Raw genomic sequence first — 144,179 nt, 5'->3', positions numbered from 1 at the left:
TTCAGTGACCTACCATTGGGTAGGATGCATTGTTAAACACACAACTCAGTGATATACATGTAATTCAGTGACCTACCATTGGATAGGATGCATTGTTAAACACACAACGCAGTGATATACATGTAATTCAGTGACCTACCATTGGGTAGGATGCATTGTTAAACACACAACGCAGTGATATACATGTAATTCAGTGACCTACCATTGGGTAGGATGCATTGTTAAACACACAACTCAGTGATATACATGTAATTCAGTGACCTACCATTGGATAGGATGCATTGTTAAACACACAACGCAGTGATATACATGTAATTCAGTGACCTACCATTGGGTAGGATGCATTGTTAAACACACAACGCAGTGATATACATGTAATTCAGTGACCTACCATTGGATAGGATGCATTGTTAAACACACAACGCAGTGATATACATGTAATTCAGTGACCTACCATTGGACAGGATGCATTGTTAAACACACAACGCAGTGATATACATGTAATTCAGTGACCTACCATTGGATAGGATGCATTGTTAAACACACAACTCAGTGATATACATGTAATTCAGTGACCTACCATTGGATAGGATGCATTGTTAAACACACAACGCAGTGATATACATGTAATTCAGTGACCTACCATTGGGTAGGATGCATTGTTAAACACACAACGCAGTGATATACATGTAATTCAGTGACCTACCATTGGGTAGGATGCATTGTTAAACACACAACTCAGTGATATACATGTAATTCAGTGACCTACCATTGGATAGGATGCATTGTTAAACACACAACGCAGTGATATACATGTAATTCAGTGACCTACCATTGGGTAGGATGCATTGTTAAACACACAACGCAGTGATATACATGTAATTCAGTGACCTACCATTGGGTAGGATGCATTGTTAAACACACAACTCAGTGATATACATGTAATTCAGTGACCTACCATTGGATAGGATGCATTGTTAAACACACAACGCAGTGATATACATGTAATTCAGTGACCTACCATTGGGTAGGATGCATTGTTAAACACACAACGCAGTGATATACATGTAATTCAGTGACCTACCATTGGATAGGATGCATTGTTAAACACACAACGCAGTGATATACATGTAATTCAGTGACCTACCATTGGACAGGATGCATTGTTAAACACACAACGCAGTGATATACATGTAATTCAGTGACCTACCATTGGATAGGATGCATTGTTAAACACACAACTCAGTGATATACATGTAATTCAGTGACCTACCATTGGATAGGATGCATTGTTAAACACACAACGCAGTGATATACATGTAATTCAGTGACCTACCATTGGGTAGGATGCATTGTTAAACACACAACGCAGTGATATACATGTAATTCAGTGACCTACCATTGGGTAGGATGCATTGTTAAACACACAACTCAGTGATATACATGTAATTCAGTGACCTACCATTGGATAGGATGCATTGTTAAACACACAACGCAGTGATATACATGTAATTCAGTGACCTACCATTGGGTAGGATGCATTGTTAAACACACAACGCAGTGATATACATGTAATTCAGTGACCTACCATTGGATAGGATGCATTGTTAAACACACAACGCAGTGATATACATGTAATTCAGTGACCTACCATTGGACAGGATGCATTGTTAAACACACAACGCAGTGATATACATGTAATTCAGTGACCTACCATTGGATAGGATGCATTGTTAAACACACAACTCAGTGATATACATGTAATTCAGTGACCTACCATTGGATAGGATGCATTGTTAAACACACAACGCAGTGATATACATGTAATTCAGTGACCTACCATTGGGTAGGATGCATTGTTAAACACACAACGCAGTGATATACATGTAATTCAGTGACCTACCATTGGGTAGGATGCATTGTTAAACACACAACTCAGTGATATACATGTAATTCAGTGACCTACCATTGGATAGGATGCATTGTTAAACACACAACGCAGTGATATACATGTAATTCAGTGACCTACCATTGGGTAGGATGCATTGTTAAACACACAACGCAGTGATATACATGTAATTCAGTGACCTACCATTGGGTAGGATGCATTGTTAAACACACAACTCAGTGATATACATGTAATTCAGTGACCTACCATTGGATAGGATGCATTGTTAAACACACAACGCAGTGATATACATGTAATTCAGTGACCTACCATTGGGTAGGATGCATTGTTAAACACACAACGCAGTGATATACATGTAATTCAGTGACCTACCATTGGATAGGATGCATTGTTAAACACACAACGCAGTGATATACATGTAATTCAGTGACCTACCATTGGACAGGATGCATTGTTAAACACACAACGCAGTGATATACATGTAATTCAGTGACCTACCATTGGATAGGATGCATTGTTAAACACACAACTCAGTGATATACATGTAATTCAGTGACCTACCATTGGATAGGATGCATTGTTAAACACACAACGCAGTGATATACATGTAATTCAGTGACCTACCATTGGGTAGGATGCATTGTTAAACACACAACGCAGTGATATACATGTAATTCAGTGACCTACCATTGGGTAGGATGCATTGTTAAACACACAACTCAGTGATATACATGTAATTCAGTGACCTACCATTGGATAGGATGCATTGTTAAACACACAACGCAGTGATATACATGTAATTCAGTGACCTACCATTGGGTAGGATGCATTGTTAAACACACAACGCAGTGATATACATGTAATTCAGTGACCTACCATTGGATAGGATGCATTGTTAAACACACAACGCAGTGATATACATGTAATTCAGTGACCTACCATTGGACAGGATGCATTGTTAAACACACAACGCAGTGATATACATGTAATTCAGTGACCTACCATTGGGTAGGATGCATTGTTAAACGCACAACGCAGTGATATACATGTAATTCAGTGACCTACCATTGGGTAGGATGCATTGTTAAACACACAACGCAGTGATATACATGTAATTCAGTGACCTACCATTGGGTAGGATGCATTGTTAAACACACAACGCAGTGATATACATGTAATTCAGTGACCTACCATTGGACAGGATGCATTGTTAAACACACAACGCAGTGATATACATGTAATTCAGTGACCTACCATTGGGTAGGATGCATTGTTAAACACACAACGCAGTGATATACATGTAATTCAGTGACCTACCATTGGGTAGGATGCATTGTTAAACACACAACGCAGTGATATACATGTAATTCAGTGACCTACCATTGGACAGGATGCATTGTTAAACACACAACGCAGTGATATACATGTAATTCAGTGACCTACCATTGGGTAGGATGCATTGTTAAACACACAACGCAGTGATATACATGTAATTCAGTGACCTACCATTGGGTAGGATGCATTGTTAAACACACAACGCAGTGATATACATGTAATTCAGTGACCTACCATTGGACAGGATGCATTGTTAAACACACAACGCAGTGATATACATGTAATTCAGTGACCTACCATTGGGTAGGATGCATTGTTAAACACACAACGCAGTGATATACATGTAATTCAGTGACCTACCATTGGGTAGGATGCATTGTTAAACACACAACGCAGTGATATACATGTAATTCAGTGACCTACCATTGGGTAGGATGCATTGTTAAACACACAACGCAGTGATATACATGTAATTCAGTGACCTACCATTGGATAGGATGCATTGTTAAACACACAACGCAGTGATATACATGTAATTCAGTGACCTACCATTGGGTAGGATGCATTGTTAAACACACAACGCAGTGATATACATGTAATTCAGTGACCTACCATTGGGTAGGATGCATTGTTAAACACACAACTCAGTGATATACATGTAATTCAGTGACCTACCATTGGATAGGATGCATTGTTAAACGCACAACTCAGTGATATACATGTAATTCAGTGACCTACCATTGGATAGGATGCATTGTTAAACACACAACTCAGTGATATACATGTAATTCAGTGACCTACCATTGGGTAGGATGCATTGTTAAACACACAACGCAGTGATATACATGTAATTCAGTGACCTACCATTGGATAGGATGCATTGTTAAATACACAACGCAGTGATATACATGTAATTCAGTGACCTACCATTGGGTAGGATGCATTGTTAAACACACAACGCAGTGATATACATGTAATTCAGTGACCTACCATTGGATAGGATGCATTGTTAAACACACAACTCAGTGATATACATGTAATTCAGTGACCTACCATTGGGTAGGATGCATTGTTAAACACACAACGCAGTGATATACATGTAATTCAGTGACCTACCATTGGATAGGATGCATTGTTAAACACACAACGCAGTGATATACATGTAATTCAGTGACCTACCATTGGATAGGATGCATTGTTAAACACACAACTCAGTGATATACATGTAATTCAGTGACCTACCATTGGGTAGGATGCATTGTTAAACACACAACGCAGTGATATACATGTAATTCAGTGACCTACCATTGGATAGGATGCATTGTTAAACACACAACGCAGTGATATACATGTAATTCAGTGACCTACCATTGGATAGAATGCATTGTTAAACACACAACTCAGACCAGCCCTTTCAGTCTGACCTAAACCAATCTGTGCTTAGTCTGTCCACACGTTTTTCAACAGTGGGTTAAAATTAACTTGAGGTTGAATCCCAGCATTCCGCTATTGGGGTACATGTGTGAAAAACCGCGTATTTATATTTATACATTTGTAGCAATGTTTGCTGGGTATATATTAGTCTTGTACAAAAATATTTAAAGCTATGTTGTATTATCAATGCACTGTACGCAAGTTGAAACTTGGTTAAACATTGGTACAAGGTGGTAATTCTTCTAAATCTTGCTCTGTCAGTTCTGTCTTTTTCTCTATCGGCAGTTTGGAATATTTTAATTGCAGTATTGTTTCCACTTCTTTGATCACATCCAAGGCCTAGAATTATGTACCAAATCAAAGCAATTAATTATACAGTGTTAACCAATGGGAGGATCCACTTGTTTATGTTTTGCATGTGTGCATCATGACTGAAAAAGCAAGGATTGATTGGTGTTTGGTAGATGTATTGGTCTTGTTATATTTGTAAGTATTTTTTCATGTTTTTCGTTTTTATTTTTGCAGATTATTAAAAACCTATCGGCAATGTAATGTACATTCACAGTCATACTTAGATAACTCGTTCACATACAAGTTGACAATCAGAGTTGATCATGTGATAACAAAATTATCCCCAATTTGTAGGAATCTGAAAAATTATTTGTAAATTAATCGTATTTATTTCATATCACTTGTATGCCAGCTGACTGTGCCTGATGTACAGTCGGTTAATACAAGTGACTAATAACACACAAGTAATGACCTCGTAATACATAGTAAAAGTCATGGCATACCAGGCAAATAATATACTAATTATAAACACAATGCATTTAACATCACTAATAACAAATTTAGCATTGATTAAAATCCCACAAGGCATGGGAGTGTAATAGCGAGAACTATGACATAATACTAACCGTATCAAGCATTTCTTTGGTATGCGAGGCAGACATACAAAATCTGGCTCTCCCTCCTATGATTGATGTTGCTGGGAACCCAACCACCACAACTCCAAGCTTCCTTTTCAAACATTCTCGACAAAAAGCTCTGATAACATTGATAAAAGATTTGTTTAGATATCAAAAATATCATATTTATTGTCATAGTCCCCGTCCTGTATAAGTATTGGAGATCAAAAGATGCACATAGATTATAATAACTGTTGGGAGTATTCAGAATGTTAAAATTATGGTGTTACTTCAAATGGCACCTTATCGATTTTTTTTTTCAGTCAAAGTGACACCATCTAGAAATAGGATCATTCTGTACAAAAGTGTACAATCCACACATAAAAGAGTTGGACGTTTTGTATCAAATAACAAAATGAAACGTGTGTTGTTTATACCAAGTTTTTTTGTACTTACATCACCAAAATCATTCAAAGCACATCTGAGAAAATGGGTATGGACACTTGTCCATTAGTGACATACCATGTGTTTAATATGTTCATGCCACGTTGAATAATATCGACTCGGGCATATCTGAGAAACAACTGCTGACGTATTTGATTTGATGAAAATGACCACCAGTCAGATAAAATTTATCAAAATCCAAAATTCAATGGGCAAGGTTGTAATACTTATGCTATGTTTATTACTGGATACGAGAATTTCATACTGATTAACAAAACAATTTTACTGGATTTTTTGTGTAACGTCTATCACACAATTTTTCAGCTTATTTTGTAATTTTCTCTGCATACTGTAAATATCACAAGAATACATAATCTTATTTTTAACACAAAAATGTTGATGAGATTCTGCTCACTTATTACTTACACGACTTTGGATGGCAGGTATATCAGCAACGGCACCACTGGTGAGTCATCGTTTCCATATACAATAAAACCCATTTCATGTAATCGTCGACGGAAATACCGAGTATTCCATGCTAACCGTTGAAGTCGTTGACTACCTAAGGTGAGATTAAAATAAAACAATTACATATGTATCGTATGAGGTCTATAATAGCTACCAGACAGATTCGATGCTGAAAGTGACCAGTTTATACAGATTTGCATAAAAGGTATGCATGTAATTAGACATCCTTCCACAATTTGCTTTTTTTGCTTAAGCAACGAAAGATGTATTTTGATCTACTCAATGAGGATTGATTGATTGAAGCCTAAAAAAGCACTGAAATTCATTCTGTTGTTTAATATTGTTCTTTTCAATTTCAATCATGATGGGCATAGAAGTAACTAATCTTGAGATAGTACTGTCAGACCCAAACAGGTCTTGTTATTTTGCATCATAATTAAAATTTGGACTGTTTGTTCTTTACAAATCTAATTTGCCAGTACTTTGAAAAGTTGAGAACTGAAATGGTACATGTCTGATCACAATGCATATGATTATCTCTCAGTTAAAATTAATGAGGACATCACATTGAACTTGATCACAATGACAAAACAGTTCTGGCCGAATTCAGGTATTATGAATCAGTAATTGACATGAACAACATAATTTTGGAGGTAATAATTATCATCATAAAAATATGACAAAGAAGTCGTACTCTTTAGTATCTACTGCATCTTTAAGAGATGCAACACATATAGAAATTTATGATAAAAAAAATAAATAACCAAAAAACAATTTTGCGAACATTATCATTATTAAATGAATAGTAAGTATAAAAAATTACCGATCAAAGATGCTAGGCTTGACTGGCAAGGGCACTTTTTGTCGCTGAATTCAGGCTTTCAGGCAAAATTACCCATATGAAAAACAAATTTCCAATTCATAGGATTGAGGTACGTTTCAATTTACATAATAATAGCCAGACAAAACATTGTGATTTTAGTATGTATATACCATTACATTTTAAAAAAAGCTCACCATAAACAAATCCTTGTATTTTAAACTCTGTGACCTGTGTATATGTCTGACGATGCAAATCAACATAAAGTACAGAAATAAAATATACCAACTTGATCATAAACATTAATGAAAACTTGATTAACACAACACAAGCCCAACAAAAGTTTGTTTAGGTATTATTTACCTGTATTAGTTCCGTCCAATCCCATGATGCTTTTCATGCTTGATATTATCTGTTGTGCCACTGGTGGCGACATAGAGGTAGCATAAACCGAACTGTGAGAACGAAATTTTAAATGTGCTATCAATTCCTGAAACAGTAAAATAAATCATATTGTCATCTTTCATATTCTAGTATCTCAAGCTGATTGGTAGAGAGCCGGTCACGTGGAGTGGGGTAACTCTCAGTTTATGCAAATTACGCCGACATTCCACTACAATGATGTCTGCGTAGGACGTACCATGCAAAACACACCATGCTGGCTGCCGAATTTTTAAGTTCAAGTACTCGCAGGTTTGGCAAACTCACTCACTGCAACATTCACGCAATATTGTCAATACAGATGTAGACTAACACAACGTTACTCATGTGGCGTGAACAGCTGACAAGGTCACATTCACTCTAACCGCCTGTAACAAACACAAATGAAGTGCACAATTTGACTACGTAAACAAACATGCATTTATGATCCAAACAAACATCATGAATATACCGGTATAATTAATTTACATATTGCTTAGTGACGTCATTTGTAACAAATGCTGCTCTGTAAAACCAAACATAAACAATCTTAAATTCATATACTTTTAATACTAATAATAAGACAGTATACCTTACCTTAGTACCTGCAATATACCCGCCAGCTGCTCCAAAACTCTTTGTAAATGTTCCCATCATTATATCCACATCCCTGGGATCCATCCCATAATAGTCTACAACACCTCGTCCATTTGGACCCAAAGCTCCAATACTGTGTGCTTCATCCAGATAAAGATATGCATTATATTTCTTCTTCAGTCTCACTAATTCAGGTAAAATGGCAATAGAACCTTCCATACTGAAAACAAAAGTTTGATTAGTATAAAATCTACATTAGATACTGTACTTGTGTCGGAGGTCACAAATTAACAACACACTTGTTATTAACCATAATGAGTGTGTAGGGTTTCTAAAAGTGTCAGTCGTTGGGAACAGAGCATATTCAAAATTGAACAATGTATATGTTGCATGGGACCCATCATGGTGTAACAACTGCTGCACATTAAAGAAAGTGTTTAGCCATTGTTCACTTGGATCATTTCCAGAAGTTCCAAAGCAACTTTTTTTAATTTATTTTAACCTTTTCTCCACCAGTGTCCTTCTTTTCTTCATAAATTCACAAAATAGTCCCGACCCAAATCCACGTTTGAAAAATGCAAATTTGTGTTCATCATCGTATGGTTCAACATACTAAGATCAATTATAGTTGTTCATCAGACGATGATGTGATGAAATTCAAACAATGAGGAGCATTGTTTGAATTTCATCAGCAACATTGAATCAATTTCAATATTTAATACAATGTACATAATATTCTGCACGTCATATTTCATATACCATCATATATTGGCAAAAGTCCACACCAATGAATCTAAAAGTTGTCTTGAAGTATATGCTTTGTGTAATGAGTGTATCATGCGATATACAAACAGTCATCGCAAGAAAGTGTGAAAACCCGACTTACCTGTATACACCTTCAACAATTATAAGTATTTTTTTCCATGGTCTATGAGTACGTGGCTGGCCGTTAATTATTGACTGACGTAACCGAATTTCTAAATTTTTCATATCTATGAACATAAAAATAAAGCATTTTGATATTAAATAAACAGTTCAGTACTTGCTGGCATTCTTCTTAATCCAGTGTTCATTTATTTTATTGAGCGGAATATTGCATCGAGATACCATCTTCTTCTTCAGAATTATTTACCATCATAAAATGTGTATAGCACATTTTTGGGGCGTGTAAATACCCTAAAAATGTTTTTCCTGTTTTTTTTCTATCTGCATATGCTATGTACAGTTCACTGGCAGGTTAAGCATACTTTTGTACTATAATCGGTGGAATATATTATTTATACTAGTAATTCCAGAGAGATTACAGAACATGACCCCCTACCCCCCCCCCCACCCCTTCCGATATCATGCAGAGACCAATTGTGATTCAGGTATTACTATGAATATTCATATAGCAAATAGATGAACAGCCAGAATATTAATATTGAATCAAAAGATTTCAAGTAGAGAAAATATTCAATATATTTTGAGTATGTTATGCATACACAGTCGAAGTGGAATATCATAGATTCTCATTAACCAAACCAAATAAATTATATAATATTTTTAAGAAGTCAATGTAAAAGTAAATGGGACTGGCAGGATAAGGGTTAATTTTTAACAGTGAAGTGTGTCATTAATAAAAGCACACAGCATGAAATTAATTATCTAATTGCTAAATTTAGCTCTAGGCTATAAATCATATAGTCATTTTTCTATGATACTTATATTAATAAAAGTTTATATATATATGCATTCAGTTATTAACAAAATAACATGGTTATTAATGGTTTAGTATGTCTGAATGACAAAATGAACTGCCCTAAAGACTTTACATGTAGGTCCACCATCTGCAACTTGACAGTACATACAAAAAAAAGCACCAATATATACTGCAATATTTACCGGTACATGTATTTGACATGTACTGGTAATTTTAATTGTCCATGCTGGTCCGACATTCAACTTTTCCACAGAGTCCCACAAGTGTCTTTCAAATAATATTCTGACTAAATAGCATGTTGGCAGCTCATTTTCAAAACTGACAAGCAAAATTTTGTCATTGCTAACCACTAGTAAATATTCAAAAGTGCTCTCAATGCTTACTATAAGTGTGCTTTAGATGAAATATGATCAGAGTTTTTGAGCTGCATGAATTGATCGACTTACAAGAGCTGGGATTATAATATTCCATCTAAACATTTCAATTGTGATGTTGTTTTGAAAACCTAAAGTGTAATGGAACCAGACTACCATGGCGATCAAACCAATGCAGAATTCAGACATATAGTCAGTTGTGCATTCAGAGTATCCGTAGTTTTATGATCTTTAGTTATCATAAGGAGCACTAACTGTTGAATTTTGCTTTTAGATTGACAATTGATCAAATCACTATCACTGTATTAATTGTAACATTCACATATTGTGAATTGAAATGTCATTATCTGGATGTGTACATAATAGGTCCCCAATGTGCACAGAAGTCAGCGATACAATGCATCAACCAATGTTAGGAAACAGTTGACTTTTACAATGATGTGGAAAGTTTTTGCTGCCGTTTCTGATGAAATTTAGTATCATTTATGCCATGTACAGGTATTCAATTAAATTAAAGCTGCAATTACATGCAGTACAAAACAGACCAAATGCATATTGAGACAAAATAAAACGATTTGTGTTCCTCACGTCAGAAACTTATGAGTCGGTTGACATGCGATGTGAAATTGTTTTGATGTAATATGCTTTTATTGATTGTAGCCATCAATAAAACAACAGTCTTGGATTGTGTTCACACTCCTCAATTGATTTTGACAATATACTGTGGAAAAAGAGCTGGTTATCTTAATTGGGCAAGTCAAAAATACAACAGTAACAAGCTAATATAGACTAAAGCTATTAACGTTAACACGTGTTGGTAGGTCCATGATGTTACTATTCTGAATGAGAAAGCATTTGTGGACAGATGAATAATCAAACATTGAAATCTTATATTATTAAAAGCAATACGCGTATGATATATAATTCCAAAATTGCAGTTTTATGTAAATTAAGTTGGTACAAATTCTGTTCCATTATTTGCTTTAGTTTAAAGCATACTGTAAAATGACTAATTTTCACTGGGTTTAAATTTCACTGATTTACCATTTCAGGCATATTCAGTGGGTTTTTAATTCACGGTTTCATCATTTAGATAATGTGTTCTCTGCTAAATGTTACATATTCACTGTGTTTTAATTTAGCGCATTTTTCCAGTCAGCGAAATAAGCTAAATTAAAACCCAGTGAACAATTACCCCCTTTACAGTACTACCAGTAAGTAAAACTGACTCCTCTCTCTCTCTCTCTCTCTCTCTCTATATATATATACATGTATTTATATATCAAAACAATTAACTCAGCAACCTTTGGTCTACCTACTCATTTAAACCTTTGATCTCCATCATTTCTCCCGCCAAATTATTTTCCAGATTTTTTTATGTATTTTTCTATAATTCCATTTTTGACAAGTTTGGACAAAATTGTCATAATTTCCTGTTGGTTACAGCTAGGTCTTAATTGATAAAAATATTTGAAAAAATAAGAATAAAATTTATGCAAGTTTTTTTTCTATGAAACTGCAACAAAATTTGACTGTTGAACCAGGTGCAAGTAATAATCATACCTGTGAATAAACAAAACAATTTCTCAGTTTGTTTTTAGCTATTTGGTGCCACGAATAATACATATATCTAACAAAAGAAACCACACCACACCAAAACAAACCAGGCTTTAATGTTTGTGTATTGTGACTACTTCTACTGGATATGAAGAAAACAGAATTTTGAATCATTTATGTGCTGTGTGTGCATAGTAACTGTACAGTCATCAGTGCCTGTATCTATAACAAGTCAGTCTTCTGTTATGCAAATCCTGACCTCCTGACCTCCTGACTCTTACACTTGGCAAACATCCAGCTTAGCTGAGTCATGATCAGTTGTTTTGGTACCTGACAATTCTATAGATAATAGGGAAAGGACAGTTGATATATTGTTGCTATGGTTACATAAACAAACTACTGATAAGCATTACTCAGCATTTAGCTCTTCAGAAGCCAGGTCATGTTTACATATTGATTACTTTCATTATAATAGTTCCATGGAAGCACTTTTGCTTCTGATTGAAAGTCATCACAATAAATGCATACTGCCACTCCCAAAATGTCATTTCATGTAATTATTAATATGATAACCCTCCCAAGGTATTAATTCAACCAAATACTTATAATAAATACAGATATGTGATAACAAACATGTCCACACCCTACCCCACCCCACCCCACCCCACCCTTAGAAACAATACTTCTCCACCTGAATTGTATACACATTATACATTGCTACGCATGAGAAGCCAGCTTAAGGTAGTTTACCAAGTTGCCAACAGTTCATACAAATCTCAGATGTAGATGGGGAAACCCTTACAGTAATTTTCTTATAATATTCCATAATAAAAATATATATATATATATATAATAAAATATATATTTCAATTTGATAGAAAAATGTGAAAGATTAAGTTGCAATATGAACACAGATTAAAAACAAATATATTGATATATGTTTTCATTAACTGTTTATCATTAGAATTTGATTTTATTAACTGTATAACATTTAAAATGTTCGTGAGAATTAAACATTTTCATTGTTCTAATTTGATGAGAGCGAACAAATTATTACATTTTCTTTTTGTTTGAAAAGTGTTTTAATAGTACTGGTAATTGTTGATTTAGCCACAATTCGTCCACTTTTGGGCTTTTTTTACTATTTCCATAGGAATTCATGTTAATGTTTTTCTTCATGAAAATCGAAAATTTCCCAATGATAAGTCTTGTTTCAATCTTGTTTTTCTATTGCAGGATGGGGACTATTTATGTCTGAAGTTGGTACAAGTTATTCAGAGGCATTCTAACTAATGAAAAAGAGTTAGAAATTTAGCTAAATTTTTTTTTTCAAAAGTGTATTATTGATTTTGTAAAACTTTTCAGGTTTTCAGTTTATGTTTGTAAAAAATTCAAAAATCCATCTTTCAATATTAATTTTTTTTATTAAATATATATCATTCATCCAAATTCATAATAACTATTTTATAACTGTGTATGTTTTTTTTCAGCTCATATAACTGAACAAAATTTTGAGAAAGTTTTTTCTACCATAGAAACCAATGGTAAATGATTTTGAGAAAGTCTTTTCTACCATAGAAACCAATGGTAAATGATTTTGAGAAAGTCTTTTCTACCATAGAGACCAATGGTAAATGATTTTGAGAAAGTTCTTTCTACCATAGAAACCAATGGTAAATGATTTTGAGAAAGTCTTTTCTACCATAGAAACCAATGGTAAATGATTTTGAGAAAGTCCTTTCTACCATAGAAACCAATGGTAAATGATTTTGAGAAAGTCCTTTCTACCATAGAAACCAATGGTAAATGATTTTGAGAAAGTCCTTTCTACCATAGAAACCAATGGTAAATGATTTTGAGAAAGTCCTTTCTACCATAGAAACCAATGGTAAATGATTTTGAGAAAGTCCTTTCCACCATAGAAACCAATGGTAAATGATTTTGAGAAAGTCCTTTCTACCATAGAAACCAATGGTAAATGATTTTGAGAAAGTCCTTTCTACCATAGAAACCAATGGTAAATGATTTTGAGAAAGTTCTTTCTACCATAGAAACCAATGGTAAATGATTTTGAGAAAGTCCTTTCTACCATAGAAACCAATGGTAAATGATTTTGAGAAAGTCCTTTCTACCATAGAAACCAATGGTAAATGATTTTGAGAAAGTCCTTTCTACCATAGAAACCAATGGTAAATGATTTTTCGAAATGTATTTTGATGACCATAATTTTTAACCAGGTTTTGTATAATGCAGCAAAAAATAAAACCATATTGTAAAAGTCAAGTTGTATGACTTGTTTTAATGGTAGCCAACACAAGCAAACATGAAATTACACGCCCCTAATGTATCAATAGGTGTGACATAGATCAATTTCAGAAATGACCTTTCTACAAACTTTTTTATTACCCATGAACTTTTACCATTCATTCAACTCCTGTAAACACATTAATTATTCATTAGGTTTTGCTGATTAGTGAAACTGCTATGTGAACATGTACATCAACTTGGAACCCTAATAAAAATTTTCAAAACATCAAGATAGAAAAATTAAATGTCAGCAAAAATAAATAGTTTTACAGTATTATAAGTACAAACAACTTACTGTAGAATACTTTATTTTCGCTTGAAATTTATTTTCGCTGAAAGGATGATTCCGTGAAAATAAAATCCAGCGAATATACTTGTTTCCCCTATATTTCACATTCAACTCGTCAAAAATCAATGAAAATAAATTCCATACAAAACACCCTAAATGCCTTTTCAGCGAAAATTAATTCCAGCTAAAATAAAGTATTTCACAGTATTCAATTTATGCTGTCAGAATGTGTACCTCAGATGCACTAGTTTGTCTTTCACTGATGAAAAATTAATTTTTCGTGGGTCAATGAATATATTTCAGAAAACAAGATGATTTAATTTGTAGGAAAAAAAACATGAGCAAATCGTGGAGTTAAAAAAAAGTGTATACTCACCATCATGCTTAAAAGTTTTAACTAATGCACCAGAAAGGCGGCAACCCAATACCAGAGAAGAATGGTTCAATTCATCACTGAGAATAAGACAACCCTGAGAAGAAGAAATTAAATTATCTCGCACCAATCTTTTTTTTTTTTTCAAATATTTACTCAGATATTGCAAGGTTTAGAATACCACTTGCATTAGATAGACATGAATAAGTAAATATCCACATTAAAACCATAGCAACAGGTGGTTGCTAGGATACCACATAAAATATGTATAGATACAATGAAATTCAGCAAATAAGTCTTATATTGTGACAAATGTAAACATCAAGTTTAAATTGTTTGTGAATTTATGGGTTTATCTCACCTTGCCAAGAAGGGCTGGGATATTCAAAGCATTAGTAGCAAAGCCCATACCGAATACCATAGCAGACTCTAACCCTAAGAATTGAGCTACTAGTTTTTCCAATTCTATGTGGATATCAAGATTGCCTAGCAAAAAAAAAAGAGATATGTTTTATAAAGATAAAATAATACAACAGTTCAATGAGAATACACGTATACGGGTTCGATATATGTACAATAAAATTATGAATATTAGTATTTAGTCACAAATACACATCATTGACACAAAAACAAACATCAAGAATCAGTTCCGTGTTGTAAAACTCACCAAGTTCCTGTCTGGTGCTGCACACTCCGGCACCATATTTAATTAAAGTCTCTAGAGAAGCTTCAGCACAAGGTCCAGAGTTTTCGGCAAAACCCAGATAGTTATACGACCCAAGGTTAATACACCGACTTGATTTACCAGTAAGACTACCAGTAAAAAAGAATATAAACAGCATAAATTTTGATACATTAAGTTATTAAAATGTATTACAATCAACACAATTCAGATCACTTATTTATTCAATGCAATCATTTTGTTGTTAACAGTGGTTTAATACCGATTTCTGTTCTTATATCAATTAAGGCTAAAAGTTTAGATAACTGGCCACCCTAATGTTTCACAAACACTTCACCGACATGGAGAACCAACATGGTAATTATAGGTCTGTTGTTTTTATTATTAATTTTTTGCATGCATTCTAGACATATTCAATGATGTTAAAATAGCATTCATTGGGTCTGTTGATTTATTATATACTGCTTCAAAAAGTGAGATCTGCAAATTTAGTTTATGTGCAGTTTTAACATATCAATTACATTCTTTGAGGTACGTGCATGAGTTCTTTGTACGTGCATGAGTTCTTTGTATGTGCATGAGTTCTTTGTACGTGCATGAGTTCTTTGTATGTGCATGAGTTCTTTGTACGTGCACGAGTTCTTTGTACGTGCATGAGTTCTTTGTACATGCATGAGTTCTTTGTACGTGCATGAGTTCTTTGTACGTGCATGAGTTCTTTGTACGTGCATGAGTTCTTTGTACGTGCATGAGTTCTTTGTACATGCATGAGTTCTTTGTACGTGCATGAGTTCTTTGTACGTGCATGAGTTCTTTGTACGTGCATGAGTTCTTTGTACGTGCATGAGTTCTTTGTACGTGCATGAGTTCTTTGTACGTGCATGAGTTCTTTGTACGTGCATGAGTTCTTTGTACGTGCATGAGTTCTTTGTATGTGCATGTGTGGATACCATGTGAATTCAATTGTCATTATACTAAGCTATGATGATGTTATTACAAGGTTTTTAATCACATGGTATCTTATCACAAGTCTTCACTGTAACTAACAACAATAATCTGATAAATCCTACATGGGTATCAATTACAAGTACGCTGACGTATTACGATCACCCTTTCATTTACAGCACCAAGTACTTTTTGGTTGTTGATGACAGTAATTTAAAATCTCAATCGACTTGTCAGACTATACCTAGAAGTTAGAGCAAGTTAGTGATGGCAAACCGATAGTGAATTTGAAAAAAAAACCTGGCGGCAATTAAAAGTTTGAGTTTAGAATTTTGTCAAACACAAAAATGAAAATAACTGATATGACTGGCATTTTTATAGTCATCCTATTTAGATATTTGTTAATTACAAAAAAAGTAAAAGATTTATTAACAAGTAGCTTGGCAGTTGAAACAGTTTTGCTTGTTTTGTGGCAAAATATAAGATAGAGAGGAAGGAAAATTTATGATACATGTATCTGGCAAAATGGTCAAAAATTCAAACAAATTCAGATAAAAAAATTTATAAATATAAATTACTAAGTGAGAATCAACCAAAGTACCCCGATAGTTGTCTGGTAAATTAGGAAGCAATATAGATGAAAGTTTTAGAGAAGAAGTTGGAAATGTCAGTAGTTTTAAAGTAGACCACAATATTTGAAAATCAAATATTAATAGTGATGAATAATAATTGTTAAAATACAAGTATATGATGAATTAAGATACTTGTTAAAGCAATTGGGTATACATTTTTTGAAAAAATATCAGTTTGGACAAAAAATATAAGATGGGCGGGAACTTACTTTAAATGCCAATTGTAGTCTGGTGACACTCTTTCCATAACATTGAACCAGGCACCAGGAGTACTGCAAATTGGTCTATTCCAGCAATCACGCACACGTCGGTAAAGATTTTGGTTGTAAAAGCTTTCAAAATCGCAATACAAAGGAACAAAACCCTGCCATGTGAATTTAATAAGAACAAGTTAGTTACGCATTTACTGAAAATATGCTTTGAATAATAAATGCGGCTTTTGTTTTGTCTGCAATGGCCTAAAAAACGTCATTTCACTTTCAACGACTACCAAACATTCACTGATCTATTTATGCTAATATTTTCCCATACCATTGTGTCTTTATGTGTGTACTTCTAATGTTCAAATATCTATTTATAGCCTCTTTTCTATTTTTACTCCTATTGTGAAATCATATACAATAATTATAGCAGTTTTGAAATTTTGCAATTATAATATTTATATAAATACATCATTGAAAAATGTACTACTTTTCAGCATTTTCATTTTACAGACTCGTGTCCACAGCTTTATGACAGCTATTATAATGCACAGTCCTATATATATATATATATACATACATACCAACCTGCATGTTTATTGTCCTACTAAATCTATTATGTCCAGGTACACAAATCATAACAAAGTATTCAAATGCAAATCACACTGTATACCTTGTTTCCCTTTTCCCTTGTGACTTCATTTTTATCCACACCTATCTTTCGCAAGAACTCCCTTAAATGCCCCACCACTACAAGTAATGCGTATGAAAGGCAGGTAAAAACAGCACGTATCATTGGAACTTCTTCAAAGAACTGCTTTGCTTTTCTTCGTGTATATTTGAACTAATGATGTATAAGGAAATAATAAATCTATAAGTGAGGGTTAATATACAACAAATCAAAATCTCATAAGGTGCAATTTTTTTTCTGAAGGATAACACCTAATGCACGCCACCTAAATATTGTGTGAAGGAAAAATAAATACAAGTCATTCAAGCTTTAGCAGTACCGCCACCACCCCATCCCCAACCCCCAAAGTGTTTAAAGGGCGGCAGTCGTCGTGCTGCGTCCTGTTCGATGTGGGACTCGTAGCGACGTATGCAACGCGTGTAAAATACATTGTTTATTTACATGAAATTCAAATTTCTTAAATAATACTCACAGTAAAAAAATAAATAACAAACAAAAGATTAGTGCCAGCTACGAGATAAAAATGGTTTTAGTAAGTGAAACCAGAGTATGTTCTAATGACCCACTTTATTGATCAACCTGTATTCGAAGGTATGTGTTCAACTCCGCACGTCTTCACATCCACGCAATAGCAGAAGACGTTACAACGACCGCCTGTGTGTAGGCCAATAACCGGGCAATAACCTCGATATTTTGAACAACTGTGAACTATTTACTAGTAACCAGTAGCTATTAAAACCATTGCATATTTCTTTCCCTTGCAGCATTTGTAACTCGCTCACCCCTGTCCGGTCACACCACCCATGGCATGCCCGGCGAGGTTCTGGGTGAGGCGATGTATGGTCACACCCAGGGTGCACACCCGATCATACCGACCAATGGGATTTGATAAAATAAAAATACAATTTTATCGGTAAGGCAACAAGTGGTTTATAATATATTAGCGTATTTAAGCTGTGTGTGAAAATTAGTGCGACCTGTGCGATACTACACTACGGCACAGTGCCACTTGTAAACAACTCTGCACGCAGGTACTTACACCTTGTGTCGTGGAATCCATACGACGGTAAACACACAGAATGTCTGCGAAAAATTCTTGAAATTGACTTACCTCGGCAAATCCTCCTTGTTTCACGTAACCATTCCGCTTATCGTTTGCGGCAGCTTTGTCGACACAACGTCTTCGTTTTTTCTCATTGCCATTCTCATTTTGCGTAACGTGCATGTCGAAAGCCATTTCTGTTTCTGTTTATTTATCGAACAAGTCGTGTACTGGCAAGCTGGGTTACCCGCGTAGGACTCGACTATATGACATATAGGGGTAGTATGCGTGATAACTATAGGGGTACTTTGAAAGGGAAGCCGGGGTGATTAAATACGAAATGAAAGCTCAATAGTAGTGTGTGCAGATTTAATATTTACATGTAAAGCTGAACGGAATGTTTGGAAATATAACAGTACAAAAAATTAACCTTCGAGCTCTGTGACGGAAGAGTGGATGAAAAAGATGATAGCAGACGAATTTCTCGCTCATGCAAATCATCCTGTGAACTTGAGGGACGGTGACTCGGGTAACGTGTTATTGAACTGACAGATATTCAGACTTACCTTTGGCAACCTTTAATTACAAATTATAAAAAGCCCGTTTCATGTCAAAAGATAAAGATTATTCCCAAAATGGTAGTTACCCGCCCTGATGCATGTACATAATTTCGCTGAAACTATTAACGAGTTTGGTGAGATCCAGGTTACGTCACCCCACGCAAAAATGAAAGCAATGGTAATGGTCACCATTTCACAGAATATGATACCAGTTCCCTACTTTCACTTGCTGTTCACTTTCCTGCGCCCGTTCAAATTAGCATACCCTGTATGTGTCATTCAACATTTTAAAAGGTGGCGCTTTATTGACAACCGTTATTTACATTTAACGGATTTTTATTTCGCCCGACGGTTTTTCTAACCTTGTTTTTATCTCTCATCATCGACGTACTAGTACGTCCATCACAACCTCATACTAGTACGAGAGCAATACTAGTATACATTTCCTAATTGGTGTAGATAGGATATGTTTTCGCCCGGGGGGTAAATAAACACTCACAAATGCAGGACCAGCGAGAAAATGATTGCAGATTGATGTAAACAGAATGCATGTGTAGTCATGCACCTCGTATCTGATATTTTTTCCCAAAAATTGGTAAAGTTTACTTTTTGCCCACAGAATAAAGCGTGCTATTCAATGACAAAGCTATGAGAATGCAGTTTAGTCGCCGTCGATTAATTTATACAACATTGCCTGAAAAATAGGGCCACTGACAAAAACAAACGTGTAAAATTTGTCAAAACCACGAACAACTTATTCTGCTTCCACATGAGAATCGTGTGATCAAGTTTATTATTCAAAGCTTTATTCAGTGTTTAGTGATATTTTCTTTAAAAAAAACGTCCAGAAAATAAATTCTGTATATTAACACATCGTACTGTATAATTTCTCTTTGGCAGTTACCTTTACTGGATGCCAGAAACGAAATGCAACATTTACTTCGCATATGTGACAATTCTGGCGATATTCGTGTCATAATCCCGTTAGGTAGTGACGATAGTGAGGTTGTGATGGTAAACATAATGCAAATTTACATAGCAACCAACAAACTGACGCAACTCTTGGTATGTTTGACATGTTTAGTTAGTACCAGAGGTACATTAAGTAATGTACCTCTGTTAGTACCCATTGTAACCTTATACTTCTATATAGTATATTGTAACTCAGTCAATGTATACTCTCGGCGCAACAAAGGTATTCCCTTTATTTTTATAAATATTTATTAATTTCACAATTCAACCTGAAATTGAAACGAGAGATTTCTATTGGCCAATTGAATAACATTGGAAGGTTTTCAAATGAAATAAACCTTTAATATAGCTCATAGGTACTTGCATTGTGAAATTCACACTGACACATCGGCGCGTTAAAATTCCATGCGTGTTCCATGTGCATTATTTTACATGCGTTGTAAACGTTGTATGTTGCCCAAGTCGAACCCACCTGAGTCGAACCCAACGCGTCGCGACGACCGCCCTCTTTAGATATTTTTGGCGAGTCCCAAGAATTTTGGAATGACGGTTATAGCAATGATGAATACAGCCAAATTCAACTAACAGATTGACGAGACACCATATATCTTGGTCAACCATTTTCATCCCTTATTGCGACTGCGTGAGATATTATGGTAGCGATATTTCCAAATATAAGCCTCAATTTCATCAAGAACAGTCAATTGAGAAAGCTGTGAAACTCCAATTTCAAGAATTCGGTTAAAACACTGAACATTTACAAATGTATTCTAAAACTCATATTATTCAAGTTGCTAATTCGGCCATTCACTCCAGTATCCATCGAACAATGTATAATCCGATTACTCGCCCACCCCGACCCATGTCAAACATGCAAGCCATCTAAGCTCGAATTGTGTTTTTAAACAAGCAGCCTGTCGGCTGAGATAGCTCCGCTGTTAGCAATGCACTTTGCAATTAAAGAACAGAAGATATCATTAGAAAATGAACAATAAGTATAGTATCAAAGCAATCGGACTTGCTGTTTTCAACAAGAATTCAAAAATATCATTTTTCACCAAAAATGACAAAAATATTCATCAAAATTAGATAATTGAAGATATCACCACGAAATAAACAAATCTGAGAGAAGTCCACATGTAGTACCTAAATGTATAATATCAAAGCAATTGGATTTACGGTTTTCAACAAGAAATCGAAAATATCACTTTTTAGCAAAAATGACTAAAATATTCACTAAAATTAGAGAATTACAGATATCATCACAAAATCCACAAATCTAAGAGAGATCCACATGTAGTACCTATATATGTAATATCAAAGCAATTGGACTTGCGGTTTTTAAGAAATCGAAAATATCACTTTTTACCCAAAATGACAAAAATATTCACTAAAATTAGAGAATTGAAGACATCATGAAATGAACAAACCTAAGAGAGATCTACCCAAGGTACATATACACCAAGTATCAAAGCATTCTGGCTCGTAGTTTTCAAGAAGAAGTCAAAAAAATAAAACATTGACACGGACGCGGACGACGGACGCCGGCGGACAATCACTCATATGATAAGCTCCGCTCGACAAAGTCGACACCGTGCACTGTATAATTCTGTTGTTACGTTCAGACGCGCGTTTCTGGGAAGTAAATGAGTGAAAGGAGCTTTCCTTCGCTCCATACGCATACATGTAGAAAAATCAACGGCAAAACACTTGAGACAACAATCAATTCGTCATTCGACAGTTTTTTTAGGGTTACTAGATTAATGACGAGCGACTACACAGCCAAACAGTTGGTTGTCTATCTCAATATACCATATAACATTTATCTCGTATCATGGAGGTAGAATTATACCTCCATACTCGTATACAAGTGCTTCGTCGATAGAGGGCTCATGTACATTGGACCATGGAGCCCGTGATTGGACATGCACATATATTCACAATCAGCTGGCTTACAAATGATAATAAAATAAATAAATAAATACGATTAATTTAGCAATATTTACTATATAGGGTTGCCATCATGAAATGAGTATCACTTGTACGCCAGCTGTCTGTGCATGATCGATCAGCCGTTTAGAATATCGGGTAGAACCTGACCAGATTTTGTGAGACCCCCCCCCCCCCCGACAACTGCATAGTTACCTGTATTTTACCTACAGACAGCTGGCGTGCAGACATTTGTTTTTAAAAAGGTCTTTCTATATTCAGTGTGAAAAACAGTACTTATAAGCGATTTGCGGTCTTGGATTATATACTAGTAATCTGAATAACATAGCTTTTACAAAGGTGGTAAAAAAGCACAAAGTAACACTTGTCCTGTCTACACCTTAATTTATGTTATATCACAGGGATCCCAGGAACTATAATCAACTGTAGTACACAGTCTCTATGAGCGGGGTGGGGGTGGGGGTATCGGCTGGTATCTAGTGTAAGAAATAAATACCAGCCGATACCCCTCCCCCCGCTCATAGGGATTGCGTACAGTTGATCATAGTCACGGTTCCTGGGCTCCCTGTGGTTATATCCGATATTCAAGTTATGTGAATTTGGTGATAAAGTATTTAAAAATGCGACGACACAGTCGAAATAGATCCGTTGTCTTTGTGTACGTGTCTTCCTCAAAACAAAGTTTAGAATGTACTGTAAATCTCATAGAGGTCCGCCACTGGAACATATCCATGATACCTACACACCAAGTATTAAAGATTTCGCCACAAAATAACCAACTCTCACAGAGGTTCACCCGGAAAAAATCAAAATAGCTTTTAAGGCCTCAGTAATAACATCTCTCGCATACTCCCAACGTCGTGTGAACCAAGCGTGTGTACGTACAATATGTCTGACTGTCACTATGGTAACACGAGCACTGAATGCTTTACGCGTGCAGTACGTCGGCCTACCCACTGACACAATTACGTAGCCGACTTAGTTAGCAGGTCCCTGACCCTGTCACTGCCCTGATACGACAGAGGCGACCAAAAGTCATTGGTTTCATAAAATAGTGTGAGGCGGACGCAGTATTCTAAAAATAGGGATACGCAAGAGAAGTGAAATCTTCGCCACGTCCGTATATTCGAATTCGTAAGATTACGTGGCATCGACGGACCAGGTATTTGTGTAACACGGCCTGGATAAACCTCAGGTAACTTTTTCAATGGTTTAAAAATAAACATGCCTCGGCACTGAAAACAGAAAGTGACGCAGGTTAAACGCCTATTTATTACCTGAATACAATCATACGTAAACTGAAACGTAATCAAGCTATCTCTTCTTGCAAACTAACCAACATTACATTTGTAACAATAACATGCTGCTAAGTAGTGCTCGTCTGCCTGCGATATATGACTGTTTCCCCGTGAATTGCTTCTATATAACTACTTTATCACAAACTTAGAAGATGGGTCGAAATAGAATACATCTTTTGTGCTATCGAATTCTAATCAGGCGTAAAGTATACTTATCAGTAGCGACACGAGATCAGTCACCCTAGAATACGATATTTCACATTATTTGTTTACAGACTGAACGAACCAATAGGATTAGGACAGGATCTACAGCCGTGCACTAATACATTACAATGGATGATACAAGTAATATCAAATTCACAGGCACACCATAATCACTAATTAAAAAAAAAAAACTAGTATTTTTATTTATATAAAACGAAAACTAATATCCCCAACTGAAAAAAGGCAAGCACATACACTTGTCGTGTAAATTACAACTTATTTTACATACCAGGAATGAAATCACTTATAATTATGTGTTACCGGTATTATCAATGGCGTGAATAATTTCTATGATTGAGGGTGATGAGTCCAAGTTTGCTCACCACTTGTATGGGTTGTCTATTAAAAGCACAATCAAAACTGTAATTTGTGCAATAGGATTACAATGTCATTGCAATTTCATTGAGTTAAATTAGATTGTAATCTTATATATGAATACAATTTTAATTACAGTTTAATTAGTTTGCATCTACATGTAGTTAAAATAATGTGAATTCAATGGAATACTTAAATTACCTAACATTATGATAAAGAGATACCTAAACCATAAACCTAATTGCCAAGAAAACAAATTTCTTTAAATTATATTAGCTTCCCAGTTGCAGTTTTGGTACTTTATATACAACAATGTATGCACAGATAAGTCAATCAAGTTCAATATTGTTACCGGTAAGTGTTGTTTTGTAGCTGCGATCACTAAGGTGATGAGGCTTTCACAGAAACAAAAATAGAAATTCATGATTACATTAAGGTAGAATCAAACAGAAAAGACAATGTAATCATTGAAACAGAAAAAGTTTACACTCTACGCAGCAGAATGATCACAGAGAGGTAAAGTATTTCAAATTTCAGCCCCTCTTAACTAAAATTTAATTTACGCTTTGAGCGCCAAAGTCAACTTCAGCGTCCTTCCACAAAATTGTTTTATGGTCTTTTTTCCACAAAATTGTTTTATAGTCTTTTTTCCACATGAAATGTTGAAAATTTGAATTAAAAGCATTTTGTATGTTTGGTACAAAATTAAGACTGCAGAAAACATTTGCCACGCAATAGCTTTATCGTAGCTATGACAACCCTAGAATAAGAATACCACACTAGATTACCGGCATCGTGTAAAGAAAAAATCTGTTTTTGACATATCAGTTTGAAACACTACTATTTAATCAAAAGAAGCTTATGAAGAACTCCTATGTGCTAAGGATATTTGAAGCATGAACCAAACAAAGGAGATATTTTAGATTAGTGTTGGACAGATGCAAGTGATCTGGAGTAACGAAATTGACAATACCAAGTAGGAATGTAATTACAAAAAGGGAAATAGGCATCTGTGATTTGTTGTGTGTATTGTACCCATATCATAATTAGTATGCACGAATTATAAACAAAAACTAAACAGCATGCATCTATGTACAAAATTTCTTTGAAATGTGAAGTTCTTCTTCTGATAGCGATAACAAAAGCTGAAAATTAGTGGATTTGATGTTCAGATTTTTAAAACGACTGTTTGTGAAGGAAACAATACATTCTTTTGTTAAATTTGCATATTCCTTTGAATTCACCTAACAGGGAGTTAAATTTTACGAAGACAAGTCATTGTCAATGACACGTCCCTGTTCTGTTCATATTTGAGTGACATATACATTCAAAGCAGATCATGACCGAAATCTTAGACCACTTTCAGTGGTCTGATCCGAAATGCACCTTCATATGTACAACACATTATACTAAATCATGACTGAGATCCGGTTCCGGAATTGTGAAAATATGTGATTTTGATGCATTTTCAGCCTTAAAATGGCCATCATTCAGCTATTGTTAAGCGGATCATAAAACAAATGCACATATCTATTTGTGACATGATGTACCATGTGTGTGTGAAGTTTGAACTTGATCAATCCAAGCATGTCTCAGATACGGATCCAGAACTGAATTCTTTAAAACAAAATGGCCGCCAGTTGGCAATTTCAAACCCGATCCAAAAAAAAAGACGTGCATCAAGGTCCTATTATGTTTAATGTATGTACCAAATTTGAACGAAATCCGTCCATGCATAACTGAGATCCGGGTCCGGAATGGTGAAAATGTGGATTTTGATGCATTTTCGGCCTTAAAATGGCCGCTATTCGGCTATCGTTAATCGGATCATGAAAAAAATACATGTGCATATGTCCATATAATGTGTGATGTATGAGTGAAGTTTGAACTTAATCGGTCCATGCATGTTCGAGATACAGGTGATCATGGATGCACACAGGGCAAAACGTAAGTCCCCGTTTTCGGACTACTTCCGAACGGGGACTAATAAAATCCAGTAAATAATTAAGGCTTATACAGCATTTAATTACCTTTTATTTTTTTGTTTATAGATACAATGTACATTAATGAATACATTCAGATACCTCAGGTTAAGACAAATATCATTTACATATCAAAGATTTACACATATTCACAAATTATTAAAAGAAAAATAGTTTGACATCATTTGATATACAATTACATATGAAATTACAGTTTGGTTATAAAACTTAAAAATGATAGATATTGCTCTGGTATAATTTGATCAGAAATTTAAACACTACTTTGTAAATTGACTTGCAGAATAATACGTAGCTTGTTCCCACAATGCAACATCACCCATTCTGTTCCACTAAAATTAAGCACGAACACTAAACTATTTACATATTCTAATTACAGGGTAAATGACATGTGACAGATGATATAATCAATCATAGACAGGATTTGTGAAAATTAACTACTATAAAAATCCCTTTCTGATTTCATGTTGTTCATCAATTTTTGCAATGCAGAGTTTTATGTCAGAATACAACTCTGCCGTAATAATAGTTTATTACTATAATGCAGAAAATATTTAAATGTTTAAATACTAATTTAACTGGCATTCTTTAACAGTAATTTTATGTAATCTTCGCACCCTACTGTGGTATATCAAATTCAATGTTCCCGAAATGATAGTGTTTGCGTGTTTATCGCTTATGTACTTGCGCATATTGCATGACCTGGCATCGAAAAACTGGAATGTAGGACAGAATTCTAATATTCCAAATTGACTTTTCAAATTTCTGTCCCTCCCTCACCCAATGCATTGTGGGTTATGCATACACAAATAGAATTACATCGCGTCTGTCAGTAATTCAGGAATTGCATTGGGCATGTGACGTTTATCTACCAATAAAAACATGGCATTTGAATGTATGATATGTGTGGCTAATAACAATGTTGACATTAAATGGGTGGGCAGTAAGGTAGCATGAAGTGATTTCAGCGAGAAAAAACAATTTGAAAATTTACATGCATTAAGACATACATTTTACAGAGAGCAAGCTACACCCAAAATTGCATCTAATTTAATCACACAAAACAATCAAAGAGTGACATCGGTTATAAAACTAAAATATTTGTTCTCAAAAATGATGCCTCTCCAGCAGGATCAACCCATCAACAAGTTCTCAAATTTAAGAGTACAGCCATAATATAACATCTATACAAGGAAATGAAAGATGAACACGAGGCTTCTTGAGGAAAACTGTCATCAAACCAATTGAGTGGATCAGTGAGAGATGTCACACCGTATGGAGAGCTGGAATGTTTGAAAAAATCTGTGAAACCATCAAACTCGAGTAACAACAAAACTTTGTGCATACACCAAATTGTCATTGGCTTCACAGCTGAAAGTTACAGTATAACAGCATAAGTATCGTATTACTTTTCATCTACAAGTGATTGTGATATCTTGATGAGCTGTGGTATTTACTTGTACCTCTTGAAGGAGATTTATTTTTTGTGACCACGTTTATCGTATATGCTCTATTAGTGACGCATATAAACTAAAAATCGCATTTGTTGTATACCGAATCATTAAAATCTTGTTCTTGCGTAAATTTGAATTGAGACATCACATCATTTTAGGCGTGTTCTCGTTTAAATTTAAACAACGAGACATTTCCATTTAGATTAAAATGAACAACAATGAAACAGTAATTATGCGACATAGGCTGGTTTCCAGTCCAACTCGCGTACACGAGAATGGTCCAAAATTTGTCATATAAATAACTCAATGCTATTCACGAGTAAGTCTGTGTAATACACATTTTCACTTTTCTATCTCCGTATGAACCAGTCATTTTCTCCTTCATTATACAGGTTCAGTTGATTGAGGTAACTAAGGTAACGCCAGGTACAAAATGTAATATAAATCTTCATTTTATAATTATGTTATAATTACCGGTATAAGTATTGTGATAAAAATAAATATTTTTATGGTAACAGGAGTGAAAATATTTTGAAAATACAGCGAGATCCAATAGACAAACCATGTAAGATAAACTTATATGTATGTACAGTCTAGAATATACAACATGTGATTTTGATATTCAGTAGAGATGAAAATCCCATGTTTTGCATGATTTCCATATGTGTCAATCACATATCACACAATTAGCATATCCTTATTTAATTAATCTTTTGTAATATATATATATACAAGAATAATTAAATCAATGACGTCCTCAAAATACTCATGGCTTACGAGTAAGACTAGGATAGGCTAATTTTCCATATCTACCGGTAGTGTAACCATCAATGTATATATCTTGCTGAAAATAGCAGTCAGCTGGAGGATCATTGCCTACTGAACTTTTAATATTTACAGGCTGTGGAAGATCTCTAAAATTCAATTGTGAAATTACCTAGCCTCTCTGGAAACATCAGCAGTGTAAAGTTGTAAAAATAATAAAATCAACAAAGAAAATCCAAACCAAATTTTCTATTAAAAAAAAAATGAATACTTCCAGTTGTTAAGAGAAAACAAAAAACAAACTTGTACACAATCAGAGTATGGTAATTTGGTAATCTTTCAATGGGTTGTTATTCCAATACTGGCATTTCTTCTAACTCGTGGCTTGTAATAGCAGTTTTCTTTTCCAAAGGCAACCGTGAATATCTTAAATGTAATACTGTGCCAGCCTCCTCTATCATTTCCAAGGCCTGAAAGTAAAATCGATAGCAGGATGAATGGCTGAACTAAAAAAACTACTTTTTGTTTTCGTCTTGCCAATAAACATAAAGATAAAAGCAACTGGCTATGTCTTGCCATGGTCTAAATAAGAGATATTAGAAAACAGCAGCCAGTAAGCATGCATTGTTTTTCTCATGTGGCAGGTGGCCTTTCAAACACGAAAATAAGATGATCCAGCAAGTTTCTTTAAAAAATTGTTTTCAATTTTTAAAAATTTTCATCTGTGTCGTTTTTACTGTGATTTTTGTATTGATAGCAGGAGATGGTTAAAGTATACTCCATCAGAATGCTGCGTTTTTAGTATTGTTTATTGATCTGTTTTTTTCTTTTTATCACAAGTTCTGAGGGGTTACTGTCGGTAGATGTATTTACAGAGGTTATATTTGTACGCCGTTATCGGTTGTAATTTAATGATGAATATAAAGTCATGACAAATATATTCATTTTTTATATTTAGTGTGGTAGACATGGAATTCAAGGTGTTAACTATCTATGCCTCATCAGCAAAATGCATTTCCCCTATCCAGAGACAGAAATTTTAAAGGGCACAACACTGAACTGGTCATAAATATTTTTGACAAAACAATGGTTTATTTTGAGAAAAATTACAAAAAATGAATATCTTTTATACCAATCAGTAAATGTATGAATTATTTACAGTGTCTACCTTCCAGAGCTGGAATCCCACTCACTATTTAATGTCTTTCATGCATATCAATTAGGTGATTTACATAATATTTCACTTCACGACATTGGCAATAAACATTATATGGTAAACCATGAGAGGTTTAACACAAATTTTACAGACAGACAAAAGCACTAACCTGGTCCAACATTTCTTTGGTGTGCGCTGCAGATAAACAAAATCTGGCCCGTGATTCAATAATGGTAGTGGCAGGAAATCCAACTACTACAACTCCAAGGTTTCTCTTTAAACACTCCCTTCCAAAAGCACTGAGAAATCATGGAAAAAGATAATATTAATCAAGCAATAGAAAACTAACATATTTCCTATTTCCACATAATGCAGCTCAATAAATTTTTTTTTTTATTTCACTTGTATTAGAAGTGCCCTTTTAAAACCATGCACCTCTTAATGATAATACCGTAATTACTAAACAAATAATTAGTTTTAAAGAAAATACATTCACAATTCAAATAAATTGAAGATTTAAGCTATTACAATTTTACTGAAATAAATATTTAGTAATTCCATATTGGAAACCATAGGATAATCACCAAAGGGAGTGTTAGAGTGCAATTGAGGACTTGTGCAGTTTTGATGTGCAGTCAAAAAGGTCGTAGTAAAATGGTTACCTAGCAACCTGACAGGCGACTGTTATGGGTAATTACGTCAGCCGCTTGAAAATAGAACAAAACTGCTACAACAACCATCATTATAGTGTTTATGTAGTTGCGTTCATTGAGTGAAAACCACTCATGAAAGCACATGTGGTGATGATAACTAAAGATAAGAACAACATAGGTGTGTTGCCTCATTGTGGATAACAGCATAAAAAAAACACCTTGATTAGATTCCATAGCACACCCAGTTTGATATTTTTACTGCACGTTCCTACTATTGGTAGTTAGTATATAAATGCTATAGTTGTATGTATTGGTGTCACCTATGGCTGCTAAGGCAGTAACAAAAATACTACATTTGTATATCGGTATACAACAGTGTGGGATGTATATGAAATAATCTAGTATCACAGATTAACGTGGTGGGATAATCGTGCAGCACATTGACTAATTTCATGTATTCAAATAAACATGTAACCTTGGAATCATATCACTGACGACTATGGTATAGTCTCCTATTTTATTGGCACCTGTATACCAATACACTGTACATTAAAATAAAAGATTTTTAAGATGAGGAGATGTCTATATACGGTGATGTGCGATAAAGACAAAATTTTTCGTGCTTGTCAATCAAACACTATTCTAACCATCGCATGGAATCGCAAAATACAACAAGAGTATCTTTGTATTCATCTTTATAATCAAGGATACTCGTAAAAAAGTCTGAAGCAGACACTAACTCGCTCTTTCACAGACCATAGACCCTACAATATTCAAGGATCTATGCGACTTGCTCAGCATATCTTGCATTTAGTGCGTCACTTCTGCAATTTACGCAAGATCTTTATTGCATATCGCACAACTTGCATGTCCTCATTTTATAAATCCTATAAAGAAACCTTATATGCTATTTGACTTTTAAAGGACGGTGATCAGTACACTATGTATGCATGAGATATGGGCCCCATCATAATAACAAAGACTTTGAGTGTTGACAGAGTAATGTCCGAGATGATCAAGTGACTCTAAAATGGTCAAACTCTGTATCATCTGTATTCATTGCTTGCGGGAAAATCATGTTCATCTACAGAACAAAACACTTAAATCTCACACATGCATAACCAACGAATCCCGTCCTTTAATATATACATGTAAAAGACTAATTACAGAAGACAATACAAATTTACAGCAGCTGCTTTGATATTAATTTGCATATTAATGGGATTAATGGTAACAAAGACTTCTGAATTCATTACTCAATATGAATACAGTAATCACAGGTAAACCATTAGAAACTCTAGGAGGATTATGGTAGGAAAGCAAATTTCTTTTTCACTTCATGTAACTTTTAAGTTTCATTTTTTTTTAATCAGGATGATGTCGCTGTAAACATTTTTTGTTGCTTTTCGATCTATCAAATGGTTTTTTTTCAAAAACAGTGATTTAAAAAAAAATCTTCCCGAAGATTTTGTTTTCAAATCTACCGGTACTACCCCATCTCCATTGTTTCTTATGCTCAAACAATACATGATTCCTGAATTGATAATGTTCGTGCGTTTAGGCAGAGTACATAACCTGAGGTCAACAAACTTGAAGGTAGGACAGAGTTCACCAATGTATCAAAGACGTAGCATCACATTACACTGCTCTTCCATGTTCCTAACTCGCAGTGCGAAAAAAAAAATCGCCTTAAATAAGTGGCAGCATTTTTAAGCTAACTCATATTAGTCTCTAAAAATTTGCACACCATTCTGCCGATATAGAAAAATGTGCAAATTTATTGTAATTTTTGGTTGAAAAACTGTCATGGTCATATTTATTTTTTCTGCAAAAATCATCTTTTTTCAACTGGTAATCTATGTTTCTCAGCTGTTTAATATATAGTTCTTCTACCTGGCCTTTTTTTGTTTCCACCCACACTTACTCCAAAATATTTTAAAAATAGTTTCAAATATACCGCTGCCTTTTTCAGGGGTTTAATATTCATTGTTATTTTGACCTTTAATATTTTTGTCCTACCCTCACTCAGGGCTAATGAGGTTATGTATATGTCAGTATTTCAGGAATCAGGAATCATTAGTAAACAAACATATCCTGATATAAACCAGGTCAACTAGAAAAAAAATAATGTTATATAATAATAGGTTATGAGCTGCAGTTTTTATAAAATTATTACAGAAACTACTAAACTTAGTTTTAGCACCCCCACTGCACATCTGCCAGGCCTGATGAAATTTTTAGCTATCGCACGACAAAACAGTATCTGTCATCCAACAATTTAATTGAAAGGTCAATGCCAAAAAAAAAGAAAGTATGAGCAAATTACGCCTTCAGAACAGAAATGTCTCAGCAAATACCTCAACTTTTACATGGCAGAAAGAATAAAACGACAACACTGTTTTGCTAGCAATATTGCAATACTGCCTCTAAAGACTTCGAGAAAAAGCAGAAAGAAAAGTATTTGCTACAAATCTTTACACATAGCTCCATAACCCCAGATTTTCTATTATAGTGTAAAATACCAAGTTTTTGTTATTTTCTGTCTTGTGATGAGAGTAGTGTTAGCCCCCCCCCCCAATATTTACTGTGCACAGATACAGCAGATTTAATCAATTTATCAACAGAGGGTGCTGTGCAGTGGTGTTAAAAGTAGAGAAAGCATGCCGACAAAACATTAAGTTGACTAGTACCAGTAACTTTTTGTTTTAGGTATTACATTCTGAAAATATTGAAAAAATGCAGCTCATGATCCCGTAAATAGTAAAAGGTAAAGTTTTTAACTAAACTGTTTATCCATTTCAGTCTTTCAGTCTTGCAGGATACAATGTTTTCACAGTCAGTGACAGACACCCATAAGTACTGAAATTAAGCAAGGCAAATGATAACGATGGAAGATCAGGTGCTCGATGATGGTTTTTTGTTCAACACTTCAATTTCAAATTCTGAACTAACCCACAGTGTTTTCAATTTTACATTTCGTACTTTTCCTTTTTCTAGAGAAGTTGATGCAACTGCAGCTCCCAATTATTAAATTAGTATGTAGAGGAGACGCAGCATAGAAATTAACAAATAAAGCTTACCCTATTTTTGCAGGCATGTACAACATGAGTGGAACAACTGGTGAGTCATCACTACCATAAATGAGGAAACCCATTTCATGTAACCGGCGGCGAAAGTATCGAGTGTTCCATGCCAACTGGCGGAGACGATGGCGACCTGGAAAAACAAATCCATATAGATATCAGTGTCTGTCTGTAAATGCCGAAGCATAGCGGTTAACTTGCAAAATATTTTTATCTGAATTGCATATTTATTTTGTTATAACCTCAGCCCGAAAACGTCTAACAAAACATTGTGCTGAAAAGGTCTTGTGAAATCACAGTGCTGAATAAGGTCACATAAAAGTAATGGGCTGATAAAGTATTGAAAGAACACTGGAGGACACAAATAACTGACCTTGCAACAATCTTTTATACAAGTATTGATACAGATGATATCTCATTGTCAGTCAGTCTGTCATAAGTCATGAGCGTTTGTATGTCTTACATTTCCATGAAATAACAGGCGAATACCATTAACTTCGAAACCGAAGACAAAAGACCAAGGACAGGCTAGTGACACAGAAATAATCTACAGGTGCATGGTTTCCAGGCACCTATGATATGTAGATGATTATTTACCTGTATTAGTTCCATCCAATCCCATGATGCATTGCATACTTGATATAATCTGTTGTGCCACTGGTGGAGACATCGAGATAGCATATACCGAACTGTGAGAATGGAATTTTAAATGTGCTATCAATTCCTGATAATGAAAAGACAATAAAGTTAAAAGTTTGCACTCTCTGTGTAGTGTGAAATCGTGCATAATAAACCAATAATATTCCAATCAGTTTTATTGGTATACATTATAAAGACAATTTTCTCTTTAAGGTATTATCATGTGCTTATGTCAACATCTTGGGAGTGTTAATTTTATGCCATTTTCTATTCATACAAGTATGCAAATATTCATAAATAATTTATTGATGGTTGCGACTTTCATGCGCTTCTGGCAAAGTAAATACATGTATGCTAAATGTAATGGCATTTCTTTAATGGTGCATGTTTTCAAAAAACTTTATATGGTTTTTTACTCTATTTCACTCAGAAAGTGATCGCTTATATACACAAGTTCACACTCATCTCAGATTCGGCCATTGTTTCGTTCTGTATGTTAATTCAGTTTGACTATACATTCCTTATATTTCAGATCCCAGATAAGTCTGATCTCCTGTATTGCGCTAAAATTAATAATAACACATTTTTTTGGCCTTACCTTAGTACCTGCAATATACCCGCCAGCTGCTCCAAAACTCTTTGTAAATGTTCCCATCATTATATCCACATCCCTGGGATCCATCCCATAATAGTCTACAACACCTCGTCCATTTGGACCCAAAGCTCCAATACTGTGTGCTTCATCCAGATAAAGATATGCATTATATTTCTTCTTCAGTCTCACTAATTCAGGTAAATTGGCAATAGAACCTTCCATACTGAAAACAGAAGTGAAACATAAAGTTAACTGGTTATAAAGTTATGACTCTCCTTTTCAGGCCTTCATTTTGAAAATGTCTTTTAAGTTAAAAATAGCTCTCCTAAAAAGCACTGAGGTGAGTTATGATTTCAATGGGTTGAAAAATAATTTTGCATGTATAAAATTATAACAAAACACAAGAGTGATCGCTAGCCTCTTACCTGTATATCCCTTCCACAATAATAAGTATTTTTTTCCAAGGCCTGTAAGTGCCTGGTTCACCGTCAATGATTGAATTTCGCAAGACATTTTCAAGGCTCTTCATATCTGTCAACAATAAAGATAACAATTAAAACTAATAAACTTTAATGACCTTCACTTAGATATTTAATTTTATGAAAATATTTGAAACTTGTAAACGCCCTCTGACAAAATGATGGTTCATGTTTGTTGTGTCAAATGAATATATTGAGAATAGAATGCTAGTTTACCAATACGCATATGCAACCAGCACCTACACAGCTGAAATTATCATTCAAGGAACCATAAGTCTAAAGAATTGGTAAAAAAATGTTGTTTTTTTTAAGAAATAAATTTTACAGTACATTAGTTTTGATCATATTTTTAAAATGATATATATGACCCTCAACAGAAAGTAGGACCAGCTGAATAATGTATATATATATGACACTCAACAGAAAGTAGGACCAGCTGAATAATGTATATTTTGCATTGAATGATGCAGGAAATTTATTTGTAGAATAAAACTGTTTCAATAGATGATTTTCCGTATAATTGCGAGATCTCGCAAGATGCATGAAAGACGCGCGTCGAACGTCTGCCGCAAAAATCGAACGCTTTGATTTTGAACTAGAATTTCTTTATTTCGTAACTCACATCGACCGGCCGATCTTCGACAGAGGAATATTGCTTCCGAATACCCTCACTTAATCGAAATTGCCTATCATCAAATGTGGACAGCACATTATTAAGCATGGAAATGTCCCCCCAAATACTTTCGCGTTTGTCGAATCCCACGCGATGTTTGACGCGACTACGACGCTATGACCTCTCGCAGTGTACGGAAAATGGTCACGACAACATACAAGGTTATCACTTGATATTCATAGAACTGTTTGATAAGAGTGATGTCATAGGTTAAAGGTGACTGGATAATATAAATATAGCCCATGATCCACGAATATCAATAAGCTATATGAATAAGTGATATCAGGTGATAACCTTTTTATCACATGACCAACTCAAAATGGCCAAGAAACAGTGATCACATGGAATTTCAGCTACCAATCATATGCAATTGGTTGTGACCTCTAAGAGCATCTGCGGATACAATTTTACAGTTACGGCCGATGGTTTTTTCAAAATTTGAAGAAATATCATGCTTCTAGGTAATAGTTTCCATAAACATTCAGTCATCAATAATATGGGTTGTTATTTCATGATGCAAGTAACTGTTGCTACCCAATCATTATCATATCGCAAGGATAAAATACAGTACCATTGTGGGATTTGGGTTTTCTACGTGTATTGTTCAAGCACACAGAGACTGATGATGTTTTTCATGCCTAACGCCACTTTTAGTGTGAAATATCAGTTAGTGATACTTACACTAAGCATCGCTACTGTGAATGATATGCATCATATAATAAAGTAAAAACGCTCCACACATATCTCCACTGAAGCATAGCAAATATTTATTAAAGCAGAAATATGAGCTGAATAATTAATGGCTCTTTCTCCGAAGAAAAAAAAAAAATCTACTTACCATTATGCTTGAAAGTTTTTATTGAAGCACCTGAGAGGCGACATCCTAACACCAATGATGCATGGTTTAACTCATCACTCAGTATTAAGCAGCCCTGTTATTAGTAAGAGACGGGAGACGTGTCAAAGTCCAGAAATAACATACACACCCATTTTGTCAACTAATTTTTATTAATCTGTGCCATGGAGTCCCATGGTACAGATAGTATTTATTTGTCTTGTATTTGTCTTTGTTATCAGCTGCTAGCACTAAATTGGGTATAAAGAAAAACAACCTCCTGACATAATGAATGCACATTTGATGATTGGCGATCTTCGTAGATCTTATCATGTATGGTATTCATCTTTTTCTAAGTGACGTATAATGCTTATCTGTGAATGGAAACTTCACTGACATTGACAGTTATTTGCAAGATAAAAAAAAACTTTTATCTTATTATCAAATCCATCTGAGCCAGATCAATATTTGTGGTACATAATGAATAAACACACGGCAGGGTAATTTGTTGTACTACATTGCCTTACTGATATTAACATACAAACAGATGGAAAAATTATTTTTTGTTTGAATGAAAATTTATTTTGCAGCTGTGTATAGTAGTATGAGCATCTTCATATTGTATTCATTAGTACCAAAAATCATTCTGACTTAGTTTTACATAGGTTAAAAAAAGTGGATGCAAATCAGTTCACAAGGTACACTCATTCAAGAAATTCAGTCAATAATACAAGAAAAATATTTATTGTAAAACATGAATCCAAATTCCAATAAATTTGGTAAAAGATTTATGGATTTCTGATTTCCATATTATGCATCTAATAAAGCCACACTGAGCAGAACAATACAGGTTTGGAGTGTTATTTTTGAAAAACAAAATTAATAGAAACTGCACAACAACTAAAATGACACAAGGTCTCACCTTGCCAAGAAGGGCTGGGATATTCAAAGCATTAGTAGCAAAGCCCATACCGAATACCATAGCAGACTCTAACCCTAAGAATTGAGCTACTAGTTTTTCCAATTCTATGTGGATATCGAGATTGCCTAGCAAAAAAAAAAAAAAATAGCAGAACAAAATAGTTAAGTTAACGTCAAACATACGACTAAGTAACTACTAAAAATTATATTTTAACTTATTTTATAAAGTAGTGAATTTGCTATATTAGAAATACAAAATAATGACAAAATTATTTATTACATACACATGTAGAATCATTAAATTATGACTTAGTTTGAAGACAGATACACCACTCATTTACTCAATGAAGCATGCATGTGCTAATAATAAAGCAAATGTGGTAATGTGTATTTTCATTGAACAAGTCAACATAATTGGTGATACTATAAGCTTTAGCAAGGAGATACATGCACAAACAATAATATTTTCATAAAGATATTCATGACCGAAATACATGCCATTGAGACAAAATCAGGTCAGTGTTTTAAGAACTCACCAAGTTCCTGTCTGGTGCTGCACACTCCGGCACCATATTTAATTAAAGTTTCTTGAGAAGCTTCAGCACAAGTTCCAGAGTCCTCGGCAAAACCCAGATAGTTATACGACCCAAGGTTAATACACCGACTTGATTTCCCAGTAACGCTACAAAAAATATTAATTAAATACAGATTCTCATCATAAGGCATTTATCTTGGGCGTTGTTAGCTTAGTCTGGTCTGTTATACAAATAACGTATTTTATTATTTTACATAATAGGTAAAAATAAATTCATGAATCTGAATCTATACTTTACGCAAATCAGTTTTTACCTTATGAGAATCAGTTTTCACCTTACAAAAATCAGTTTTTACCTTGTGAGAATCAGATTTTACCTTATGAGAATCAGTTTTTACCCTGTGTGAATCAGATTTTACCCTGTGTGAATCAGATTTTACCCTGTGTGAATCAGATTTTACCTTACGAGAATCAGATTTTACCCTGTGAGAATCAGATTTTACCCTGTGAGAATCAGATTTTACCCTGTGTGAATCAGATTTTACCCTGTGTGAATCAGATTTTACCCTGTGTGAATCAGTTTTTACCCTGTGTGAATCAGATTTTACCCTGTGAGAATCAGATTTTACCCTGTGAGAATCAGATTTTACCCTGTGAGAATCAGATTTTACCCTGTGTGAATCAGATTTTACCCTGTGTGAATCAGTTTTTACCCTGTGAGAATCAGATTTTACCCTGTGTGAATCAGATTTTACCCTGTGTGAATCAGATTTTACCCTGTGTGAATCAGATTTTACCTTAAGAGAATCAGATATTGAATACATACACAAGCAATAAATTTGTTGCTGTAAGAGGCTCATATAAACCAAAAATTGTTTTTATTTTATGCTGATTTATTGATATTTGACCACAGACTCACATCTATTATTTCCGTAATCGCATTCACTACTAATAGATCAAATACAGTAATCGCATTAACTGAAGTGCTCATTTAGTGTGTGGATGACTCAGCTAGATTACCTAAGACATTAGTTCTGCAGACTAAATTATAAGTCAGAATAAATAAAGATTTAACATTTTTTTTTCATTAATACACTTTGACTTTGATTTTCATGTCACAATTCCTGAGCTACCCTTTAAGAGGAAAATCATTCATTTGCATGACATAGCCCTCGTTGTAATACTGAAATGAAATGCCAAGTATAAATATATGTATATTAGATCTAGTTGTGTACATGTAATGTTAGAAATGTGACAGCAGAATGAAAATGTTACAAATCACATTGGTTGACGAGAAATATATTTTAAGATCTCCAAATCAACAAACACAATCACAAAGAGTTAGCGGCCATATTTGTTCTATGTTGAGTAGAATACAAACAAAATAGGGTTCTGATGAGAATTCATTCATTTGTGGGAAAATAAAATATTCTAAATAATTTTGTACAGTAACAGCACGCACAAAATGGGGGTAGGGTTATAAAATGTGTTTTGTGGCACAAAACAAGTTCTTTACCAACCGTCATTTAAATTTTGCTTCTCAACCTACCTTGCAATAATGGTGCTGTGGGGAAGTTTTTAGGGTTGAAGTATGCAAATTAGTATTGGGCTCCTTAACATACCGATAGTTTTAATAAGTGAGGGGGGGGGGCAATGGGTTCATCAGTTACACCATTGAAATCATTATCAGTAAAGGGTTTAATGGATTCTAGGTGTTAATGGATTAAAGGGAGGTGATTAACAGTGAAAACAATGAAAAGGACCCACTTAGAATACTGACAAAAAAGTCATTCAAAACAAGCAAATATAAACAATGAAAAAGACCCACTTAGAATACTGAAAAAAAAGTCATTCAAAACAAGCAAAGATTGATATCTGACATATGATTTATCGTCAGACTGTGCATACAGGTAAGCGAGTATGCAGTATTTGTGATACACGGACAAGCACACAGACTTAGGAAGCATGATCCAAGAAATTTTAACTACACAAAATTGTGAGAGAACCAAGAATCAGTGAAAACACAAAATTTTGCAGATGTGAAAAATAAACTGGGGTCAAATTGAAACTAGGGGCATGAATTCACAGTAATATGTGCAAAATGTTGTCCACCAAACAGCATCAAATGACTTGTAGCGAAAATGAAATGCTCTACAGGAGGTTTTTTTCCTTTTGAAAATTTTTACTTGGATACTTTTTACAATGTAACAAGCATTGATTTCATCACTAGCAGCAATCCAAGAGTGTGGGTGTTCTTTCAACTAAAATAGAGCTATGAAGCAATCATTCGGCTGTCAATGTGTTTTACAAATGTAATGGGCTAAGCATAGTTGACTGAATCACACAAAAATGAGTGTGAATGAAATTATGCAAGCTATCTCTGAAAAAAAAATTTTATAAAATGATGTCAATCTGTTCATCTGCAAGAAATGATTCCAGAAACATTTACAGACTGCAAATTTCAGGTTGTCGACAAATTTGATGAAGCTACACTGAATTAGATGATATATTAGTGAGAAATCAGCATGAATATGAATAAAAAAAACAGTCTGCCATTATTGTTCAAATCTCAAAAAAAATATGACATGCACTCAAAACCCAACATGACCATGACAAATAGTTTTAGTAAAAAACCAGTCAGTCTAAATCAAATAGTAATGTAAATCAATGTACGTATGTAAGTCATCATACATAATCCTTGTGTTTAGTTAGATTGTGATCGATCAAAGCATGTCTGAGAAATTGCTCCGGAAGTAAAAACTGATATCGGACAAACAGAATCTAAGCCAATAGTCCCAGACTTTGTCTAAAATGATAACTAATCATTTTATGTTGCAAAGGGTGCGCAAAAGTATAGCAGATGTGTCCATTGAAATAATTAAAACTGTCTTGATTAAAAGATCAATCTTGATTTTTCAATGAAAACCACTTTAATTTACGGCTTGAAAATTATTAGCGTCGCAAAATTTAAAAGTAATTTTTCATGTGTTGTTCAACTTCACTCTGCGTGCTATTTCAATAAAGAATTTGTTTAATCCCCTATGTTTATTCACACATTATCCCCGTCACATGACCATATTACAAGAGCGAGTGGGCCAACAATGTTACATGTTGGCTTTTGGGATATTCTAAACCTGCAACGTGTCATCCACATCACAGATCTAGAAATAAACTGGTAGCCGATCAAACCGACCAACTAATTTGAATAAAATATCAGCTAGTCCTTAAATAGACAGCAGTTTTTTCAGTTTTGTTGGGACCACATATATTTTTATTTTTTCAACTTACTTGAAAACGAAACTACGTCACTCCACATGCATTGATAATTGTTACATTGATTACAGTCCTCAACACTGACTCATATCAAGATTAATTTCGCAATTCCTCAACATCTACCGTAGATCGTATTTTCAGCTGTATAAATATCAAGCTAAACCAATACTGTAAAACCATTTATTTTCACTGAAATTTCATTTCACTATTTTGATGTTTTGAGCTTTTTCACTGGGTTTTAATTTCACAAACGCAGGGAAACAATGATTTCTATTGTTATTTCGCATGCATGTTCATGTGCTTTTAAGAGAAATTTATAAAGAAACTAAAAACCAGTGAATAATTTAGGCATTTACAGTATGTAAAGGTTGTGTGGACAAACCACAAAGGAGTTATCTGAAACCAGACTAAATTTTTAAAAATAGTTTTCTCAATAGTTTTTCAATTCATTTTTAATCACTTGTATTTTAAAATTTTTTTTAAGAATACTATGTTTGTTTATAGGATGGGGATAAGAGCGAAAATATCTACAGAGCGTCATTCAAAGGTAGTTTGTTTTATTGATACAAGCCCTAATTCGTACCAAGATCTAAGGCATTCTAGTTTTAGAACGATAGAGTGATCCCTAGATCAGACAGTACCCTACATCGATGAAAGTATCAATACTCACTCTAAGTGCCAGTTGTAATCACTGCTAGTTCTTTCCATGATATCAAACCATCCACCCGGAGTACTGCATATTGGTCGATTCCAACAGTCTCGGATACGTCTATAAAGATTGCGTGTATAAAAACTTTCAAAATCGGAATATAATGGAACAAAACCCTGTAGTAGGAAAGCAGGAGATATTAATATAATTTGGGCATTAACCTCTAGCGATAGTGTTTTCGCAGTCTGGGCATGGACGAAAAGTAACACTAACACATCATTAATTAAACTTGCACTTTAAAGTGAGACTTATTTACATAAAGCTAAAGGCAACAAGATTATTTACAACATTCATTTGAAAATGGTTAACCACACTTAATTGTAAAAAAACTCGGGAAAGCTAATACAAATCTGAAAGTTGAAAATAATTTATGTCAAGAAATAGATAATAATAAAGATGACACACCAAGAATTGAACAAATTACAAATTTGAGAACTACTGGACTGCAGCTACAGAGCACAAATTACAAGCTTTTTACAAAACTAAAGAATCTCCCCAAACATAGATTACCAATTGAAAAGTGCTGATTACTACAAGAATACTTGGCAATGGAACCCAGTATAACCTGAATTGTACAGAATTTATCGATTTACTCAATGTTTCAGACACAATCTTGCTATCAGTAATACCTTTTTTAATGAAATTAGTAGTATTTTCTAAATGTAATTGTTAAGACAATACTGCTGTACTATTCCTCGTCACTGTGTTAAATCTTTGAGTTAAGTCAACTTCTGTCACCGGCCATTTACAAAATAAAACATGTTGACATTTTTTCAATATTTTTTTTCAAAATTTTGCTCAAGACCCTTAGGCAATATGAAATGTCCATTTTATAGAAAAACACTTAAAAATAGGCAAAATGTATCACCAACATTTTGGTGGGAAAAATTATGGCGGGAAAAATTATGGCGGAAAAAATTATGGCGAGAAAAGGTTTAAACAACTTCAACTGAAAATTATAGCATCAGTAATGGTTAATCCAAAAATTATCTAAAAGCATTAAATTTACATGCGCATAGTTTGAGGCATTGTTTATCAACCAATGTAAGATTATATAATCTTGATACAAGGGTTATCATTTTTTACTGATTTGCAAAAATTTGTATCATGAAATTACATGTAGAGCGGTTTGCAGTATCCTATTCAACTGCACTAGACTTTTGTTTACATTTATTTACACCTTACATAGAAGAATTCCCACCATTGAAAAGCAAAAAATCATGAACAGCTTAGGGGGTACTAACCATTGTTATTGTTACAAAGAGAGGAAGTAGTATTTTAGTACATGTCATGAATGTGTACATGTCAACTGCACACTCCTGAACAGATCAAAAGGTGTAACACAAACAAAAACCAACCTTATTTCCAAATTCTTTTGCAGCACTATTTTTTTCTCCACAAAGCTTCCTCAAGAAGTCTCTGACATGGCCAACTACCACAAGTAAGGCATATGCCATGTAGGTAACTATTGCTATCAGCATAGGAGCTTCCTCAAACGATTCACATGATTTCTTCTTTGTATACTTAACCTGTAGACAATACATTATTAAAAAACATTGCAAGCATGTTTTCAAAACTGTCACTTACATTGTATATCAATAAATAAATAAATAAATAAATAAATAAATAAATAAATAAATAAATAAATAAATAAATAAATAAATAAATAAATAAATAAATAAATAAATAAATAAATAAATAAATAAATAGCTGAACAAAAAAAAAAAAGAAAACTTAAAAATCAATTGGAAAGCTTCAGATATTCAATATTTGAGAAAAATCCAATAAGCCTGTTATTCCCAGAAATGTTTTTTTTGGGATTTCATAATTTCTCATTAGTTGAAGACGTCATGAGCAAAACAAAGTACATGTAGAGCATTCAACATTTTCACCACCAGACTTTATCGCCCAAATTTTTCTGCACTTTTTTTTCTTATATCAGTAATATTCTTCAATATTTCTGGAAATAAGCTCTAATTATGGAACCAACAGACAAAATTTGAGTCAATTTTTATTTTTTACTCGAAACATTTTTATCTTCTGAAGGAAAGGGCAGACTATAAACGGGACTATTTGTAAATTTGTGATGAAAAGAGAGAACTAGTGGTGAAAAGGTCAAGCTTGGTAGAAAATAAGATTAGCAAATTGAAATCCTGAACATCTGAATTTTACTTGAGCAAATCTATTGTGGTTGACATTTCTCCTGGACAAGTCAGTTTAAACAACTTTTCATTTCAAGATGCACAAGTTCCACCAAACAGTCCACCTCTTTAATATGCAAATCCATGAGAAATGTAGAAGATGAACAATTCAACTCACATAAACACCATAAATTGTATACACAAAGTCAACAAAAGGTGTGATCATCTACAAAATAGGTCAGAACCACTGATCACAAAGTACTGTCAGTACTGTAAATGCATTAATTATTCACTGGGTTTCAATTTTGCTGTTTTCGCATAAGTAAAATTTGCTAAATTAAATCTATGTGAACATGTTAAATAAAGCTACTTTTCTATAATAATTTGCATCATTTTGGACGATATGAACATAAATTTTGATTGATCAAAATTTGTGTAAAATATCTGAAAAAATATGCAGGTTTTATTTTGTGCAACATTAAAAATATGGTCTTACTGATATAAAAAAATTTAAATCATAAAACTTCTAACCACTAAAAATGATGACTTCAGCAGTTTGTTGTGAAGGATGAAGTTGTAAACAAATTCGTTTCTCAAAAAAGTAAAGTATATACTGCGATGACTATATGCCCGGCTGTTTTGAAGTAAAAAAAATTGTATTTTGTCTCTCAAAAATAATCGAGGGATTAACAGGTTAGAATCTCCATAGATTAGATTTATTTCTGACAACATGTACATATGAAGGTAGAAAATTCTAGAAGGAGCAGAGTAAAGGTTGAAATTTTCAACTAGGGAAAAAACGGGAACATCAAAATCACTCATCAACCAAAATGAACTAAAGAAATTCCGCTGTAGTAATAGTATATTATTGCTAGACTACATCGGGAGTGTTTTGTGTTTTGTTTATTCCTATAGCCCTTTGGGTGTGGCGGGAATTAAAACGCATCTACATACCACCGAACCTTCCCCTGGTATATGACAAAGCACGAATACATGTACTAAATTCTTTACTAGTAACGCGGACTATGATCACACAACACGAAGGTCAAACAAACACTCAAACTCAAAGTTGTGGTTCGTGAAAGACGTTCTGTGTCGATGACATACCAACATTGCTATAACATATGAGCAGGTGGATGAGAGTGGTAAATGTAGATGTTTGGTAATGCATTTTAGAAACGAATCTCCACCCGAATAAATATCATACCTTTGAAGTCGGTACTTGTTTGCATATAGTATGGCCGTTACGGATGCCGTTGGCGACAGCGCCCTGGTTGTGATGTTTTCTTTTTTTCACATCGCCGTTTCGAACAACCCCTTCGTCGAAAGCCATTTCTGTTAATACTAGTCTGAGGTTACTGATAAGGGATTCCACTTGTCAGATAGCTCTCGCGGGCTGGCACGGGGGGTTAGCTCAATGAGATGTAGTCGTAACTGAGTGGTCCATTATATCAACATATTTGTCGGCTGACCAATCACAGGGCTCATACTGATAACGTTGAGCAGTACCGTAACAACACAGACGAAGCATACGAGTCACATATTTTTTCACTTGTTAATTTTTTTATTATAAGAATTTGATGATTATAATTCAAACAAAGGTAAAATTACGTGTATTTCAATGAAACAAGTAAAAAAAAAAATTAAAAATATAAATGACGTCATTTAACAACTGCGCATGTGTAGTAGCCCCTGACCTCATTGCGTCACTTCTCCTTCTTCATAAATTTCCTGAACGCCATATTGCAATCCGATAGCATTGCACAAATTTTTCATAGGGAACTGTATTGGCCAAGAATTTCACATTTATCCCAGTAGCCCACATTTAACATAACCATGGACGAATTTGACCCCACTTTCGCTTCTTCTGAGCAACCAATACAGAGCGGCGCACCATTCGATAATGATGATTTTGTTCAACTAGACACACCGAAAGGAGAGGCCGTTACCTCGTCGAGGCTTGATGATGAGGCTGCAGAAGAAGATCTGTACACAGGCGCTCCTCTGCAAAGTTCCGAAGCGGAGCCCTCTGTTCCTACAGCAAATTTATTAGGAGGTGGATTTGAAGATCAAGAACCAATTTCTTCTACGACTGACCTTATTAACGAGGAGCCCGAATGTTTAATCCCAGATACAAATGTTACCGAACCCGTAGAAGATACGGGTTTCTCGTTAACAGACCCGCCAGAAGAAACCAAAGAGCCTGCCAAAACAGGTAATGTATTACTAATAATCGAAGTGTGACTGCAGTGTAACTCTGTTGGGAGGCAGGAAATATCGATCGGTCTTGTATATTACATTGTATGTAAATTAAAACTATCATCGGTATAATGCGGAATGCCATTCTTGACAAAATTTCATCATTCAATCCATGTGACAATGACATGTGTTTCAATAAACTGGTTAAAACATTGTCTGGCGTATCATTTAATGCACTGCATCCATTACAATGAACAACGCGATTGTTTTTTTAGAAATTATATGGTTGATGCAGATTTTGCTTTACCAGATTTTCATGCGAAACATGAAGTAATCTGAAAAAAAGATATCACTCTGAATGACTCAGTGATTGAATGAAATTTATCATGTACTCGTCATGCACTGGTCATGAACCCTTGTAAACAATAGGTGTGGATACTGCGGAACGATGGTAATGTTGTACGTCATTACATATGCAAATTAGAACTGTTGATTTCAGTAAAATTGACCCTAATCTAGGTTCTTTTTATATTTTTTTAATTCTAGGAGGCATATTCGATGGATTGCAAAAAATGGACACCAGAGGTAATGTCATTAAAACATTCATATAAAATACTCTTATTGATAGATATGTTCTGCCTTTTGTGCATGCAAACTGGGTATTTATTTAGCAAGGTCATAGGAAGTGCATCATTGGTGTTGGTGCTAAGTTATATTGGGCATTGGGATATCTATCAGTATTTAGCAGAAAGGAGTCTATCAAATATCTGTATTATTCATTTTGTAATTAAAAATGGGAACATTTTTTTATTACGTTATCATTCACCACTTAATTTCAGCTGCAGTTGGTTAATTTAATCCTTTATGATGCTCCACTTGTTCAGCCTCTTCCCAGACACACTTTCACACACCATTTTTTATGCTAATGACCCTGATTACAGTCTCAGTGCTTTCATTTCCTCAACCCATTATGATGCAAAACATTATTTATTATACAATTTTTTTTTTGACTAAAATAAAAATATGTATCAAATAAAGGACTCTGACCTTTGCACTATTTTGAGTAATCCTTTTTTTGACCTAACAGTTTTGCATATTACTCATAAATATGGTCTTTGTGCTAGGAGTTCTACTCACAGACAAAGGAATGACTATTTGGTGGTATGTTGATTAAATCAAACAGAGGCTGGTGATAAAGTCCTGCTAAGTGTCTGTTGGTAGTTTTCATTTTTTGTGTTTGAATATCTTTGTAGTCAAGGCACATTAGGAATGTGCTTAATTTAGTAATATATCATTGTTATCCTGTGGCAGATTGTCTTTCTTTTTTCAAATAAGCCTTTATTCATGAAGCATTGTTAGGCAAATTAGCCTATTTACATCAAAAGTCGGGATGTAGATTTCTAATTTGAGTCTGGGAAATTTTTATCCCATTCAGCTGAAATTCAATACTGTTTAAATATTTGTTACATGTCCCTTGCACTTGTGCTAAAATAATGAAGAAAGAAATTGTCAGCTTGTGGCTGAAAATTCAGATTACCTTTAAGGAGCCCCTGAGATGCATTGAGTTCATGAATAACAATAGGTAAATGGGACAGGTAACTCGTCAGTGTGCATATATAAAATGATACATACATTATCATGTTATTTACTAGCGACTGACTGCGGATACTATAATCAAGGCCAGGGCTGTTCAAGGTGAAATCTCTCACCTGAGATGATATCCTGATACGCTCCAGTTTCAGTGCTTTTTAGTGTTAGATATTCTAGAACTGTTTTCATATTATCAGAGATGCAGGAAGCCAGTGACTTTGATGGTAAAATTACAGAGGACACTGTTGAGGAGTGTGTTGGGGATGAAGCAGTGGTGACTAGTAATAGCTGTAGTCAACACAAAGGTAATAGTGAAAAAAAAATGCATCTTCGAATGGCTTGCTTGCTTCAAAGCTGTTTTTTAATTTACAAAAAAATGTCAGATTTAGAAAATTTTGACTACTGTTTTTCCATCCCCTTCCTAAAAGCTTTTTGTGATTTTCGTGTTTAGCATGCGTGTATGCCAAAATTGATTTTGTGGTTGTTGTTTTTTTGCGTAAGCAAGCAGCCATATTTATTATGTATGTAAGTAGGACTAGCTAGTGAGCAAGACACTGCGGATGGACGAACAAATAGGAAATGAATTTTGCATTCAACGTGCTGTGAATTTTTGTTTTGTGAGATAACTTCTCTGGCATTTTAATCACTTGAGTTGTCACAGAATGAAATAATTAATATTGTTAGTCATACATAATTAATTTTGTTTAATTATATGCATGCTATAGTCGTATTTTAAGTTAATTGTTGAATTTTCCTGCTTTCACTTGAATGTTGATTAATGTTTTTAGTTCAACCGAGGCAGACAGCGGGTGTGACTCGACTGCTCAATGTACCTTCTATAGCACAATTACTTGTAATTTAAAGTTAGCTTGGATATCTTAGCATGATCATTGTAATACATGCATCCAATTTCGCACGTTCTGGTTATGATTTGCATTTAGCTACTGTAAATAAAAATGTGGTTACAATTTAATCTGAGTTTTGAGCTACCAGTGAAATAGACGATGACTGCTTGTCCTATGTTTCACCTCAGATTTAGGTAGAGTGTGCACGTTTTTTAGTGGCATAATGTAGGGTTGCCTGATTCTCCAATATTAAATTTGACAACAAAATTTAGATAACTTAAAAGTCATGCAAATGTTAAATTGTTGCTTGTCCCCTTGTTTTTACACTACAGTGAAAAGTATGGGAGGGATTGTTTCAGTGTCTGTAGTTTCTTTTGTACAAAGGCTTTAGCATGTTAGCATGACCTTTATGACCTCTGTTTGGCAGACATGTGGTTGGCCACGGTTCAAAAATAGCAGACGAACCCATCTGGGATTAATGTTGATGAACTAATGGATGGAATAAACATGATGCGCTGGTCTTTGCCAACGCGCATACAGAATATAAAATATCGCGCATTTGCTAAGAATAGAATTCATAACTAGCCGTGTTCGCGAGGTGATCACCACACTTTATAAAACCGACTTGCTCCCATAACCATGTATGGTATTCCCATCTACTTTCCTTTCGAGATCCATGCAATTATGTCAGCTGTCATGCAAGTCAAAGACTCCGGTCGTCTTTTACAATCTGAGTGTCTTAGTAAAACTCCCCTCAAGCAAGGTAAGTGGATGATCGATTAATTTCAACGACCAGCCAAATATAATTTTGTTGATTCATTTCCTGGAATTTTCTGGCTGTACAAATATTAGGTTTCAAATTTGTCAGCTTAGTTACCCAGTTCTTTACTTTTAGGAAGAAGTAGTGAGTGCCTCCTCCCTATTTTGTGGTGTGGTATTTGGTTTTCTGTTTCTAACTGCAGTTTTTTTGTTTTTTTTGTATTGCATCATATTTTAAAAATCGCCTTCAGCCAGGAGGATGATAATTTTTCATCAAATTAGTGCATGTTTAATATGTTAGTCTGATTAGTCCCCTGTTGAACAGATTGCACCTGCTCCTAGTAAGGAGAGGAACAGCTGTGTTTCAACTGCAATCAAAAACTTATTCAGGTCTTTTAGTAATTAGACTATTTTTTTTCTTTTTATGTATTTTTGGTATAGTATATCATTTTGCCAGACTAATAACCCTCAGTCTTAGACATTTATATATTTCTTAATTAGCTTAAAGCAAATATATTATGATTATTCAAAATTTGAAAAATAAAAAGTTACAATATTTCAACTGAAATGCTGTTGACATACGAGTCATTACAGACAAAAAAAAGTAAAAACTGAAGAATTGTTTTTCTCTATACTTTGATATGCAAATTAATAACGTCAAAAGTGCGTGCATGCTGGCAATAGAATTCGCGTTTAGAGGATGTTGGCAAAAGACTCTTGCAGAATTTCGGCTGAATGGGTCCTAATGAAACGCGCAATCGTTCTTTTCGTGCTTGAAATAATTCGCAAATATTTTAACCTGTTACTTTAAATTGAAATGTGATGGTGTTCTGGAGTGCGATGATCGAAAACTGGACATGTTTGACATTAATTGGTTAATTATGTGTAGTCTTTGTGTAGGCAGTATTTGGTTGTTGTTCATTTCAGTTAATGTGGTATTTGTGATATTGATCAGTGTTGACAACTGTTAATAATTATTTAGTGAAATACAGTGTTTTTACACAGAAATATGGAAGCAAAATGTGTGTATAACACTGACAAATATCATTTATTCTCTCATACAAAGCTGTAATTGCCATTGTTGCTGAAAAAATGGCAAAATTTGTTGTGAAGCTTAATATAATATTTATTTGAATGAGAAATATGAAATGGTTCCTGCATATTCAAGTATAAGCAATTGTTTTTATTTGAAGTGGCACGTAGGTTGTTGTATATGTGCTGCATCAGAAATAGGTGTGTCTCTTGACAAGACATGGGAATACCTTGACCTGGGCCTCCTAGCTCACTGCTAATATCAGTAAAAAACATTAGCTATATTCTTACAATAGACAGTGACCTGGAAGCCCTTAGGACTTCCACTGAATTATTGTAATTCTGCAAAATTCATATTTGTAATTGTAGCTCAAGGTTTTTATTTCCTAGTGTTTAAAAATAACTTGTTAAAAATTTTCTTGGATTTAAGACATTCAGTGAAATCATCTTAAAGCATCTGTTGTTCCAGCTTTTGTAATTCAATTCAAGGGGTAGTGCCCATATCTAAGGAATTTCAATGTATTCAAATTATTAGCAAAAAAAAAAATGTTTAAATGATTTATTTTTCCCCCCAAGTTTCCCTGTCCCTGCCTTGATACATGGACATCTATGTTTTTTTTCATGATGCGTCTTCTGTCCACGTCTTCTATTGCCTGCCTTCCCTTTTGCATCAACTCTGCTCTTGTTATTCTTGTTCATTTCACTAGATAGTATCTTTTATAATTTACTAAACATGAATTTTATCTTCTAGGAAAGATCACATCACCATTCAATTCTTATTCTTTCGCAGTACTGTTATTATTAGCAATCAATATTTTAACATTGCCAGAGTTCATTTGCATGTATTTTGTTTATTGTTTTTCTCTGCATGCTCTCCCGGAATTTTAGACGATGGTTTGTGTTATTATTGTTATTTTAGTATTATTTATTTGTTAGAATTTATACTTTATTTATTATTTGTTTTCTCTCAAATCAAGATTCAATAACTAAAATTTTTGTCAGTATATGCTATCTTGCTGAACAAATTCTACTGAGTTCAAATACATTATTGAATACAATATTAAATTGGCAAGAGATTTGCAGTTGCTTTGTCTCATTCATATTTACACAAGTTGAGTTTATTATTTGAAGTGTTTGAATGAATATATATATAAAAAAATGATGTGTCACAAAATACTAATCTTCATAAAATATGCCTAAGTGGAGTTTGAATAATTCAGTTTCATTGTATAGAGATACAACTGTCAGGATCTCATTATCAATGAGTAATTGTTATATCGAGCGAGTTTTTAGACAAGGATGTTGGGATATAATCTTCAAAATCAATCACGTTATATACAATCATAATATCACCAATTAATGAAGGTTTGAAATTGTTATTAATGATAATCAGTGTATAGAAAGCGTATATTTTATGGACAATTAGATTACAAGTTGGATGTTTAAACTGGGATGCTAAACGGTGTGCATGAAATATCGCTCAAGCAATGCATCTTTATCAATATTGCAAGCAGTAGCATAGAGATGCATGACTTAATTTAATGTTTGCCATCATCAATTATGTATTCTTGTTTTTACCCACATTGCATTTCTGCAGGTAGGTGTTCGTTTTGTTGCGCACAATCCCTCGCCCTAATTCAATGATAATTCCCTGCTTTCTCGTTTCATTTTATTTTATAAAATTGTAATTATCATTTTTTTTTGTGTGTGTGTCATCTTATCTTTGTTCACAGTGGTTGAGTTGATCTATTGGCGTGATCCTAAAAAGAGTGGAATTGTGTTCGGCAGCTGTCTGTTCCTTCTATTGTCTCTCAGCTTCAACTCTCTCATTAGTGTAGTGGCGTACCTTTCTCTGGCCGTTCTCACCGTCACTATCAGTTTCCGTGTGTACAAGACAGTCCTACAGGCTGTGCAGAAGACCGGAGACTCCAACCCTTTCAAGTAAGTACCTCTGATGTAAATCAATTGAATCTTGATTAAAAAAAATTGGTCTGTGATTTCTGAGAAATGCAAGAAGGGGGTCGATGTACTGATTTGTAGTTGTACATGTGCAATCCACAGGAATGTTGGAGTGGAGAATTTTGAGTATTTTACTTTCAGTGAAACAGAATTCCAAGTGATAGTGAATTCAAAATTCTTGAGTATTAATTTTAGAAGTTTATAAACACCAAGTGATAAGACCTGTTGAAAGTAAACTTGGCATACTGTAAAATCATTGAATTTCACTGACGTTTAATTTCACTATTTTGATGTTTTGAACATATTCACTGTGTTTTAATTTCACAAATATGTCAAGGAGTTTTATTATTTTACATGTTCATGCCGATATAATTTAGTGGATTTTATTTATTGGCAAAAATAGCGAAACCCAGTGAATAATTAATTTTTGGCGAGTGGTATGATAATTACTGAGCATGAGCAAGGTTATATGTATGCCAATTTCCCCGGAAGAGGTCTATTAAATATCCAAGCATACTGTTCATAAACTCATAACATGCTCAAAGGTGAATTGCACCATAAAAAGCTAATGTTTCAGTGTCTTTCCTGGATTGTACTACTACAGTCAAACCTGTCTATAAAGGACAGTCAGTGGACTGAGCCAAACTGTCCTTTTATAGACAGGTGGTCTTTATATGGAGGTGGCCTAATTTATTCATTCAATCATGAATATTAATTAGGGCGGGAATTTTAAGGGAGATCATAAGCTAAACATAAAAACAAACCTACACATTGTACAATGAACAGGTCTTGTTTAATAAAAGTCACTCATTTTCATCTGGATAATTACACAGCTTTACTTTTTTACTACAAATTATATCATGTAAATTCACTGAAACCAAGTGATTCATTGGTGTATTTAATGCATAAGAACGATTGTCAACGATCGGCCGCATTGGCGTTTCAGCTCAGACTTTCACACTCTCGCCATGCAGTCTTATTCCCCAGTCTCTTACACATATTTCATCGCAGGCGGTAATCAGTCCCATCATTAGTATTGTCGATTGTACACTATGACAAAATGTACAGGCAACGTTGCCATGTTTGAAAAAACAGGCATTAAAAATGAAGAAGCATTGGTAATAAACAAAATTTACCAAACTCATAACGATTGCTCCAACTGTCGGTGTTGAATCAGAAAGTCAAACAAACCGGAAATGAAACACTATCATCGTACACGCAATATTACAGTTATTTGTTGCAAGCATCGACGTGTCAAAACTGCCCAAACAAAACAAATTTTCTCGATTGCGAATTATTGATATTACCGTATATAAAAAAAAGATCAAAATAGAAAACATCTTTCGTTGAGAATAACCCCGAGATGACCCCTCAGTAACAATACGTTTTTCCCATGCGCTAGCTTCATTAGCATAATTTATAACTATCAACAACAAACAACATGGCGGCCAAAATAGGTCGGATTTTGCAATCCCGCGATAAAAACGAAATAAACGAATGTTTTATTATTTTGTTTGGATATTTCATGTCGACAAGGTAAATAAAACATCTCTCATTTAATAAAGCTGGTTAATTTTTCTTGTTTTCGAGACTGGGGGAATTTGCATTTCATGTGCGAGAAGTGCTGCTGGCCGGCTGGAAATCGATAGTAAAGTACCGATCGGAAACAAGCTAGTTTTTCATTTCAAACTTTGAATGAAACTGTTTTAATTTGTTGTTACAATCTTTCCAGTCTCCAGACGTTACAATTCAGATGATATTCAACTTTTTTAGCTCCGCTGTCGACTTTGTCGAGCGGAGCTTATCATATGAGTGAGTGTCCGGTGTCGTCAGTGTCAATGTTTTACTTTTCCGACTTCTTGTTGAAAACCGCAAGTTCAATTGCTTTGATATTACATATATAGGTACTACATGTGGACCTCTCTCAGATTTGTTAATTTTGTAATGATATCTTTAATTTTCTAATTTTGGTGAATATTTTTGTCATTTTTGGTAAAAAGTGATATTTTCGACTTCTTGTTGAAAACCGCAAGTCCAATTGCTTTGATATATTATACATATAGGTACTACATGTGGACCTCTCTCAGATTTTTTCATTTTCTAATATCTTCTGTTCTTTAATTGCCATGTGCATTGCTAACAGCGAAGCTATCTCAGCCGACAGGCTGCTTGTTTTATTTTTTCGCAACTTCACAAACCAAGTTGCGATGGTCACTCCTATCAGCCCTAAAGATTGCGTACTCGGTAATCTTAACGTAACACATGGCCACTTTCCTGTTAGCGATTCCCAAGTAGCTATTCTATTTTTGCTGAGACTGTCCGATGGAAATGTTGGTGGTCGTTATACAAAGGTTAAAGTGTGAATTGGTCTACAATAGGGTGGTTGTTGGTCGCGTTGGACAGGTGGTCGCTATATCCAGTGTCTTTAACGTGTAAACTGCGAAGGGACTGTACTAAGGTGGTCGCTATGAGCAGGTGGTCGTTAACACAGGTTTGACTGTACTACTAACGCAATGGGTTATGCACTTACGGTACCTGATAGGGTTATAATTCTGACGTAATACTTTGATTTGCAATTATGTATTCACTTTGTACGCTAAGAAACATAAAATGTGTACTTGTTTCACTGGGGGTTGTCGTACAAAATTAAATAATCACACATGAAAAGATGGAATGAAACCTACAATGTGTCATGTATATGAAAGATTGTGGAGATAATAAGTAACTCAGAAAATCAGAGGCATAAAGATGTAATGTTACTAGGAAGGATAGACAGTGGTTAGTTTTTTCTTCAAATACTAATACTAATATTAGTTTTATCAGATTCTCGCTTGTGTTTACTTATTCTTATCCTTCATGATTACTATGAACAATGCGTACTGTTGTCTTCTCCATTCAGTTAGATATTTAAGCCAGTTTATTCAGTTTGGTAACCATCGATCTTAAAGTAGATTTTACCCAACTGCAAAATAACAAAAAATTAAAACCCAGTGACTAATTAATTCATTTTTATCACCACCATTGTGTCGTGTAAATCTAGTGCTTTAGGAACCTTACCATGTTTCTACTTTGCTTTAATTGTAGACCTTTCTTGGATGTTGATGTTGAACTGCCAAGAGATAAAGTTGACAAGGTAGTCGACAATGCCGTTGAGAAGCTCAACTGTCTCCAAGTTGAGTTACGCCGTCTTTTCCTGGTTGAAGATCTAGTGGATTCTATCAAGGTGAGCGTCAATGTGTTTTTTTTCCCAAACCATACAAGTGATGCAGTTTCCATATATCTGTCACTTTCATGAAGTACCAGTGAAAATTGGAGGTTACTGTATTTGCTCCAATAGAAACGCATATAAATCTGAATCACATTTGTTGTATACTAAAAACATTAAAATATTACTCATTTTGACAATAGTCACACCTCTGTGATTTACGCAAGTGTAATGCCTACTAATAGAGCAGCTACAGTATTGTGAACCTGTTAAATGACATTACTTTCCCTAAAGCCATGTGCAACTTTGGATGACTGACTTAAAGCCAACCAAATGCCTGAACCATTTGACAATTAGATCAGAGCATAAACTAAAAACAATTTTTTTTTTTTTTAATCTTTTAGTTTGCCGTTATGTTGTGGCTGATGACCTACATCGGAGCATGGTTCAACGGTTTAACGTTACTTATCCTGGGTGAGTACCCATTGTGTGTAAACAGTATGCTGTACTATGCTGTTACAGGGAAGAGGCGCGTCTTTCCTTTGGAAGCATGTGTTTATCCCCTTGAACATACGGTAGTGCTGGTGGGCGATATAGAGGTTACCAGCGTCCATCTTCACAAAGTCGTAACTAAAAAAAAACTCAACATTGATCAGCATCAGCACTAGCACTTGCAATTTGTACAGTCAGGGGAGACAACTGTCGCCTGGCACAAAAAAAAAAACAATTTAAAAAAAAAAAATCATTGATAAATTTGATGTTAATTGCATGCTCATTTGCATAGATTAAGAATGGTGAAAATGTACTCAATTTTGTTTTCAAATTCAACACATCTTGAAACTTCTGGTTAAGATAACATGGACATTTGCATACGTTACTAAATTATTATAATAAATTATTGTTCATAATTTTAATTCAACACTTGTCATCTTGGAATGCTTGTATGAAAGATGGTCTTACAGTTCTGGTGGATTGATGTGCATATATTAAGAGTGATGAAAACTTTGTACTTGTTCTTCTCAAAATGTAATTCAACACTTACCATCTTGAAACTTGGTAGGTAGGTGGGGGGGGGGTCATACTATTTTGGTGAAAACAAGATTTGTAAATTGCATTAAATCAGTTGAATTGATTTGATAACTTTTTAACCTATGGTAGCCCCTACCAACTCCCTATTCTTATGCGTGTTACTGTAGCTGGTATACCGTAATCCTCCAATTGAAACAGAAACACGCTCTTTGTAAACAATGAGGGATGTGCCATCAGTGATGGCCTTTATTCTGTTACATGTACAAGTTGTGGAAAACGAGTGAAAAGGGCTTGATATTGTATCCAACTGTGGATATCAAATTTTAAAATATATTGTAGTACCGTAAAATCTGTATTTACAAGATCTGCATCTTTAATAAGTAGTTGCAACTACCTTTTAAAACTATTGAGACATAAATTCACTATTTCTCTTGTATGTGTAGATTCTCTAATAAAAGCCACTCCCCTCTGTTGCATCGTATCATTTTACTAGAAGTTGCTGCTAATACAGATTTTACAGTAATGTGCATTGCACACTGAAAACTAGTAGTGTATTACATGTATATATAATCAAGTCTCAATTCTTGTTTAATTAATTTTCAGGTTTCATCGGTCTCTTCACCATTCCCAAAGTATACGAGTTGCATCAGGTAAGACAGGCTACTAGTTACCGTATTTCATATGCTGAATTGACAGACACTGTCTGTATCGCCTTAGCAGAAAGGCATGGTATGTTTCTTTGTTTAGAGATAAAAGGTTGGCAATAATGATTGCCAATTTAGTGTCTGTGGCCGAGATTATGAGGATATCTGCAAAGTGTGTTTGTCACATGTGTATAATTATTGTGTTCAGTATCCAACGTCTGGCATTTCTCCCTACAGGAAAAGATTGATAACTACATTGACCTTGTTAACCAACAAGTCAAGGAGATCATGAACAAGTAAGTTAATTCCTTGGGAAATTCCTGTGCATATTGTTTGATGGATGACTGAGTCCTACTGCAAGACCCTGGAATAACCCCGATACAGACACATCAGAATTCAAGCTGATATTTGTGAGGTTGTTTTTTTTTGATTTTTGAAAAATGGAGTACCAATTTTAATATTGCAGAGATCAATGTTAATGACTTGTGTTCTATGTGAGGTTTAGGTTGTTTAATATTCATAAGAATATTTACATAACACAAGACCTGGTGGATGGTGCCCATATTAATTTAACTGTCTTCAGCTTGTAAGGTTTCTTTATGTTTTTGCTAATGCACTCCATGGTGCAGAGCTTTTATTCCAATTTTATTCCAATTGACAATTGTATTAATTATTTTTTGTTTTGTTTTTGATAGGGTTCAAGCCAAAGTACCTTGGTTAAAGAAGAAAACTGCATAAAACATCAATTGATATATGTATTAGTTTTAGTGTCTAAATGTTTGTTGCACTTCTGCCATTAATTATACAGTGGGGGTTGGGGGGATGGCTCTGAATATAGGATATTCTCTATCGCATAACTAGTTAGAAGATATTATAAAGATAGCAACAGCAAATTAATCTAGGTAGAATATTTCCCGCCCCCAAAGACATCAAGATTCACTATTACAGTATAGTTTATTTAATCCTAAATGGCAGTCTCTCACTTCATGTCGTTTGGAGCACTGTCATGAGACGCTTTCTATCTCATAACAATTCGTGTTGTGTACTGTAACATCCGACGCGTTTTTTTGACAATGTAGTTTCTATTTCCCCAGCGTGCGTGGGCAGTTGTAACAAAAAACAGCTCGCCTAAACATGTCTGGGGATTGGTTTGTAATACTTCTGTACAAAAAAAATATAAAATAAAATGTTGTTTTTGATTGATCAATGTATTTAAACTGATTGATATTGGATGTGATGTTTTTTTTGATGTACTTTTATGCCATGTGGAAGTTCTGAACCAGATTACCGTAACATGAATATATTATTAAAATAAAATAAAAACATTGAGTGAAACTTTTTTTTTTTTTTTGCCATTATCAAACTTAGATAGTATTCAAATTTACAGTCGTTTTGTGGCATTATTTTTCTTTGGGTCAAATGAAAAGCTTTATTTTGAATTTCAGCTGGCTAGTTTTGTTTACCAGAGTTTTAAAGCCATCAATTTTTTGCCACGTGTAGTGTAATCAGTACTTAGATTCTTAATGTAGTTGCATTTACTTCCGACTTGGACTCTGCGTTTGGGATAATTCTGTCCACATCGTTAACATAAATGTGGGTTATACATGTATATATCTTGTGCTTTGATATTTGACTGTGCCTTCATTCTTGTGTCGTTTCCTCAGTCTTCATAAGTAAGTCATTGTTTCAATCATGCATATAATAGCAGTACCCACTATTTTTTTTTTTTTTTTTACAAGAACTTTTTTGGACCACACACTCACTTGAGTTGTATAATAAAGCAATTATAATTTATATTCTAAAAATATGACATTTGTTTTCTTGCTTCGCACTGTATGTCAGAACCTATACCTTTTTTCTAATTCAAAAAAAAGATTATTTTGTAGATGTAATTTGATGCAAATTTATCAATCTTTTATTCTAGATTTTTTTTTTTTTGAGTTGGATGTCTGCGTTATTTTTGTTTTCCTGTTGATCACAAGCCGATGTGTACTTAGATTTTCAGTTTTTATTGTGGCTTTGTTTAATAATTGGGCGACTTCATTATCATGTTTTCACAAGAGTTTATTTGTTTATACCTAAAATATTCATCATCATCAGATATCATCAAGTATCATTGTAACTGTTCTATTATAATATCATCCAATAAACTTGTAGAATCTCGTATAAATGTTTTCAGATGTCAGTGTTTTTTTGAATATCTGTCACTAGTGATTGCTTTACTGGTATTTTTAACCAATCTGTTATCTGAAAAATTCGGGTTGCAGGGAATTTTCCAAAGTCATTTGAAGCAAAGGCAATATGTATTCACATCCATTTGTTTGATCACTGCTTTTTTCGACAAATTTATTTGTAAAGTACAAGAATGCTGATGGTAGTTGACATCCCGTATAGGGTTGAGGTTCTAGTAAATATCTGGACGTTTACTATCGTTTGCATCTTTGTAGCCATACTTCAACTATCAGTGGACTGTTAGAACAATAGCAACAATCCAAAAAGTAGTATTACCTAAGTAAATTGCTTACCAATCTTGAACAGATTTTAATGGTGCAAGGTGTTGCAGTGGAAACGTATTGTCACATTCAGGAAAAAATCAGACAAGGCAAAAAACAAATTGTTCACCCCCCCCCCCAACGCTCAATGATTTCTAATGTGAGACCCCTTATCAGATTTAAATTACATTTACTGAGTAACCATGGTGAATAGGTGACCTTAAATCAGACAGCAAACCAGAAATCTATCAATCAAATTTGATTCATGTAATATTTTTGTAATAGTATTATAAACTATACACTTTTCATATGAAATTTTGACTAGGGTATATAACCCTATATTTGACCCATTTTCCGCCAATACTCTCGACACACAGAGTTCTCTCTTAGCTTTCTTTGATTTATTGTGTTGTATTAAAGCTGCACTCCAACTTTATATTCTGTGCTGTCACTGATTACTGTGATAACTATGGAAAATGATCAAATCGATTGGTATGACAACAAGTCCTGAAATATTGAAACACAGTAGCTAGCCTGCTCCACATCAAAACATGATTGTTGTAGTCACTCCAGGTCACTTCATTTTAAAGCCGGGGGGGGTCGTCACCTGCGCATGTGTCAGATGGCCATAGCGTGCCATTGTTTACAAACAAGCGTCTACCCATGAGCCTTTGCGTTTTTAGCGTGTGTTGTTATTGTCGCTTGGGACGCGTGTGCGCAGGTGACGACCCTCCCGCTTTAAGAGGTTCCCCTATTAAAATTCGACTTCGGAAGGATGTTGGACAAAATTTCTCATGAACTGTACAAAATCCACAGCCTTGTGATGCTTGCAAGTGTCAGTGTGAGGTTTTCTGTGGATCAAAGTGTTCGGTTGTCGTCGCGTTAGGCCATTGACGTACTGGTTAGGCATGCGCGAGATTTATCTTGACAAACAGTGATTTTCCCACAACCCAACGCGATCTATATCGATGACAAGTATGAATGGGGTTTTGATCTGGCCTCGATGTGCACTAAATACCAACTTTTACTTCTAAAAATCCTTCGATACGTTCCAATCATGCCATGAATTACCTAGTTAAACCACAGGGAGTTGGACAAACTTATATATTTTAATAAATTATTAAATAATAAAATGTTATATAACTTTTCTTTTACCCACCCCCTTCCTGGTATCGATTTCAAGTAATCACTGATCTTTGTTTATACCACTCTTTCCTTTATCACAATCTTTGTTATGCGCTAATGTTATAATATGCAAATTTTAACGCGCGATGTAGACAAAAATGTCAAAAACATTCATTCATGGTCAAGATTCAATAGTTTATATCTTTTTTCCATTTTGATTTTGGGAATTGTTCTTCCCATTCAAAATGTCACACTGCAATAATGTTATAAAGACCCCCCCCAAAAAAAAAAAAAAAAAACTTAACAGACGCACATAAAACATGGCATGTATTGGCCATAACTCGTCCACACGATAATTTTTATTTTATTCATGGTGGTGTTTTCCGGTTTGTTTATTTTGACCTTTCTGGATGCAATCTCAGCACTCACACAAAATATTGTAAATAACTGTAGTTTAAAATCACTGCTGTAGTACTTGTGACGAAAAACTAATTGACCAGAAATGAATGGAAGATGTTTATAGCAGTTACTATGGAATGACCTGGTGTTTATTGTTGATGATTCACTATAAACCTTACATTTGGCGTTTGAATTGGAAAATCTTATAATTACGAAAACCATAATGTGTTGAAATGTCCTCATTGTTTTGATGGCGATTGATGTGAATGAGGCGGATTTTCCAATATTTATTAACATGTAAATCAAATCTGTAAATGCTGGCATTTTTGTATAGATATCCACGCGACTGAAAAAATCAGGAATATTTATTTTAAATATAATGTTTTCTGATCTTCATGAAGAAGAAAATAATAAAGTAAGGTAGAAGCCTTGTCATAAATACACAGAAATTATTTATTTTGCAATATTGTACTCCCGATATTGATATTGAAAAAAGTTCGAGAAAATGATGGTTGTATTTCGGTAGATAGTTGTCATTTTGTCAGTGTTATAACGCTTTTACAATAGGTTCTTATGGCGCAGGTATTATGCCATATCTAGGCTAGTGACATAGACGGAAAAACACATATATTGTTAATGACGAGCCACATTTTGTTGTCCTGGATTATGTCAAAATCTGGGTTTTCAAGAGTCACGGTGTCAGAACACGTTAAAACATCTTAGCGATTTTTAAAACATAGTTGAACTCAGGTGACCTTGCCCTTTGTTATATAATATTATTCCCTTTATCATAGTTTGTTTCAATATAAATATGCATTGTCATAATTAATTTTGAATACAAACAAGTTTTATGGTTGAACCAACTGTGGGGAATCAGTCTACCAAATGTTCTTGATAGATAGTGAATATCTTACAAAAACATTGGTGCCTAATTTGGGACATAATTTCCACCTTTATTCAAAGTAATTCAGATATTTTAGTATAAAAACAAATGTCTCGTGACGTGAATAGATTCATAAAACATGCAAGATACCAGAAAATCTTAGCTGGCTTTTGTCCGAGTATTTTGTACACGTGTCTGTCAAAAATTAATGATTCACTGAGACAAATATGAACTGCCTTATTATATTCATTGTGTGACTACTGTATTATATGAAAAGTAAAAAAAAACACCCTCTATGAATAACTATCATGTTGCAAGCTCTGCTTTGTATGCAAATCAACATAAATAGTTGGTGTCCAGTGGAGAGAGAAGTCAACAGTACTGTTGCCTCCTGAGAATCTACATCTTCAAAAATTGCAATCTTTGTTTTTGAAGTGCGTTTTAAAACTAGTAATATAAAAGCTTTATCATTCTGTTCAAATACTGAAACAAATTCCTGTGAATTTTCATTTGTCGAATGAACTGTTTGTCAAATACAGAATACATATATTTCAGTACAATTTTCTTTTCAAAATGTGGATGCAACGTTTTGCTTTTTATGTATTTTTTATGTATTGTTTTTGATTTGATAACTTTGAACTAAGCAGATTTTCTATTAGCTTCAGATCTTGATCAAAGTTTGGCACCCAGTTCATAGAAGTGCTTATATTGATTTTCTGACATCTTGTTTTCTGTAAAGATTTTATTGGTAGGTTTGCAAATGTGTATCAGACTGTGCAAAAAATCTCTTCATGAATTGGTTTTAAAGCCCAGTATAGTATTCCGATGGGATTTGGGAGATACATTACCAAGAATATTATTCCAAGATAAATGATTTGCTTCATTGAACACATACAACAATGCATATTTCGACTGAGATCAGTGACCTTTGATGCGTATCACCGGTGATCAGTCAAGTAGAAACAGTCAAAATATTTTATCAGATTTTCTAAATTTTTGCATGATATTTTCATACAGGACATCTGTTGATCAAACTCAGGGAAAACTTTATACTGATGAATAAGGTGACCAAGTTTGATGAAGTTTGGAATAGAATTAGTAAAGTTATTGTGCACACAATAGCAATTATTAACGACGACGACGACGACAACAACAACAACGACGACGACGCCGGACAATTGTTTTCCCTTAATATACCTTTCCCTTCCATCCTTGATGGTACGGGCAAGGTACAAATATTAGAACAGATTTCTAAACAATACGTCACTGTGACACACCAAAAATGTTATTTCATGGTGCCATAATGAACTAATGAATATTGCCATGCCAATTATGACCAACTTTCTCAAAAATTATGAGTAGGCTTTTATCTTAAAAAATGTGCCATTTTAAAAAAAGAATTATGACAATTCAATTTCTTCTATTCTCTGTGATTGTATTCTATTCGTCAAGGTGGAAATGTCATTACGCTCTAATAGGATTTAACTCTTTGTGTGTCAAGTATTTTTCTTGCCCATTTTTTTAAAAAAAATGTCACTGAATTTCGTCATCATTTTGTACCATGCAGTTTGTTTTAGATATTGCTTTTAGTTTTTGATCAAATGGTTTGTCAATTTTTATCGACATTTTATCTGGGAGGAGTAGACTGTACAAAGTCATTTTAGATGATGTCAAAAGTTTGCAATGGCGTTCAAAAGAGTGGCAACCAAAGAAAAGCAATGAGTTCGCCCATTTTTACCAAACCCGATAGCGTGTTAATATCTCTGGGTTAGCGCGTCCTACTTGTTGCCGAGTACGATAGCTGGTTAGCGCCCCCTAAAAGCATTTCGATGTGTCTTATAAAGTTTGTTTTATATACTAGTAGCCAAAAAGTAGTTTATAGCTCGGTTTTCACAACCTCGTTGTAATTGAACCATTTAAAAAAATAATTGGATGACTATACTATACTTGTGTTCATTATTTCTAGTTTCTATTTCTTTTTCCATAGAAATGAGTCGGGTAAAATTAGGTTAAATTATCTGGACTACATGCCCAAAACTACTCATAGAGGGCGATAACAACATGAAATATACTATCCAGATATGGAACCACATAACTAGTTTAAATAAATAATTCCGTTCTAATGGCACATCACTATCACACTGATTTTTCTGCGTACAATTTCCATATCACAATCACGATCTTGGTATTTTATGACGAGTCTCAGATCGAAAATGGGCAAAAACTTGAAATAAATCAATTATGCAAATTTGGGTAACATCAACCAGTCTGTACACTCACACAGAAAACATCAATTAACCAGTATGCAAAAATAATAATAATCCATATTTTGATCTTGAAACATGCTTTGGCTGTAGTAAGGGACCGCGACCGGAAATCACATGACGGACAGCGGAGTGCGTTTTGTATGTGACAGCGCCCTCTGTGGAGATTTAGTTCGGACCCAGTCTCTTACCAGAGTTCATTGCAGTTAGATATACTATTATTCGTAGAAATAGAACTCTACCTGAACTCAGACAACCAATAACTAGTTAGTTGTCTGAGGCCTGAGAGATTGGTTGGGATCTTGAGGACCATTTACGAGAAAACGTTAACCACGGGATTGCATCATGAAATTATGGCACGCCCAACATACACAAAAAAAATACGGAACTCAAGTAATAACAATATAACAAACATTGAAAAACAAAAATAGAAGATTGAAGGTGTTACTGATGTCTTTGAAAGAAATTCAAGATGCGTTTAATACATTTCACCAACATATGAATCATAAAATTATTTACATGTTTATATTCTTTTCGTATTTTTTTCGTTGTAAACTAACACCGCGTTTTGATGTGATCTTTATCCCTGCTTTCCTATAACATACTTCACAGATTCTCTTTTTTCGAATTTTTGTCTCCCCTAAGCTGTTCACGCTGTTCTACGTTTGTAGGACAGTTTTTGTTATGATCTTCAACAGTTTATTTTTACCTTCCTGGTTCTATTAATGTCATTGAAAAATCATTCTTTCATTGCAAATTGAATACTACGTTAGTTAATATTACTATTGTTGTTGTTGTTACAGATTTGAAAACTGTCTTTCTATAATTCGTGTTGGGTTTATCTGATTTAACTAAATATGTTATTATACTATTTAAATTTTTATTGAGTTTGTTATCAACAAATGCAGCTTTATACAAACGCCCATTTGATGTATTAGCGACACGGTTTTAATATTTAATTCATGACATTATTAAAAATATGCAAAACCGAAACTTGTTATCGGCGGGAGCTTTAAACCCCAGACATCACTGCCGTGGACTAATATCTGACGGACTAATTTATCAATAAGGACATCCAAGTTTTCAAATTGATTTTAGATTTATATTAAATGTTCAGCTTCAATGGTTTTGTTTTACAGAATGTTCCATTGCGGCCGCGACACTCCCAGATAATTAAATTTTCTGACTACATTACATGTATTAGTATGTGTAAAAATTAGAGTCGCTTTGTTTGTTAACGCCAAAATGAACCCAGATTGAACCCAATATATATCTTTAAATTCAGTTTGCTTCCAAATTCAATTACAGGTCACGGATATAATCATCAATAGTACATTATGTGTCGCTCTCATTAACATTCGCCATACACAAAATAACACATAATGATGTTGACCAATACACAAGTTGTTACTAAACATGTACGCTTACAAGTAACTATAGGGTTGTTCAGAAATTACGTCACAGTTTACTATAGCGCCCACAGGAAAAACGACCAAGTGAGTGCTTCTTTCGTTTATTCATTAATACCCAATTTCATATTGAAAGCGCAAAATTCTAGACTTTTGTTTTTTTATAAACTCAATTTAAACCGTTTGAGCAATCAGGGTAGTTGCACATTTGACATTCATTTCATCATGATAATGCAATGCATGTATGCAAAAGTAAACTTATTATATGCCAGGCAACTGTGGGCAGTGATAATTTAGACTTTCAAAGTCGGATCGTCTTTTTCTTTTTTTTTTATATAAAACTAAATATATATATATTTTTAGATAAAACATAAAATAAGTCTCGACATTTGCAGTCTGACTAAGTCACTTTGATGAAAGTAAATAAATAAATAAATAAATAAATAAATAAATAAATAAATAAATAAATAAATAAATAAATAAATAAATAAATAAATAAATAAATAAATAAATAAATAAATAAATAAATAAAAACTACATGTGAATAAACAGAGTAATGGTCAATAGTATTAGTACGTGCACAGTCCCTCTAGAAGGACTGTGGTACGTGTTTGTGCCTTGGGCAACTACTACGCACACAAATGGGCGTCGTTACATGTAAAATTACGGTGCTTGACACAACTTTCTAATTTTGTATATTTATTTACACACCATACCATTATCACCCACCCATAACAATACTCATTGTCATTTTTGCTCTTAGGCTGCACATCACGAGTAAAATAACACCCCTTCTTTGAATTCAGTTTACCGGTTCAGGTATTGTGAAGACACGGGTGGTGTATGAATTACTCACAATCAAATCACTACAGAAAGTCTTGTATACCACACCGCCGTATCAATGGGTTCCCCTCTAGTCAATTAGTTATTTGATTGCTATCCATGACTTCACGCTGAACGTACACAATCTGGTTGTCATGACAAGGACGCGGCCATTTTAACTACAGGTGTAATAACTGGCTCTTCTCTTACGCGTAACGTAACTTTGCACTTTCGACAGAAAATGTCCTTGTTTGTCTCTGTCGTTTAGCGTAGTAACGCCCCTTGGCTGACAATATACGGCAGACGGCATGGTAACGTTTAGCATTAGAGATCCCCTCTGGAGCCATGCACCCCTACATCTAAATAGTACATTCCGTGACGTTATGGGCCCCCTCTCAGATAACACCCTTTGATAACTTTAACAAAGCTGGAACGATACTGTTTCATGATTTGCTGTGTCGTACCTATTTGTGAATAGTTTACGCTTTGAATCGTTTAGTTCGGAAGAACTGTTATGTTTTCAGCCTTCTGGTAGCTGTATAGCTGGTAAATTCGTATTCGCCAGCCGAGTTCTGCATGTTTGTCTTATTCTTTGCGCAGACGTCAAAATTTGGCTGAGGAAAAGGCCGCCGAAGTTTCAGTAGGTCGACCCTTCGATCGGCTCCGCTCGACAAGACTGCATTGCGTGGATTTTGGAGGGGATCGCTTTTCGGTGCAGGTTTTTTTTTTTTCTAATGTTTGTATTGGAAGCGATCATATATAGATGGTGACCATTTGTTGGATGAAATAGAGCTATTTTATTCTGTTGAACCTGTCACACAGATGAACACCGTCAGTGAGTTATCAAACATAAGCCGGAGAGTAAACACGGTTACCATCAAGTGCGGATCCTCGCCTATGCTGTATTGTATGAATTACAACTATATATAGACTCGATGGTGTGTGCCGATGGTGTGTACACGAGGTGATCTCATCACGACCTAGTCGTTTATCAATCACGGCTACACTGATTCAGCTAAAAAAAAAAACGCGTTTAACTCAGTCATTCACAGTGGTATCGGTAGATCCCAAAAAACCTCAACATGGGTTGTGGGTCGTCCAGCCCCCAACAAACCGTGGCTACCATGAATAAACATGACAGTACTCTCAAACACGCTGAGAACAACAACCACGATCTAAATCATACGACAAATAACGGCGTGTCAAAACATACAGGAAACGGACGCCTGATCGAAAAGGACCCTTTGGACGTTAGGCCTAATAGTGGTAGCACGTACAGAGACAGCGGTATCGACAGTGCAAAAACCACCGATGACAGACGCATGAACGGTCTCGACAGGGAACCGACGATCGATGGTGAGTATCCAGGTAACATTGTATCAATGAAACCCCGCATAAAACTCTCGTTGTAGCTTCATAGGATATTATTTTGTAGACACTGTTGAGTAAATAACAGTGGGCAGCGCCGAACATCAGAGGTTATTGAGTTTGTCTACTAAGGCTCTGAACCTCTAAAATAGGTATAGTAACTAAGATAAACTCACAACACTAATCAGTATCACTATAATAAATTCCTAATTACGCTACAAATGTATCAAAATAACTGACTACAAATACTTTGTAACAAAGTGCACTGATCATACCCGCAGATATTTTATAACCACTTGTAAAATGACGTAAAATAAATTCGAAGAGCAATGTGATCAAAATCATATCAAATTTTAACAATAAAAGACAGCACAAATAAGAACGTACCGCCGGTGCAACTTCCGAAGTTGCCGGTAAAGGATCAAAAGAAGGAAATGTCCCATTTGAAAGAAGGTATTTGCAAAGCATACTAGTATGCATGGGAAGCACTTTGCCTCGCTGATATCAGTAGCTTTCGCGTACTTTTAAAGCAGGAAAATTGATTTCTAAGAAAGTGATTTCTCTTTTGTACTGGAAACAATTGCATTAGCGCGCTCTGTTGTTGATTTGTCACTTCACACAGGAAAAAAAAAGTGCCCCTATACCGGTGTTGAAACACTCCGACTTGTCTCACTCTTCCATAGTGTATCATTGAGATGCCGTGAGTGGTCTGCGTGTGACTTAATTTCTTCTCCCAGTTCCTTTATGAAAAATAATGGAAGTTGGCGTAATACAATCACATGTTCTTCCGTTCACGACTCTTGCGCCCGTGATTGTCCGATTTAGCGTCCCCATTGTGAATAGTCTGGCTAGCAGCCTCGTATTGTTTGTCAAATCATAGACCCTCTAACAGAAACATGGCCTTAATTAGCTCCATGGTCAACCCGAAGATCTGTATGGTACTGTAGTTCTATCAAGTCGGTATTGACTGCTGTACTCCATTTACTAGTACTTGATAAATCTATTTTTTCCTTCATGCCTAACCAATGAAAAAGTAAGTGCAATATTGTTTTCACCAAGACTTTTATTATTTATTTTATAGTGACGAAAAAGGTTAATTTGTCAAAAAATACTATAGACATAAGTTAAACGATGGTTAAAGGATGGCCACAAGGACGCTAGCGATTGTTAAAGGGCGGCAGTCGTCGTGCTGCGTCCTGTTCGATATGTGACTCATAGCGACATATACAGCGTGTAAAATAAATTGTTTATTTACATGAAATTCGAACACGCGCTGCGCGATGACCATCGCGCTTTAACAATATATTACTGCAGATTTGGCAGTGTTTTTCTGCAATCTCATTGTAGGTTGTGTTTTCACAGCATATATGTGTTACTGTAAAATACTTTATTTTCGCTTGGAATTAATTTTTGCTATTTTTGCTGAAGGAATGGTTCAGTGAAAATACACAACACCCAATAAGTCTTTTCTGCGAAAATTAATTCTACTGAAAATAAAGTATTTTACACTATATGCAATATACACTAGTAGAAAAATAATGGGCCAATGGCATGTAGAAACTGCACCTGACTCGTGCATGTATCATAGTGAACTACATGTTGCTTAAAACCAAAAATCAACTGCTTAACTCCTTCAGGAGAGAGAGAATGTATCAACACAGCTCGTTGATCTAGAAATCATTGGTTTGAATCATGGGTGTTGTTGCTCAAAAAGAATGTCCCATTTTTAAAGGGTGGTAGTCATTGTGCCTCGCATGCTCGAGATATATGGGTCTAATATAAACAAAGTTGGTGACTTTGACTGTTGCACAGATCAATGAGTACAAACTGAAACGTTACCAAGCTGTAATTAGGTAATTTTAGGTGACTGGAAGGTATCAAAGGAGTCACCGGCGGTAGTTATTACAAGTCCCGTCCAGGTCAATCCTCATGTTGCAAAATATTTTATTTTAGCTGGAATTAATTTTCACTGAAAAGACATTTTAGGTCTTTCGTATGGAATTTATTTTCACTGGTTTTGGACGAGTTGAATGTAAAATATAGGAAAAAGCTATATTCGCTGGATTTTATTTTCACTGAATCACTCCTTCAGCGAAAATTAACTCCAAGCGAAAATAGCTAGAGGAATTGTGGGACCGGAATTGTGTACTCTCAACTTCAATCTTTGTTTTAAAAAACAACCTTTCCTGTAAATAAAAGAAGCTAGTAAACAGATACTGGGAGTTGCTTACAAAATGCTTATTAAGGGTTGACTGCAAGGGAGCTAGGATGGATATAAAAAAAAAAAAAAGGTTTAAAAAAGTTACAGGAAATTAGAAAATTACAGAAAATAAATGTATATTTCTAATGATCAATCCCTGTGTCTAAAAAAACTAAAGCCTTATTTATATGTGCTAGACTGCGTTGTAAGTATTCCCTATCAGCAGGTTAAATCACCGTCCCTCAGGGATGGCGGTTAAACCTGCTTTTTGTTCATATGTTGCAGTGGTTTCACATTTAACACTTTCACTTTTTCACACCTTATTCACACCACTGGATTGCTGGAATTGTTTTAACCCTGAGAACTTGTTCACACATGTCTCAATTTATGGGTGAACACAAAATCGACTAACCCGTGTCAAGAACGTGCAAAACATGTTTTTCAACAGTGAGTTAAAACATGGAGGTCTCTTTCATACCTCCATGGTTAGAATAAACTTGGTGTAAAATCCTGTGTTTTAATACAAGTGCGAAAACAGGGTAATAGCATCATTTCAATTACATTAATAGGGTTACATGTAACCTCATATTACATAATAACTTGTTGCTTTAGCCACTACTAATCTCTGCATTACATCCTGTATGTGTGCATTAATTGTTTAGTTAATAGCCATCTCCTATAGTGTTTGATATTGCATATCAAATGATGCTCTGTCTCTCACCTCCCACTTACTGTGGAATACTTAATTTTCGCTGGAATTTATTTTCGCTAAAAAGGCTTTTTGGGCGTTTTGCTTGGAATTTATTTTCACTGATTTTTGATGAGATTAATGTAAAATATAGGAAAAAATGTATATTCGCTGGATTTTATTTTCATGGAATCATCCCTTCAGCGAAAATAGCGAAAATAAATTCCAAGCAAAAATAAAATATTCTACAGTAGTTTACTTACAGACCGTATAGAAGAAAAAAAAAACATGGAATTGTCAACTTTCATGATGTAGTATATCATCTGAAGCTTTGATTAATGATCAAACTACAATTAGTAAATGTACAATGTTAACAATTCACATTTGCACATTGACCACTTTTGTTGACTTGAGTAATATTTTCAATATAAACAGGAAGTATTTCATGTGTATTTTAAGATCAGTTGCATCACGGTTACTAAAAAAGTAACCGTGGTTGCACCACAGGCACTCTACTAGTAGAGTGACTGTGGTTGCATCAATTAGCAGTGAATTTGTATATGGGATTACCATTAACATAGCATAAAAAAAAAGCCTTACTTTCTCTAGAGTCTATGGTTTACTAGATATTATGCCACAAATTTTTTTTTTTTTTGGGGGGGGGGGAGGCTCATTTGGCATTTATGTGAATTTATTAATTGTTTTTTAAAAACAAAATGAAAATTATCTCATTTACCATGGCAATATGGCAGCATTATATAATTAGAAATTATTGCTATTACACCCAGACAATGCCAAATTCATGCACTGGTATGTATTTGCAGTGTTTGTTTCATTTCCAATTGAGTTGTTTTATTCAGTATGTCAATTGTCTCAAAGTTCATTGTAGTGACTTCTATTTCTAATGAAATGAAAATAATTTGACAGTTATACTTTCAATATGATTAATTTGATTGTTTCTCCTCAGTTGGGGTCTTATAAACTAACAAAATTGGAATTAAATTGACCTACATGAGGTAAATAAATTTTGTATTGATGACATATTAAGAGTATTCACCTATAGTGAAACAGGCTAGTTAAGAATATCAAAATGGTGATCAATTTATTCTCAATTACTTATGCAAATTATTCCATTGGTGTGGTATGGTATATGCGCCACATTCTTATAAACCCTATACTCCTTTACTGTGATGTGATCTTTTAAAGGAAAAACAGAAAATTGGAAAGTTTTGATGGAGTTGTCATTGAATCTATTCTCGAGGGCGGACATCCGGGCATTTTCACCGCCTGGCAACCTTCGCAGTGAAAACAAAAACCAAAAACTCGCAGAAAACGGTACTTTGCGATGGTTGTTGAGAGTCCCCTGAACAGTGTAACAAGATTAGCCCTACGTGTGTAACATATATGAATTTGGTTGTTCAGGATTACTTCAAAGTTGAGTTTGTGTTGTTTGCTCGAGTTTTCACCGGCTCCACCGGCGTTCCACAGCAGCGCGCACAGAGCCCATAGAAATATGTGGTACAGTGGTGCGCGTCTTAGCAACGTAGAACGTCCGTGGCGTAGCTCCGCCCCGAGGATATAAGATACCATCCCTCTTAGATATGGTACTACAGTAAATACTGTGGAATACTTTATTTTTGCTGGAATTAATTTTCGCTGAAAAGGCTTTTTGGGCGTTTTGTATGGAATTTATTTTCACTGATTTTTGATGAGTTTAATGTGAAATATAGGAAAAAAAGTATATTCGCTGGATTTTATTTTCACAGAATCATCCCTTCAGCGAAAATAGCAAAAATAAATTCTAAGTGAAAATAAAGTATTCTACAGTACACTGCCTTTTGTAATTGGTGTTTCTACTGAGGATTTTTAACTATTTCAACACCAGTTCCCTCAATTCATCACAAATTCACAAAATGATCTTGTTTATAGTCTGCACTTTCCTTCAGAAGATTTGGACAAAAATAACCACATTTTTTTTAGTAAAAACTGAAAAGTGACTAAAATTTTGTCCGTTGGTTACAAAATTAGGGTTCATTTCCAGAAATATTGAGGAATATAAGAAAAAATTGCAGACAAATTTTGGCGAGAAAGTCTTGTGGTGAAAAGGTTAAGATGTTGGTTCTCACTGCCATGGTGATATCCATCTATGCATTAGCAAATTGTACAATTGTGTACATTAAAATATGTTTGGACATCAAAGTTAATTTGAATTTTTTTTTGCAATCTATTTCAGCATCACCTGTAAATCAGAATGCACCATCAGAACTGAAAGCATAGCACTATTAGTTCTAGACTATTTTTGTTTAGATACCTACTTTCAGATGTCACTTGATTGACCTAGCAAACTGATGTTCAGTTCTACGTCTGCATACTAATGCATTACACAGTTAACTGATTTTATTGACTTTTGTCATTGCTAGGTCTTCGTTGCATTAAATTGTATAGAATTTCTTTAAAGAACATGATTCTAGAATCTTCTTGGAAAATAAGCAATACATTTCTAGAAAGAAAAAAAAATTAAACCTAGATTCAGAAAAAAATATATATGTGTTTTTGGTCACAGTGTGCATCAGTAAAAGAATTTTAGAAAAATAAAAAAACAATTAAGTTATCATAAAAAATAAAAGTGCAAATAAAAAACCCTGTACACATTTATTTTGAAAAGTAATTGACTAGAAACTTCATTCTTTTTTTCTGACTTCTTCTAATTAGTGGATTCTCACTGATAAAGGCAACAAAATACATGCATTAAGGTATCAGGATCTTGTTAATATTCAAGACATGTTTTAAAGTCAAGATACTATAATCAAAGTTAAATGTGTAACATCACTGATTCTTTATTTGATGCAGAAAAAATAGATGAATCGATTACCATGGCAACTAGGAATAGTTATGATAATAAAACAGGTTTTTATTTTCAATTTTTTCACATTAAATATGTCTAATCATCCCAAAATGCAGCATTGCTCTCACTAATTGAATGGTGATAATTATATATTAATTTGATAATAGTTTATTTACCATTTGTTGTTGTTTCAAATTCCTTATAAATCACAATGTGTTTTCTGAATATTAAATTTCATGCGAACCGTGTAAGATTATAGTAGTTTTTATCAAAAAAGATGGAAAACGATATTTATATTTTAAATCACTGTTAATACTATTTAAACTTTGAGGCAAATTAATGACAAATCTGTGATTACCATTATAAAATACAAAATTTGTATGTGATTTAATTTCACAAGTTCTCCCAAATTCCTTATACAGTATTTATTGTTCTGATTGATCATAGTGGAACAGGACAGGTGTATAGGTCAGATGGATCATGCCATTAAGTTTAATTTTGTCAATGTTCTAAACAAAATACAAATTTGAATACAATTAGCAATAATTTCCTCATTGGCAGTTATTGTAATGTGTCAACTAATTTTACTGAGTTCAGTAATATGGAAAATGCTATTAAAGCTATTGTGAACTGCACACAAAAAACAAGCCATGAAGATTAAATTTCAAATAAAATAAAATAATATACATGCTTTTCTGCAAATATCAGAGGTGTGTATGGTCAAACTATATAATATTTGAATGATCCAGTATCTAATTACTGATCCAAATTAATTACAATTTTTGGTTGGAGATGGTTCTATTGGAGATGTATTTCTGATAGTGCAAATACTCACCATTTGAAAACATAAGAAAAAAAACATTCTTGAATTTTTAAAGGGCGGCAGTCGGCGCGCAGCGTCGTGTTCGATATGAGACTCATAGCGATGTATACAACACATGTTAAATACATTGTTTATTTACATGAAATTCGAACACGCACTGCGCGACGACCACCACGCTTTAACTATATGTACCTATATCAACGGGTACATTGACAAAATAAATTTGTGTAAAAAAAAAAATTCTTGCATTTGAAATACATGGTTGAATGACTAAACCCATTACATTTACGTAGTATAAGATAGCTTAAGATCTTTAGGCAGAGAAAAGTCAGATTTCATATTTCCTGATATACCCAATTGTTAATAATGTCTGCTATCAGTTGTTTCCATGGTAACAGTTGGATGACTACAAACATTTGGAAATTCTATTCATCTTTTAATGTCATAGTACGAATAATTCATATGCTGTGATATGCGTGATGTTTCTCATTAATTGCGATGTTTTTATTTTGGACGTACATTAGCCACCTGTATCCGACAGGTGAAAGGAAAAACAGTCGTAATAATCATCCATAAATAATGACGTCTGGACTTTATGAGTCTTTAAAATCGTTGCTAGCAAATAACAAAAAATTATCAAAGCGTGTGTCCATCCTTACCTGAACTAAACAGATCGTACCTTGGTGAATATAAAATGGTCTGGATTAATACAACCAAAGAAGATGAGTAGAAATTATTTCATGATAACAATTAAACCTTTACCTCACTAAAACCCAATGTTCGCAAAGATGGTTTAATTGTTGTATTCAACTCTTTTTCTGTGAATAGGTATATTTTATTTTATGTTTTCCGTTCACGTCCTGTGATTGCCTATTTGAGCTAACAGAGAATTCAAATAAAAGGAAATCTTCTCTTACAACATTCACCTCTCTGGAACCATCTAATAATTACGATATGTTCACATTGTTTTTGTGTAAACAATTTCTTGCAGAAGTCTGGCTACTGTTTCCATGGCAACATCTCTACGTGATACAATCAGTGTCCTTGATTCTCATTATCTTACCCAAGTTATTAAATTTCCTTTTAAAGGTAGCACAGGAAATTCAAAAAACTCAAACAAAAAAAGCAAATTTATTACATTTTTTTTTTAGAATTGTTATCATCTACATTTTAGAACGCTATCGACGTTTTTATAAAAAATATTTATAATTGTTTTGAAATTTCAAGATGGTTGAAAACTTTTCAATCACTATGACTTAGTAGACAAGGATTGACAGTATATTATTCAGTCAGTGTTGTCTTTAGCCAACAATCTGCTTACTGGTAAAATCTTTTAATATTTTAGAATTTAAACACTATTCATACTACTTCAAAATATTCGTCTGTGAACAATTAATTTGAAGCATTTAGAATTTTTTTTACGGAATTTACGTTTTTTCATAAATTGGTCATGATTGAGGGAAAGTCACAGAGACTCATGGCTATTACAGGCATTACCAAAAGGTTATATCCAACGGGCAAATTTTCTTTAGATGTGACTGTAATATCAGGGTTTTCCTGGGATAGTAAATGTGTTATAAATTTCATATAGATTTCTCAAAAAACATGCATAGCATTTTCCATCAATACTACACTGGGATTCAGTATATTGAATTGGGTTGCAGTTCAAAATTAGACTTTCGAATCACAAATACATGAATGTACAATCAAATGTTTGCATGTATGATGTTCAGTAATTCTTCAAACTAGTGTAATATTGGATATGTCAGTATAAATACAGTTTATAATCGCAAGTCTACGTTATATTGACGAAAAACCCAATAACGACACAAGCTTAATATTGATTTTTGTACTTATAGGTGATTTAATGTCAAATTAAATTAAATTAAATTATTATAGAACTTGTATACTGGTAGTCTTAGATTTGATTGACAGTGTCAGTTCCTAACCCTCGGTTTATGAATAAGTCTGATTTATTTATTTATTTATTGGAGTGAACCTAAGTTTTCTGAAACCAATCTAATAAACGTGATCACAGTGTGTCTGCAGTGTTCCGTTTTTACCTATGCGTTGTTATAAAATATGCAAAAACTCGCTTATTTTCGCTTTCATCAGATTTTATCATACATCATATCCCACAGCGTTAATATCCATTGATGTACCTTCATTTATTTTGCGATTTAATTATTTAAGAGCAATCCTAACACAATTTCACGATAGTGGGTGCAACTTGCTGTCCTCAGTTACAGACCTCTATGAAATGGCTGACTGTGATTCTTGCCTCTTGTGAAAATAAAGGGGTTCACGCTATAATTCTCCAAGCATGTACGTCATTCTAACTGATTTGTCCACAACTTACAGCAACAGGGGATCTATAATAGTCTTTTGTAATCCCTTTTAACCAACATATGGATTTCGTGATCTAAAATTGGGAAATAATTGACTTGAAGTCAATCAAATGGCATGCATTTCTATAGACCAGATAAGTCTGTAAACAAGCTATAGATTAAAATAAATATGGGTAATAAGAATTGTGGTCAGCTTTATTATTGGGTGCCGTAGAATACTTAGCTACCGGTATTATTAATCTATTATATGGGGATCTAAGTACAACCAGAATAATAATATATTGATTAAAGGAATTGATCTCAAAAAAAACCTGCAGTTTCTTTCATGAAAATGTACAGTTTATTTAGAAATGTAAAACCGATGTTAAAACGTTTTTTAGCTTCTACTCAGCATTTGATTTCTCCACCAATCATGATTACTGTGGAATACTTTATTATCGCTGGAATTAATTTTCGCTGAAAAGGCTTTTTGGGCATTTTGTATGGAATTTATTTTCACTGATTTTTGATGAGTTTAATGTGAAATATAGGCAAAAAAGTATATTCGCTGGATTTTATTTTCACGGAATCATCCCTTCAGCGAAAATAACAAAAATAAATTCCAAGCGAAAATAAAGTATTCTACAGTATATTAATTTGTTTGATTGAATATTGAATCAATAAATTAGGAAGGGTTTTTAGGTGGAATTTTTGCCATTGACTTGCAGCTGGGGGTGGTGGCAATCTGGATGATGACTGTTAAGCATAGACCTTTCTAGGTCTATTTGTTAAGTGACTTTGATTCAAGGTCATAACAATGTTAATTTAGGGTAAAATCTGTAATATTAGGTTTTTTTTTGTTCTATTCTACAGGGTTCGCCTCAGGGCATTATAGAGTAGGGGTTTGCAACTGTTACATTTTGGATAAACAATAGAACCAACTTAGCATAACAATGAATATAATATAAGTCATTAACATATTCAATTGTTATGCAAATTGTCTGATACTGTGTGCAATATTTGTGGGAGATCTGATTTTACAGTTAAAATAATATGAGTGAATGAAAATGAGCTGAATTTTTTATTTTTAATCTGAAATTATTTTGGTTTTTAACCCTCTCCCCTCCCCATATGATCTACCTGAACAGTGTTCACGCTTTTGTGTTGCCAAGATTTTTAGAATTGCCGACCAGAACAGGTTGTACATTATGAATAGTACATTGACAGGTAACCTATTACACCTGCTTCAGTTCATATTTCAGTGTAGCTGCCTTAAGTTGTCACTATAGTGTTAAATGATCCATGTCAGGGCAGCCAGCAACACACTGTTTGTTTGCACACACACGTGACTGCAAAAAGTCAACCTATATGCCCCTTGAGACATTGGTGATTTAATCTGGCTGCTTTGTTGTTGAAATGAAATCCTAGGATATACCTAGAAGAAAAGTAACTCACTGTGAGTCAGTGTATGAGAGATATGGTATATAGTATGAGCTTTAGTGTTAATGGCAAAACATGTGAATATAAATATGTGTCTCTAGAAATAGATAAGTACTCATAAATTAATAAAAAGATACGGATCTCATAATCTTGTGTTCACGCTAAAAAGTGGCAGCCACTAGGTAATGCCAACAATGGTGTTTACCCAGAGGTACTGTAGAATACTTTATTTTAGCTGGAATTAAATTTCACTGAAAAGACTTGACAAGTTGAATGTAAAATATAGGAAAAAAGGTATATTCGCTGGATTTTATTTTCACTGAATCACTCCTTCAGCGAAAATTAATTATTTTACAGTAGGTAATGATTCAGTTGACTGTATTTCTGTCTTGTCTGTCTTCTTTTTTTTATCTATTTGTGTCTTTGACTCAACTATTTTTTTTTTTATTATTATTATCACCAGTTTTTTTAATTGTAGTTTTTGTTTGTTTGTTTCTTAAACCATTGTTGTGCTTTGGATAGTAATTTTTGTAAATTTGTATGTTTTAAATATGTGTTCTAGTAGCTCAGTGTAGCCATTTTAATTCCTTCGGAGGAATTTTATGTGTTTCAATCAAACTAAAACTAATTCTCAATAGTTGTCAACTCTCCGCCATGTTAATAATAATATACATACTTATAAATGTGTGTGAACAAGAACCAGATCTTGAGTTTAACAAATGCTGAATTAAACGTATAAACAGAGCAAATTTGTTACTAATAGTGCAAATACAGTTCATTAGATACTTTAAATAGAGTAAATACAGTGATACTATGCACACAAAACTATATAAATTATTTATTAATCTGTGTTAACATCCTGCTTGTTAAAATCAGACTGTGATTTGTAAACTCTGCATTGTTATGAACTTTATTTTTAGGTATGATAAATGGCAAACGGGAAATAACAGACATCCATTTTACTTGTTGAAATGTTTGTTGTATTTGAGTATTTCCTCCAAAGTTCATTTATTTCAAACTAAATGCCAGTTTATTGTTCAGTGACTGATTACGTCTCTTAAATTAAATTAAAAAACTTGTTCTAGTATCTATTACTTTATGATGGACTAGATTGATATAGGATATAGAAAAGACCTTGATCAGTATGCACATACAAGAAAAAAAATTCACTGAGTTTAAGCATGAAACTATAAACCCCAGGAAGAACAACCACTTCGTTTCCTTTGAACTATGATAGTTGCCGCGATGTCGAATGTTTATTTTGACTGTTTATTTCGTCGCATTAAAAAATAAGCCGATTTACGCAAATGAACGTTTGTCTCCGACTATCGGTCATTTTCGGGCGACTTCGGGAGATCACGTGATCGAGTTGTTTCGGTTATAGCATAAAAAAACAATGGCGCCAAGACAAAAACACTGATAAATGAGCGATATTCAACGGGAAAAAAAAACACATTGCCACTTCTGGCGATCGAAGGGAAACACGGAATAAGTCGGGATATCTCGACAACAAACAACATACCAAACCCCATGTTTCGCAAACTTTCGCAACCTTATTTTTTCGAGGGTTGAAAAAAACAAGAAGTAATCTAAAAACGACATTGAAAATTATGAAAACTCGCTAAAACTCCGACCCGTTGCATGATTTCCGGTACACTGAAGGTCACCCTGCAGACCGACTTGTTTGCGCATGCGTAGTGAACGAAATATTTTACTGCGCAGATATGAAATTTTTTTTTCAAGTTTTTCGTTTCCAGCAAAGCGGTTGATACGGGCGTATCAGTGGCAACTAACATGGAGTATGACTAATGTTGTGGAAACAAAAGCGAAAGCACTGTAAGATAAACTAAGACAAAGGTTTTTTTAATCCTCTTAGTTTCGTTGTTCTTCCTGGGGTTAATAGTTCCATGGTTTAAGCATGGAATTATAAACCCCAGTAGTTCCATGGTTTAAGGTAGCGAGGACGGAAAGAGGACTAATAATTTCATTTGCTATGTTCACACGGCAGAGCCGAACTAGTACTCCTCCCACAGATAAACAGGAGATTATCTCAAATGCGTTCATACGGTCGGGAGCTGAACGAGAGCCGAGATCTGCCATAGTTCGATTCAGTTCGATCAGAGCGGAACGGAACAGTGCCCTCAAAAAAAAACATGGCTGAAAATGATGTTGGTGTCGTGCTAAATCTACTAGAAACATGCCGTGACCACTTCTATGATTTTTACCTCTGGTGTCTTCAAAATGTTTCTTCATTCTTTTCTTTTTCATTGGATCTGTTCAGTCCTTCTTTCAAGTTTTTGTCGCATAATTTCGTATGCCATTTTGCTGTTTCCCGTTGATCTGTCAATCTATCGCAGTATTTCTTTACTCCGCCAAAATAAATATTAGGGCGTGTACCTCTTCGTCAAATCAGGAGTTGCGTGAAGTTACGAACGATGTTGTCTCCACCATAATGAGAGGTTACTTGAAAAGACGATTGAGGCGTGATTTGGGCTCCGATAGTTGGGCCCTGCATATACACAGTCAGGGCCATGTTGGGCTCAACCCTATCGGAGTTCAACCCTGAGGGTTTAAGCCAAACTTGGCTCGAGCCGAACGTGTATACACAGCCATATTTGCTGGCTCAAGCCGGCTCGAGCCGTAGGGCTCCAATAAAATGCTGTCGTGTGAACGTAGCAATTGTGATTAGAACAGGAGAATACGATTGTATATTTTTCATGTTAATATTTGCTCAGGGGATTAAGTTACAGACATTCCTGTGAACCTCCTAAAAAATAGTTTTTGACTCCCATGTGCGAAGCACAAAATGGGAGTCTTTGCAGTTAGTGTGTCTGTATGTATGTGTGTGTGTGTGTGTATGTGTGTAATGTGTATGTGTGTCCGACTGCTATCTCAAGAACCATACATCGGTTTTTGATGAAACTTGGTGCATAGATGCTCTGGGCCAATTGGATTTTGATGAAACTTGGTACATAGATGCTCTGAACATATGCGCAGATTTGATTAGTTTTTGGTAAAAATCCGTGCACATTAATTACCTAATTTGCATGACAATTAGCTATTTTTTAGTGGTTCCATGACTGTTCCACTGATATCTAAACAACCACTCATTGGATTTTGATGAAACTTGGTACATAGATGCTTTGAACTAATGCTAGGTTTTGATTAGTTTTTGGTAATAATCCGTGGATACTAATTACCTAATTTGCATAATGATTAGTCAATTTTCGTTTTTTCCACTGATATCTCAAGTACTAATCATCACATTTCAATGAAACTTGGTACATAGATGTCATATGACACTGCACAGACCTGATAGTTTTTATGGTAATATCAGTACATATAATTACCTAATTTGCATAATTAATTAATTTTTAGCTTTTGATATAAGTAGTGAGTATTACATTTCAATGAAACTTGGTACTTACATACTCAAGGACTATGCAGAGATTGATTGTTTCCGATAAATATTTGTGCATATTAATCACCTAATTTGCATAATTAGTTAATTTTCAGCTTTTCCACGGGTATCTCAAGTACTAATCATCGCATTTCAATGAAACTTGGTACATAGATCCTTTAGGACTATGCAGAGACCTGATTAGTTTCAGGGTAAATAATTGTGCATATTAATTACCTAATTTGCATAATTAATTTTCAGCTTTTCTACTGATATCTAAAGTACTAATCATCACATTTCAATGAATCTAGAATTATGCAGAGACCCAATTAGTTTTTGGTAAATATTTGTGCATATTAATCACCTAATTTGCACAATTAACCAATTTCCAACTTTCACACTGATATCCCAGGTACTAATCATCACATATCAATGAATGTTTATACATGGATGCTGTAGGACAATAGACAGACCTGGATAATTGTGGGTTAAAATCTGTACATATTAATTACCCAATTTGCATAATTAACCAATTTTAAGCTTTCACACTGATATCTAAAGTACTAATTTCCATTTTAATGAAACTTAGTACAAAAAAGCTCTAGGACAATGTACAAACCTAATTAGTTTGGGGTAAAACTCTGTTCATATTATTTCCCTAATTAGCATAATAATTCATAATTTTTTGGTTCTAATCACATTTCAATTAAACTTGGTACATAGAGTTTTTGTTACATTGCGCAGACCTCATTAGTTTTACAATCAAATCTGTTCATGTTAATTTTCTGATTTGCATAATTAGTTTTCAGCTAAGTAATTTCAAATTATATTCAATGTGCCTCCAATACTCTCAGCACATGGGAGTTCTTTCTAAGCTTTCTTTGATTTTTTTATGCGTAGTTAGCCATTTCTGGTTGTTCGTTCTTTGTATGAGTTTGATTTTTTCAGTGTTGCTTTATAAGATAATGATCTTCTAAACTAGGTCTTGGAATTTGCCTCATTGTTCTGGAGATATAATCTGTTGAACTTTAGATGGTGTAGTTTGTGCATCGTTATAGCATAAAAGCATAGACCTTAGAATGAGATCTCATTCTACGGTCTATGACAAAAGGAAGTGTTAAAAGATGACATTTTCCATAGTTGCAATAGTCAAAACTTACCGGTAATTTCCATAAAAAAAACAATAAAACATTTCTGTGTATTTGGCTGTGGAAAAACAGATAATTAATTGCAAAATGTATACTATTTTGATAAGACTTTATACATATACAGGTATCTGATCTACAAAGACTTTTATAACGTGAACAATTGGTGGACTATCTCCTAGAAAGTGACATAACCAAAAGTGCATGCTAACTTCAACAAGACAGTGTATAGCACAACTAGATTATTCAAACCCTTTGTTATGTTAAACAGATTGAACAGTATACTAGTAATCAGTTCGGGCCATCATGGCAACATACATTTACTTATGGGATGTACATGCCTTACTCTCTGCCTATGGAGAGTGTATCGTTATCTAATTTGTTAAACCAGGTAACCATGGAAATACAAACCATGTTATAACCATGGAACTAGAAACCCCATAATAGTTCCATGTTATAACCAAGTTAGCGTTAAATGTTTGCCTACCGAAAAAACAAATTGAATCTAGCTTTCATGTGTGGTTGCTGTTTTGTTATGTAATATGTGGAGACTATACTAGCGTATGCTACACTGTATCACAGTCTCTCATTACTGGAAGGGTGTCGTTATACGAATTATGTTTTTGCATACACGTATAGGATGCCACTGTCACGATTTCTTTTTCGCAACATAGAAAAAAATTCAATTATACTTTCTTCGTCCCCATCGCGCTTTGATACGAAATAATATGAGTGTCAACATTGATACAACATATCACGTCAACGTTCGGACCGTGTGGACAAGCTTGTTTGTTATGCAAACACTGCCAGTAAGGTCTTGCATAACACTGTCTATAGTGAATGAACAAACACTGATATTGTAGAAAAGCGTTTCAGTGATGAACCACATGATAAAAAGACACTGAGAAAAGCTGGAAATTTAAATACTGTCAAATATTTTAGCTGGAATTAATTTTCGCTTAAAATACTTTTTGCGTGTTTTGTATGGAATTTATTTTCACTGATTTTTGACAAGTTGAATGTTAAATACAAGAAAAAAGGTATATTTGCTGGATTTCATTTTTACCAAATCATTCCTTCAGCAAAAATAAAGTATTTTTCAGTACTATTGCCAGAATTTTTATTTGTGCTTTGAATAACAGTCAGATTACAAAGGTGGTCAACAAATCAGTATGCAAATTAAATCCTTCTTTTTTCTGTTTCATCACTCAACCTGGTATGTGTAAATGTATGGAGGATGTGTTTACTCAAAGCTGGTTTCATGAAAATAAACCAAAATTACATACCAAAATCACAGCGCACTGTAAATTTCGACCAACGATCTAGAAAGTACCGGGTACAATATAATGTTTAATATTCTGAAATTTTTTCGAGTTTTTCCCATCATGCTACCTTAATATTTTTTTAAATCTGTAGGGATATTCACTAGCTTTTAATTCCACTGGTTTTTAAGTAAACAATACATTTTATAATTGTGCAAAAATGTACTGTCAATACTTTATTTTAGCTGGAATTAATTTTCTCTGAATGGACTTTTTGGAAGTTTTATATGGAATTTATTTCCCTAAGAAAAGTTGTTTTGAAAGATCATAAATAACTTTTGTAGTATCAGTAGCAGAAATGAAGCGACTGTGGAACGATTCCTCTGGCTTTTCCTTAGTTGTGTCTTTCATTTCGCGGAGCACTCTGCTCTTTATTGAGTCGAATGAATCAATGGGTTGTCATGTTCACATGTCCAATATTTATGATATAATTTAATTACACTACATTATACATGGGAAAGAGTAGACACCAGTGATATTTTTAGGATTTCACAGAAAAAAAGCTGTTTATTGTGCAGTAAATGCAAATGTAAGGTTAAAGCACCTGGAATAATTAACATAATGTTCAAGTTTAATATATCTTATTTCAGTGTCACACCGTTAATACCTTGAGTTTGATTATGATTTTTCAAATACCCCATGAAAGTCTTCTATGTTCTTCGTGTAATGATGTGTTACCAGTAGAATGCAAAGTATTTTCCATGCTCAATTGATGAATGCAGTCAAATCTTATGAGATTGTTAGGCTACTTGTTCTTTCACTTGTAATTAGTTTCAAGCTATATTAATTTAAATATGGCTGCCCCCATACTTAGTAAGTATTTATTATAACTTGTACACAACCGGACTCTGTCATTTACAAAAGTAAATGCACTACTAATAGAAAAAATTGGGCATTTTGTCAACAGTCAACTCTGTCTTTTATCTGAGAACTGATACTGTAGAATACTTTATTTTCGCTTGGAATTTATTTTCGCTATTTTCTCTGAAGGGATGATTCCGTGAAAATAAAATCCAGCGAATATACTTTTTTTCCCATATTTCACATTAAACTCATCAAAAATCAGTGAAAATAAATTCCATACAAAACGCCCAAAAAGCCTTTTCAGCGAAAATGAATTCTAGCGAAAATAAAGTATTCCACAGTAGTAGAGAAAATACGATATTAAATGCAGAAACAGCAAATTTATAACTGTTTTGTGAGATAAATACTTCTTATACAGCATATTGTACAATCAAAGACTCTTCAACAAACTTAATGTGAAGATGGGCCGCTAGGATTGAAAATAGATTCCATTCATCGCTCACATTGTCCCATGTAATGTGTTTAAGATGCAATCAAACATAAAACCTTTTAAAAAGAGTTATATAATGGAGTGATGTACCCTGCAGGTGTTTATTATTTTTAAGTGGTTCAACCACATGGTTTATTGCACTCTACAGTACATTATGTATACCTCAAAATGTCACTGTAGTGGAATAAGGCTAAGAACCCCACTTGCTTTAATTAACATTGACAATACGAAATGTAAAGTGGCAATTTAGGGTGTCTGAAAATATATAGAAAATAAAATAGGGTTGATAAGGTTACAATTTGAAAACAGAATTCTTCACAAAAATTTAAGATGAAAAAAATCCCTCTACACCCACACACAAAGAGAATAAAATAATTTGCATATATTTAGAATAATTATAATTATACCTATAAAAATGTGGGAAATCATAACATGTTTAAAATTGTCTTATAATTATGTGAATGTGCTCAAAGTCATCAACATTTCAACTATATTTCCTTAGTACAAATAAGATAAGTTTTTAAAATTAATGTGATTTGAGGCATTATTTTATGAAATATTTTTTGTTGAAAAAGAAACAAATAAAATATGATTCAACATGTACTCATTACAATTATTTCTTTTTTTTTCTGAATTAGTTAAAAAATCCATTGCCTATGACATTCCTTTGGAGGGAGATACAGGAAGCCTTGTTAAAAGACATCCACCGAAGAAATTCCAGGTAAATCCTTGATACTCTCAATTTTTCAATAAATTATATGAATTTCAGTGTACTAATGATTTGTGCATATGCATCTGGATTTAGAGTAGTATATAGTTATTATCTTATTTAAAGCATTACAGTCATTGCGTGGCACGTGTTTGACTTTCATTTGGTGTATACATCGATATTGGTTCCATATCGAACGTGACGTTTGCAAACGAATCTATCACTTTTAAAGGCAATATAGATAACTTAACTTTTTGAGCACATACATTGTCAACTTTTGGCACAATACATTCTGCTACACCCTCACATGAAATGTTGATAAAAATCAACAACCCTTTTGATTAAAAACTAAACGAAAATGATTATGAAATTTAGTAACATTTTTCAAAAAAATAAAAATATTTGAGTTTCGGACGGGAAATAATATCTGGCGCTCGAATGATTAATATTGATATTTCTACCTACAAATTATACACAGTACTGATATAGCATAAAATCTGAAACTCATTTTGCATTTGATTTAAAAATAAAAAATAAAAGTACCTGTACGTTTATCCATATTGCATAACACATGTACATTAGAATTTTCATAATCGTATCATTAGAGTTTGCTGCTGTAACCTCAGTTCTTAAGAAAATTATTGAAGCATGCTCAAAAACATTCAATGTTTAATATCCATTTTGTTGTTTTAAATATGCAACAGTCATTTCTTAAAACTCTTTAGTGAAATGCACCCTAAGTTGAATTTGAAAAATATGAAGAAAAAACACAAAGGCAAGCATGAAGTAATGCCTTAGTTTCTAATGAAAATATTGTGCTTGTTATCTGAAATATTGTAGTTTTTTTAAATATTGATATATTTTAAGAACTTGAGACTACAATATTATTTTTAGAAACTCATGCCATGAATAATAACTTTATTATTATATAATTTACCGTAGGTTTTGAGACCCAGGGATACCAATTTGACGGTTGATATGATGGCTGACAAGCAGAAAGTCACTGAAATTCGCAGACAGGAGGTAAAACATTTATACATTAAGGCAGGATATGTCCAGCACTTGAAAAGCTTTTTTTTTCTGTAACAGCATTAAGTCATTTTATGACATTTGTATAGAGAGCAATTAGCGAAATTGCTCAGCTTAAGTGGACATAGCATTTATATTGCTGATTTTTTGCGCAAGTTTGGATGCTGATTGAATGACAGTTAATTGTAAATAAAGTGGTCACGACTGAAACATTTGTGGCTGTTCGAAGTAGAGAAATATTTTGAAAACTTACTCGTGGGAATAGTCCTTGGAATGATTAGCTCCAGATAAAGTTGTTGTTTCTTCAACTATTTTTTGATGTATTTTTAATATTTTTTTATTATGAATCTACCTTTCCCCATAAGCCAGTCAAATTAATTGATATACATTAACACAAAAGCAAGTTGGACTATAAATATAACGACAAGGAAACTGACATTAAGTTAACCTAAGCAATTCTACTAAAGGCTATAATAATATCATAGCCCTACTGATTTATTTATGTTAACACTCTATTAACAACAACCAGCTTTTGATATACTCTGTCAGGAATATTTAAAAATCAAATTTATTCTATATAATTTTGCTCATTTACATAATTTATGAAATAATGATCAGACTTACTTAAAATTGCATTCCCACTTTGCAAATATGTAACCTTCGAAATGAGCTAAAAGCATAAAATGTGTTTAAAGCGCGGTGGTCGTCGCGCAGCGCATGTTCGAATTTCATGTAAATAAACAATGTATTTGAGTCCCATAACACGGCGCCCTTTAAATATGATACATGTAGTAGATATTCTGGCCTTTCCAACCCTTTTTAAGTATACTAAAGGGTCTTATCATTTATACAAGCATATCTACAATATAACTTAAAATCCCATACATCATCCTGTAAACATTCTTTAAATGGTTTCACATCTGTTGTATTGGACATGTGGGTCCCATTTTAAACATGACAGCCAAGTAATGTGTCATAATTGACACAATGATGAGATTAAAATGAAGATAACCTTGTGACTTCAATTGGAACCATGCATGCATAATTTATATAGAGCATATCCGTAATTTGATCAACCTGTGATATATCAGTGTCACACAGGAAATCTTGTAATGATGGCTCCATGTAATGCCAAAGATCATTCTGTACAGTAATATAGGCATTATTTTTGGGGTTAAATAATGAATGGTAATATTCAAACCACTCCGTTAAATGTCTGAAAAGGTCACCTAGGTTCTGTTTACTCAATATATTTTGATATATAAATATTTTAACATTACAAGAAAATAGTTCTATAGTAACAGATAACTGCACGGTACCAGAATCTAATACCCGAAATGAGAATAAAGATTATTTTTTTTTTTTGTTCTGAATTATTTATTAACTTTTTCTCTTTACTCACTCCTTAAGGAATTGCAAAAACGAGCAAAGAGTGCAAGACGTACATCTAAAAGACGCAAAGAAATAATGGCAGCTAGAGAATACGAAAAAGGACATCAAGAGAAGGTACAAATTATCAGCAGCATTTTTAGCTGTTAACATCTAAGTGATCAATTTTGTGTCTATCTAAAGTTACATTCCATTGCCCATTATAATTATGTTAATTTAATATATTTAATTAAAATAATTAAATAATAATATATTGATTAAAATAATATTTGTGCCGGAATTGAACCAATGTAAATGAATAAACAAAGGAATGGAAATGAAGCATATGTTGCTTGTTACATTGAAGTGATTTTAGAAATTTGAATTTTGTCAATCATTAAAGCACGGTGGTTGTCGCGCAGCGCGTGTTCAAATTTTATGTAAATAAACAATGTATTTTACACGCGTTGTATATGTTGCTATGAGTCCCATATCGAACAGGACACGGCACGACGACTGCCGCCCTTTAAAAATGGACTTTTTAGAAATCTGACCTTTAATGGCGGTGACAGGAGTATACATGTCATGACTTAATTCTCTGCACATGCAGTTAGATTTTATTCCGGGATTATTTCGTGTCCTTACAATGGATCAACTTTTATTGACCAGAGATTAATGTCTTCCTTTGTTGTAATCCCTCAGTTAAACCTTCCTGTCAGGCTCAGAAAAATCAAATATCACAGAACGATGGATTTACTGGATTTAAAACCCATTTATATTGAGGTGCCAGTAATGGTTGAAAATCATGACTGACGGCTTTGAAGTGCTCTGTTAACAAACTCACTAATTACGTGGTACTGTGATCTTTGTCAGGTGTATATTTTATCTGCTTGCCCATCTTTAACAACTTGTTATTGATTTGTTCTGTACGTGTATAGTGATGTAATCTAAAATAGCGAAGGTTATCTGAAATATATGTCTGTGGCATTTCTATACATGTATTCTGTCACACATCAAGGGAAATATAGAATTCTTCTCATATATTTAAATTGAATAGTAATAAATACTATATAATTTAATTTAATTTTTTTCCAATTTCATTTTGGCCAATGATTTGGGGAAACCTGGTATTTGAAGAATTAATGTTATTAAATCACCAACAAAAGTGAACATTATTTAACATAAATAATAATTATAAAAAAAAAATTAAATTCTATCAAAAATGAAAAAAATATATTTTCATCAGCTTGCTTCTTGGTGGAATATACGTTACCATTTCATAGTGATTATTCAAATTATTGAAACAACCTTACGTGTGTGACTCATTCGAACTTGATTGGCCTTGTTAAAATGAATCTTCAAGGCATTGCATATGACACTAAATGGATTTGTTCTGATTCACATAATGCGTCTAAGTTTGATGAAGCTTTGTGATATTATATTTTGTTCACAGTCTTCTTGTAGCTTTATTGTCCATATTGATCTTAGAAATGATCATGAATGTGATGTTAATTGTACTTGCATGTTCCAAAAAAGTCTTGGAAGTCAGAAAAATGTTTAATACAAACATATTTCATCTAATACTGTACATACTCAAAACAATAACTGTCAATTTTTTTCTTTTTTTTTTGCTTTTATAAATGTTATCAATTTTATTATATGAGGTCTTGCTATTCACTAAGAAATCTGTTTTTGATTACAATCCATAGTAACATGTGTTTTTCTTGCAAAAATATTAACTGCTTTACAGGGTACAATCACATACAAGAAATGACATCAGACATACATGACACGTACATGACCTTGTCCACATTTTTTTGTTATGTCAGTAAAATTGGTTTGCAATTTAGTAGTATGACACTGCTAACCGTTTCACTGGGGGGCTCGCTGTGTGTGGGACTAGTCTAGGCAAGTTAGGTAGCACTCATTGTTAGGCAGATTTCAGCTATGCATTTCAGACTGTTTGTATGGTCCCAGCAGCGTGCCCCCCCTGTTTTGCCAAATAAACGTGTGTTCTTATCTCTTTATCTGTTGTGTCATAAATGTACATTTTAACTTTTAAAATTTTTTCATAACAAATATTTGTGTCCTTTGATTTTGCCATAATGATGTTTGGTGATTAATAATAAATAATGTCACCAAGTTTATATATCGGTGGGGTTATTGTTTTTGTAAAATATTTATAGTATACACAACTCTGCATAAATTAAATACTTACAATGTATTGATCACTTTTATCACTATGTCAACTCTGTTAACTTATTTGGATATTTTTTTTTTTTAGATTCAACAAATTTCTGAAAAGATGGAAATTGCAGAGAAACAAAGGGCAAGGGCACAGCATGAAAAAATAGCCAAACAGAAACTGAGAGAAGAAAAAGCGAGACAGGCTAGAGAGAGAGCAAAACGAATAAAACAACTAAACAATGAAGAACTTAATTTTGATTTGGAGAAAGACGACACTTTTAATGCGAATGATGGTAAGAGCATCAGTCTTTAAGGTAGCAGGACTATTATTTGCGTACTTGTTTTCATCTTCTAATTGTGACTAAATGACTACAAATAGACCCGGGAAAGTATATATTTTTCGAATCGCCAGACTTCAAGCTTTTCACAAGTGTATTTTGCATGCCCGTATCTGCATTCTACGTCGCGTTACTCAATCAAAGGTGAAAAATTACTTTTTCTGTAAAAAAAATAATTACGCATTTATGCTGGCGATAAACGTCCATGAAGTAACAGCAAAGATTTTCAAGCTTGTTTATCGGCACAATCAATTTGTTTTCCCATCAAGGTCTGTTTTACCATGTGTAGGGGCATCCAAATGTGTAAGGCTATTAGAAACCAAAAAAATAAAGGAATGGGATAGCTATAATTGGATAAATTCGGCATATGATAACACCAAAATCGGAGACAAACCACGAATGTTTGGAAACACTCATTGTGTGTCAGATAGCTACTGATAACACATCCTAACATTGCTTTGTCTTGAGTTTATCTTTGAAACATATAGGCACACAGATTAAACCTGTGTTGTTGATTTTGGAAAACACTACTGAGGCTGCCTTGCTTCCCTTCAGAAAATATACATTTTAACCAACTTACATGACATTCTATGTTATGTTGACTTTATCATATGAAAGTTTATAGTGCATTTCATCAATTAATAAATAAATGTGAAAATCGTAATTTTCAACACAAATAATAGTCTCGCTACCTTAAGCACTGCTGATTATTGTGATTATTTCACTTCTCTATAAAATATATGTAAACTTGCACTTGCTTGGATTTATTTGCCCAATTTCTAGGACTACTTAACTAAAGTAGACTAAAGTGTGGTAATTATTTATTTACTCTATTCAGCAAGCATGTTTATTTTTGTTTATCTATGCTAAAAATAAAATATAATTAATGAATCTATTTTGTACTCATTGATATAGGAAAAGTGAAAAATTGTCATAATTAAGAATTAAGACAATGATTTCTTTACCACTGTAAGGACAATGCTTTTTGACAACGCGACTTTATAATATAAAATCTTAATTTATGCGTCTGAGAATTTTTGTTGCGGCTACCTCTTCTGAAGGTTGATATATATCCATTGAGACTTGGTATACAATTGGTATGTTTCAATTAATTCTACAGTGAAGAAATTATAGTTAAATTAATTCAAGCGAAAATATCAGTTTGACCTTGTTCTTAAAGGATGCCTATGAATTGACCCATTGAGTGTATCTTATTGATGATTTAGGAATATTTATCAACCTTACAATTCATGTTTGTTTATTAATAGATAATATTTATAATAATATTTATTTATTAATTTTTAATATTCCATAATCAATAAACAAATTTTTTTTATAATTATGATTGGTAATGATAATATAATGTATTTACTCTATTAAACATCTCTAGTAGATACACATATGAACTAAAAATAACATTTGTTATACTGTAGAATACTTTATTTTCGCATGGAATTAATTTTCGCTATTTTCGCTGAAGGAGTAATACAGTGAAAATACAATTCAGCGAATATACCATTTCCCCTATATTTTACATTCAGCTAGTCAAAAATCTATGAAAATAAATTCCATACAAAACACCCAATATGTCTATTCAGCAAAAATTAATTCCAGCTAAAATAAAGTACAAACTGAGACGTTACGAAGCTTTAACTGGGTAATTTCTTTGGTGATTGGGAGTCATGCCCAGGTCAAACCTCACACTTGTTATTTCCATTAGAACAGCACATTGAATTGTGGGAAAATTAATGTTTATCAACACAAATATCGCACATGCATGGGGCGATGTCCATGCACCGTCTTTTAAATTTCATGTTCTGAACTCTCCATTCCTCTATTGATGTTTCGTACATGTATGTACAGGTATGTATACAGGGTTGTATACAAGGATTACGGTAAATTTGGCTGACCAATATTATATGCAGGTGTTCAAGTGTTTTATTCATTCACTCACTCACTCACTCACTCACTCACTCACTCACTCACTCACTCACTCACTCACTCACTCACTCACTCACTCACTCACTCACTTATTTATTTATTTATTTATTTATTTATTTATTTATTTATTTATTTAGATGTGGATTCTTGGTTAGATGGTTACAATTCCAACCTTGCAGTTGACAGCAATGTAGCCTCTGCTGTGTCGTCAACGTCAGAAAGAATATATGATGGCAGAAGCAGTCCGGTGAAACGTTACAACCCCTTAACAAGTGCTGAGGCACGCAAGCGTCAGCTAGATCCCATGGACGATAACGATGAGTTTGAGATTGGCCAGGATAACCAGTGGGCTCAGAAAAGTCGCCAGAATGCAGGAAGTATTACACCCACAAATGATAATTTCTTTGATTCATGAGCTTTGGGATAATTAGTAACTTTTTTCTGATCCTAATTGATGAGGAATTCATTAATGAGAATCAGCTGTTCAATAATCATTCAAACAACAGTCATTGTTTGTTACGTAATAGCCGGACATAAATAATATTTCCAACATTATTTTACAAAAATTGTTCAATTTGAAAGAAAGTGTATATACTGGGTAATTCATTTGGTCAAAAATTTACAAATAAATTATATACAAAATTTTGGCAAGAAAAATGATGGCGTTCGAATGATTACATTTATTTTAATGGCTGATATGAACACCAAAATGCTACAAACAAAAACTTGTAATTGTAAAAACTTGATAAAAGACTCAATTGCGATAAAATCTGTATTTTAGTAGATTATAGTGGATCCCGTGGATCCACAGGTATTATGCATTTCAAAAATGCAGGTTAATAATATGGTGCAAGAAAAAAATCACAGCTGACAACAGCTAAGATCAGACATTTTATGATGGATAGGAAGTCCACTTTACATAACTTCTTAGCTCATGGATATTGAGAAAATTTGAATTATTGTGGGCGACTTTAAGACATGGTTATTCAAGAAATATATTTTTATAGCAATATTTGTTTTTAATATATAACAGAGATTTGAGATATTGATATGAAACATATATTGATGATGTAGTTTGCATATTTTAATATTTATATAAGATTGGTGCATTTCAGTACGTTGAATGTCAAGCCATTCCTGCAGATTCAAGTTTCTTCCGATGTGTGTATTTAATTTTATGTACTGCCAAGGTGAAATACAGTGTCCGACTAATTTACAACTTGGTATAAGTTGCAAATACTATCTCTCTACTTTTATCTGCTAACAAGTTCAACACTTGTAACTGAAGTGAAAACTAATAATTAATGAGACTAATTAACTGTAATTAATCTCCAAGGCATACTGTAATGTGATTGATGAGGTAGTTTAATTGTTTTTACAACAATCAAAAGAAGGCAGATATTTAAAAAAAAAATTTAAGTTCATAATTTCTAAAATATGCAGCTAAGTATTATGATGATTATTATACCAAAGAATGATTTATTAATAATTTAAATTAATAATTAGTCTAGCTACATTGTACCTGGTTTGATTTGTAGTTTTGGGTAACCCTTTTAAATAGGTATATGAAAAAAAGGTTTTAGATTATATAAGAATTAAGGTTTCATCACCTGATGACAACACTTACAGTGACTTGCTTTTTACTGAAAAATTCAAACATATCGGTACATCTGATAATTATGATGTGGTAAACAGAAAATTCACTTGCAGTGGCCATACCATGTTCTTCTTCTGGTTTCTCTAATAAAGGATATTCTAATAGAAAGATGATAAGGTGCTGAGTATGTTGCCATAGCTACAACATTATTTTATATTTCACTATATAAAAATAATACATACATATTATAGCAATATTATTTAAAAAAAAAATACATTCATAAAAGCAAACTGGGGTGTTGATGATGTTGAATTCTACACGTCTGAATAACACTATTACCGGTATGACAGAAAGAATATTGATAAAGACATAGAGCCTGTGTTTATCGTGTGTTATTCCCAAACGCAAAGCAATAATACAAATACAAACATGGAATCCTCAGAAAATACTTTTTTTTTTTTCTTATTTAACTCACAAGCTTACTTACATCCAATTTTATTATATAGTAACTTCCAATTTGGTTGTCATGGTTGTAGGGAAGATAGTAATAATAGGCACAAATAAGGTGATTGGTGTCCAATTTCAATAAATTATAGAAAATCCATTTCTTATTTATTATCTACGTTCATTGCATTGACTTTAATTGTCCTCGGTTCCGATGTATGTCTGAATACCATTTTGTGATTAAAGTACGTAGGCCGTTGATAGCGTAATACCGATGAGATGAGCCGTTTGTGTTGCTGATTGTGTTGTTAATTGGATAAATTTGAAAGGTGGCCATTCTTATTCAGCACCTTAGGATGATTGGAAATATCTTTTGACTGGAAACAAATTAAGATTTGGCAAGCTCATTTTGTGTTGTAGTGTGTGCTTTTATTTTGCAATGCATTTCTTTTACAGTACTAAAATGTTTTTTTTTTATTTTGCTTTTTTTTTTTTTGATGTGTTATTTCGCAAATATGATTTGTTACATATTCATTTATGCTAATAGGCTTCATACATGCATATATTATGTATTTTTACATGATATATGGATTTATCCATGATTTGATCATGGTGTATATTTTACACAGTAGTGACGTTTAGTGTGAATATCACTAAAAATATTTCACATTAAACATCGTAAGAATCACATTAAACGTCATAAGTGTGTGCTTGAACAGTACGCATAGTAAACAAAATCGTTTGACGGTACTATGTTTATCACTCTGATATGAATACTTTAGACTCGTTAACAACAATTCGTTGCATTGCGCAATGGTAATACCGGTAACTCATAATAATGATGACAAAAGTATATTTTGAAAAAAATATTGTTATGAAGGGTTATATTTCTGTCAATTTTGAAATAAAGACGTCATTAGCATGATTTAGCATATGAAGCGTAAGCGAAGCCTTGTAAAATCCTGATTTCCCTGACACCTTTTCGGACCATAGATATTAAATACGAGCCCTTGACGTCACTTGTATCCCACAATTCAAGTGATATCAGGTGATAACCTCATAGTACGGTGAAATCAGCTAAGGCCTCTATTGTAAAATACTTTATTTTCACTGAAGGGGTGATTTCTATATTTTACATTCAACTCATCAAAAATCAGTGAAAATAAATTCCATACAAAACACTTTTATTTCAGTGAAAATTAATTCCAGCTAAAATAAAGTACTTTACAGTACATTATAAATTATTTATAAATCCAAGAATTAAAAACTCAAACGACAGTTTCACATCATGCATGCAGTAACATAGTCTGTTCTGATCTGTTCTAATTTATGCACGAGCACTTCACTGAGTGGTGAGAGGTGCCTGCTCAGCCAATTCAATCAATTCATTTGGACTTGGAGTTTTTAAATGAAAATAGACTTAGCTGACTTCAGTACATAATAAAATAATGTTTGTAAATTAATATATGTTTACAACTTGCATGAGTATACATGTAAATAATGCAATGTAAATATGAACTGTAACATTTGTGTTTGTTTTTTTTACGAATTTTTAAATAATTGTTTTGTTTTGTTGAGTTCAAATATTTACCTGTTTTAAGGGGAATCCTAAACAATTTTAATCTTTAACTTTTTTAAGTCTTTCTGTTGCAGTAAAACTGAGAAAGATCAGTCTCACATCAGCTCATTTACTAAATTTAATAAAAAGCATAAACTTTTTACCAGTTTACAGAAAACGTCTGTATTATACTGTATAGAAACAACCCCCAGCCCAAGGATACTCCATTCCACACATGGTGCCTTACCAGACTGACAAATTAAAACTTTTATGTAGCGTCAGCTAATTAATATATTATCACTGTTTCAAACATAATTAATAATTAATTGTTTGACACATTAGGTGATTGTTGTCTTTTTTGTTCCAGAGCAGCGTCACTGTTTGATCGCACAGTACGTATATAAACGATGATCATATGAATAATTTAAATTGTACGCTATGCCAAAATAATTTTTGGGTCACGCTTAGTGTTTGCTGAACATCACCTTGGATATGTATTATTTGTATACATTGCAATGTAGAGAAATGACGATATGCAAATTATTAGATACTAAGCCATTAGTAACTATGGGGGGGGGGGGTGTGTAAATTATTTTATATATTTAGTTTTGAGCTTGATATTGTGGAAGATTTTGTTTTTTTGCTACCTCTACCAAATGTGTATTTTTTTAAAAGTTTTTTTTCATATTCTAATGATTGACCCATATTAATTGTTCAAATGATTTGAAAACAGGAAATGAATTGGCATAACATTGTAACTATTGGTAGAACTGATTGTAATGCCATTCAATATCATGGCCATATTACTCTGTTTAGTTAGTGTTTACGAAGTGGGTTGTATTTCTATTTACAAAAATATTCAAGCTAAATTTTGGTGATGAAGTTATTTTTTTTTCTACAAAATATAAAAAAAAAAATTAAGTGAACAGAAACTTTGATGGCTCCTGTCTGCGGTGGTTGATTTATGCATCGTTGATACTGAAGTACTTCCGGCCATGCAGCAATATGTTTGTTTTGTTTGTTTATATATTGTTAATTTAAATGTTTTGTTTATTTAAGCTTTATACTGTGTATATTGATGTTCAAATAATATTACGGTTTATCAGCATCATTGTTAACTTTAAGTTTTAATAAAAATTAAGTATTATCACTGTTGCGCGAGTTCTCTGTAATTTTTTTTTTAAAAGTCGAAGTGATCATCAAAAGTGTCACATCCTAGAATGTTTCACCACTATGGTTTTACCATGGTTTATAGTTCCATGGTTTTACTCAGTAAGTCCCAACGCCCCCTAGTAGTGAAGTTGCTCAATGACGTATACGGATAAAACCTGAAATGATCAGACACAAGGAGACATAGCAGCCTGAAAAATTTGAAAGTTGCTTACGGGATAGATCCACAGTAATTGAAATAATCAAGTAATTTCCAACTTTGTTAAAGTCGGGGAGTCGTCACCTGTGTATGCGTCAGATGGCCATAGCGTGTCATTATTTACAAACAAGCGTCTACCCATGAGCCTTTGCGTTTTAAGCATGTGTTGTTATCGTCGCTTGGGACTCAATTGCCGCACGTACACAGATGACGACGCTCTCGCTTTAAACACAGGAATCATAACATCTGGGGATGGATTTAAAGCAAACATCTCGACAAGAGAAAATAAATACACACCTAAGGAACAAATTACTGATAGAATAATCACCAATAATCACAACCCAGAGAATCACTGTCCCTTTGCACGTGTCAGATTTAGTAGTATAAACCTGAAGCATTTTCCAAAATTTGAAATGCAAAGAGATATGCATCAATAGTAAAGTATTACATTAGTTGCCAAATGCATCATTTAGGTTACAGCAGACGACAGGCGATATTTGCAACAAAACTGAACTTGACTTCAAGAGCGGAAATTGTTATTAGTACATGATGACACATCGCGCCCCCAGCGGTCACAGTAAACGTATTTTGTTTTAAAGTCAGTGCGAAACTACTTACAAAATTGCACTTGATTGGCTACCCAACCCTAACAGTCAGACCAATCATAGAACGGCTTGTTTGTTGACCGCTTTTTCGACGTATCAAATCGTGCCTGTCACAACTGGAGTCCGAGTCGTCCAACAATTTTTTTCTCAGACTTAGTGCTCGAACTAAAACTTTTAAATGCTCGAGGTGACCCCTGTTGTACTGTCGCAATGAGATGAAATAAGGCTGGCCACCACAGATTAATATTTTAGATGAATATTGAACATTTAGTTTGATCGGCTTCGTTCGCTGAGACTATTTTTAGATTTGAAATGTTGTTTCTAATGTGATTGCGTTGAAGTAGGCATACATATGACGTAAAAGACACGTCTACCCGTTAGGTAAAGAGCGTCCATTCACAGAAATATTACCCGAAGATATTACTTATTGTATTTTAAAGGATTGATTTTCTTGGTCTATATGACAAATCAAATATTACGTCTGCCCCGGGGTGTACCCCCTGAGTGTTAAGTAGAAAATACGTTTCATTGCGATCGAAATGTCACTAGGATCTTTGCCAATCAATCAATGTATCAACGACCGCTGGTTATTTACACTGAATACGCTTCCATGCATCGCTGATACTGACATCACGTGACATAGCCCATGAATTCTCCCAATCGCACTTGGTTTCATGCCGGAAAGTTCCATTAAAAAAATGATTGAGCTGCCATTTTGCTTGATAGCAAGAAAGCGGTCGATATTTCGTTATATTTGTTGACTTGTTCATTTCTGCACGTGGATTGCTTAAGTGGGTGGAATCAGTAGATAACCGTGTTCTGTACGTCAATTTCAAGTAATGAGGTATCAAATTTTCCCATTAAAATCTGCACGCACTATAGTTGTCTTGGCGACTGAAGGCAAATGTGATAACCGTTAATACAAATTACGTTGACATTGGAAATTCACCTAATACGGAAATAATCCCTGCCAAGAAATGTTCCGATCCTAGGGGTGAGTGGGTTGTGAAGATCACCCTCATCATGACATGTCCACCACGTCAGCAAACTGTACAATCACGCGAAGAGAAGCTATAACTTGTGCCCGGAAGGTTGGATAAGTGGCGAGCAAAATTTTGCAAGTGAGATGAATTTTAAAATTATGTAAAAATCCTTGTCGTAAATTGAGCAAAATTTCCGGAATGTATTATTTTTTAAGAACAGATTAAGGATTAACTATTTGAAATGGAGGGCGCCACCGTGACGTACGAATTTAATTTAAACCGTTCGTATACACATGTTTTTCAATTTAGCGGTATTTCGTATGCCACATTTTAAATAGCTCGCTGACTTTTACTTATGAATATTAAATAGCAGCTGAATATTGTACCTATACTGGCCCGGTTGTTATTGTTTTATATAATAATTGCTTTTAAGAACGAATTAAAAGTAAAAAAAAAACAATAACAAGAATTCTCATAAAAAAACAACAACATTGCCATGACTGGGTCAGTTTTATGCCAACTTATTTTAGATATGTGTGAGCCCTTATATGTTTCAAAGAGGAATTTGGCTCACCATTTACAAGGATCTCCATTTTCAATGAAATAATAACATACACTGTACATGTATAAAATGCGGCAATGCGTTGGTTGCTACTAAGATGGGCCACCACCTGGTGAAATGCTAGTACCCACCCGTGAATTCACTCACATAACGAATAGAAAGAAATTATTGGAGCACACCTTTTCTCACCGTCTTTACCCCCAATGTATTGATTGTATTATCCGCACTCTGTGCGAGATTTTGATACAGTTTTGTATGTGATTTGGTGAGTGACTTTCGTTGTTTACGATCGTCTGGCCTATTCCTTCCGACACGGGACACTCGTATTTACGTGTGCGGTGACGGTTGATGGTGTAGCTATTCAGACAGTTTGGTGACCAGGAACAGTAAAACCAGGGTCCGATAAATATTGTGCCAACGGTGTCTTGGCCGCGGCGATTACAAAACACTGAGACCGTTGTCTTGGTTTTTAGAAGACCATAGACTGTTAAAACGCACACGATACTTGCACACGACGCATTCATCCATGGAACTAAACCACCTGCCAATGTGATTATCATTTTAGTACGAAAATCATTCATCTAGTTTAAAAATAATGTTAGCCAGGGCTAGTGTAGTATATGCAGTGATTTGGATGGATTCTTTCAGTCCCAAGTTTACATGAACAAGGTGTCCTGGACACTAGGTGGCGCCCTCGCCGATTCAAAGAAATCAGAACTGACATTAATGATGGTGAACCCTATTTCGAAGAGTTTAGTGTTGAAAATTAAATTAAAACTCCATTCCGGAAGTTCAGCGTTCATTTTGGATTGTTTGTATTAAAAGTCGGAAACATATATATCCTGGCTCAAACTCTTTCAATCACAGGTTAATTCGATGACAGTTCCCCATGTTTCAAGACAATGCGTGAAAATATACTTGAACGTGCCTAGATTTCTGAGTATATACAAATAGCCTCATTTACGATTTATACCAAGTGCAAGACAGACAGACAACAAACATAAAAAACGCATATTATAGAATATGATAGAATGTTTGGTGGACGAATCAAACGGTTTTGTGGGCACGATTACTAGTCTCCGTCGGCCTAGCGTCTTGACGGGCGTTGGGTGACTAGCAGAACGTATAGAGGTCAAACACAAGTCATTTTGGCAGATTACTAAGTCCGTATATTTCGTATGAGTAAACAGTTAACGCCGGTTGGGTGGGAGGTATCACTGAGTGTATTCCCATGAACAATAAAATTATAATATTTATCTTTCATTCACAAAGTTTTATGCACGGATTAAACTTTAAAAAATATATGATAATGTATCTTATTGAAAAAAAAAACAACGATTTTTTGCAGACCCCGATCAGTTATAGGAAATGTACAACAATAACATGCCATGATGGTGTTTCAATACTTTGGCCTGGCCCACAGAGTGTGAGTATGACTTAGACGATGGGTCATAAAGAAAGACGGAGAAAGAAGCAGCACGAGCTTCCCAGATCGTTTCACACAAGTTTCCGATTCAAATTTGAAATTATTGTTGCTGTTATTGCAATTAGTCTCATTCGACGAAGTCGATTCAAATATGCATCTATTCTCGGCGTGATGACTAGAAAATGATTTCTGTTCGATAACCTGTGAGGTGGTGCTACAACTTATTGATGTTGAAGACTGATTTTGAAGTCCAACTATTAAACGGCTTGGGTGAACATGTAAAACCGGTTTGACTGAGCTGGGGACTGAGCTAGGTACAATTAGTTCATTTGGCTCGTTGTGCGATTGGAAAATACTGCAGACAAACGGTTGTGGCTTCTCCGCGACTGACTCCATCATTATATCATTGGATACAAATAAATCCGGTTCTGGAAGTGAATTGAAATGTTTTTTGGACAGTGAGTTACTTGATTGTAATTTATCTGTTGCCACACCATTGGTCAGATTTCCATTATGAGACTCAAATAACGATATTTTTGAGTTGGAGGTAAAAGCAGAAGGAGGCAACAGTTGGTTTGATCGCGATGGCACTGACAGTGGGGGTCTTAGCATAGGCCGAACAGTGGCCACTCTATACTTCTTTGGAACTGGGAGCTTTCTCTTTGGTGGTAAAATTCTCTGCAATAGATCCGTTAGAGCGCTCAGTTCTTTAGCGAAACGGGAAGCATGGCGCATTCGTGATAAACTACCGTCAGTTTCGTCACATGTCTCTGTAACGTCAGAGCTGTTATTTACTGCACCAGGTTTTGCCGCTAACACAGCGCCTATGCAATACGGCAAGAAAGCTCCTTTCAGTTCACCATGTTTCTTGTTGTTTCCAACATGATTGTTATTTGTGCATTTTTCTTGTCCGTCGTAATGTTCTTTAGTTCCCCAATACTTACTATGTGATGTTTTTTGCCGGTTATATACATTTGAACGTTCCTGTCGCTTAGTCCGGTCGTTTTGGGCGTCATTTTCAATTGCATTTAAATCAATGTCACTATCGAAACAATCGTCCCGAAATTTAACTTTAATTTCAAAGTCCGATGTTTTCAAACATGGTTGCAAAATTGGCTTAAAACCCGGTGCCACTGACAATAAAGACACCACATCAGTAGTAGTAGTAGATTCGCCGCTTGTACCGTCCTGGCGATAAGCACACACAGCACGTGGGGCTGCCACCCCTCTCATCATATGGATTTGCCTTAGCAGTGTCATTTGAAACTCTTCCAGCTTTCTAGGTATCGTCGCTCCGTGGTTATGTGAAGTCTCGTCGTGGTACATGACGTAACGACCAAGAGCTCGTTCTTCTTGTCCGCTGTTATTGTCTCCCATTTCGTCTGTCATAATTTCTCTGCAGTAATTGTAATCTGTGAATAATAAATTTAAGAACATCACTAAAATATTGCTTGGTATGTTGATTGACAAAGCATCCTAGATTTCAACGCCGCTTTTGTCACCTTGTCATATATATCCCAGATTGCAACCGACGTTACTCTTACCACAGTCTTCGTCGAGGGACTGTACTCTTACCTATGTTTGGTTTTTGTTTAACATTTCTTTTCGCTTTTTTGTTTGACCGCCATCAACAAGTGAGTAAGTGACCGGACATGGGATCATGCACCACAGCTAATATTCTACTGATGAAGAACCATTGTTCGAAACATGTAGCTATTTTGAATAGTTACTGAGGGTGACTACCAAATAACGCCTGCCCTGAGAAAGGACCGGGCGACCATTTGAAATTACTCGGTGGGTCTCTGGAAGATTCGTTGAAGAACTAATTGCAAGTTAAGTAGCGAGAGAAATAGAACACGCAAAGACGGTGTTGCAGGAAAAAGTGATGTCACATTCAAGGAAGACAAACTAATGTACAAGACACCGAGAAACAAAAGTGGACTGGTCACACTCTCCCAACCACCCTGCCATGCTTTTAAAATGGTGACCTCCAAATCCATATCAGTGGCCGAGAAGGTTTCCTTCTGTGATGTTTACTGGAGTCATATCAGTGTTATATTTCACTGAAACAAGTTACAGTTATTTTTTTAATTATATTAAACGGTAATCACCTGGAAATTTTACAAAAAACACACAAACTGTAATGTATGAGTGCATCGGGGGGGGGGGGGGTTGCTACTTCCACACAAGTGTTTTCAGCAAAAAAAAACCCCACCCAGCTCACAACTTTCGCAACCAGTGAACGCATCCATGCGATTTTATTCAGCCTTTTCCGGTATTTGGGTTTCAATATAAGGACCTGTGTAAAAGTAAATAAATGCTACACACTTCTAAACCAAAACATTGATAAATTAATGACCACCCACTTCTAAACAAAATAACGTGAAATGACACCCCAGTCTGTGCAAGTAGCCCCCCCCCCCGAGGACTGCATTGAGCAAGAAACATTCATACGGTGAAATATACTTCCATATAGTTCCACCAACGTCGAAATCGAGAAAAGCAGAAACGTACAACTGAGAAAATGGAACGGAATTCAGTATCGGTTACTCAGTTAATACATTATACGACAAGCCATGAGAGTCCAGTTTATGTTCAGTTCCAGACCGGGTTCCACCCCTTCCAACACACGTGATGTCCACCAGGGTTGTCTGCAGTGATATCAACAGAATCTTGAGTGGGACAGAAGATATCCCAAACTCCGATGACGTGGAGAACAGTACCGATAGGCCAAACTATGTTGTTTACATTCGTAACATAAATGTAAAGCGCTACTTACCTTTCTTCGGAAACAGCAGCAGAATCGTGGAATGTTCAGATCGAACGCGCGATTCGGAATAGAATATGTTCGCGCATGACGTCATCAATGACCGTCACGCGGGGATGGCGCAGAATGCTTAATTCATGCATGTGCGGTTGTAATCTTTTTGGCGAAACGAAGAAGGAGAAGGAATTTAAAAGCGTTAAAACCATGTGTAGGTTCCGTAATGCTACTTGCAAAGTCGATAAAGTTGCTCGCAATGTCGGTAAAATTAACATGCAAAGTCAGTAAGGTAACGTGGAAAGTGGATAATGTTTCATGTAAAGTCGGTATGTTAAGCACTGGCCGATCCAGATATACGGTAAGGGGGGGCGCTCCTATTGACGTGGGCTAGATTTGTCAATTGATTTGTCAATTTTTTTGCGGGCTGAAGGGGGGGGGGGGCTCCCCCTAAATCCGCGCGTGTTAATAAGTGCACAGTCGATAAAGTTACATGCAAAGTATGTCGAGTTACGTGGAATGTCGATAAACTCACGTATTACGTTCATAATGCACATGCGAAGTCGGTAAAGTTGCACGCAAGGTCGGTACAGTTACGTGCAAATTCCACAATTACATATGTGCCAAGTCGGTAAACGTATGTGGAATATCTAAGCAACAAAACGACTTTGTTTGCTTGTTTCATTGACTTCCAGAAAGCCTTTGATTCCATCTGGCATCTAGGTTTCTTCTGGAAACTTATCCAAAGTGGTTTTACAGGTAAATTCCACAGCATCATAAAATCCATTTATCTGAACTCAACAGGATGTGTTAAACTTAAACAGGGTGTAACACATTGCTTCACAAATAATAGAGGAATTAGACAAGGGGATGGACTCAGCCCTCTTTTCAATATCTATGTAAATGACATTAAAACATCATTAAACTTGGCTCGTAATGACCCACCAAATCTCTTAAACACAAGTCTCTCGTGTCTGCTATATGCAGACGACCTTGTAATATTATCCCAATCACATACTGGCTTACAAAATGCCATAAATTCTCTTGAAACTTACTGTCAAAAATGGAAACTCAATATAAATATCTCTAAGTCAAAAATCATCATGTTTAGTAGGTCAAAAAAATCACAGGACAAATTAAAATTCTATGTTGATGGAAAGGAACTTGAAAATACAAAAACCTACACATACCTCGGCATTAAACTACACAAATCAGGTAAATTCATCAGAGCACAAGAAGACCTCAGAGCTAGAGCAATGAAGGCATGTTTCAAAATGAAACAAATGCTATTCTCAGAAAAACTAATTCCAATCAAAACATACTTAAAAATGTTCGATGCAAAACCAATTATGCTTTACTGCAGTGAAATTTGGACGAGCGAGAACATCAACAAATCGCATCTAATGGCAAATCTGTCTACACCAATGGAAAAAGTACAAATACAGTTCTGCAAATACCTTCTAAAAGTAAATAGCAAAGCAAGTAATTTGGCAAGCCTACTAGAATTGGGAAGATATCCTCTCCTAGCATCAAGCTTAAAATATATGATCAAATATTGGATCAAAATAAATAATTCTAACCCAAATTCGCTAGTACATGAAGCTCACAATCTTGGAATACATGTTTATAAAAAAGGAAAAGACAACTGGGTAACAGACATAAAACAAATTTTAGAAAATTTAAATATGGGAAATATTTGGGAGAACCATAAATCTCTTGATGACAAACAAATCACTGAAACAGTAACGCGCAAACTAGAACAATCCTTTGAAATACATAGCACAGAAACATTACACGATGACAATAAAGGTAAACCACAAAAACAAGTTACGAATCTATAGGAAAATTAAAACAGAATTTGTAATTTATACAAGAAGGAACGAGAAATCATGATCAACAATATTAAATACAATATAAGCAACTTGGGGATGGATGACGAAAAACTTACAAATATACTAAAAAGTAAAAATGACAAAACAATCATTGAACTAGGAAAATTCATCCACACTTGTTTCAAATTACGACAGGAAAAAAATCTTTAAAATGCCAGATGCATCAACCAACCACAAAATAATTAAATTTTGTCTTTCTTCTTTTCAATTGTCTATGAATGTCTTGTGTTTTTTTTTTTGCTATCTTTTTGTATTACTTTATTGTATTTTCAACTAAGATCCCACTCCAGGATACGGTTTCAATAAAGATTATTATTATCATTATCTGTTAGCTACATGTAAAGTCCATAAAGTAACTTCAGTTACTTTCAAAGCATAGAGGGATTTGCAACATACTACAGGAACCACTGAACTACTAAACCAAGACTTTAGTTTACAATCGTTAAGGCGCCCACTCGCAACTGCCAGCTCACGTGAATCGTTTGGCTGTCATGCAACTAGAAGCTAGATGTTAAACGAAAAGTCGACTCTAATATTTCACATGTAATTGTTCATATTTCAACAGGGGAGGAGGTGTTTCCGGAAAATTGCAAACCTTGACCTTGTTAGAGTTACAGAATCATAGATTTGGTCGAATTTTGTCGAGCAAACTGACGTAGTATATTTCGGGACAACTGGTGCATAATGTATAAGGTTATTACGAGAATACTCCAAAGTATGCACTCAGACAGTACGCCGCCCACCGACCTCCGCTGCGCGTCGGTCGATACTCCAGCTGTACTGTCTTTGTGCATACTTTGACGTATTCTCGTAATAACCTCATATTACAACTCAAGCCCTCATACATCTGTCACCGTAACGACATAAGTTACAGCGTGCCGTAATTTTGCGGTATTTTATGGGGTATTTCTTCCTACCATATAAAGAAAAGCAAATTCCAAATATGGAATGATTACGCGCGTCTCTAATAATAAAAACAAATATGGGTGTTATCAGGGTTTGACCGGACTCCACACAAAGAAGTTCGCTGATTCTGTTCTAAACTTGTTGGTTTTCGGCATTCCCATGATGTATCCTTGGAAGGAAAAGATGTATAATAATAAGGTTATTACGAGAATACCTCAAAATATGCACTCAGACAGTACGCTGTATGGCGGTCGATACTCCAGCTGTACTGTCTTCATGCATACTTTTAGATCTTCTCGTAATAACCTCATATTACAAATCAAGCCCTCACCCATTACCCTGCATTTTATAATATATATTAATTATCAATGATTACTACCTTCTTCTTCTTAATTCTTGTTGCTCCCACCGGAATATAAGGTTAACACAAGATCCATCCACTCAACACGGTTTTTAGCCTTGGTTTCAACCTCTCCCCATGTTAAACCCATTTCCCTGTGTTCTTGCTCAATGGTTCAATAGCTTTTTCATGTCAACCTTGGTGACCCTCCAGCTTTCGCTCCCATACAGTGAAATGGATTTTACATTGCTGTTATAAATTTTGACTTTAGTGCTGATGTTATACTGGCTAGATTCCCATATGGGCCACAATCTTTGAAATGCAGATCTTGCTTTGGCTAGTCTGCTTTTGATGTCCTTTTGTGTGGGGTTCTCATTGCTCACGACTGCACCTAAGTAGGTAAATTGGTCCACCTGCTCAATTTCTGCTCCATCAATAACCAGTCTACTGTTGCATGTGGTGTTGAGCCTCATTTCCTGGGTCTTCTTTGTGTTATTTTAGAGCCCAATTTTTTTGGCATAGTAGCTGAGTTGTCTGGTCTTCTTCTGCATTTGATCTTGCTTAGATGACAGGAGCACGATGTCATTTGCGAAGTCCAGATCTTCTAAGACTGAGAACATAGACCAGGTGATTCCTCTCCTACGATCGCTGGTGGTCTTATTCATCACCCAGTCAAAGACTAACAAAAATAAGACAGGTGAGATTATGCAGCCTTGTCTTACACCAGAATGAACTGCAAACCAGCTAGTTGCTTTGTTGTTTAGTAGAACTGCACATTCAAATTCTGTGTAGAAGCATTTGATGAGGGAAACCATCCTGTCTGGTACTCCATATAATCCAAGGATTGCCCAGAGGGTGTCGCGATGAATGCTATCAAAAGCTTTTTTGAAATCTATAAAGTTTATGTATAGAGATGATTTCCACTCTATACACTGCTCAATGATGTTTCTGAGAGCAAATATCTGATCTGCGCTTCCTTTCCGGAATCCCGCCTGTTCTTGCCTCAAAGTCAGGTCAAGTGTTTTGTTGATTCTATTCAGGAGGATTCTGCAGAAAACTTTGCTTGGGATTGAGAGTAAGGTAATCCCTCTCCAGTTATCACAGTTCCCAAGGTCACCTTTCTTAGGTAATTTTACAATCAATCCTTTTACCCAGTCACTTGGGATCTTGGTTTCTTTCCAGATGTGATTGAACAGGGTGTATAATTCATTGCTAGCTAGTTTCAATACCTACTTTTAGGAGCTCGGCTGAAATTCCATGGCTTTTATTGCTGCAACTACTTCATCTTTAGAATCTGTGTTTATTTCAAGGGCATCATATTGTGGACAGCCTTCAAATGCAACTAGTGGCTCTGGCCTGTTTAATACCTCTTTAAAGTGTTCTACCCAGCGTGCTGCCTGCCCCTTCTCAATTGTGATGATGTGTCCATGCTGGTCTTTCACCAGTGGCGTTTGCTTGTATTGACCACTCAGTTCTTTTGTGATCTTATAGACGGTATTGAAATCTCCTCTTGATTACTACTTTATACTAAAATATGTTTCCACTTCCGGTCTGGTTAGACTTAAAATACACCACGAATATTCACTTTTGAGATATAATTTTTGGTATGTGTTGGTTCTTGGATATTTAAGCTTCGTCGTTCTGTACTTCGTTTAGTAATTCGAACTTCCCAGTTTGCGTAAAAAGGGAGAGTTTCGAAAATGCCTTGGCTTCATTATTTGCTGAGGGACGGCCGCTTAGGTATGTGCTCTGTAACTTGCAGCACATGAACCTAAAAACGTTAGGGAATCAAACAAAAATGACGTTGTACTAAAGTACAAAAAGTACGTTCAAGGTCTTCACCTTTTCATAGCATAAAAACGATTTGCTCCCTCACTTACTGTGACACCCTCAAATCGACTGATTTCCATTCCCTTCAAGAGTCAACAATGGTATATACCTCCATTTTACGCCACGACTCGAAACAGTCTTTTTTGCTTGACGTGTTCATTTACCCTCAATAACGTTTCAGTGGCTATCACTGTCGTATTTTGAGTCTTGCCAATAACATTTTGGTTCAAATTCACGTAGCTATCACCGAGAAAACTCGAAAACAATTTCAACATACCGGAAGTTGTCGTGTCGCCATATTGAATATTTCCGACAACTCTATACAACATTTAAACATTAATTAGGGAAATTCACTCACATTATTTATTTATTTATTTATTAACACACAACATCCCCCGGAGGGGATGAAAAGGGTTACAAATCAGATATTAGTAAAAGAAAAATAACCACATAAAATGTAAGGGAACAAAAAGGCATAAAAAAAAAGAAAGATAATAATTAAATTGTGTTCGCCATGCGAGGCAATCAAAAAATGTATTTGTACTAAAGTACGTCCAAGATCTGTTCTTTCTCATAGCATAAACACAGGTTTTACCCTCAGCTACTAAAATTAAAATATGATTGGGGTCACAGTCATCATAGCTATTGCTGCGGTAAATTGTCACTCACCTCTTGGTTATAATTATCGTCCAAATAATTCACATCCCAAATTTTGGTTCCCTGGCGCCTCTAATAAATGAGCTATATAAATGGGCTGAATCAACGATATATCACCCAAAAAATGAATGCTTGGGCGAAAATCGTTTTTTTGTTAATATAATAACCTATAAGTGCTGGGCTGAATCATTCATATCGCCAAATAAACATGGAAGAATGAGAGAACATTCAAAACATTCGTCGTGATATTGCATTACATTGCTATTTTCCCTCAATTTTGTTTCAAAGTCTGCTGTTGCACAGAGATAACCAGAACGTTGAAAACATCGTCGTTAAATTCACGTGCAGTAAGTTACGTTTTCGGATTCTCTCAAATTTGTTTTGACCTTTGTCACCTATTCTCACATCAGAGTGAATTACAGCATTAATATTTGTTCCCCGGGAATCTTCGCTGGTATTTTCGCTCAGGAACACAAGAGCCATAAGACTTGATTTCTAAGAACGCAGGTCGTTTGGATCTAACAATTTCTTGTTTCAAGTTCGTTCTATGCCTAGAAACATGGCAACGTTGTTATTTTGGTGAATATATAGAACATGTCCTATACAAATAAAGGATTTTGATATGCCAATCGAACAACTCCGTACTGGAACATCTCCAGTATAAAAAGTCCTCTACTTCGAAATTTTACACTAGCCCAAAATGAACTTTCTTTTCAACACGTCTTCAATGTAATCACAGTGTTGAGGGACTGATGTAATCGATAATGTTGACGTCACCGTACGTAAAAACACACTCTCGAACTTGACAACATTCAGTCTCAGACAACTAACCAATGATTGAAAATATCAGTTAAATCAATCATGGAGACTGATGATTCGATTGATGGGCAACAGACTTTCAGATCTTTTTGTTACTATTCTGACTTTCTCTCGGTCGAATTTTACACTGTAAGTAAGTATTAAGTAAGTAGAGGAAGTGCGCATGCGCCATGTTTTAGTTCACTTGTCGACCACATTGGCTCCGTAAAACGTAGAAAATTTATCATCTAGGGTGAACTTCTCAACAATTCATGACATTAGGTGCATTATAAGATAGCAAAGAGTAAAACGTGAAAAAATGGTGCACAACAAGAAAGCAAGGGCAAGATCACGCTGTTCACTGAACACGGCGGAAGTAGCACAGTACAAGATGACGAAACAACTGAAGACGCGGGAAAAATTGACTCTCCAAACAGTGAATCAACCCTAACTACAATACACAAGGCTATAGAGAAGCTTAGTAATAGAGTACAACAAGGTTTTGGAGACATTGCAAATATACTTGCTAGAATGGAACAAGTGGAAAAGAAACAGAACGATCTAGAAACATCAATGGAGAACGCGTCCCACGCGGCAAACGAAAACAAAAAGGAAATTTCCGACCTCAAACAAGAAATAGAAAGAGAAATGGAGAAAATGCTGAAAACTTCTGAAGAAACAGCTCTACAAAACAGCCGTTACAGTCGAGGGTACAACCTAAGATTTTATGGCTTAGAGGAGAAATCAAAAGAGGACTGTATACAAATTATGCGTGATCTCGTCGCAGAAAAATTCGGAGTGGACCAAAAAGTCATCGAGAACGCACACAGAAATCCGGCCGGCCCAGATCGCAGAGGGCTAAAGACTAAGATCCATCTTAGTGAAATTTATTTATCGAATGGAAAGACGATTCGGGTATCTACATAAAGGATGATTTGTGTCCAGAAGATTACGAAAAGAAGAGAGCCCTACTACCAATTATGCAAGAAGCATACCAAGCTGGTAAGCGGCCACGATTTCAAAATGGCGTGCTCTATATTGACGGTAAGGTATACAGGGACCGTTAGTGACGAACTGTGAACTGAACTATACAAAAAACGAGTCGAAAAGAGTTGTTAGTATGAAACAAGTGAGCTGACTTGTTTCTCGAAAGGTAAATTGCCTTGATTTCTTACTGGGTTGTATTATTTCAATTCTTGAAATCAAAACATGGCGACGTCTACGTGCGACTGAAATATTCATATGAGCTGTTTGAGCATTAAAGTGAAAGAATGATACGTTTATATTATTCATGTGATAAAAAAAATAGATGTAGGTGGGCTTTTTTGACAAAAATGAATGAGAAGTGTCCAAATTGAGAAGGGAGCTGATGTGCTATTTTGATGATTTTATTAAGTCGTATAGGAATGTTCGTTGGAATACTTTCCCACGTGGAGAGGTTTTTGGCTTGCTGGTTGAGGGTCATAGTTATTCACTCTTTTCTTTTTTCTGCTTTGATTGTTACTTGTTTATTATTATTTTATTCAGAAAATGTTGGAGTTCAAAAAAGAAACAGATCCTGGTTTGGGAAAGGCAGTTTAAGGGTGATATGTATTTTTCACACTGAGAAAATAACAGTAGAGGGGTTATTACCATTTTTAGAAATGTCTATGCTGATGTGCATAATGTGGTTGGATCCAGGTGGACGATATTTAATAATAGATACCCATGTGGTAGAAAAACACTTTGTGGCTGCCGTTGCCCGAGCAACCTAAACTTTGCCACGTTCCCGCGCTTTGTTCAGCCTCGTTCATTTGTCGGTGTGCTATGTATACGTGAAAGACGTCTTCTTCCGAATTTTACTACAGGTCATACTAAAAGGTACTGTAGTTTTGTTGTTTAGACTTGTTCCTGATTCTTTTGGTACTTCCACTCATTTATTTATCTCACGGCAGTTTTTGGTGTTGTGCACGCTCTGTACGAGGATTGGGGCAGTCGCCATTTTTTCGCTTTCACTGGAAGTGAAACGCTAGTTTCACTGCATCTAGTTTTCGTCTTTTCGCTGCCCAAGTATCGTTTATGCTGCCAACGAGGTAGGTAACGTTTGAGGAGTTACTAGAGAATTATTTGAGAAGACTTGTTATGTTTAGACTAGTTTCGGAAGCCTTATCGATTTAGTTGATTTATTGTTGGCCTAGTTTACATGCCGAGTCGCCGTCATTCGTGTAGTTGAGTTGACACTCATCTGAAATTCTCAGTAGTTTTCTACACGATTATGCAAGTCACATTCCATGTACAGTTTGTAATCTATTTGTTTAAGTTCAGATTCATGTACAACTTTACCTATTTTGTGTGTACGTGTACGATAGATTCGTCTAGTCTCGCCACTAGGTGGCGCACTATGCTGTATATCATTGCCTATCTATTTACATAGCAGCACTGGTACTTATTACAATTTGAATATGCAAGTTCATGTTATTATTTTCTGAACGTATACTCTTGTATTTCACAGTTTTGACGGTGTTACAATCTTCTCAATATTGTTTGTCATAAATAAAGTGAATGTTACATCAGTATTTTGCATTGGTTACTGGGGCAGCTACAGTCGACAGTCAACAATTTCTGGTTGAAACTATACTCATTGCTGTGAGGTCAAAGAAAGGAACTGCCTGCACTATCCACTGCATTGTATCGTATACTAAGCTGAACGTCCAGATGTCACTCAGATAGACTTCGCTACTATCAAGACAATCAGTGGACACTCGTAAGCACTGTATACAGCAGATGGAGGATACAGCTATTCTACAGAATACCGTTGACAACAGAAGACTGTTACATATAGACACAAGATTGCAAGATCCAGTACATTTAAACATTGTATGAAACATACATGTCGTATATAACATTTGACATTTGTGTACACAAGCAGACAGTGAACGTCATTGATTTAACTATCAAACTTGAACTGTGTTGGACATTGAGTTACTTGCTTGAATTCAGTATAGCTCTCAGGTATCGCTTCCAATGAGAATTGTGTGATATAGAATAAGACTCAATCTGCATACTGAGGATACTCTGCATTTGTAATTCAAATATTTGTTGAACTTGGTGTAATTTTAGTGTCATATTTAGTATCTGCCTTTTCATATCGATTGTTAAATTAGTGTTTAGTCAATTTTGATTCAATTTAACCATACAGTTTAATAGTTTCTTTTCAGATATGGCTGATGAGGCCATCACACCAACAGACATTAGTCCACATGACAATGAAGTGCCACCAGAGGCACAGATGGGATTGGGTGAAATTCCAGTTGAAAGTCAAACTGAGGAAGAGACAAGTCAACTGCGGAGGTCAGAAAGAACACGGAAAATTACAGAAAAAGCAATACAGTATAGAAGTGAAGTACTAACGGGTAAATTCTGGGAAAATCATTTTGATCTAATAACCATTATAGATAATGCACAGAAACTTGTAACTGAGCCAAACATAGACGAAGAGAAATTGATAGCAGTCAAATCAGATATTGAAAACCGCCTAGAAGTATTGCAAGATGTGGTTGATGAGCATCTTTGTGTCCTGCCCGGCGAAGAGAGTATAGTGTTGGGAAAGGCTCTTGACAAGATTTCTGAAAGCTCCAGACAGGCCATCAATCAACTTGATAAAGCTCGAATAGTATTTAACAACAACAAAGACCTCATGTCAACATTGCATATCAAGTAAGAGGGATCAAGAATATCTTTTGTCTCCAGAAATTCCAAAACTTCAAGCAGTTCATACCGTCATCGAGATGCCGCAGCAGAGGCAGCTGCCTTGAAAACTAAGTTGGAGGCCCAAATTCTCCTTAACAAGAAACAAGAAATGATAGAACAAATTGAGTTTGAAGAAAAACAGAAGTTTGCAAACAGAAAGGAAAATGTCTAATTTGAAATGCGAATTAGAAGAACAGAAACTAGCTGCCGAGTTGAAGGCAGAAGAAGCAAGACTGAAAGTGTATAGCGATGAAGAAGATGACTCTGATTCGATTCGCAGCACATCTCAACTGTCAAAGAAAGTGCCTGATCTTAAGGACTTGTCACAAGTCCAATTGTAAAGAAGAAAATGGTACCTCATGAGAAATGTGCTCCTTCAAGGCCATATACCAAGAACATGAACACAGACACTCAAGCTTACCTACCATCTTCAGAGTTGACAGCAGAAATGTTTGCCCGGACAATTGCTATGAGCCGTCTACCTACTCCTGAACCCCAAGTCTTTACTGGAGGCCCACTTCAATACCCAGATTGGATATCGTCATTCACCACCTTGATCGGAAGTAGAGGCATTTCACAGGGTGAGAAAATTCATTACCTGAAACGTTATTTAGGAGGCCAAGCAAGGGAAGCAGTGAGTGGATTCTTTCTTCTACGGAGCCAAAATGCCTTTTGAGGAAGCGAAATGTGTTCTTGAAAAGAGATTTGGCAATCCCTTCGTCATTGCGGAAGCCTTCAGATCAAAACTTGATTTGTGGCAAAAGATTCAAACCAGGGACAAAACAGGTTTATGAAGATATGCAGACTTTTTACAACAGTGTTTTGTGGCTGCTACTGAAATCCGAGAACTCCATATACTTGATGACATGAGAGAGAACAGGAGCCTAGTATCTAAACTACCAGAATGGTTAGGTCATAGGTGGAATCGTCTTATTGCCAGAAAAAAAAGAGAGTGTGGATGTTACCCGTTGTTTTGAGACTTTGTTACCTTTGTTATGGAGGAGTCAGAAAAATTAAATGATTTTGTCGTAGACTTTGAACCAAAGCAATTTAATGCAATGGAACCAGATGGTAATCATACTTACAGGCAATCGAATAATACTCTCGTTCGCAATCCACGAAAAGGTTGTTAGCAACTACGGTTCAGACAGTTGATAAATCAAATGAATGCATATTCTGTGATAAAGGGAATCACACTGTTCAAGATTGTCCAGAGAAGCATGGACGAAAAAAGAGACTTTATAATGAAGAAAGGCCCCTGTTTTGGTTGTTTTGGAGAAGGCCACATGTCAAGACAGTGCATCAACAGGTGCGAGTGCAAGGTTTGTCATAAGAAACACCCTACTAGTTTGCATGACAGAGATAAATACTCAAAATCAGGTAACAAGACATCTGAAACCCACAAGATTGAACAAAGTCATAAAGTGTTAGGCGGTAACAAAGAATCAGTTTCCTCCATGATAGTGCCAGTATGGGTATCATGCAAGGAAAAACCCAGGCAGTGAGAAGCTGGTCTATGCTCTGCTCGACACTATGTCAGATGTCACATTTATATTGGACCAGATTGGGGAGGACCTACAAACACACTCTAGCCCAGCAAAGCTACGTTTGTCAACGATGACTTCAAAGGGAGACCTTGTAGAAAGTCATACATAAGAAAATCTTGTGGTGAGAGGATTTAACTCTACGTCAAGGATTCCTCTCCCAATAACATATTCCAGAGATCATATCCCACTGGACAGGTCCCACATTGCAACACCTGAAACTGCTCGTGAATGGTCTCACCTTCGTAGGATTGCAGATCTGCTGGACTGCTCAGTTGTTTTGTTAATTGGATACAATTGCCCAAGTGCTTTAGCACCTCAGAATTGCGTATTGGGCAGTGGCAATCAACCATATGGTGTAGAAACTAAACTCAGTTGGAGCATTGTTGGTGGATCTCAGACTCAACTTCAGAGGAATTTGATGCATTTGGTCAAACCCAGACGGTTGTTAGCAGAACCATACATGCCCCCATCAAGCCTGATGAGCAATCAAACGTGATGTATGTATATAAGACTCCAATCAAAGAAGTCACCATTGCTGATTTGCTGAGTATTCAAATGTAGAAAGAGACTTCAGAGATGAAGATTATGTCTCAAGAAGACATGAAGTTTACAGAAATCATATCAAATGGTAATCGGCAGAGAGAAGATGGGTATTATGAAATGCCACTACCATTTAGGGGGGGAAAACCTCCACAGTTACCAAATAATCGTCAAGCAGCCATGCATCGTGCTATAGGCTTGTTAAAACAATTTCAGAGAAAACCAGAATATCAAAATCATTACACCACTTTCATGAGAGAGATACTAAAGAGAGGTGATGCAGTAGTGGTCCCACATGATGAGCCACTGACATCAACACAATGGTATATACCTCATCATGGAGTATACCATCCCAGAAAACCGAATAAAGTAAGAGTTGTCTTTGATTGTAGCGCTTGTTACCAGGGTTCAAGCTTGAATGACCACCTTTTGTCAGGTCCAGACTTGATCAACCCCTTAATTGGAGTACTCTGCAGGTTCCGTGAACACCCAATTGCCTTGAAGTGTAATGTCGAGAAAATGTTCCATCAGTTTCGTGTGAAGCCCGAACACCAAGACTTTCTCAGGTTTTTGTGGTGGGAAGACGAAGACTTCAGACAACCCCCAGTTGATTTTAGGATGAAAGTCCATTTGTTTGGAGCTGTTTCATCGCCAGCATGTGAAAACTTCGGCTTAAAACAACTTGCCAAGGACTACAAGCACCTTGGAGAGAACGCTTCAGAATTCTTGAAAAACAACTTCTATGTTGATGATGGGTTGAAGTGTAGAAGCTATGAAGGATCTCATTCACAATGCTGTTGAGATCTGTGAAAAGGGTAACTTGCGGCTACACAAAATTAGTTGTAATAATTCTGAGGTAATGTTAAGTCTTCCAGAGTCCGAAAGAGCGACTATAACACAGACTGACCTTGAATCCAGTCAGAAGCGTTTTTCGCCAGAGAAGGTTTTAGGTATACAGTGGTGCATCGAATCAGATACCTTTTGTTTTAAGTTGACATTAAAAGATCACCCCTTGACTCGTCGTGGGATTCTAGCAACAGTTGCCTCAATTTACGATCCCTTAGGTCTTATTTCGCCCTTAGTCTTAGTTGGGAAGATGATACTCCAAAGAATGTGCCAGGACAGAACAGATTGGGATGACCCATTGCCAGATGATCTTCGTCTAGATTGGGAACGCTGGAAAGCCGAGCTGTTGAAACTGAGTGAGATCAAAATTCCGCGATGCTTCATTCCAGATGGTTTGGGTCAAGCAGTCTCAGTACAACTTCACCACTTCTCTGACGCGTCACTTTCTGGTTATGGACAATGTTCATATGTGCGTATGAAGAATACAGATGAAAGGGTACACTGTGCCTTAGTCATGGCAAAGGCCAGAGTTGCCCCATTGAAGCCTGTAACTATACCTAGACTGGAACTACAAGCTGCAACAATTTCAGCAAAGGTTTCTAAGGTTCTCGAGACAGAAATGGGCTATAAAGACATGTCACATAATTTTTGGACGAATTCCAAGGTAGTCTTGGGATATATAAAGAATGATACAAAGAGACTCAAGATGTTCGTCGCGAACAGGGTTCAACGAATTAGAGAAGTTTCCCAGCCAGCACAGTGGAAATATGTTCCAACCACTAATAACCCTGCAGATCATGCCACAGCTGATGAAATAGCCAAAACCAACTGGCTTACAGGCCCTAAATTTTTGTGGGAAACAGAGGCTTCACCTCAGACTGCAGACATTGACTTGGAAATACCACCAGATGATGTAGAGGTTAAACCGACAGTTGTACATATTGTACAGAGAATGAACTTCACTAGCTTAACAGAGAGGATGAGCAGATTTTCTAGCTATTCAAAGGCAGTGACAGCAGTGGCAGTCATTGTTGAATGTTCACTCAAGAAACGGGGAAAGCTATTCTCCAAAATACAGGTTAGAAACTTAGCAGAGACAAACCTTATCAGAGTTATACAGCAAGAAACATTCAACATCCCTGATCCAAAACTGCGTTACGTGCAAAAAACTGAGGAAGAAGAGTGTCACAAAAAATGGCAAACCTCCCAGAAGACAGAACAGAACAGAACCCTCTCCACCATTTACCCACTGTGGACTGGACCGTTTTGGGCCATTTATGATAAAAGAAGGACGAAAGGAGCTGAAGAAGTATGGGTTAATTTTCACTTGCCTCGCATCAAGAGCTGTTCATATTGAGGTCTTAGATGATATGTCTACGGATTCGTTCATCAATGCATTGAGATGCCTTATTGCCATTTGAGGAAAGGTCCTTATGATTTGCTGTGACCAGGGAACCAACTTTGTTGGTGCGAGTCATGAACTGAAGGAGAATCTTAACAAGTTAAACATTGATAGTATTGCAAGAAAACTTCTCTCCCAAAATTGTGAGTTCTTATTTAACACTCCTTCATCAAGCCACATGGGCGGAGTATGGGAAAGGCAGATCCGGACTATCAGAAGCATCTTAGATGGAATCCTGATCCAGAATGGAACCCAGCTGAACACATCAGCATTGCGTACATTCCTATACAGGACAATGGCCATAATCAACAGCAGACAGTGGATGATTTGGAAGACCCTAACGGGCCCCTTCCTCTATCGCCAAACAATATACTCACAATGAAGTCTGGAATTGTCACCCCTCCACCTCCTGGAGATTTTGTGAGGGAAGATATATATGCGAGAAAGAGGTGGCGCAGAGTCCAATATCTGGCCAATCTGTTCTGGACAAGGTGGGAAAAAGAATATTTGTACAATCTTCAGTCAAGAAAAACCTGGCAAGGTACCTAAGAAAATAATAAATAATAATAATAACTTTATTTAATTAAGCACAACAATTCCAACATATGAAGATCAAAGGCGCTGATACAATAAACAATCAGTCAAATATTAAAAGCACATTTAAATAAGTGCGTTTTCAGTCTTGATTTAAAAATGTCTACTGAAGGACTAGAACGAACAGACAGAGGTAATTCATTAAAAAGTTTAGGACCTAAATTTTCAAAAGCACGGTCTTTGTATAACACCTTAGACTTTTTACTACACACCTGACGAGTTTTAATAAGAAACTTCGATTCAGATCTTAAACTACGACTAGGTACATAAAATTCGATTAATTCACATAGATAATTTGGGGCAAAACCATACAAAGATTTATACACTAGTAAAAGTAATTTGAAATTGATTCTTTGTACAACTGGTAACCAATGAAGTTTAATAAAAATGTCTGTAATGTGGTCATATTTTCGAGCACGAGTGACAAGGCGGGCTGCTGCATTTTGTACACGAATAAAAGGTTTTATCTTAGTTACAGGGAGACCAGACAATAATGAATTACAGCTGTCTAAGCGAGAAGATATGAATGCATGTACCAACTTTTCAGTATCAGATTGGGATAATGATTTACGAATACGATTAATATTTCTTAGATGGGAATATCCAGATCTACAAATAGTAGAAATGTGTGTTTCCATAGATAGCTGCGAATCAAACAAGACACCTAAGTTTCTAGCACTTGACGAAGCACTAACCAATTCTTCACCAATTGCGATACTAGACAAAGGACACGAGTCTGGTGAGAATCTCCGAGACGACATGCACACAAATTCAGTTTTCGACACATTCAAAAGTAGGAAATTACAAGACATCCAATCGCTAACATCTTGAATACCAGAGTTGGTGATATAGTTATGCTAAAGGACGAGAACATCTTTCGCTCAGATTAGAGATTGGCTAAAGTGGTAGAGACCTATCCCTCTAGTGATGGTCTTGTGAGAAAGGTAAAGCTACTAACGGCCACTCCGAACTTAAATAAAACAGGTAAGCCAATTTACAATAGAACGTTTTTAGACAGTCCAATTCATAAGCTGATTCTTCTCATTTCCTGTCATGAAGGATTGAAATGATGTTTCTTCTTCTACCGAGTAGACATAGTAGTTGACCTTGATCGTTCACATGTTTTACATTGATAAGGCGATATTTGTTTATTCCGAAAACACCTCTTTTAGAAATCATCTTGGATGATTTGGGTGGGAGTGTGGCTGCCGTTGCCCGAGCAACCTAAACTTTGCCGCGTTCCTGCGCTTTGTTCACCCTCATTCATTTGTCGGCGTGCTATGTATACGTGAAAGACGTCTTCTTCCGAATTTTACTACAGGTCATACTAAAAGGTACTGTAGTTTTGTTGTTTAGACTTGTTCCTGATTCTTTTGGTACTTCCACTCGTTTATTTATCTCACGTCAGTTTTTGGTGTTGTGCACGCTCTGTACGAGGATTGGGGCAGTCGCCATTTTTTCGCTTTCACTGGAAGTGAACTGCATCTAGTTTTCGTCTTTTCGCTGCCCAAGTATCGTTTATGCTGCTAACGAGGTAGGTAACGTTTGAGGAGTTACTAGAGAATTATTTGAGAAGACTTTTGTTATGTTTAGACTAGTTTCGGAAGCCTTATCGATTTAGTTGATTTATCGTTGGCCTAGTTTACATGCCGAGTCGCCGTCAGTCATGTAGTTGAGTTGACACTCATCTGAAATTCTCAGTCGTTTTCTATACGATTATGCAAGTCACATTCCATGTACAGTTTGTAATCTGTTAAGTTCAAATTTATGTACAACTTTACCTATTTTGTGTGTACGTGTACGATAGATTCGTCTAGTCTCGCCACTAGGTGGTGCACTATGCTGTATAACATTGCCTATCTATTTACATAGCACTGGTACTTATTACAATATGAATACGCAAGTTCATGTTATTATTTTCTGAACGTATACTCTTGTATTTCACAGTTTTGACGGTGTTACAATCTTCTCAATATTGTACGTCATAAATAAAGTGAAGGTTACATCAGTATTTTGCGTTGGTTACTGGGGCAGCTACACACTTAGTCTTGATAAATACATATGCCCCAAACGATGAAACAAATCATCTGCACCTCACCCAGACTCTCAGATCACATGGGGAGGTGATCAAAATGTTATCTTGAATGCTAAAATAGATAGAATGGGTGGAAACCCCAGACCTTGGTCTTGGTCAGTTGATATCTTGACAGAAACCATGGAAACCTATGAATTAATTGATATTTAGAGAGTGATGCATCCAGAGAAAGCTAAATTCACATGGAAACGATATAAACCGAAGATTATACAAAGTAAAATCGGTTACTTTTTAATTAGTAATGACTTACAAACAAATACTCAAAATGCTTATATTCTTCCCTGCGCAATATCAGGCCTATCGGCCATAATATTAGAATTATCATGGGAAGAAATTAAAAGGGGACCATCATACTGGAAAATTAATACAAGTCTACTACGCGATCCAAAATACTGTGAAATGATTGAAAGTGAAATAGAAACCTGGGTTGAAGAGGCTGCAGAATTGGTTGACTCTAGAATTATCTGGGATTAGATCAAATATAAAATCAAGCAAACATCCATTAAATACAGCAAAAAAAAGCTAAAAACCATAGGTCAAAAATTGCTAAATTAGAAAAAGAATTAAAAGATGTGTGTTAAATTAGCAGCCCGTCCCCAACAGGTATATACCAGACGGAAAAAGTAAGACACCAGTTGCAGGAGGAATATACTATAGACACAGAGGGATGCATAGTGGGATCACGATGCAATTGGTATGAGCTAGGGGAAAAAGTAACAAGTATTTCCTTCAATTAGAAAAAATCAAAAAAGGTCTCAAATAAACAAACTTGTACTCGAAAACCAAAAGGTGATAGACAGTCAAAATAATATTAATAAAGAGATCAAGGCCTTCTATGAGCAACTATATTCATCCAAATTCCACAAAATAAACAATGCACGAAACGGTTTACTTCAAAATCCTAATATTCCAAGACTGCCTAGTGAAGTTTCAGATATATGTGTAGGTCTCATTACACTAGATGAATCTTATGATGCGGTAAAGTTCTTTCCTGCGAACAAAACACCAGGAAACGATGGCTTGTCAGCAGATTTCTATAGGCAGTTTTGGCCTCAAATAGATAAACTTGTAGTAAACTCTCCCAACGCTCCTTTCGAAAAAGGAGAATTCTCTCCTTCACAGAGACAAGGTGTAATTACTTTATTAGAAAAAAAGGCAAAGACAGGAGATTCATAAAGAACTGGAGACCGATAACTTAAATGTAGACCACAAAATTGCCATAAAATGTCTAGGATAGGATAGGAAAAGTACTACCAAAAATAATTCACGAGACACAGTCGGCATTTGTAAAAAACAGAAATATAGGCGATGTTGTTAGACTCATAGAAAATATCATGGATTATACTGATGACACAAACTTGCCTGGGATAATGATTACAATTGACTTTCAAAAAGCCTTCAACTCCTTTGAAGGGGGGGGTCCTATTTGATTCAATTAGAGCATTTAATTTTGGCGAAAGTTTTATTAAATGGGTCAAAACTATGTATATAAATGTGCAGAGTTGTGTCATGAATAAGGGGTTCAGCACTGGATACTTTGAGTTGCATAGAGGTGTAAGACAGGGGGATTGTATTTCACCGATGTTTTTTGTAATAGCGTTTGAAATTCTGCTGATCACATTGCGGTCAGACAAAAAAAATTAAAGGCATACACCTTGGGGAAACAGAAATGAAATATGCAGCATTTGCAGATGATCTTACCTGCTTCGTAGAGGAGCAAATGTGTTTGCATTGATACAAACATTTTCGGGAATCTCTGGCCTTACTGTTAACATGGAAAAATGTGAAGGTATGTGGCTAGGAAAGGTTAAGTTCAACAGATTAAAACCATTTGAAATTAATTAGCCACAAAAACCAATGAAAATTGTAAGAGTTTACTTTTCATATCAAATTCAGGCAGCATTTAAACTCAATGTTGGTAATGTAGTAGATGCTCTGAAGAGAAGCCTAAATTGAGGGACTTAACCTTGTTGGGAAGAGTGCAAATTCTGAAAGCAATGGCCGTATCGAAACTTCAATACATAATGAATTTAATTACTATACCAAGACCCTATCTTGACGAAATTAACTCGTTATTACACAAATTCCTGTGGAAAGGGCCAGACAGGATAGCCAGAAAAACCATGGCCGGTGATACTGATAGTGGTGGACTTTCAATACCTGATATAAAAGCTATATACGCATCACAAAGAATAAACTGGATAAAACGATTATGTGATGAGAATGACCACTATGGGAACTCTTTTACATTAGAAGGTATTACAATCTTATTAAATAGCAATTTTGAACCTAAACTACTACCCATCAAACTTAATGGCTTTATACTAGAGATGTTGCAAATTTGGCGTAAGTTCACCTCTGAGGTCAGCCCAGCAAATCAACAAGATATCACTAAACAAGTCATCTGGAACAACAAGCACATTATGCTGGGTGGGAAATCAATTTTTATGCCAGAATTTGTTGATGCAGGATTTTTTTTATGTTAGCCAGCTTTATAATACTGAAGGCCATCTGTGGGAGTGGGAACATTTCAAAAGGAAAGGAGTACCAGAATATTGTAATTTGTATTGGTTTGGGTTAAAGAAATGTATACCTCCTTTAAACACAAGTACAAATAATGAAGAAATTGTTAGTCCAAAAGAAACACTCCCTAGATTTAAGCATGGTACTAGGCATCTTGACTTAAAAGACTGTACAACTAGTATATAAAGTTATTATAGAGTATCAATTTATCTCATCACGTACTGAAAATTGGTATACAGTGCTTTTTAACGAATCAGATATATTGTGGCAATTTACATACCAAATGCCCTTTCGTGTTACTATAGATACCCGATTAAGAGAATTTCAGTTTAAAATAACACACAATATTTTGTATACAAATGAAACTCTATGTAAGATGTCACCTTCTATAGTTAAATCAGACAAATGTACTTTTTGTTCATCTCATACTGAAACCTTGTTACACATTTTTTATGAATGCATGGATGTGAGAGATTTTTGGGAATCATTCTGTATGTTATGGGAAAATAAATTAAATCTACATAGATTTCCTGACCCTAAACAAATTTTGTTGGGTGACAAAGACTACCCTTGCCTGTTAATCTTCCTTATCCTGGTGGCAAAGAAATATATATATCAGTGTCGGTATAGAAAACAAAAATTAAATTGTATTGCTTATAAAAGGTATGTTCAATACTTCCAAGAGATAGAATATAATTTTGTCTCCAGGAGAAATGAGTTGAACTCCCACATCAAGAAGTGGGGTAAATTCTTCAAATGTATTATGTAGATCCCTTCACAAAGACCACTGTAATGTCATTTTATTAGTAGTAATTACAAGGCATCTGTATATGTTATGTAAACTTTGAAAGTATGCTCCAATAAAAAAAGGTGTTTTAAATACAAAAATAAGAGTATTAAGTAAGTAAACGATCCGGCACATGGTCAACATGAGACTCTGGGTAGCAGGTAGGACCTGAAAGTAGCGTCAACATACAGCATTAATGGGGCAAGTGACAATCCCTTTCTTTTAAACTTCATTTACCAGGATTTCTGCATAAAGTAACACGTTATCATTATATCAACAAAAAAATAAGAATTTCTTTTGTCCAGGTTGTATAATTACTACCTTATACTAAAATATGTTTGGATATTTAGAGTACAAACACATTTCCACTTATGGTCCGGTTAGACTTAAAATACACCACGAATATTCACGTTTGAGATATAATTTTTGGTATGTGTTGATTCTTGGATATTTTATCTTCGTCGTCCTGTACTTCGTTTAGTAATTCGAACTTCCCAGCTTGCGTAAAAAGGGTGAGTTTCGCGATTTCGACATCGAAAATGCCTTTGCTTCATTGTTTGCCGAGGGACGGCCGCTTATGTATGTGCTCTGTAACTTGCAGCAAATGAACCTAAAAACGTTAGGTAATCAAACAAAAATGATGTTGTACTAAAGTCCAAAAAGTACGTTCAAGGTCTGCATTTTTTCGTAGCATAAAAACGATTTACTCCCTTGCTTATTGTGACACCCTCAAATCAACTGATTTCCATTCCCCTCAAGAGTCAAAATGGTATGTGCCTCAAAAAAGTCTTTTTTGCTTGACGTGTTCATTTGCCTTCAATTGCGTTTCAGTGGCTGTCACAGTCGTATTCTGAGTTGCCAATAACATCTTGGTTCAAATTCACATAGATATCGCCGAGAAAACTCAAATTTTAAACTAAAGCTAATTTGCATAACAATGTTTTTGCCCTTGGTTGGACACCACATACAACTAGGAAAATTCACTTGCATTAAATTGCGTTCGCTGTGATAGGCAAAAATGTATTTGCACTAAAGTACGTTCAAGATATGCACTTTCTCATAGCATAAACACGGTTTTTACCCTCGATTACTAAAATCAAAATATAATTGAGGTATCTATCGTCATGGTAAGTAGTTTCGACCTTTTTCGATATGAATAACAATTCCTTACTGAAACATTTCCTGACAATGCCACTAACCCAAAATGGACTTCCTGTTCAACACGTTGTTGAATGTTCCCGTCATTGTACGTAAAAACACACTCTCGAACTTGACAATTTTAAAATTCAGACCATTAAGCAAATAGATTGAAATACCAATTGCATTGATGATTCGATTGCTGACCGGGATAGCTGCATTTAGTGTTCTTTTCTATGCAATATCAAATCATATCGATGCTGTGGGCGGTGAAGGGTGACAGATTGCTTTGGTTCAACAGCTCTCAAGGCACGGGCACGACATTTCCTGACTTTTTTTACTATTCTGATGTGTTCTGGGCTGTATAGAACAGTCAGACACTGACAAGTAAGTACTAGTAAACAGTCCGGGACATAGTCAATACAAGCCGGTAGGCTGGTTGACGATCCACTCCGCTCAAAAAACAAGCAAAATGTTTTTGGCTGTTTCCATGGTAGGACATTAACGTGAAGCTAACGTCAGTTTATAACTAAATGGGCCCTGTATACGAAATTCGCAAAAATCATTCAGTTTTTAGAAGTCACTTAGTTTATTACTGGGACGTATTCTGCTGTTACATTTATTATTTCCAACAGTTTGCAATAGTATTTTCTAGAATGAAGGCAGCATTTACAGTTCATTCAAATTTCAAAGTTGCATTGGGATTACGTTGATACAGTGTAACAACATCAGCATGATCATTTGAACACTGCTATTTCAAAACTAGTAGGAGGTAATACATTTGGGGCGAAAGTATTCAAAAATCAGTTTTCGGCTGTTCCAATGGTAGTGGTGGGCCAGGATTTTCCAATTAGTGACGGTACAACCTACCTGTGAAGTATGTACAAAATCAGCCAAGCCAAAAAAAATCACAGAGGAGTTAAAAGCCGTTGCTGGTGAAAAGTTACCCCAACTTTGGGGTAGAATTTCTCGGTAATGAAAAAAGATATTAACAAGGTGTTTTATCCCAAATTTGTAGGAGGACATACACTTGGCACGAAGCTATCCAATTTTGGCCAATTTTTTTCAGATTCTTCCTAATAACTAGGGTGAAGGTGTGACCTACCTGACAAGTTTGAGCGAAATCGGCCAAGCCAAAAAAAACACAGAAGAAATAATCCGTGCAAACACTGGAAATCACACACACACACACACACACACACACACATACTTGTATTGCAATATGTTCCGAGGACTTCATTGGATTAACTTTTAATATAGTTGAATTAACTTTTAATATAGTTGCGATATGAACTCGATTAAAACGCGTTCCTATATAGGGTTGCGTTTTAATTGGAGTTTAATTAAACTCAATTACAATGCAATACAATGGAGAATTGCATTTTAATTAAGTTTAATTAAACAAGAGTTGAATATCCGGTGACTGAACATAGAAATGTTTGCGAAGCTTAGGTTTAGTATCGGGGTAAGGTATGGTACAATTATATTAATATTAATATAACGTGAACCATACCTTCCCCCGATACTAAACCTAAGCTACGCAAAACGTATTAATAATCGAATTAACTATTAATATAAATTATGTTTTCCGAGGACTATGAAAAAGGTCCTCGGAAGGTGTGTATGTCCTCGGAAGTAGGTATATATCTGTATTTTTGTCCTCGCAACATATAGCAATCCAAACACACACACACACGCACCCACACACATACTTGTATTGCAATATGTTCCGAGGACTTCATTGGATTAACTTTTAATATAGTTGAATTAACTTTTAATATAGTTGCGATATGAACTCGATTAAAACGCGTTCCTATATAGGGTTGCGTTTTAATTGGAGTTTAATTAAACTCAATTACAATGCAATACAATGGAGAATTGCATTTTAATTAGGTTTAATTAAACAAGAGTTGAATATCCCGTGACTGAACATAGAAATGTTTGCGAAGCTTAGGTTTAGTATCGGGGTAAGGTATGGTACAATTATATTAATATTAATATAACGTGAACCATACCTTCCCCCGATACTAAACCTAAGCTACGCAAAACGTATTAATAATCGAATTAACTATTAATATAAATTATGTTTTCCGAGGACTATGAAAAAGGTCCTCGGAAGGTGTGTATGTCCTCGGAAGTAGCCATATATATGTATTTTTGTCCTCGCAACATATAGCAATCCAAGTACACACACACACACCCACACACACACACACACACACACACAACGACAAAAGTGATTTTAAGGGCAATCCTAGCGGGGCGGATGACCAATAATTAATATTTCATTTTTGTGTAGGGGACAAAGGGTCCCCCTGTCTGACCCTCTTCTGAACTTTAAAATAACCCGTGGTAAAACTATTGTGACATAAATTGTAAGTGAAAAGTACAGAGCCCTGGCTGTGTGAATGAAAAGCGCACATGTTTGTATAATTTGCAACAACCCATTGCACATGTTTATTTTTAAGACTGCTGATACAGTCACTGGATTGTGTTGTCAGCAGAAATTTAGATACATACATCCTGTCTCTCCCTGTGGCATAATGGTATGGCTCAGACAGTGACATGGGGATTGTGAAATACCTTGGAATGTGCTGAACCCAGTGTTGTTGGCAATGAAAATAGATATGACATCATTGACCCGAGTCTCCTACTTTAAATTGGTAGAGCTTGGATTAAGAGTGGTTTATTCCACTACCAAAATTGGCATCCTCTGTACACTGATTTGTCGGCTATTTCGAGATAACCAATCATTTCGTTATATACATTTTATTATTTGCATGGCCATAAATTAGGTAGGGTATTTAAGTTGAGACATAAGGGAAAATCTTTAGTCAGGAAGGTGACCTGACTTGATCCTGTAACATTTTGTGATGCTGATTCCTGACTCCAGTGAGCTGTACCCTATACAGGGGTACATATGCAGACGTGCTGTGCAGTAATCCCTGCTGATCAACAGGAACCACTGAAGCTCACTGCCTGAACTACTCCCGTTGTACCAGTGCTACCAGTAGCAGCAGATAGCAGTGCAGTTGCCGATACTCCCTGGACACAGAGCACGAGTTTAAATTGTAGTGCAGCTGCTTCGCCAGTGTGCCAGATACGAAGGAACGCAACATTGCACATTGCTGTCCAATGGAGAGTGGAGTGTTCCCTGCAGCATCGATCAAGTCTCTAATTTATTTTATTTTACAGTGTATCCCCCTCCTTGCTGGTTCCAGTGACCAGCATCCCTGTTATTTGTTTATTAAAGTACAGGAAACCGTATTTATTGTGTTGTGTTGATTTGTTATAATCGTTACTGGTATATTTCTTTCTCTGCACAGTCTCAGTTGTGGTGATATACATTCACCAAACGATCCCCACCCTGTGACAGCGGACGAGCTGAGAGGGAGGAAACTTATAAGATAAGCACGCTACCAAAGACAAAGACTATTAGACCGGTATTAAAGACAAGCTCCCCGATCCTGAATACGGTGTAGCCCCATAAAGGCCCCCGCATTTAACGTCACACTATTATTGATAATCGAACTTTCCACATTACAGTAGTACGATTTCACCCAACGAATCAATGATGGACCAAAATTAAAAGTTTTCAGGCAATCAAACAAAAATGACCACTCTACAGAATCGAAAGCCTTTTCGAAATCAATGGCAACTAAAAAACCTGGGATATTATTCTCATCAGTACTAAGGAGTATCTCCTCAACTAACCTAATTAAATCCGTGACGTACCTCCACTTAACGAAAGATGATTGCGTATAGTGATAAGTTTGGGTAAAAACCTTTCCATCCGCTTTGCAATACAAAGAGAACCAATTTTAGCATCTACATTTATTAATGATATTGGCCGCCAATTTTTAATATATTGTTTGTCCATACCCTTTTTCTCGATTAAAGTGATTATATTCTGGCGCTGGGAGTTTGACAGGCAGCCATGGTCATAGGCATAGCTAATGGGATTAAGTACATAACTAATAATAGACCAAAAAGCAATATAAAATTCTACTGGGAGACCATCGTTTCCGGGTGTCCTGCCTTTTGACATGGACAACTGGGAACGATGCGCCTCCCCGAGTGAAATATGACCTTCACACTCACTCATTTCATCATTCGAATGTTTTGGTATGGTTAACCCCGAAAAGAAATTTACGTCTAAAGTTGTATTTGTGTGATTTGAATTGTAAAGGGTGGCATAATATTTTTTCAATTCGGCCAAAATTTGAGATTTAGATTGTTGTAAATCATTGTCGGAGCCTATACTTCTCGTAATATGAGATCTATGTTGATTTCGTTTTTCCAGCCCCAGAAAAAAAACTTTGTGCTCTTCTCACCCTATTCCACCCATTGGGCCTTTGACCGAACAATTAAACCCTTTACAGCATAATCATACAGTGAATCAAGTTCCGCTTTTATATCAGGGTTCTCCCCAGAAAAAATGCATAGCGCTGCAACTAATTTGCATATTAATTTGCATATCATTTACGTACATTTTCTTCATTAATTAACAGAACTCATTTACAATTATGAATATTAATGAGCTCAGTCACAGTGCAAATATTTTTTTTAATGGAATCAACACATTATGTTTCACAATTTAGAAGAGTTTGAAACATTCTCGAAATACTGATGCTGCAGACTAAAAAACACAAATAAATTTTTGTTGCAATTTAATTGTCTATTGTAAAACGTTGAATAAAACGCATTCGAAACGTTAAGCCATAAATATGTTCACGAATTTCATGATTTTATTTACTCCAAAAACATTCACCTTCAAAAAATCGACAACGTAATTAATTGGCGTATTGTTGTAATTTATTATTCGTACCATCAACTTCTAAAACGTTTACATTTACAGTAATGAGCGAACAAATTAAACTTCAAAACGATCATCAAAGTTACGACGTGACATAACTTACTTGGCGATGTTATACACCGGTTATACCAATAATTCCTCACTAAATGTTACTTCTTTTTTTTTATATGAAATTAAAGTAAAATCTGACTTATTTTTATCGGGAGCGATTATTTTTGATCACTCGATCGCTTCGGTAAAAAAAAACAGACCCGCCATGATATTTGTGAACATTAGCATGTGTCCTTTGACCCGATGGGTCGAGAATGTCATTAACCAATCAAAATGCCGCATGGTAATGCCGGTAGAATCCGAAGTTTTCCGAATGGTAGTGATCATAAAAATTTACATTGCGGAAGTTAAGCGATGTCGTAGCACGATGTGTTGGCATCGATTTCAATTGAAAACTGCATGATGGTTTTCGAAAGAGGTGATTAGCAATTTTTAAAAGGTAAAATAGGTCTTGAAAGAAGAGTTTTTACATGATTCGTGATGATAACAGTTCAAATGTCTTTTACCAAATCACGCAATAAACACGTTGTTTTTTCTTGAGTAGCGTAAACTGATCGTAAACTCCGCTTTGACCATGTTAGATCGAAGTGGAATTGATTTTAAAAGAATTTTAGCTTTCAATCTAAAGACTGTGTCTATCGCAGAAAGTATTTACTTACAAACAAAGAGGTGCTAATTTCACAAATTTGACTAGCCGCTACGTATCGTGCGACTAGGTCTATTGTTTACAAATTATAATCCACGACTGGCAGGATGCGTGTCGGTCGGTACGTAATTATAATAACAATCGGACAATAGTCCTGATCGGAAGCGTTTCCGTTGTGGTCACTAATTTTGAGTGATGGTCGGGGCTGACCAGTGTGGCGAACAAAGCTTTTGCACATCTGATATTGGCATTTCAAATATGAAATCAAGCGCCGAGGTCGGAACACTTAGCGCCGAGGTCTCAAGTAAAGCGCCGAGCTTCACAAGTATAGCGCCGCAGACCTCGGCGCTAAAAAGCCCTGGGGAGAACCCTGTATATTGTTTAAATATTCAATATTTTTAGGGGTGGGATTCAAGCCACATATAATATCAAGATCATTCAATTTATTTTCCAATTCTTCGATCTTTGAACGAGATGTCGTGCTTTTTGTTTACTATATTGAATAGTAAATTTGCGTATTTCATACTTCTGAATCAGGAGATACCAAAGAAGCCCCTTATCACCTAAGTTACTATAATTATTTTCCCATTCAACAAAACGTTCGCCAATTTGGTTATGATAATTGTCGTCACCTAAAAGACTGCAGTTGAACTTCCAAAAGGAAAGTCCACGTGGTGAATCATGTGGGTCTAAAACAAGAGCAACAGCCGAATGGTCGCTAAATGAAACTGGGCTGAAGTCGACGGAGTCAACAATGTTTTGTATGTGGTCAGATATAAGAAAATAATCAATCCTACTGGCAATAGGTATGGTCCCACCTCTCCTCCAAGTAAAACGTCGAGTATCTACATTGCGGATACGCCATATATCTACCAAATCATGTTTTTCTAGCAAATTTGAAAATGATTTCTTAGAATTAACCCAGGTATGGGGGTTGCCTCCCTGACGGTCAATGTTAATATCGTAGGTAAAATTAAAATCGCCCCAATGATAATCTGAGTATCTGGATCATAATCTAAGTTGTCGATACACGACTGAATATGTTCCAGAAAAGAACAGTGTGAGTTCCGTCATTTGGAACGTAAATATTATGCAACAAGAAAGGGCTATTTTCAATTAACGTATGTATAAGAACAAAACGACCATCGGGTCGATGACAGTGTATTTAACAACTAAGTCTAAGAGAAAAACAACAACAACAACCAACAAAAAGCTTGTATTTGCTTGCAAATTTCTCAATTTGTCTACCTCTATCACAAATATAATGCATTCAGTCGCCACGAACGGGCTTTTAAAACACAGACCGGAGGCCCAGAAAAACAATGCAAGAAAATACCAAAAGAAAAAACAGGTGCATAGAACCGAACAATGAAAAGATAACAGCAATGGAGCGAATGCTCTCAAAACAGCTAATTAGCATTTCGTCAACGGGACTTGATTTGCATAATAAATAAAAGACATGGTCTGGATATTTGTATGGAAAGCCGTACGGGACCCTGCTGCGTCAATATAAATTGCATGGTAAAACATACAGCTTCAAAATTTAGCTGCTTCTTCAACAAAAGTGCGATTTCCGATGTCTACGTTTACAAATCGGAGTAGTAGCAATCAGCACAAAACTTATTCACAGTCGTCGCTAATTAATTAGTAGTTGTCGCAAAGCGAGTTGTAGTAGTCGCGATTTAACGGGTGATGATTTGTAGAAGTCACTAACCCACTACAGCGTATTTGTCGTTGATGCGGTTCCTTAATTTATAGATGACGACATTTCATTTTCCAAGTAGTCGAAGCAAACAAGTCCCCCTAGTAGACGACGCTACTTGCTATTTTCAAGTTGTCGACGCAAAACGAGTCCCCCTAGGTGACTTTCCTTTTTTTATTTCAAGTTGACGCAGACACATTTTTGCAAGTAGTCGACGACGCACATTAGCATTTTATGGAAAGCCGTACGGGACCCTGCTGCGTCAATATAAATTGCATGGTAAAACATACAGCTTCAAAATTATGCTGCCTCTTCAACAAAAGTGCTATTTCCGATGTCTACGTTTACAAATTGGAGTAGTAGCAATCAGCGCAAAACTTATTCACAGTCGTCGCTAATTAATTAGTAGTTGTCGCAAAGCGAGTTGTAGTAGTCGCGATTTAACGGGAGATGATTTGTAGAAGTCACTAACATAACACACTACAGCGTATTTGTCGCTGACGCAGTTCCTTAATTTATAGACGACGACACTTCATTTTCCAAGTTGTCGAAGCAAACAAGTCTCCCTAGTAGACGACGCAACTTGCACTTTTCAAGTTGTCGACGCAAAACGAGTCCCCCTAGGTGACTTTCCTTTTTTCATTTCAAGTTGACGCAGACGCATTTTTTGCTAGTAGTCGACGACGCACATTAGCATTTTCAAGTTGACGCAGACGCACTACACACACGCAAGCGACTGGGTAGCTAATTTAAATAAATCTATAGTATGCTAATTTTATTATAATGAGGCCAGCCTCGTTTTGGTCACACATCTAGACAAAAAAGATGGCGGCTTGCTATACTAAAGTCTGTAAAACATTGAAAGTTTAATGCTGGATAAAAGGACTACATTTGCTCGAAATACATGAAATTATTCAGAAACACATGATTTTAACTACAATATATCACCGGTCATTGTTGTTTTGACGTTATGTCGAAATAAAGTAAGTGAAATCAAAGATTGATCTTGTCGAATGATCTCGTATGCTAAAATAGTCTTCCCATTGCATGAATGGGAATGTATGGCTTTCACTGATAGGCTGTAAAAACAAGGTTAATCACTTTGAACCCATGTCAAACTCTGTACACGTATTCATGGGTCACCTCAGTACACATAGTGTAAATTTCAACAGCCTCGGACCTTGTTAACGTAAATGACGCATTTGTGAACCTACGAAAACAGACCATCGTTTTCCTCATAAAGTGAAACACAGTGCAATAGTAATAACAAAAGATATTTTCTGCATGATTTACAGTATTTTTTACAAGGTTTTCACATAGTTTACGATAAAAACTGAAGCCACAAAACCCGGAAATAGTTTTAGTAACTTGTGTAAACAATTACAATAAATCATTACATGTATATTTTTTTCATATGTTTACTTGTTTTATATGTTATATTCCCTTGTTCATAATAGTGTTATTGTTAGTCAGTATCACTATATGTATAATCAGGATCACCATTCTCTGGTATTTCTTCAATATTATCAGATATCTCATATTCACACTCCTCTTCATATTCACTGTGCTCTTCAACTTCAATATCTAGAACTTCTTCATTTATTTGTTGTGTTTCATCAATAATAATGTCCAACAAAGTAGACTGTGGCTCACCAGTATTGACACAATTTTGACAACTACATCCAGGTCCACATAGTATGTCTTTCTTTTTGCATTTGCATTGTTTTGTTTTGCAGCATGATTTTTCACATTTGCAGCCCTTAGTAAAGAAAGCAACCCTCTCTTGTATTTTGTTTGTATTTTCTTCACTATCCCATATTGGTTGCAGTACAGTCCCTTCAATTTTATACCCAGAATCAGTATAGGGTGGAAGAGAAATGTCCCTCTTATAACACTGTCCCCAAATATTTGATATGAAACATGTTCTCTGCCAGTGGTATTGTAAAGCTATATCATTGGGCATTAAATCATCCTCACACCTTATCCTAACATGAATTGTATTCCTTATTTTATCTAACCATTTTGTATGCAGCTCGATAATGTTTGAATATTGACTTGATAATGACTTATACAAGTCATATGGGCTGTCATATTCGGGCCTAAACTCAGAGTGGTACTTTTGGTAATATACAGTACCAATTAATCTATAAAACGATAGAAGCCCTGTTGACTGGTTATCATTGTTTGTGTGAGCGAGTGTACCTGGGGCAACTTTACCACCAGAAATAAATTCTGCAAATTGGTAAAAACATTTCAGAAAAGCTGCTTTTCCATGGCCAACAAAAAATGAAATGAAATCACAGCCAGATGTTATAAAGAGTGTTTGTAAACATTTCCCCCTAATTGTATTATCAATTTGGGCTAAATCTGGGTCATTGGACAGAGCTGTATTGAATTTATTCATATCAAAATATTTCCTGTCTCCAGCTTTTGCACTGAGTTGAATGAGAATGGATTTGCTAGTTAACTGTTCATTTATCAGTGGAAGTCCAATATGATAAACATCAGTGTCTGGTGAATATATTAAAATATTGCTCCCCTGACAAACTGATGTATGTAACCATATACGTGTATCACTTTCCTCATGATTTCCACTATATGCATTATGTTCATAAACACCCTGAGAATTAATTGCATATGCTTTCCCCTTTTTTGTCCCATGAAAACCACCAACAAGTAAAAGCTCTTTGTTTGGAGCCAAATAAGGAAATACAAGATCAGGAAATTCTTCTGATATGAGGTTTACAAGAAGGCGTTTATTTTTTCTGTTTCCAAGAAAACTCGTCCAATTCTCTTTAGGAATGGGTGTGTTCAAAGTCAACTCAGTATATGTTTTACATTCAGTTTTATTTTGATCCCTACGAGTGCGTTCAAGATCCTTCGGACTTGGCCTGTCAGAACTGAGGGCATGAGGGTCATCAAATAACAAATGCACATATTGAGTTCCTTTTTCAAAATAAAATAAAATCCACTTTTTCAAAAGAAACCAAAGATAATCTTTTATTATTTTATGGTGTGAACGCAATGGGGCTGATTGAATGAGAAACATTCCTTCAAGAATAACAGTTACAGGAAGCCAATTATGAGGCAGTGAGTCTCTTACTAAATCACAGGTTTCATATCTCTTGCAGTACACCTTTGTTGAATTAGATTTTGTACTTTGATGGTGAAGTGTTCCATCTGCTTCACAAATAGCTCTAGGGAGGGCAATAAATTGGAAGAAACTTGAAATGGCAGAACCACTTTTTATTGAATGCGACATTTGTCGTTTCAGACACTGATCCAGTAATTTTTTATCAGCTGCTGATGTTCTAACCTTTCTTCGTATAGATTTTTTTTCAGAAAAAGTTTTGAGTTTCCTCTGTCTCACAGGAGCATTAACACTTGGTATGTTCAACAACCTAGTATTGATATAATCATACAGACCCCTTTGACCAACTTGATAAAATTGCATCAAGTCTTCATGAACAGAACCAGTTGCTATAGTGTCAGTAAACAGTTTGATTAATCCCCTGTTTTCAGTTACAGGTTTAAATGCAAAACTTTCAATTATTTTAGCAAGGTAAATTTGACAGAGGCCCTCATCATTTTTCCTCACACTGTGATTCTCTTCTCTGTATTTCTCCTTAGACTTGTGACTTTTTGGTACAATTTGTTCTTGTATATTTTTAAGACTTGCAGCTTTGTGGGGTAAATATTTTGCCATATTATCCAGAAATTCTGGTGAAGGCTTGTGAACAGCTGTTTTCACATTTAGATTTATACACTGTTCATGAGCCTCATCTAAAGCCAGTTCCCTCCATGTACAGCCAGATAGACTGACAGTGAAACCTCCTGAACTAAGTTGATCTATTATACTTGATGGGGCTTTTAACATATCAAGCAAGTGCTTTGGTACAAGTCTCAGGTATGTTGGTCTATCATAAGCATGGTACAATGGAGCGAGTTGTTTGAGAGCGCCCATTCGCAGTGACCAATTTGAACTTCTAAATGCTATATACAGACACACATAGGAAAAACAATCCCTATGTACAAAGGCCGACCAGAATTTGTAAGTGTCATCTTTTTTACACCTATTTTCAGTATACTCAAAGAAGTCTTTCATTAAATCACCAAGATATTGTTTGATTTCTGCCAGGAATGTTTGGATTTGATGGAGTTCATCCTCATCACTAGTTTTCAGTTTGTTCATTTTAATTGTTTGTTCAACTACTGTTTTCAAGAGATTGTTCATTTCACTATTTTCAACAGGATTATTAGATCTAGAACTAAGAAACTCAGATATTTGATATCGGTAGAATGCTTCCCACACATTCATGAGAAATCGGTGACAAAGTTTGAATTTGTGGCACAATATAAGAGTTTGAAAAAGACCATCTGCTTTAAAAGTAGTTTTTGCGATTTCCCCAAGACCGCTATCAAGATAAATTTTAAATAATACAGGCTGAGTATTCTTTAAAATATGCCAGTCACCTGGCATGGGTATCATCCAACTGAGTTCATCTGAATATTCATATTTCAATTTGGACAAATATTCAAATGTTTTGCCATCACCTACTACAACTAAATACTGAATTCTTTTACCAATTTGAAAAATGGTATAAAATTTTTCGAGGACATGTTTCACCGATTCTAAATTGTCACATGGTTCATTTAATATACCGAGATATACAACTCTTGATTTTTCAGTTTCTTGAGTTGATGCTCTTGAGAGTTCACACTTTAAATTGGGCAACATAATTTCAGGATTTAATTTGGCTGTTGCATGTTTTTGAAAGCAGTATGTGAAGGCATCAACTTTCATGTTTTCTAGAGCCAGCAATTCAGTCGCTCTTATATCAAAGTCACTTAATGTGATGCCATGAGTATTGGAAACATGAGCTCCAGAAACAGGTAAATGGGGTAAAAAATGTTCATCAAGTGTAGCTTTTAATTTTTGTATATCCCTGGAAGTGGTCTTTTGTTTTTTGGGTTTAGAAGGACCATAAGATTCCATACTTGATGCAGCTTGGAATAACCTATCTCCAAACACCAATTTCATTTCTAAATTTAGTTTATTTGGGTCAACCAATCTTGCATTAGCAAGGTACCATGGGTACAATGGATTTGTGTCACCAACATTTGACAACTCATAGTCACTATCAAGCCATTCTTGACTGATTAACAGATTGTAATACCCATAACTGTTCCAGGTAACATGCATTGGCTCAACATTTTCATATTTTTCTCCAAAGATATTAAGCAATATTTTTTCAGGAGAAAATATTTTAACAGGCATTTTCAACAGAAATGATAAAGAGATCAATTCCATATAATCAGGTTGTGAATCAGTATGCTGAATTTTCTCACATCTATTTATTACATCAAAACATTGTGGAGTTAGAAGAAATTCCAATTCTGATTCTGACAGGCCTTCAAAAAAGTCTACCATCACTTCTTGACTGGCAGTTTCAGAGCAAATATAATGCCTTGTAGCCAATGAGATTGTATTTTCTAATTCTTTTAAAGTGAGATCAACTGGTGAACCAAAATAGTCTCTTTCACACTTCCTCAATGTGGGACAAGAAGCAACTGCTATGCACCTAAAAAGAGAACTGTCATTCGCAACCTTGATATGGCACATTTCACTATCTTTCCTAGGCCTTGTGCTACACGGAATGAATTCACCAGTTTTAAGTGTGACTGGTTTAGGCTCAACAGCTTGGTATGATGTGGCATGGATGCCCCTGTTTTTATATGTAGTAGAAACACCTGCATATGGCTGTCCAATGTCAATGTTATCCAGACTTGCAACTGCAAAACTATCTGCTGAGAAACAATTCACAAAATTTTCTGTAACATTCTTTTTAACTAATTTATTCATGTTTTCTCTAGCAGTAGACTTTGAGCAGGTTATTCCGAAAGCATTCATCATACCAAGCAATTTTGTTGACCCACTGTAAGAATCTATACTGTCTGCTAATAATGTATGAAGTGGATGCAAACACCCATTAGACATGAACAGCAAATGGCAAGCATTATAAAAAAGTTGAAGCATTCGTTTGTGCTTGTTGAGAGATGTGTCCTTGTAAAACCCCAAGTACTGCTTACTCCAAGTGAATGAATTTTTAAACATTTCAGATTTTTCAGATTTGTTCTGCGTAATTACAAATAAGAAGTTCCACAATATAGGATCAATTTCCCCAACAGCATCAAAAATGTCAAATGTTGAGGAATCAAATTGTTTGTATTTTTCATCAATTTTAACAGAGAGGTCATGTAATCGGCTATTAAAATCATCGGCCACAGTCAGGTACATTGTATTGAAATCTGGGCATTGGTTCTTGGCTATATCTACTATTTGTTTTTCTAGTCTACTGCAAGTATCACTAAGTTTATCCTGGGTAGATTTTGTGGTATAATAAAACGTGTGCAACATATTTTTCAGATCGGCACCTTGCCTTAAAAGGAGTGTACCGTATTTGGGGACAATTCTACCATTTTGTTTCACTGTGGAGAATTGTATATGAAAATCAAATAATTGAGCCAACTCAAGTTTGAGAAATGTATTTGATTTACCAGTGAAATAATCAAGTGTATTCTGAATTGACATAGATAAATGTGACAATGTATCTTCGACTACCTCACAAAAATATTTCTTAGCTTCATGTAAAAGTACTGGTTCCTTTATCATGAGCTTTTCGCCAACAAACATTGCCATTTTACAGAGAGAAAAATCCAGTAACTCAGTGTCACCCTTTATCGTGGAATGACAACATTTTTGTTTTATTTCATCAAGAATTTTAGAAAGATCCTCGTCCTTAGACACATTAACTTTTTTTTTTGTCTTTTCTGTAATACGGTATAGTTGTGCATAGCACCGAGAACATAAGGGACTGTTCTCAGTGAGGTCAACATTGATATATTCACCTTCACTTTCAAAGAACTGTTTTAACACTGGTAGATTAGGAGGATGTTTTATTTTTGATGTTATGCGTCGCATACATTCAGGCATGATGCATTTTAGTTGATTTCTGAAAATCCATTTTTGATAATGTTGTTCACAGAGACCAATTTTATTTGCAATTGTGGATACCAAGTGTGTGGCATGCAAATTAAAGAGTGACAAAAATTCATTCTTGTCCTCAACTTCAGTGTAGTGTGCAGTCGCAGCCTGACAAATAAAACACTGAAACAAAGATTTTTCGTTTGCAGGCAGTGGTCTGTTGTCATCACCAGATTTAAACATTCGTTCCAAATAAAGCCTACAGGAATTACAGAAACAACCATCTCTAGACAAGTGCTTAACACCTTCCAACCAATCAATGTACGCCTGTGGTTTGTTAATAAAATGATACCATCTATTTGCAGTTAAACAGTTACATTTACTACAAGGACCACATTTCTGTTTATCAGGGTGTGCAACATTTTTACCACTTTGTTTACCACCACCTAAACCACTTAAATGTACCTGAATCACACAGCCTTTCAACTTTTTTACAGGTATATTACCATAGAGTGGTTTTCCGCCAAGAGTCATTAATTTGAAATCTTTCACACCAATTTCAGTTTCTACACACTCCTTTAGTTTTACTAGATTTGGGACTGCAAATTTAACCAATTTTCCATGTATATTAACTTCCAAATTCACCAATTTGCTAGTTTGTTTCGACTTAGACACTAATTTGTTCAATCGACATGCTATATCACCTAAAACAAGATTAACCTGACTGGAGGTTTTACATTTTTTAAGAAGCAAATTTTTTTTCTTGAAGATGATCTTTAAGATAATTTTTTTTCTTTTGCTTTCCTTTGACATTTTCATGAAACTAGATATTTTCTCATTTAGATTGACAGCATGAAAATTACTCCATGGACTGAAAACAAACTTGCTATTTACAATCCTTTCTCTAATTTTTAAGAATTTTAATCTTGTCATAACCATTTTAATAAACAGCTGAATATGATTTTTCTGTGAGCAATTTACAATAGAATTTGCTGCCATTAACCTTGAGGACATGATTGTATTTATCCTCTGTACACCAACTGATGTACTGATTTTATGAGACTCTATACATCTGCAAATGGAATCAATTACATGGAGACAATGTTTTGTGGATTTAGGCATAGCCATATTATGACTAATCCTATGTCTCCACAGGACCAAGCTCCTTTCAAACATTATGACAAACCAGAAAGAATGTCCACCTGTAAAATTACTTTATTTTTGACCAAGACCAATTTATACCTCAAATAAAGAATGAGGAATAGAAAAACCAGGCAAATTCTGTCAAACAACAAAAAGACAGCCCGTATAAACACATGGGATAACCTTCAGGCTTCAAAGGAATCGTCTTGCCATTAATTTCAGTACATCTAAAAAAAGAAAGAAAAAAAAGTCAATTAATTATTAAACATGGCATTCTATTTAGACTGTCAATTTTCAGCTAGTATCCTGCATGTTTGATAAAACAAGCAGCCTATCGGCTGAGATAGCTCCGCTGTTAGCAATGCACATTTCAATTAAAGAACTGAAGACATCATTAGAAAATGAACAATATGAATAGTATCAAAGCAATCGGACTTACAGTTTTTAACAAGAAGTCGAAAATATCACTTTTTACCAAAAATTACAAAAATATTCACCAAAATAAATTAATTAGAGAATTGAAGACATCATCACAAAACGAACAAATCTAAGAGAGGTCCACATGTAGTACCTATATATGTAATATCAAAGCAATCGGACTTACAGTTTTCAACAAGAAGTCGAAAATATCACTTTTTACCAAAAATGACAAAAATATTCACCAAAATTAGAGAATTGAAGATATCATCACAAAATGAACAAATCTGAGAGAGGTCCACATGTAGTACCTATATATGTAATATCAAAGCAATCGGACTTGCGGTTTTTAACAAGAAGTCAAAAATATCACTTTTTACCAAAAATGACAAAAATATTCACCAAAATTAGAGAATTGAAGATATCATTACAAAATGAACAAATCTGAGAGAGGTCCACATGTAGTACCTATATATGTAATATCAAAGCATTTGCACTTGCGGTTTTTTACAAGAAGTCGAAAATATCAGTTTTTACCAAAAATGACAAAAATATTCACCAAAATTAGAGAATTAAAGATATCATTACAAAATGAACAAATCTGAGAGAGGTCCACATGTAGTACCTATATATGTAATATCAAAGCAATTGCACTTGTGGTTTTTAACAAGAAGTCGAAAATATCAGTTTTTACCAAAAATGACAAAAATATTCACCAAAATTAGAGAATTAAAGATATCATTACAAAATGAACAAATCTGAGAGAGGTCCACATGTAGTACCTATATATGTAATATCAAAGCAATTGCACTTGCGGTTTTTAACAAGAAGTCGAAAATATCAGTTTTTACCAAAAATGACAAAAATATTCACCAAAATTAGAGAATTAAAGATATCAACATGAAATGAACAAACCTAAGAGAGGTCTACCCAAGGTACATATACACCAAGTATCAAAGCATTTAGGCTTGTAGTTTTCAAGAAGAAGTCGAAAAAGTAAAACATTGACACGGACGACGGACGACGACGACGACGACGGACGACGACGGACAATCACTCATATGATAAGCTCCGCTCGACAAAGTCGACAGCGGAGCTAAAAACAGCAATATTTACGACTCTGATCTACGTACTGGTAATGCAGTATTGAGAGCCGCCATATTGGGTCACAAGGTTATGCAGTTTCACTGAGCACATTTCACTTTGCGATTTCAACATTTAATACGGGCTGTTCCCAAATAAAATTGTAATAAAAATTACAATTATGATCTTAACTATATAAATGTTGAACGTTGGGGTTTCAAAAATCATGTTAACTCAAATGACGCATTATTTTAAAACGTCGGTTTAGTGCCGTTACGGAAACGCATTTTCATTTGTTATTCGGAATTTCACCACAAAACACCACATATTTCTATTTAGAGATGTAGTTAAAACTTGAAAGACGAACAGGATGTAAAAAATTGACAATCTTACTCACCATTCAGGAGAAATCGTGTTTTTTCTTCCCCACTGAAAACGCGCTAACCGCCATCTGAAGAAAAATGGCCGCGATCGCACTTTGAAATAAACTCCTCATTATGCATGCAAATTAGCTACCCAGCGTCATGCGTGACATTCTCAAGTTGACGCACATTGCATTTCCAAGTTGACGACGACGCAAATTGCATTTTCAAGTTGACGCAGACGCGTTTCCTGGTAAACGACAACGCACAGTGTATTTTTCAAATTGACACCAACGCAACATTTGAGTTAGGGTGCGGATGATAATCTTCGCAGAGAAAATTTTAAGAAAAACCAAGTCAGAAATAATATTTATATAAAATAAAACCTGTGTATAGTAGCAACCGCCCAATGAAACAGTCTTGATATGGAAGACTATTAGAGGTTGATATTTGTATATGGATCTCCAACTCGTATATTTGTTGTTTTGTCAGTGGCATGCTAATTATTTAGGTCACTGAGCAAATAAGAATCTGCAAAAATATTCGTGAGTAACCACGTAAGATAGG

At 35.0% G+C, this 144,179-nt stretch overlaps 6 protein-coding genes and 1 long non-coding RNA gene across 11 annotated transcripts; 4 read left to right on the top strand and 3 right to left on the bottom strand.

The window, feature by feature from the left end:
- Window positions 1-4,564: 4,564 nt before the first annotated feature.
- On the bottom strand, window positions 4,565-19,387 carry LOC100378666 (serine palmitoyltransferase 2-like). The gene is made up of 12 exons (XM_002734767.3): window positions 19,199-19,387; window positions 18,070-18,240; window positions 17,406-17,560; window positions 15,605-15,750; window positions 15,299-15,423; window positions 14,941-15,034; window positions 9,222-9,327; window positions 8,336-8,555; window positions 7,682-7,808; window positions 6,457-6,592; window positions 5,596-5,725; window positions 4,565-5,017 (listed from the first exon to the last, which is right to left on the bottom strand). Exons 1-12 carry the CDS (start codon window positions 19,322-19,324, stop codon window positions 4,892-4,894), a joined length of 1,662 nt encoding a protein of 553 aa, XP_002734813.1. The 5' UTR covers window positions 19,325-19,387; the 3' UTR covers window positions 4,565-4,891.
- A 7,112-nt stretch (window positions 19,388-26,499) lies between these two features.
- LOC100378518 (serine palmitoyltransferase 2-like) lies at window positions 26,500-45,884 on the bottom strand. Of its 3 annotated transcripts, none has more exons than XM_002734766.3 (12): window positions 45,607-45,884; window positions 43,617-43,787; window positions 42,220-42,374; window positions 38,278-38,423; window positions 37,743-37,867; window positions 36,824-36,917; window positions 35,259-35,364; window positions 34,837-35,056; window positions 34,197-34,323; window positions 33,597-33,732; window positions 30,033-30,162; window positions 26,500-29,177 (listed from the first exon to the last, which is right to left on the bottom strand). In XM_002734766.3, the coding sequence occupies exons 1-12, from the start codon at window positions 45,730-45,732 to the stop codon at window positions 29,058-29,060; spliced, it is 1,656 nt and encodes a 551-aa protein (XP_002734812.1). In that variant the 5' UTR covers window positions 45,733-45,884; the 3' UTR covers window positions 26,500-29,057. The 3 variants fall into 3 exon arrangements, with proteins under 3 accessions (XP_002734812.1, XP_085348745.1, XP_085348744.1); XM_085492619.1 differs by lacking the exon at window positions 26,500-29,177 and adding an exon at window positions 33,303-33,375 and having other exon boundaries at window positions 30,080-30,162; XM_085492618.1 differs by lacking the exons at window positions 26,500-29,177; window positions 30,033-30,162 and adding exons at window positions 30,163-30,673; window positions 33,303-33,375.
- Window positions 45,885-46,114: 230 nt separating this feature from the next.
- Window positions 46,115-59,831, top strand: LOC100313718 (reticulon-like protein). 3 transcript variants are annotated; one of them, XM_006816499.2, is made up of 9 exons: window positions 46,115-46,614; window positions 47,145-47,183; window positions 48,386-48,493; window positions 52,558-52,765; window positions 55,868-56,006; window positions 56,393-56,462; window positions 57,621-57,667; window positions 57,899-57,957; window positions 58,357-58,872. In XM_006816499.2, exons 1-9 carry the CDS (start codon window positions 46,236-46,238, stop codon window positions 58,397-58,399), a joined length of 1,092 nt encoding a protein of 363 aa, XP_006816562.1. In that variant the 5' UTR covers window positions 46,115-46,235; the 3' UTR covers window positions 58,400-58,872.
- A 7,708-nt stretch (window positions 59,832-67,539) lies between these two features.
- LOC100378369 (uncharacterized) lies at window positions 67,540-94,530 on the top strand. Its single transcript, XM_002734765.4, has 6 exons — window positions 67,540-68,411; window positions 86,546-86,628; window positions 87,559-87,639; window positions 89,056-89,151; window positions 91,298-91,493; window positions 93,617-94,530. Exons 1-6 carry the CDS (start codon window positions 68,138-68,140, stop codon window positions 93,892-93,894), a joined length of 1,008 nt encoding a protein of 335 aa, XP_002734811.2. The 5' UTR covers window positions 67,540-68,137; the 3' UTR covers window positions 93,895-94,530.
- A 22,529-nt stretch (window positions 94,531-117,059) lies between these two features.
- On the top strand, window positions 117,060-117,824 carry LOC144351988 (uncharacterized). The gene has a single exon (XM_078009284.2). The coding sequence runs from the start codon at window positions 117,060-117,062 to the stop codon at window positions 117,822-117,824; it is 765 nt and encodes a 254-aa protein (XP_077865410.2).
- A 58-nt stretch (window positions 117,825-117,882) lies between these two features.
- On the top strand, window positions 117,883-119,226 carry LOC146748260 (uncharacterized). Its single transcript, XM_085505179.1, has one exon. It carries the CDS (start codon window positions 117,883-117,885, stop codon window positions 119,224-119,226), a length of 1,344 nt encoding a protein of 447 aa, XP_085361305.1.
- Window positions 119,227-141,804: 22,578 nt separating this feature from the next.
- Window positions 141,805-143,742, bottom strand: LOC146748259 (uncharacterized). Its single transcript, XR_014931305.1, has 2 exons — window positions 143,648-143,742; window positions 141,805-141,977 (listed from the first exon to the last, which is right to left on the bottom strand). It is a non-coding gene; the product is annotated as an uncharacterized LOC146748259 (long non-coding RNA).
- Between the last annotated feature and the right edge of the window lie 437 nt (window positions 143,743-144,179).

The sequence above is a fragment of the Saccoglossus kowalevskii genome, chromosome 2 (genome assembly GCF_978046115.1).
Source record: "Saccoglossus kowalevskii chromosome 2, keSacKowa6.1, whole genome shotgun sequence".
Classification (NCBI taxonomy): Eukaryota; Metazoa; Hemichordata; class Enteropneusta; family Harrimaniidae; genus Saccoglossus; species Saccoglossus kowalevskii.
Note: the sequence above shows the minus strand (reverse complement) of the source record. Positions and strands in the feature narration are given on the sequence as shown.

Excerpts from the sequence above, each read along its gene's own strand:
- LOC100313718 (XM_006816499.2), top strand. The coding sequence starts at position 46,236 with ATGGACGAATTTGACCCCACTTTCGCTTCTTCTGAGCAACCAATACAG. Across the intron at positions 52,766-55,867 it reads GGAGACTCCAACCCTTTCAA|ACCTTTCTTGGATGTTGATG; the intron begins GTAAGTACCTCT and ends CTTTAATTGTAG. Across the intron at positions 57,958-58,356 it reads GTCAAGGAGATCATGAACAA|GGTTCAAGCCAAAGTACCTT; the intron begins GTAAGTTAATTC and ends TGTTTTTGATAG.
- LOC100378518 (XM_002734766.3), bottom strand. The coding sequence starts at position 45,732 with ATGGCTTTCGACGAAGGGGTTGTTCGAAACGGCGATGTGAAAAAAAGA. Across the intron at positions 37,868-38,277 it reads CAGCACCAGACAGGAACTTG|GCAATCTCGATATCCACATA; the intron begins GTGAGTTCTTAA and ends TTTTTTTGCTAG. Across the intron at positions 30,163-33,596 it reads TACATGCCTGCAAAAATAGG|TGCTTTTGGAAGGGAGTGTT; the intron begins GTAAGCTTTATT and ends ATGATTTCTCAG.
- LOC100378666 (XM_002734767.3), bottom strand. The coding sequence starts at position 19,324 with ATGGCTTTCGACATGCACGTTACGCAAAATGAGAATGGCAATGAGAAA. Across the intron at positions 15,751-17,405 it reads GACTACAATTGGCATTTAAA|TCTTACTGGTAAATCAAGTC; the intron begins GTAAGTTCCCGC and ends TTTTACTGGTAG. Across the intron at positions 5,726-6,456 it reads TACCTGCCATCCAAAGTCGT|AGCTTTTTGTCGAGAATGTT; the intron begins GTAAGTAATAAG and ends CAATGTTATCAG.
- LOC146748260 (XM_085505179.1), top strand. The coding sequence starts at position 117,883 with ATGTTAAGTCTTCCAGAGTCCGAAAGAGCGACTATAACACAGACTGAC.
- LOC144351988 (XM_078009284.2), top strand. The coding sequence starts at position 117,060 with ATGAAGATTATGTCTCAAGAAGACATGAAGTTTACAGAAATCATATCA.
- LOC100378369 (XM_002734765.4), top strand. The coding sequence starts at position 68,138 with ATGGGTTGTGGGTCGTCCAGCCCCCAACAAACCGTGGCTACCATGAAT. Across the intron at positions 86,629-87,558 it reads ATCCACCGAAGAAATTCCAG|GTTTTGAGACCCAGGGATAC; the intron begins GTAAATCCTTGA and ends AATTTACCGTAG. Across the intron at positions 91,494-93,616 it reads CACTTTTAATGCGAATGATG|ATGTGGATTCTTGGTTAGAT; the intron begins GTAAGAGCATCA and ends TTATTTATTTAG.